Raw genomic sequence first — 128,523 nt, forward strand, 5'->3', positions numbered from 1 at the left:
TTTTTTTTTTCACAAAGTTGTCACTAAATGATATATTGCTCACGCATGCCATGGGCATATGTGAAATGACACCCCAAAATAAATTCTGCTGCTTCTCCTGAGTACGGGGATACCACATATGTGGGACTTTTTGGGAGCCTAGCCGCGTACGGGGCCCCGAAAACCAAGCACTGCCTTCAGGATTTCTAAGGGCGTTACAGTTTTGAAGGCCATAAAATGCCAAGATGGCACAAACCCCCCCCAAATGACCCCATTTTGGAAAGTAGACACCCCTAAATTTAGGGGTACACTAGTGAGACTAGGTAATAAATGGCGGGTGCCCTGAAACTATAAAAAAAATAACTAACCAACCAGCGTCACCTGTAACAGTTATATGGTGATCACTGGTGAAAGGGTTAACTAGGGGGCAATCAGGGGGCTTTATGCGGTAGTATATGGGGGTCCCTGGCGCTATAAAAAGCTGCGGCGAACCTAAATACCTACCTGCCTAACTAGCGTCACCTGTGACACTAATACAGCGATCAGAAAAACGATCGCTTATTAGGCTGGGTTCACACTGGAGCGATGTGGGAACGCCACGAATGCGCGGCGGGTTCCCGCATCACATGCCTCCCGGCGGCAGTTCACACTGCCCTATGCGAACTGCTGGGAGTGTCAGTGAAATGTTAATGACACCCCCAGATCAGTTCGCATATCGCAGTGCGATCTGCAAACTCGGATCGCATGGTGTGAATACCCATGCGATCCGATTCTGCTGCGGACCAAAAAAAGGGTCCCGTGCGAGTTTGCGGCGGGTGCGACGGGTGCGACACGAATTCAGCCATACTATCTGTATGGCTGAACTCGAATCGCACAGAGATCGGATGTGATTTGCACTGCAGTGCGGTGCGAATCACATCCGTTCTCATAAACCGCTGCAATGTGAACCCAGCCTTAGTGACACTGGCGACGGGGGGTGATCACGGGGTTAAACCTTTATTGGGGGGGTTAGGGGGGTACCTTAGAACTAAAGGGGGCTAACCCTAACTGCCCTAACAGTTATTACAATCACAAATGACACCCGCCGGGTGATCAGGGGGTTAAACCTTTATTAGGTAATAAATGGCGGGTGCCCTGAAACTATAAAAAAATAACTAACCAACCAGCGTCACCTGTAACAGTTATATGGTGATCACTGGTGAAAGGGTTAACTAGGGGGAAATCAGGGGGCTTTATGCGGTAGTATATGGGGGTCCCTGGCGCTATAAAAAGCTGCGGCGAACCTAAATACCTACCTGTCTAACTAGCGTCACCTGTGACACTAATACAGCGATCAGAAAAATGATCGCTTATTAGGCTGGGTTCACACTGGAGCGATGCGGGAACGCCACGAATCCGTGGCGGGTTCCCGCATCGCATGCCTCCCGGCGGCAGTTCACACTGCCCTATGCGAACTGCTGGGAGTGTCAGTGAAATGTTAATGACACCCCCAGATCAGTTCGCATATCGCAGTGCGATCTGCAAACTCGGATCGCATGGTGTGAACACCCATGCGATCCGATTCTGCTGCGGGCCAAAAAAAGGGTCCCGTGCGAATTTGCGGCGGGTGCGGCGGGTGCGACACGAATTCAGCCATACTATCTGTATGGCTGAACTCGAATCGCACAGAGATCGGATGTGATTTGCACTGCAGTGCGGTGCGAATCACATTCGTTCTCATAAACCGCTGCAATGTGAACCCAGCCTTAGTGACACTGGCGACGGGGGGTGATCACGGGGTTAAACCTTTATTGGGGGGGTTAGGGGGGCACATTAGAACTAAAGGGGGCTAACCCTAACTGCCCTAACAGTTATTACAGTCACAAATGACACCAATGCAAAAAAAAAAGCAATTGGTGTCACTGTGACTGGGGGGGCAGGGGTAATTGGGGGGTGATCGGGGGGTAAAGGGGGGGTGTGAGTGTGCCTGGCATGTTCTACTGTGTAGTGTAGTGCTTGTGCAACTCACCGATGCTCTCTCCTCGGTGCCGGAACGAAAAATACCGACACGGAGGAGAGAATACATCACTTCCTCTCCTGTGTTTACATTACAGGAGAGGAAGTGATGTCACCGGACATTTTCATTCGTCGGGAGCGATCGCGAGGGGGTGGCCATGAATGAATGGCCGTCCCCTCGTCCGGGATCGCTCCCGAACGAATACCGACTGCCGCAGGCACCGGGCGGGGGCCCGATCGGGCCCCCGACCCGCGGGCAGGCAAGGACGTACATGTAAGCCCTTATGCCTGCCCGTGCCATTCTGTCGACGTACATCGTCGTGCGGCGGTCGGCAAGTGGTTAAAGAAACTTTAAAAAACTTGTTTCCAGGGGTTAGGCAGCGCCATCTTAAGTATTGTTTTCTGAGTCCAGAGTGGAGTGTATTTCCGCCCTTACATTGAGCACTTCCTGTACTGTTAACCAAGCCTCCTTCTCAATCGAATGTTTCTATGGCAGCCCTGCTTCCCTGTTCATAGCTGACTTGTTTTATTTCATAGTATTTACTTGTGCCGATCGTCTAATGTTTGCCTTGTCAGTCTTATCAGCTTCAGCTGATAAGACTGCAGTACTGGCCAGGTTTACACTGCATGTGATGTCAGATGGTCACATGGTGTGTAGGAGGAAGCTCTGAATTCTGCAGCCTCCTGGGATATCAGTGGTGTGCCGTAGGAAGTCCTGATAACAGATAGACAAGCACATAGAGAGTGTGCCGTAAATCAAGGGAGATCTGGGCATGCTCAGTGATGTCATTCTAAAGAACAAAAAGGATTACAACAATACTAAACAAGTAAGGAGATATCTACAAGCAGTGTTCATTAGGTTTTTTTGGCTGATTTACATGGGACAAAGTTGTGGGGGAGAGTTTACAACCACTTTAAACTGTATGTACCCTTTACATATTTTTAGTTCTCTTTCTCTATTATTTGCTCTGGGAAGATTGCTGCTTTCATTAGTCTGGGAGCTACACTGGTGCTGTTGAATGGTAGTGCTGAATGTTTAATACGTTTTTTATGTTTGTAACTTTTATGTGAAACACTTCTAATAAAATGTTTTTTGCACTGGAGCCTCACCAGAGCCTTCTGACCCCAATCGGTCTAGAATAGTGATGGACGAACTTCCGACGGGACGTTTCGCAAACACGGACTGCGAACGCGGCCGATAGTTCGCGAACCGTAACGTTCACGGCGGGCCCCATTGACTTGATGGGAGGCGAACTTTGCAAACCTACAGGTCAAATTTGCAGCCACAAAATAATTACTAGCTGTGCAAACATAGTCCCACCACATGGCCAATGACATAACACATGTACGAGGTGAATCTGGGATCGACAACTACAAGCATTCTTTTTTTATATGTGAAATTGTTGTGACAATTCAGGACTGTGGAGCGCATGAAGGCAATGGAGGAGAGGGAAGGTCAGGGTAGGCAAAGAAGAGGGTGCAGGAGATGATCACCATCAGCGTGACATACAGCAATGACACCTGCACCGTGATAGAGTGATCTGACACCAGCACCGTGATAGAGAGCACTGACATCAGCAGCGTGACATAAAGCACTGACACCAGCACCGTGATATACAGCACTGACACCAGCACCGTGATAGAGAGCACTGACATCAGCAGCATGACATACAGCAATGACACCTGCACCGGATAGAGTGGTCTGATACCAGCACCGTCATAGAGAGCACTGACATCAGCAGCATGACATAAAGCACTGACACCAGCACCGTGATATACAGCACTGACACCAGCACCGTGATAGAGAGCACTGACATCAGCAGCGTGACATAAAGCACTCACACCAGCACCGTGATATACAGCACTGACACCAGCACCGTAAGCTGCCCCAGGATGAAGTCAGCATAGCACAGGGATGGTGGGAGCCCCTCATAATGAGCATAGCACAGGGATGGTGGGAGCCTCTCATAATATGCACAGCAGAGGTACAGCCCCAGGAGGAAGTCAGCACAGCACAGGGATGGTGGGAGCCCCTCATAATAAGCAGCCCCAGGAGGAAGTCAGCACAGCACAGGGATGGTGGGAGCCCCTCATAATAAGCAGCCCCAGGAGGAAGTCAGCACAGCACAGGGTTGGTGGGAGCCCCTCATAATGAGCATAGCACAGGGATGGTGGGAGCCCCTCATAATGAGCATAGCACAGGGATGGTGGGAGCCCCTCATACTGTGCACAGCAGAGGTACAACCCTAGGAGGAAGTCAGCACAGCACAGGGATGGTGGGAGCCCCTCATAATAAGCAGCCCCAGGAGGATGTCAGCATAGCACAGGGATGGTGGGAGCCCCTCATAAAAAGCAGCCCCAGGAGGAAGTCAGCATAGCACAGGGATGGTGGGAGCCCCTCATAATGAGCATAGCACAGGGATGGTGGGAGCCCCTCATAATATGCACAGCAGAGGTACAGCCCCAGGAGGAAGTCAGCACAGCACAGGGATGGTGGGAGCCCCTCATAATAAGCAACCCCAGGAGGGTGTCAGCATAGCACAGGGATGGTGGGAGCCCCTCACAATAAGCAGCCCCAGGAGGAAGTCAGCACAGCACAGGGATGGTGGGAGCCCCTCATAATGAGCATAGCGCAGGGATGGTGGGAGCCCCTCATAATATGCACAGCAGAGGTACAGCCCCAGGAGGAAGTCAGCACAGCACAGGGATGGTGGGAGCCCCTCATAATGAGCATAGCACAGGGATGGTGGGAGCCCCTCATAATATGCACAGCAGAGGTACAGCCCCAGGAGGAAGTCAGCACAGCACAGGGATGGTGGGATTCCCTCATAATAAGCAGCCCCAGTAGAAATATGACACCGCTCAACCTCTTCAAACAGGAGGGTACGGGCATATAGTATGGTGTGCTTTTTTTGGACAAGGAAGTGAGCCAAATGAAGAAAGAAGGTCTGTGTGCTCGATTAAAAAAATCGTTTATAGACATATACATGGTCTACTGGTCATATGTGTTGAATTCCTCCGAGATCCATGCCTCATTCATTTTTAGAAATGTGAGGTAGTTAACACTGTCGTGAGCTAGGCGAGTACGCTTATTGGTCACGATCCCCCCTGCTGCGCTGAACGTCCTTTCGGACAGGACACTGGACGAGAGGCAAGCCAACAGTTCGATTGCAAATTCGGCAAGCTCTGGCCAGAGGTCAAGCCTGCCTACCCAGTAGTCCAGGGGTTCATCACTCCTCAGAGCGTCCACATCGGCCGTTAACCCGATGTAGTCGGACACCTGACGGTCTAGGCGTTTCCTGATGCGGGATCCGGATGACACCTGTCGATGGGTCGGCTGAAAGAATGACCTCATATCCGAAGTCACCAACACATCTTCAAACCGGCCTCTTCTTGCAGGCGCTGTTGGATTGGTACCCGCAACTTCTCTGGGAGTGGGAATTGCTCCTCTGCCAGTGCACGCAAAAGCAGAATGCAGCATTTCTCGAAGCAAGGCCTGGAAGTGCTCCATTCTGACAGCCCTCTGTGACGGCGGTAACATTTCCACCATTTTGTGTTTGTACCGGGGGTCTAAGTACGTTGCCACCCAGTACTGGTCCTTGACCCTTATGCTTTTTATACGGGGGTCCCTATTAAAACACTGGAGCATGAAGGCCCCCATTTGCACTAAACTGGAAGCGGTGTGGTGGCCTGGCTCCTGCTCATCATCCAGGATAATGTCGTCCTCTTCATTCTTCTCTCCCCATCCACGCACAACAACAGGGATCCCAGAAAGGTTTAAAGCATGCTCTTCTTGTTCCTCCTGATCCGCCCCGGCACCATCCTCCTCTGACTCCTCTTTAGACTCCTGTTGTTCACTTGTCTCAGATAGAGTAGCCCCCCCCCCCCCGGGAATTCATCCAGCATTGCGACTTCCTCATCTTCCCGCTCCTGCTCCTCCACAGCTTGATCAATGACACGACGCAATGCACGCTCCATAAAGAAGGCATAAGTTACCATGTCACTGATGGCGCCATGGCTGCGACTGACCAGTTTGGTAATTTCCTCAAATGGCCACAGAAGTCTGCATGCATCGCGCATGAGCAGCCACTGGCGCGGTGAAAAAAAACCCAGCTCCCAGAACCTGTTCTGCCACAGAGTTCATACAGGTAGACGTTAACTGCACGTTTCTGCTGGAGCAGCCTATCAAGCATATAGAAGGTTGAGTTCCATCGCGTCGGGCAATTGCAAATAAGACGTCTGACCGGCAGATTGTGTCGCCGCTGAATGTCAGCAAGGCGAGCCATGGCCGTGTAAGATCTTCTGAAATGGGCCGAGATTTTCCTTGCCTGCCGCAAGATGTCCTGGACCCCAGGGTATTTGACAACAAATCGCTGCACGACCAAGTTTAAGACGTGTGCCATGCATGGCACGTGCGTAATTTTGCCCTGTTCCAATGCGCAAAGCAGATTGGCACCGTTGTCACACACCACTTTACCAACTGTCAAATTGAGCGGTGTTAGCCACTGATCTGCCTTTGAACGCAAAGCTGAAAGGAGTGCCAGGCCAGTGTGGCTCTTGGCTACCAGGCACAACAGACGCAGCACGGCATGGCAACATCTCACCTGGCATGTGGTATAGGTTCTGGGGAGCTTGGTGTGATGGAAGGTGGAGTGGAGGACAATTGTGAGGAGAGAGGAGAAGGAGAAGTAGAAGACGAGGCTGAACGGTGAGAGCCTGGAGTGTGGCTTTGTGTGTTCCGTTGCTCCCACTGGGCTTGGTGATGGCTGCTCATGTGCTTTCTTAAGGCGGTCGTCCCTAGGTGAGTGTTGGGCTTACCGCGACTAATGCGTTGACTGCAAAGATTGCAGATGGCAACGCTATTGTCAGCAGCGGACACGTTAAAAAAAGCCCACACTGCGGAGCCATGTGCCGGCGTCCTGGGAGCACCAGATGTGACTGTACATGGTCGATGATTCGCTCCTGATACATTAGCAGTCTGCTTTGTCCCTCCTGTACAATGTAAGTTATTCCTGCTTCTCCTCCCTATCTGCTGGTCCATATCTCCCTCTGAACTCCCCTCCTCTTCCTCTCTTGTGGGCACCCACGTGACATCACTAGACACGTCGTCATCGACGTCACCTTCCCCACCACTATAAGTAGAGATCTCGGAGTAGGCAGCAACACCGTGGACCAACCTCCTCCTTGGGCTGATCTGGGTACTGTCGTCAGACTGCTGAGTGGCGGTTGTTGCTACCTCCTCTTCCTGATCCAATGCCAAGAGTGGCTGCGCATCAGAAATGTCTTGATATGGATTGGAAAATAATTCCTGCGACTCAAGCGGAAGGTATGTGGTGGTGGTGGTGTTGTTGGTGGTAGTGTCTTTGGGGGTGCACATAGCAGAGAGTGAAGAAGAGGGTGCAGATCGAGAGGATGAGGAGGGTGCAGAAGAGTAAGGCTGAGTGAGCCACTCAACCAAGTCTGGTGCGTCCTTTAAAGTAATTCAACGCACCTTCTGCAACTTCCCACTTTGGCTCAAGCCTGTTGCTCCTGCCCTACCCCTACCACCCCTGCGGAAGGGCCTGCCTCTTCCTCTGCCTGTCATTTTTTAAATGACTCTGTGACAAAACTCTTAGTTCCTATACTGATAAAGGACTGCTGCAGTATAGGGCAGAAGTCAGCAGTAGTGCACCTCAACCCTATATATTGTGGACCTATACCAGTCCTTAAGGAATAGCAGACTGTACCTCACTCAACCCTAGTGGACCTAATAGCTAGCGATTTGGGTCACTGCAGTCTCTCCCTGCTCCACACAGCAACCTCTCCCTATTGTGACATACAAAAGAATGTAAAATGGCCGCCAGATCGGGTCTATTTATAAGTTAGGGGGAATGTCCAAGTGGCCATGTGCTGTAATGTCTCAATTGGCTGTCCTGTACCCCATGATTGATGTGTCATCATAGGTCAAAGTCCTTTTACACAGTAAACACGGATGTCCGCCGGGCGAACGGCGGCAATAGTCCGCCGATCGGGCGTACGGCGAACAGCCGAAATTCACCGCGAAACGACTGCCGGGCGAACCGTTCAGCCATCCCTAGTCTAGAATACACCCAATCTCCAGTCTCCTCTTCTCTGATACCTTCTCCAGTGTCACCAATCCACCTCATAAAAAAAGAGTTACCAATAGTGTACAATTTTAGATAAAAAATATTTATTTTCCTATATACCTACATATCCAAGGGAAAGATCACACATCCATGTATAGATGGTCACACCACAACTTCCTCTTCCTGTGGCGCACTTCTGGTTCCTATGATGACATTCTGGTTGGACATGTTGGTAGGTTAATTGACTTCTGTTCAAAATTGGTCCTAGTAATTGAATGGGGATCTTGGATTATGGGCTTCTTAGGGGTAGGGAGCAATGTGAGTGTGTGATCTATAGGCATAGGGACAATTGTAGACACTCACTCAGGTTGAACTGGATGGACTGGTGTCTTTATTCAACCTTACTAAATATGTAACTATGTAATTACTTCCTCAACATGTTTAACCCCACTGGACTTTATAAAGGTCTTGATAAAGTCCAATGGGACAAAACATGTAGGGGTAAGTAGTATTATCACAGGAACCGGAAATACGTCACAGGAAGAGGAAGTTGTGGTGCAACCATCTTTAAATTAATGCGTGATATTTCCCTTGAATATATAAGCATATTGGAAAATAAATATATGGTTTTCACTTAAAAATACTACAATGCTCTTTTTTATGAAGTGGATTAGTGACTCTGCGTAAGGTATCAGAGAAGAGGAGACTGAAGTTTGGGTGCATTCTAGACTGATTGTGGTCACATAGCTCTGGTGAGGCTCCACTGCATGAGGGGACACTTGGTGGTAGAAGATTGTCGGTGGTATAGTGTGAGATCACTATATGTTTATGTGAGCACAATAAATAAGTTGTGGGGAGCATGGTCTTGGTTTGATAGTATCATGCTTTGTCGGTTCTTGTTTTCATATGTCTATGAGGATCTATTGAACGTGTAGGCAGGTGCAGTCTCTCCACTGCAGGTGGCACTCACTCACAATGGCCTTGCAGCTGGAGAGGAAGTCAAGAAGAACATAGTTCCTCTATGGTTTCCTGGGTCACTGGGGAAGCTATCTGATTGGATGCTGCTGCCCCATGTGTCTCTGGCAGCCATCTGGTGTCAGGCAGAGCCTATCTAAGGCCCCGACACCCAGGTTTGGCGCTCTTTATGCAAGTAGGTAGCGTAAGGAAGAGTATCCTATCTGTTAGGGACAGTACTAGTGGCAGGAAAAGGTTTCTGATGAGGAGGGAAAGCAAAGAGTTGCAACTCTTTTGGACATCCTACCGTTTGGGCATAAGACAGCCAGGCTGAATTCTGCCATCTTAATAAAGCTGTCAGTTTGGCTGAAACCTGCTTTCTTCACATTGCAGGAAGCTGTCCCCACTGGGTTTGTTGTGAACTGTTGCTGCTTTACTGCAATACAAGTTTTCTTTGCGCCTGACTGTGTGAATCATTGCCGCCACACCATGCTGTGCCCCACCTACAGGCATGATACGCAGTGGAGGGAAGAGGAAAGAGTGACGCTGGATTGCACATGTGTGAGAATTGGTGATTAAGGAACTTTGCACATGAGGATTTTCTTGCACTGGAAATAGGTCTATCGGTGAAACTGGTTCTGCAGCTTCCAAAATGGAGTAACGTATCTCGTAAGCACAGTGGGATGGGGGCACTTTAAAAAAAAAAAATGGTATATTTTATTATTTATTTTATACAAAAAAAATGTTTTTACACTTTTTTTGGGGATTAACTTTATTGCTATCGCAAGGAATGAAAAACATCCCTTGTGACAGCAAGGTCATGACAGGTACTCTTCATGGAGATTTCTGGGGTCTATTAAACCCCAAATCTCTTCTCTAGCCTGCCATGCCGCCGATCAGACACTGATCGGTCGGATCAGCTGTTTTACTGGCCGCTGGTGGCCAGGTAAACAAAGAGACAGAACTGGAAGTGACAACATAATTGTGGGGTTTCAAGGGTTACAGAGAGAGGGGAACGACATTGGTTTCTCTCTTTCTTTTCAGGGCAGCCATCACAGCTGGCCACATAGTGATCATACGGTAGCGCCCGGGAGAAGCTGCAATGGGAGGGGGGTGGGACCTCCTTCCACCAAACCAAAGAAATTGAGTGGCTAATTAGCCACTGGGATCACTTCTACATGAAAGAGAATCGGCAGCTGAAAATATGCATACCAGAATGATGCCTGTAGGTGCAGGCATCATTCCAGTATAACCACTGAAACCATGGATGTCCTCCCAATGGGAAGTGGTTAAAGTATACGGTGCATAGACTGTACCACCTGGCACTTACAATTTTAATGCATTTCACTCCTACATGGAGCATTATTCGTAGTGCCTCTATGTAGAGCCTTATTTGTAGAGACTCCACCAATAAGCTCAATGTAGGAGTGAAACACATGAGAATTGTAAGGGCCAGGTGGTACAGTCTGTGAAATTAATACTTGATAAACGTGAGCACTGGCCTTTAATGGTGAGTGGCTATACCCTTTCTTCTGCCACAAGGAGTGGAATTCTCGCCTAGTTGCACCAGTTCCGATTGCAGTAGTAGAACATTTTCTTTTGTTTCAGCATAAAGAAGCACAGCCTGGGTTATCCAAGAGATGGGACTTGAGGCAGCAAATGTTCCATGCCAACAAGGTTCTTAGCTCTAAATATGGCTCTGAACAGGGGAGGTGCCCAAGGTGGCAAGCAGAGCAGAAGCATAGTGAGGAAGCTCCGATGTCTTGCCTGTCTGTAATCCTGTTTCCCTGCGGATCGTCACGTATTCTTACCCCCAGACATTAGCTGTTCTTCCTGAGCCTGAACTGCCTAAAGGGAAGCAGTCCTCTGTGCCTGAAAATGAGATCGTTAGCTTCCTTGTATAGTAGAGCCTTTCCCGTTGCAGCTTCCAATATGGCGACTCAGACATAGGATACACAGTCCCCGCCAACTTCATGTCTCATGCAAACCAATTCCACCTGTCGGACAATTCTGTAGAGTAAGATTGGCTGTCTGCAAACCAGCATTGGCCTCATACGTAAACATACTGCTCCTTCCACCCTCTACAAACTTCCACACTCTACAAACTGCCTCGGGCACCGTTTTCAGCCTTTTTCACAGTGGAGCATGTACATAGGATGCTGGCAACCCAGGGGCCTCCGGGTGACAGACCACACACCTTGACAATGTGACTGCTGAATTTTAAGGCCCAGGATCTCATTCTAGATGAAACGAGAAAGTTGGTGACCCTATGCTTTGTGGCAGCAAAGCTCCAGACTTTTCCTGATTTCTTTGTGGAGACACAAAAACTCAAATGCTCCTTTGATCATGTCAAGCTCAATCTCCGGAGTAGAAGAATCAAAACATATGCATCTGTATATAATGTGGCACTATTCATCTGCAAACTAATTACAGCCATGCATAAAAAAATCATTCATCCTCTTGAAATTACTTATTTACCATTAAAACTATTAAAACTATTCTAATTCATACACATTAATACACATTACACGTTTTATTTTTTTTATATATCCTAAATACTTTATTTTAAAACCTCTGAACCATGGCTTTGTCTATCCAATATCATTGCAGCAATTCAAAGCAAGGAGAGAAAGGAGGGGATGACAGGGAAGGGCGAGAGAAGACAAAGGAAAAACAGAGGGGGAAAGGGAAAGGAAAAATAGAGGGGAAAAGGGAAAGGAGGGGAGTGGGGGGGGGGGGGTGGAGGAGTATGGAGGAATAAAAAAAGGGGGGGAGGGGAAAACAAGATGGAAAGGGGGAAAAAGGAAGAAGAGGAGAAAAACCAGAGGGAAAAAAGCATATTGTTTAGTTATTAGGTATTTCATTAGGGGTGTACCACTGTTATTTAGAGAAAAGGGGCAAATGATTTCATCATTGAGCCCTGGTGGGCTTGTTGCCCAGAATCTGATTAATCTTTTTATCAAAGTCGCCCCTCTTGGAGAAGAGTGAACTCTTGCCAAGGCCTAAAATTGTAAAGAGTCTGTCTTATTAAGTTTTCCCACATAGTGGCTTCCACATCCACATGTGAGCAAATATACAGTATAATGTCAATGGTCTTACAGTTAACGAATTGTGTTGCCTCAAAATTTTCCCTGTTCGGGAGTACAAAGTATTTACCCTATCTTATGAACTGGCAATATCCTTTTTTTCTCCTCCTCCTCCCATTTGTCCCTCTCCCCCTCCATACTTTGGCCCTCCTCTGTCCTGTGGGTTTTTATGTGTGTTTCAAAGATTTTTTTTGTTTTTTTCTTATTTTTCTAACATTGGAATTTATTACACCATATTTGCCCACTCTTCTTTGCAGAATTGCTCAAGTTCAGTTGAATTTGATGGTGACAGCAAAAAGAAAAAAAAGGAATTGAAAGAAAACCTGTGGTCTGGCTTTAAAGGCACAACAAACACTGGGAGTACAAAAAATTATTAAAATTTTTTGAAAAGTACATGTAGTATAAAGACCAGAGACATGAAAGAAATAATAAAAATCACATATACAAATATAAATCGATACACGATGTGAGCCTTAATGCATAAAAGAATGATGGTGACTGCAGTACATTGTGGACTGCAGTCTTCATGTCATTCCACAGATATTCAATAGGGTTTAAGTCCGGGATCTGAGTAGGCCATGCAAGGACACTCACCTTTTTCTCCTTCAACCACTGTGTGGTCATTTTTTCTGTGTGCTTTGGGCCATTGTCATGTGTGCTTTGGGCCATTGTCATGTTAAAACCTTCTTCCCATTGACAACTTTCTGGCAGAGGACAGCAGATGTTCCTCAAGAATTTGGCGGTATTTTGCCCCATCCATTTTTCCTTCTATCCTGTGTTGAGGCCAAATAATTAAATTTTAGTCTCATCTGACTCTACAGCAGAATCCATCTTATTTCCTGTGTTAATGCGTATTGTAATCACTCCAGACGATCTCTATGAGGACGAAACACGTCGGGAGTACTCCACTGCCGCCATTTTTTATTAAAAGCGCTTGATAAACTACTTAAATGTGAGTTTGTTACCTTTTTTTAATAAATTTATTTTTAAACAGAATTACGTTATATGGCCTTATCTTTCCATCCTATATGTTCACCATTTGGAGTTGGGCCTTTTATGCGATTGGAGAGAACCTGTTTATATCCATTTGTGTTTGGAAGAAATTTCTCTGTTGATCTTGGTATTCCAGCACCTGCGAGTTTGATTTTCCTACAGTTACCATAAAAGTGTGTATGACCCTTGGAATATATATTCTTTTGGGTCAGAAATATCCAGTAAGTCTGCATCTGCTAAGGTGGTGGTATTGGCACACGGGTGTTCGCATGCCATACTTGTAGGATTGGATAGTTCATCTGATATTCAATTGTACACGTGGGACTTGAATTTCTCCTTTTAAAAAGGACTCTTTATTCACGATTTCCTATTTATGTTGATTATTTTCATTTATGTGTGTATTGGGACATATTATAAGTACACTTTTATATGGAAGTGGTATAACACTTTTTGTTGTCAATCAATGTAACATAAGTTATAGGAATCACGTGAGTCTACGTGGTTATATACGTGGATGTGATATAGTTTTCACAGATTTATGCACAATATTTTCTTTTTAGCGCTACACTTTTCGTAATTTGTACACTGTTTTGAACTAAAATGTCAATTTTAGTGTGTTAGCTGCTTCTTAATACCTTGATAGTGCAGTGTTTCTTTTTTATTTTAATTTTTCGTACCCTTTTCCATGTGGCCTCAGAATCAACATGCGTATTGACAAATCTCAGTCATGACTGCTTGTGGCCTTTCTTCAGGAGTGCCTTTTTTCTTGCAACCCTCCCATACAAGTCACATTTGTGGGGAATTTGTGACACTGTTGTCACATGCACACAATGACCACTCTTTATCATAAATTCCTGCAACTGCTTGAGAGTTGCTGTAGGCCTCTTGGTAGCCTCTGTGACCAGTGTCCTCCTGGCTCTTTCATCCAGTTTGGAGGAGCGACCTCCTGATCCAGGAAGGGTCTGTGTTGTACCAAATACCTTCCACTTCTTAATAATAGACTTCTCTGTGCTTGTAGGCATTGATAAAGCCTTTGAAATATTTTTGTATCCATCTCCATACTTATGTCGGTACACAACTTTATCCTGGTGATCTTTTGACAGTGCTTTGCCACCCATAGTTCATTGTTTGCTTCAGGTGCACTACCAAGGACTTAAATGCTCCTGGAAAGCTCTTTTTATGATGAGCTAATCAAAATAACCACAGCTGATAACAGTTGAAAGTCAAGTGGCTTTGTGTGCCATTGAGAAGGTGATCAACTTCACCTGATTGAGTTTACAAGTCATTTTTAGGAGGGGGTGTGATCCTTTTTCCAACTCAGTGATTCTGTTTTTGAACTTTTTTATTTTTTTCTGACATGATGGTGTTATATGTTTCACTTGGATGTTATAAGTTGTACTGAGTAAATACAGCTGGATAAAACAAAAATGGCCTTCATTTCAGGCTACAAAGCAACACAATGTGATTATTTTAAAGGGGGGGGGGGGGGAGTGATTTGTTTCTATATCAACTGTATACAAATCCTCTGTTGGATGAGGAGCAGTTTTGGGATTTGGTTTCTCCCCATGGGCCCTGCAGCCTTATACCTCCATTTTCCTCATGATTACAGCTAAAGGTGATAGAAAGATATATTTTTCAATGCTATGTATAGATGTAATAATTAAAGCGGTAGTAAACCACTGTGCGTTTTTTTTTTCTGGAACCTACAAGGTAAAGCCATAATGTGCTAGTATGCATCACATACTAGCACATAATGTGAAACTTACCTTAGAACTAAGCCCTTCCAGCAGCAAACTGTCACCACCGACAAGGCTTCCATCTTCACCCGTCTTCCAATTTAATTTATTTCATATTTCATCCTCTTCTATTTTCAGGGTGGATAGGGGATGCATATGAAATTTTTTATAATTGTTTGTTATGGAATATGTGATCTATGAAAACTCTCTTTGAGAAAAAATTGAATGACAATGTGTATTGTTACAGTATTCTTCTATTAAGATCCAAGATCCCGATAAAGGGACCTTTTCCCGCAATATCCATCAACCATTATGCCTAACGTGTTGTAGAGATTTGCAAGAAAATGTATCTTCTTTTCTTCCTATGTATCCTGTCTTTCTGTATGTTAAAAATTTAATAAAGACTATTTACAAAGAATGGATCTTAAGGCCATATGATTAAAGTCTTTAGATGACTAACTTATGTAGATGGTTTTAATAACTTTTTTAAGGTCTGTTATATACTAAAAGTGTTTGTTATGGCAAAAGTGTAAATCACTACCAGCTCCTCTATAATACTCAGGAATACCACACTGTGTAAGTCTTTTCTAAAAACAAGAGTAAATAATTTTTTAGGGTGATCTTCAGGCCAGTCATGTGACTCAGGGCCGCTGTATACCTTCGATACATGGCTTCGCCAGAAGGGACTGAGATCTCCCTCTGACATCAGTCGGGGAGGTCACGTGGCCACTCAGCCCCTCCCGCAGAAGCCCTGTCTTGGAGATGTACAGCTGCGTGTCACGTGACCGACCTGATGATAGCTCTAAAAATGTATTTACAATCCTCATTTTTAGAAAAAACATACACAGTGTGGTATGCCTGCCTTTAATAGAGGGACTGGCAGTGACCATTGTAAGTTTTTTATTTGTGCTAATAGTGGTGGGGATGGGGGCGGAGACAGAGACACAGACACAGAGCTGACAGCCAGGGAGGAGGGAGTGAGGGGGAGAGAGGAGATAAGTGAGGAAAGCTGAAGATGACGGAGGGACATACGCTGACCACAGTAGTCAGGGCTCAGCAGCCCTGATTATCATGCTCAGTGCAGAGAGGGGAATACAGGAAGTGGCAGGATCAGCCAGGTTTTTTTTTAATCTTTAGAGGAGGGCAGAATAAACAGCACAAGCATGGTGCTGTTTAATCTGCTTTAAGGAAACAGGATCTGATTTTTTTTTACAAACAATTTAATAAAGTGTTAAGAATTTAAATACCATTACATTGTCTGTCTATATCATGTCTAAGGTAGTACAGTGGTGTGAAAAAGTGTTTGCCCCCTTCCTCATTTCCTGTTCCTTTGCATGTTTGTCACTCTTAAGTGTTTCGGAACATCAAACCAATTTAAACAATAGTCAAGGACAACACAAGTAAACACAAAATGCAATTTGTAAATGAAGGTGTTTATTATTAAAGGTGAAAAAAATCCAAACCATCATGGCCCTGTGTGAAAAAGTGATTGCCCCCCTTGTTAAAACATACTATAACTGTGGTTGTCCACACCTGAGTTCAATTTCTCTAGCCACACCCAGGCCTGATTATTGCCACACCTGTTCACAATCAAGGCATCACTTAAATAGGAGCTGCTTGACACAGTAAGGTCCACCAGAAGATCCTTAATAGCTACACATCATGCCGAGACCCAAAGAAATTCAGGAACAATTGAGAAAGAAAGTAATTGAGATCTATCAGTCTGGAAAGGGTTATAAAGCCATTTCCAAAGCTTTGGGAATCCAGCGAACCACAGTGAGAACCATTATCCACAAATGGCGAAGACATGGAACAGTGGTGAACCTTCCCAGGAGTGGCCGGCCGCCCAAAATTACCCCAAGAGCGCAGCGACGACTCATCCAAGAGGTCACAAAAGACCCCACAACAACGTCCAAGGAACTGCAGGCCTCACTTGCCTCAGTTAAGGTCAGCGTTCATGCCTCCACCATCAGGAAAAGACTGGGCAAAAATGGCCTGCATGGCAGAGTTCCAAGGAGAAAACCACTGCTGAGCAAAAAGAACATCAAAGCTCGTCTCAATTTCTCCACAACACATCTTGATGATCCCCAAGACTTTTGGGACAACATTCTGTGGACCGATGAGACAAAAGTGGAACTCTTTGGAAGGTGTGTGTCCAAGTATATCTGGCGTAGAAGGAACACTGCATTTCATAAAAAGAACATTATACCAACAGTAAAATATGCTGGTGGTAGTGTGATGGTCTGGTGCTGTTTTGCTGCTTCAGGACCTGGAAGACTTGCCGTGATAAAAGGAACTATGAATTCTGCTGTCTACCAAGAGATCCTGAAGGAGAATGTCCGACCATCTGTTTGTGTACTCAAGCTGAAACGAACTTGGGTTCTGCAGCAGGACAATGATCCTAAACACACCAGCAAGTCCACCACCGAATGGCTGAAGAAAAACAAAATGAAGACTTTGGAGTGGCCTAGCCAAAGTCCTGACCTGAATCCTATTGAGATGTTGTGGTATGACCTTAAAAAGGCCGTTCATGCTCGAAAACCCTCTAATGTAACTGAATTAGGACAATTCTGCAAAGATGAGTGGGCCAAAATTCCTCCAGGACGCTGTAAAAGCCTCATTGCACGTTATCGCAAACGCTTGGTTGCAGTTGTTGCTGCTAAGGGTGGCCCAACCAGTTATTAGGTTTAGGGGGCAATCACTTTTTCACACAGGGCCATGATGGTTTGGATTTTTTTTCACCTTTAATAATAAACACCTTCATTTACAAATTGCATTTTGTGTTTACTTGTGTTGTCCTTGACTATTGTTTAAATTGGTTTGATGTTCCGAAACACTTAAGTGTGACAAACATGCAAAGGAACAGGAAATGAGGAAGGGGGCAAACACTTTTTCACACCACTGTATATGCAAAGTCCCATTCTCTTTGCAGTCTCAAAAGGGTTAAAGGGGTTGTATGTCTAAAGTTTTTTTTACCTTAATGCATTCTTTGCATTAAGGTAAAAAATGTTTAGGCATCAGCATCGCCCCCTCAGCCCCCATTACTTACCTGAGACCTAATTCTATCCAGCACCATGCACGTCTGCAGATCTTTTCTCCCCTGGCGTCCGGGTCTCGCTGGCTTTGCTGGGGCCATTGGTCAATCAAAGCCAGTGACGAGGAAGTGGGCACTGAGTCCCACTGTCTGTGTCAATGGAGTAGGTAAGTATAGACATGTTTGTTATTTATTTTTATTTTTTTCATGTTACCTTTACAACCCCTTTAACATTATTTTAAACACCCCGAACCCACACGCAATATATTTTATTCCTATATCCAGTACTACACACATTAGTACACAAATGGCAGATGGAAAATGGCCGGCCGGCGAATTTGTTTGTTTTACAAAGCAAAGTTTTTTCTACTTGATGTAAGTGCAATCTTTTTTATTACTGTATTTGCTGGCGTATAAGACTACCTTTTACACTTAAAAAAAATGCCCAAAAATCGGGGGTCGTCTTATACGCCGGGTATACAGGTATACAATGCTGCCCGATGGATGTCAGCCCCCAAATGTCTGCTAATACTGTATGTGGCTGCAGCTACAAACAGTATACGCCGTTGAGCCAATCCCAGCGAGCGATGTATTCTATTAAAGTGGTTGTAAACCCTTACAAACCCCTTTGACCTACAGGTAAGCCTAGATTAAAGCTTACCTGTAGGTCCAAGCAATATCTCCTAAACCTATATGGTTTAGGAGATATTTGCCCGAAAACGGGCACCGCTGTCTACGGCGCATGCGCCGTAGACAGCGGCGCGCAGGCGCACTGAATGCGGCAGTTCCAAAAATGGAGCTGCCGCATTTGTCGACTCCCGTGCGCATGCGCGGGAGTGACGTCATCGCGGCTTCGCCGAATGCGAGACGCCACCAGCAAGATGGATGCGGCGGACTACAGGGGACAACGCGACTTCGCTGGCTCCTGTGTCAGGTAAGTGACACATAATGGGCTACTATGCGATGCATAGTAGTCCATTATGCTTTGCCTTTGCAGGGAAAAAAAGAGGAAGTAAACTCATCAGGGTTTACTTCCTCTTTAAGAGAGAGAGAGAGAGAGAGACAAGGGCTGATGATGCTACAGCCTCTGCCAATCCAAGCAGGAGTTGTATTCATTAAAATAATACACCGCTCACCATACTTCGCTGGGTAAATCCATTCACTGATCTCCTACTACTATACATCCTGCTGTTTGCCTTTGAGGTCCCAGGCACCCAAGAGGGACAGGTAAATCTGGGACATATGACAGGGGGGTTATTAAATGCATTTTGGTGGACAATTCCCATAGAATGTAACCCAAAAGTGGTATAGGTTTGGTTAGTGAAAAATTCAACTTTCCAGTGTTGTGGCATTCAATAGATCTGTTTGTGTTATTATTGTTTGATTTACTTTATGACATAACACAGCATGGCGGATGAGTAGTTGGCATTCTTGCTTTGTATTTTTTAATCGTTCTAATGTTTTTTTAAAATGGTGTTGCCTCAGAAGGGGGGTAGTCTTATACCGCGAGTATTGCCCAAAACCTATGTTTTCACTTGAAAAATAGGGGGTCGTCTTATACGCCCAGTCGTCTTATACGCCGGCAAATACGGGTATATTAAATTTCGTGACTATATCACACTATGGCGATTCCTTTCGTTATTATATGTGCTGGGCAATGAGCGGTGTGGCCGTAGGATTTTTCTAACCATTGGAATAAGCGGTGTGGCCGTAGGATTCTTCTAACCACTTGAACCAAGCGCTTAAAGAGGATACACCCTCCATGCAGTCCTGACTCAGAAGAAGCGTTTTTGATTTGGCGATATCTGGTCTCTGAGATGGGATCAGTGTAGCTGGTAAGCGGCAGTAGTGTTGGTGGTGGAAGTCCTCTTTTTTCCTGCAAACTCTGATGACACTTTTCCTATATCGGTGTGGTGTGTTTAAACACGTTGGAGATTACAAGCAAAACATTTTTTGTTGATGGGATGATGGACTAAAGATGATGATTTGAACATTAGTATATGCATTTCCCTGTCTGCACTTTGTTAATATTTTTGATTTCATGCTTTATTTATTCACTTATTTGCTTCACATAGCATTTATCGGATCAGTATAGCGCAGCTTATTTGGGAATAAATTTAGGAGAAACCCTGCCTAAACTTCAGGGTGCTACATCAATAAATTTTGACTTGATATTCAAGTGATGTCTTGATATACAGGTAGCGTCATGTCACAACTGAATATAAAAGAGAAGAGAGGCGCCTCTAAGTGTAGCAGTATGTTTACATTTAATGAAGGTACAACATTTAGCAACATATTACTACACTATTGGCGCCTCTCTTCTCTTTTATACTCTGTCAGTGTTACACAACACTGTGTACACAGCGAATGCACAGCATTGCGCCTGCTGTTTACCAACTTGGAAGCCTATTAGAGCCCACGGCTCTAATCAGGAAGTCTATTAGTGCCGACAGCTCTAATCAGTAAAGTGCAATAAAGCGGATATCTGATGAAGTCCCGTTCAGGACGATACGCGTATGGGAGGACCCTGGAATGTCATTGCAACCACCTTATTGCACTTTACTTTACTTTATGGAATATTCTGTCCATGTGTACAAACCAGCACTACGCTTTAGTGCTCTGTATGTGAGTACCTGTTCATTTTAATAAATTTCGTGTTTTATCCATACGGTCTGCACTATATATATTTTTTCTGATTTTATGATACTGCACTTTGGAAATACGGGTTACCAAAGATGACACCACAACGTTAATCAGGAAGTCGAGTTTCATCTATCCGGGCCATTGGAATCTTGATGTGGGTCCACTGGAAGTGGAAAATGTTTGTTTGACCTATCTGTTAAATCAGGGGTCTATATTTTGAGGTGAGCGGTTGGGCTGTCTGGTGGTGGAATCACTGAGTCTGTTGACACTATAAAGATATCTACATGTGCCTTTATCAACACAGAGGAATTCATCACTGCTGACCATTGCTGTCCAAGTTCTCTTTCTATAAGACTTTTATTCTGTCTCTCATATGTTGAGGAATCTTATGATGATATTTTAGCGCTGCGCTATTTCTTTATTATGTGTATTTGAGGTTTTTGTTATATTTGCCTTCAGTGTTCAGCAGCTGTGTCATTTCGCTTTGAACATATATTATTTTGCGCTGACTGACTTCATTTTCTATTATTCTACACACAGATCATTCTTTGACCAATACAAATTCAAATCATTCTGAAAATTTTGAATTTATTAGAAAACAAAAAAAACTAAACAAATTTTAATGAAATTCATAACTATTTCATTTGGAGATTCAGATGCATCCGAATCTCCCAATAACCAAAAACTATTATATTCGGACTGAAACAAATTGCACGTGTCTATTTGTTTGCTTCGTAATTCTTATTTAGTTTTAAGGAAGGCTTAACTGTACATTTGGGACCAGCTGAGATAAGGTCCCACTGTCTAACTGCAGAGGGTCTTTCTTTAGTGAATACACAGAAAGCAGAAAAAGAGCCCACACAGTCTAGCACAGCAATATCAGAAGCAGATAAAGTTGTGGAAACACCAGGTCCCTATAGTATAGCACAGCTTAGCACACATAAAACTCCAATACATGAACTGCTTTCCAAACTATAGAAAGATTTGCTTCTAATGAATAAAACAAAACACATTAAGAGTAATTCAGCAGATTGCAATCCTTAGTTTCAGAAAAAGCGTGACTTCTAAGCAGATCCTATTGCAGCCATGTGCTCACTCAGAGCGCAGACAAGGATTGAGGGCTTTTTGAGGCAAAGGTAAAACTTTACAGAAGATAGAGCAAAGGTTTTAGAAAGCTTTAGAAATATTTGTATTGTTTTGTTTCAATTGCCAACATATGCAATGGCATACCTTCAGAGACCCAGTCTGTCCAGACAGCATTGCCATATGCTGACTTGACAGAAACTACAGACGGCTTAAAGTGGATGTAAACCGAAAATGTATTTATTTATTTTTTGATGTAATAATGTAGAGTATAAGATTTCCTATCATTTGAGCCCAGTCTTGTCTCAAAGAGTTAACCCAGCTCTTAGCAATCCTCTTTTATTGTTCAGTGAGATAAATCTTGACAAACAGAGAAAAACTTTGTCAAATCCTCCCCCTTGCTGTGAGTGACAGGTGATTTGCATATCTCGTGCACTAGCCTAAAAGACATGCATTATTTTTTAATTCCCTCCCAGTGCTTTTTTTCTGCTGCTCTGCCAGAATTGGATGTTCCACACCTCAGCATAATTTGGCAGGCATGCTGAAGTCATATGGGGACTTTCCTGTCTTTTCACTGGATGTTAGAGAACATAGCAGAAGTTCAGTGTAAGAAATACACAGGAGAAAATGCATATTGACAAGGGGAGTGTAGAGGTGGGCGGGGAGTCTACTGACATCACAACTCCACCCACCGAACTCCAGACAACAGACTCACCCACAGAATATGCAGTTTTTCGTGTCTCATAACAGACAGGGGGAAGACATTTGACATGTAAAGATACATGCAGGAGGCATGTATATCCTTATAGATAACCCCTATGGCAGTAATTTAGAAAGGATGACATTGGGTTTACATCCACTCTAACTCATTATTAAGGAATGGAAGTTGAATCCAACATATAATTTTACTTGAGGTATAAGAAGAAAATTACTTTCCTTAGCCCTGTCTTTGCAGTGATAACATTAAAAAAAATGTACAAAATGGGGGCAAGGTAATTTCTATGTAGGGACTGCACTAACTAGAAGAAAAACAGGAGGGTCGGGGGGCAGGGGAACATACCAAGCCATGGCAGCACAATTGTCACAGCAAGAGGTGAGTGAAAATCACGAAATAAGGATACCTGTTGCTGTGACAAAACAGCACAGAACTTTAGTTGTGAGGCTGGAGGAAGTATCAATAGACTACAAAAAGTGTCACTGCGCTTATGGTCTATTAGCAACTAGATATGTGCAGAGTGAAATATTTCGTTTCGGAATTTCGTTTTCGTCCGAAAAATAAATTTATTTAGTTACTCCCGAAATTCGTTTTTATTTATTTTGTTTTCGTTCAAAAATTGCATTCGTCCGAAAATCCACATGAATTACGGTCGAATCTGTCTTTGAAGGCTTATGGTGTCTGTTGAATGTATAAAGAAGAGTCGACGGAGCTGCTAAACTCTATATAGCCTATAGGCGGAGCATTTGACTCTGGAAATGTACGATTGCAGTGTCGTAAAGTTTCGATGCTCCGTCGAATATTATTATAAACGTGTGTGTTTTTCTTTGCTTTGTTGAATCTCCGTCGTTCATGTTAAATGAATGGTCTAAGTCTCACAGTGTCAAGTGTCATCTTTTCTCTTTGTCAAATCTTTTCTCGCTATGTCGAATATTTTCTCTCTATATCGAATCTTTTCTCTATATAATCTTGGACTAATAGAGGTAAGGTTAGGCTCATTCGACCACAGGTTCAATAGACACAGATTGTTATTGTCAGAGTCACGTCGAATCTCCTATTCTATATCAAACTGTTGTAACAACGAAAACGAAAATAAAGCATTTATTTATGTCGGATCTTTCATTTTTCGGAACTGCGCTTTCGTTATCGTTTGTCAAATACCTGAAATTCGGACGAAAATGCATTCAGACGAAAACGGATGCACATGTCTATTAGCAACTACGAGTCCCTCTGCCCCAATGGAGATTTTTTTTATTCACAGCTCCTCCACTCAGAGCCATGCTCAGCCATGGCAAATTTGAAAATACACCATGGGGCGAAGAATCTCTGGATTCAGTAAGGGAAGGGAAGGACAGTTTGGGAGTGAAGCGCTGCAGACTGTGACCATGTTTCATGTTATAATCTAAATATGGGCATAGCATGAAGCATGTTCAGAAAGGTGGACTTCACTTTTAAGCCACTGCCTTGCATTTAAAACTGTGTCTATACTATCTTTGCACTCTATATCTACATCATCATTCTTTGTATACACAGAGCTAAAGGAAATTTTTAATAGTTTCTTAGCTTTTTCAGTTACACAGGATTCTTAAAAGTGCTTTAAGATCTACTTAGAATTTTGCCATTTCGCCCACATCACTCCATTGACAATAAGCCTTGACGTATCCCTAACATTTCTTTTCACGCTCTGGCTTACAATTAAATTCCAAAGAATTACTTTTTACAATAAACTGGAAATGTGTAGGATTTGTCTTTAGATGTGCACACCAACTCGCATAATACTTATTACTCTGAGAAGGTAAAACTGAAAAAATACCAAAAGGGATTATATGGTTGTTTTTGTAAAACTCTATTATTGCATGATACTTATGCTGATGTGAGAACGCAGTATACACCTTTGTAGCAACAAACTGCATCTATGGAGGATGGTTGAAAACAAGCAATAGTGTGACCTGTAGTCCTTTATAAGTGCCAACGTCTGCTACATCTTCCTCCAGTCTTTACCTACTTATTTGGAAAAGTCAAAATGAGGGATAGACCAAAAGCAATTTGTATACAATGGGGGGAATTACTAAAACTGGAGCACTCAGAATTTGGTGCAGCTCTGCATAGTAGTCAATCAGCTTCTAACATCTTTTTCAATTAAGCTTTGGCAATAAAACCTGGAAGCTGATTGGTTTCTCTGCAGAATTTCACCCCATTTTGCACTCTCTAGCTTTAGTAAATAACATCCAGTATATGCACAAACAGAGAGACTAATCCTATCAAATTTACTCAGAAAAAACGAATCGAAAACATAAGTAGAATCTAAACTGCAGCTAAGGGGAAAATGCATTTCCACCTTTTAGACACCTAGATAAATGAGCTCCAGTGTATCACTAAAGACCGATAAGCAGGGGATAATAAGAAAATAAGAACATAAAGTCGTGGTGAAAGAAATGCAGTCTAAAAATAGAAGCATAATACACGTAAGAAGCTTTTTTTACTGATGGATAAAGAAAAGTGAGGTGAATTCTTTGAAAAATAGAAAATAATCATAACATTGCTTATGTATTAAAGCAGAAAAAAAAGCACTAAAGCCCATTACACTATCAGATTTTCTGCTGATTTTTGTCTTCAGATTTACCAAAACCATGTAGTGCAAGGGCCTGCCTGATTGCATAAAAATTAAAACTCCTAAGGTTTGACCTCATATTATATGGTTTTGGTAAATCCGAAGGTAAAAATCAGCAGAAAATCTGATAGTGTGTATGGGGCTTTAGTAGAACGTTTAGGTTTCATACTAGATTAACATAGCTTTGATATCATGGTATTTAGGTATGCCCATTTCACAAATTGTTGAAGATAATTAAAATATTCTGTTTGTTCTATAGACCGTGCCCTGCATTGCATAATACACTCAGAGTTCCTTTCTGTAATTACAGTGGATCTGAGCTCAAGGTGTGAAGATTTGCTATCTTATAGTGAACATATAGAGTTGTTAATTTCTAACTTGTATGTCTAAGCCGGTGATGGTGAACCTTGGCACCCCAGATGTTTTGGAACTACATTTCCCATGATGCTCATGCACTCTGCAGTGTAGTTGAGCATCATGGGAAATGTAGTTCCAAAACATCTGGGGTGCCAAGGTTCACCATCACTGGTCTAAGCAATACTCTGAAAGATGGACCTCTTCGAAAGAAGAATTCCTCCTGCAAACATCAGTGTCCTTTCTATGCCTAAGCACTCCTGTGCTTCTGCCATCCTCATAGCTGTATGTCTGCAGCGTAAGATCATCTAAGGCACTGCTGCCTCTGACTGTTATCCCCAAAAGAGTTAAAGTGGTATTGTCACCATAGGGTAGGGGAGGTGCCTGGTGTCAATCCCCAAATTGGCCATTAGATATCACCATAGCTAGAACTGATAATCTTGTAGTGTAGAGTAGGCTGTGTAAGCACCTAAGTAACCACTAAAGGTCCCCAGAGTAGTTGGTGGAGTGTACCATAGATAGTAAGGAAGGGCCAGCCCTGCCCCTGGCATTGCAGGGCATATTGGGTGTAATCTCTGTCTGGGATTGGTTGTTCATGGCAGCAAAGATGTAATCTTCGATTCTGGGAGCTTTCCCTTAAGCTTATCATGAATAATGCAATGTTCTTTCCTTTCAACATAGTCACTGTTGATGGGGGAATCCCACCCATGGAACTATTGCTTTCCCCCCGGGAGAGGGGGTCTGTTGTGCTGAGCCATCCTTGCAGAATGAACATGGTAATTATTGGTAGTGGCTTTAGCCGCTGGCAAGAATCAAATGTAAGATTCTGACATGCTGGTTGTGCCCAAGTCGATCGACTTGGGTACAATCAGCCTGCCCATAGACAAGTTACATTTTGGCTGGTCCCTGCTGAACTGGCTGAGATTCTAACCATCAATGGCTGGCTTTAGGGGGAAAGTAAGGAAGAGGAGGCTCAAGACTTAGGGAACTGCTCACATTCCTTGCATTAGGGATGTAGGACTCTGGCAATCCCCTTAAGTTATGGTTTGTTCATCATTACAGCTCTCATCTCTGCTTCTTGTTCTTTTTAAAACTGAAAGAATGTGCCATCACATTGGGATTCACTGAAAAAATTTACTTTATATCAACGGCGTTGCAGTAAAGTTAAAAGGTTCTCCTGGTGTGAACGCTTCTTCTTCCCTTTAAATTGGAAATGTCCATTAGGGGCGCATGGGCGCCGCCCCCCCACCCATACATCTGGCTCTCTGATCTATATGAAGGGCTTCAGAGGCATGGATTTTCCAATGGGGGGGTGTCTTTTCTTGAAGCATGTGATTAGAGCCAGAGGCTCTAATAGGCTTCAGAAAATGATGGGTTCGGGAAGCAGAGCACTGCGCTTCGATCCCACCCAGTTGTGTGACAATAGCAAATAAATATTTGCTATTGTAACACTGGATCTCCCAGACAATCAGGAAGCAGGTCATGAGACCTGTCATTCGATTGGCTGAAAGGAGATCCGATTAGATTGGTCCACAGGAGGAGGAGGAGGCGCACGGAGGAGATGAGGGAGAAGACGCAGGGGAACCAAGCCAACAAGCAGCTTGTGAGTTAGGGTAATTGCCTGGGCCTTGAATGACTGACCAGCGTGGGGGAGTGCCGCCCGTGACCTAACCAACTGGGGGGTGGCAGCGAATGGATTGTTTGCTGCCCCCCCAGAAAAAAAAACAGCTGCCACAGCTTCTGCAAATAAGCTTGTCCTGGGTGATGCTGCTATAGGTTTCCTACTTATGGTGCTGGCTACCACCACACCAGAGGTTTCCCATGGGTGGCCCTGGCCTGACCTAGTGAGTATCAACAGACTACTGTCGTTGCTGGCTAGACCAGTCCAGTATGCCTCTGTCATGGCACCCAGCAGGGGATCCCATGCCCATAGCACCTCAGTGTGTCTAGGAGACCATACTATGTCAGGCAGCAATGGGTTTAAGAGTACACATTTTAAACTAGGCGATGGTGGGGAGGGTCCAGAGCGCACAATTTTCGGTAAAAGTGACGCAATGCTGTATCGCAAAAAATGACCCTGTCAGGAAAGGGGCAAATCCTTCCAGGGCTGAAGTAGCTAAAGACGGTCCCAGTTAACCTGCATGCAGCATAGGTACGGTATAGTCTCAACAGAAGTGCAAGGTAGATATAGTTCAGATGTGGTAAAGGCTCAATATAATGCGAAATAGGGCTGATATAGGAAAAAGGTACGGTATAGAGTGTAGTATGGGTGCTGTATGGATTGGGTACACGTGGTGTCCTGCACTAGGTGGCTCAGTTCCTGCCAGCAGTATCAGCTATGCGAAAATAGTCATCTATCAAGTCCCCAGGATGCTGCGGTGACCTCTGGCTGTAGAAGGGGGGCCAGCTTAGTTTCTCCCCAAAAGCCTCCGGTGATCATCAACGGGAAGCAGAGGGTGAGTGGACAGCCCAGTCTCCCTACAGAAGTCTCAGGTTGGGAGCTCCACTGGTATGGTCTTCAGCTGGCAGGCAAATATTCAGACAGGGGTGCTCTCTCTCTAACTCCGTCGGTGCCAAGACGAAGAACTTTCCCGGGCAGTTAAAAATAAATCCTCTCTCTGCTCCTCCTACTGCACAGTGTATAGTGAGAAATGGAGTGTAAACATTAAAGTGTAGCCCTTATATGGCTGCCATCTCTAACTAAAACTCTCAGGATATTTAGCGCTCTGCATAGATGTCTATGGGCTTGCTTGGCTTTAGTTCTCCCCCTGCTTACCTAACGAGGATGGTGCAGCATAACATCAGTATCTCAGTAGAGGAAGAGACGAAAAAAAGGCCAATGTCTCCATTTCCATCTTGCTTATATGTTACTTTGGAGCAGCTATCCGCACTCCCCCTCAACCAGTGACACCCCGTGCAATTTTGGCGCAAGGGCGCCGCCCCCTATCCATGCCGCCACCTCCCTATCCATGCGCCCGGCCCCTTTCAGGACGCCGGACGCATAAACTCCAAGGGCGGGGGTGGGAGGGGGTGTTTTTTTTATTTTTTAAGCATCTGATTAGAGCCAGAGGCTCTAATAGGTTTCAAAATAGGGTGGGTTCGGGCACAGAGAGTGCGCCCTGATCCCACAAAATTTGTGTCGATAGCAAATAAATTTTCGCTATTTTCACACTATCATTCCTCCCTGCCAATCAGGAGGCAGGTCAGTGAGACCTGTTTCCTGATTGGCCAATAGGCTCACCTGGCACTTAGAAAGAGGAGGCACCAGCAGAGGAGACACACGCTGGACTCCAGGAAGGACACATCCACCGCTGCTGCTCTGGAGGAGATACAGTCAGGAGGCAGGAGCACTTGGAGAGGACACCACAGTCCAGTGGTAAGTGCTGCGAGGCCATGGTGGGTGCTGTCAGAGCTGCGAGCCCTGATGGATAGTGGGTGTTGTCAAAGACACGAGTCCCGTGGGGGTGGGTGAGACGGTGTGCTGTAAGAGCCGCGATTGGAGGGAGTACTGTCAGAGCTGGAGCCGCTGAGCTGTGTTCCATGACCTGTGAAGCTGTATACACTGACCTGTCATGCTGTATACACTGACCTGTCATGCTGTATACACTGACCTGTCATGCTGTATACACTGACCTGTCATGCTGTATACCCTGATCTGTGAGGCTGAGCTGTATACCCTGATCTGTGAGGCTGAGCTATATACTGACTGACATTGTACCTGCGATCCACTAATCCACTGATTGTGGTTGCAATGCTTTACAGGATGTACAGTAAAAAAAATAAGAAATGCAATTTTTTTTTACCTGGAAAATAACGTTTATTTATTTTAATTTTTTTTTATAAAAGGTGAATTTAGCCTTTAAATATACCGTTAAATATGTTTAGTTACATCTGTTCAATTTTTTTTACAAAAAAAGTACCTGTTGATGCTCATGGCAGGCATTCAGAGCTGTCCGTGTTTTGTATACACTTCCTTATCTAACAATTCACAACAATAGCGGATGGGTCTGGCTTTAGCAAAATAATATTGATTAGGGTTTATATCACTTAGTCCACAAACATCCTTTGTTTTGCCAGGAGGTGATTTCATTTCGGGCACATCAATGGGCATCGATAGGCAGGGTATTTAATCCCTTCAGTACTATACTGTATTCCTTCATTAACAGGCCATTTCTCCGATTTTAGTGCTGTGACAATTACTTGGTCGTGCAATACTGTACCTAAATTCATTTTCTAACATTGCTTTGGGGACGGCTTTCTTTTGGTTAATGATGCAAGGTTTGGACTGAATTTTGGCTATTTGGTGTCCGAAAGCCAGACTCTTTACTACCCACCATGTATAGTAGTGGTATTTCCAAAGCAGCTATACATGACAGCCCTCTGCTGTCAATTGTTGCAAAAGAAGTGGCCTACATCACCTTTCCCCATTCATCCAGGGCTCTATCAAATGAGTGGCAGTGTCTGCCAAACTCAGAAAAGTGATCTGCAGTGGATCATTTTTTGGAGGCCGGTAGAGAAGCAGCTGCCAGGCATTCAGGAGGCAATTATGCTACCTCCTGAATGTCTTCTTTTTTTTACTCCAAGGGAGATTTAGCATTAAGATACCACATCACAGATCACTGTTCAATAGAGAACTACATGTTCATCTGCATTGGTGAGACTTGTAGTTCGTTCATTCATAGATTGAGTTAGCCTTTAAACTCCGTTCCATTATAGCCTAACCTAAAATCAGCTCAAGGGACATAACTTACTATTAATCCGGTGTATCCCAATGCCTTGATATTCTCATCCTCCAACCCCCTCTACCCATGTCGACATAATGTTATGGTGCAGTGGGGATTAATAGATCAGTGGGAGCTATTACAGGCTCTCATGAAGAGTTCCTGACTACACCCACTCTTTCTACCCAGTTCTTCCTTTCATAGAAGTCACACTACAGCATCTATGAATGGAAGAGGCTAACCTTTCAATCATCCACCCTTCTCTGTTCATAGATCATCTTTTATTCATAGAAGCTGTAGTTACGGCTTCTATAAAAGGAAAAGCTGGGAGGAAAGGGCGGATGTACTGCCTGTCATAGCTCCCTCCATTCTATTAGCCCTGGCTGCACTAAATGATTACAGTTATGTATGGGGGAGGGGTTGGAAGATGAAGATTGCAAGATATCCAGAAGCTAATAGCACAAGAGACATATCCAATTAAGGGACATATCAGACGTCTCGTTTTTTTTTACCATCTATACCAGATCCTCATCTAGGATAAAGGTCTGGTATACATGAAGGAAATGCCCAGCTGCTTGTTTACAAATAGAAGTAAGCTACCAGGAATTATCAATTGCCATCAATCGTTGGCAATTTTCTTTGTAAATGTCACTTTTGCTGTAGTAGGTTGAATACATCATATAGATGCATCACTTGCATTTATAAGGTTGCCCTTAAAGTAGGGCTCAAAATTTCCTGAGCTACTAACCAAGTCTTAAGAGTTACTCATCACCAGTTTCTCCCCCCAACCCCTACCCTGGCCGACCCTAAATCCGCCCCTAAAAACACCCTTGTAAATTATCTCATGAAATTATACTGTTAAATGTTTTATGCAAAATTAAGTTACAAAAATAAATATTAACTAACTAAGGTTAGGGGTGTGCTACATACAGAGTGCAGGATTGAGGGAACATACAAATCTGTTTGTATGTGCAGAATAGCATTGTTATACTCACTGTGGAACTTAAGGGATTAATCCTCTGCGTTGTGTAAAAAGGCTCTTTAAAACTATATGGAGAGATCCTTCCCTCCTGCACTGTCTATCTTGGCAAGGACATATAATTCAGTGAGGGTAGCCATCTTGCACATGTTCAGTTAATCTCTATTGCTGGAGAGAACATTTCCTTGTTCTCAGAGCTAGCCAGGGCACATGATATTGACATCGCACATGTGGGCGTGTATACAGGCTATAGTGGAAATTTCCTCCTACCTGAAAACACAGCTCTGGACAAACTCTGCAGGTTCAGGGAGAGTTCCAGGCTTTTTTTAGTTTATTAAAAGTAAGCAGCTACAAAAAGTGTGGCTGCTGATTTTTAACCGCTTCAGCCCCGGAAGATTTTACCCCCTTCCTGACCAGAGCACTTTTTTCAATTCGGCACTGCATCGCTTTAACTGAAAATTGCTCGGCTGTGCAACGTTACACCAAAATAAAATTTACGTCCTTTTTCTCCCACAAATAGAGCTTTCTTTTGGTGGTATTTTATCACCTCTGTGGTTTTTATTTTTTGCGCTATAAACAAAAAAAGGCCGACAATTTTGAAAAAAAGCTATATTTTTTACTTTTTGCTATAATAAATATCCCCAAAAGATATATATAAAAAAAACAAAATTTTTCCTCCGTTTAGGGTGATATGTATTCTTCTACATATTTTTGGTAAAAAAAATAGCAATAAGCGTATATTGATTGGTTTGTGCAAAAGTTATAGCGTCTACAAAATAGGGGATAGTTTTATGGCATTTTTATTATAAATTATTTTTAATTAGTAAAGGCGGCGATCTGCACTTTTTATCATGACTGCGACATTATGGTGAACACATCTGACACCTCTGACACTATTTTGGGACCATTGTCATTTATTCAGCGATTAGTGCTATAAAAATGCACTGATTACTGTGTAAATGACACTGGCAGGGAAGGGGTTAAACACTAGGGGGCGAGCAAGGGGTTAAGTGTGTCCTAGGGAGTGATTCTAAGGCCCCTTTCACACTGGGGCAGGAGGTGCATCGTGGTAAAGCCCCTCTATTTTTAGCGGCGCTTTACCGTCGGATTTTCGGTGCTATTCGGCTGCTAGCAAGACGGTTTAACCCCCCGCTAGCGGCCGAGAAAGGATTGAAAACCACGCAAAGTGCCTCTGCAGAGGCACTTTGCCAGCGGTATAGCTGCGCTGCCCCATTGATTTCAGTATGTAGAAATAAAAAATAGTGTAGCGCTTCTAAGGTGAAAAATATGTTGAAAGAATGCTCCTATAGCAAAGAACATATAGATGTGTAAATTAACAAAATAAAGTCCAAAGGAATGGATGTAAGCTTCCGTGGAAGGACCGGCACAATGGTAGTCAGACCGTATCACAATACGAGGCAAATCTCATTAAACGGACATGTCCATGTACAACAGCTTGTCTAGAAACATTGGGAAAGAATAGATGGGTACTTCTTACCAGATCTGTTGGACTCACACAGTCATATGACGGTTGAGTCAATAAGGCTTGGGGTCACAATCTGGGACCGAGGAGTGGATCAAAGTGGGTTCATCAGCCTGGTGGAGAGACTTCAAAAGACCGTATATCCAAATGATGAATCTCACCGATGGAACTTCGGAATGGTTAAGAAATCCAACTCAGGTATAGCTCACTGCACTCCGATACTCCAAATACCCCAAATGGAGGGGAAGATATTTAAAGGGTTTAAACCAAAAAAGAAAAAAGAAAGAAAAAGCTCCACATGGTGCGGGTCAGGCGATAAAAAATGGTAATTTATTAAAAGTCAAAAGGGTAACAAATGACTTAGTGATCACATGACTTAGTGATCACAAAGCAATAAGGTGCCCCTGTCGAAGACATATGTGTCGAAACGCGTCGGGCTAGCTGTTGGCACCCCACATTGCTTTTACTTTAATTTTTACCTTATTGCTTTGTGATCACTAAGTCATTTGTTACCCTTTTGACTTTTAATAAATTACCATTATTTATCGCCTGACCCGCACCATGTGGAGCTTTTTCTTTCTTTTTTCTTTTTTGGTTTAAACCCTTTAAATATCTTCCCCTCCATTTGGGGTATTTGGAGTATCGGAGTGCAGTGAGCTATACCTGAGTTGGATTTCTTAACCATTCTGAAGTTCCATCGGTGAGATTCATCATTTGGATATACGGTCTTTTGAAGTCTCTCCACCATGCTGATGAACCCACTTTGATCCACTCCTCGGTCCCAGATTGTGACCCCAAGCCTTATTGACTCAACCGTCATATGACTGTGTGAGTCCAACAGATCTGGTAAGAAGTACCCATCTATTCTTTCCCAATGTTTCTAGACAAGCTGTTGTACATGGACATGTCCGTTTAATGAGATTTGCCTCGTATTGTGATACGGTCTGACTACCATTGTGCCGGTCCTTCCACGGAAGCTTACATCCATTCCTTTGGACTTTATTTTGTTAATTTACACATCTATATGTTCTTTGCTATAGGAGCATTCTTTCAACATATTTTTCACCTTAGAAGCGCTACACTATTTTTTATTTCTGTTTGTTGAACTTTGTTTGTTTGAGTGTTGGCTGCTGTACTTTTTTACGTATATTTGATCTTAGCGCAGTTGGCTGCTGTGCTTCTTTATGTATATTTGATTTTAGCGCAGTGTTTTCCCCTATCCCTACTTTTTTTTTGTGATTTCAGTATGTATACTGCTCCTTCACCGCTCCGCTCCACCGCAGGACTTTTTTGTACTGTCCTGCTAGCGCACCACTCCAGTGTGAAATCCCTCGGGGCTTTCACATTGGAGATGAAGTAACAGCTGTTTCAGGGAGCTTTGCATACAATATTTTTAGAGCTGTAGCACCTGCAAAGCGCCCCAGTGTGAAAGGGGTCTAACTGTGAGGGGGGTGGGCCTCCACTCACATGACAGCGATCACTGTTCCCGATAACAGGGAGCAGTGATCTCTGTCATGTCACTAGGCAGAACAGGGAAATGCCTTGTTTATCTCCCCATTCTGGGGCTCCATGACACGATCCTCGGGACACCAGCGGACATCGAGTCCGCGGGCATGGTCACACTGTACGCGGTGGGCGTACACGCGCCCGCTAGCCCGGCCAATTAAAAGGGACGTACAGGCTCGCCCATTTGCCTACCGCTGCCATTGTACCGACGTATATTGCCGTGCAGCAGTCAGCAAGTGGTTAAATGGCGTTTTAATAAACAGTAATCAATACACTGAACTTGCAAATGTCATCATCTACAAACATGAACATCTACATTAAAAATCATATAAAATAAAGCAATTTCATATACAAATAATAGGATATTTTTTCATTAGATTTCCCGAATTGCGTGTTTCTATTAAGTTTTCTCCTTACTCTCAGATATGACATCACTACTCTTTCTAAGCATAGTTTTTTCTAGCAATTGTCACAGCATGCATGTGATTAGTGTCTCCCCGTCATGTCCTCTACAGTCACACTGCTCCACCTCCTGGATTGCAGAGGGATGGTACAGTCCTGCAGACTACTGGATGATACTGGAATGTAAAGCATCATTGCTGCCTGTCCAGTGCTGAGCTTGTCTGCAGAGCTGAGAGCAACCACAGCGCACCATCACCAGCATGACCCAAGGAAAGGTAATCCTATTCAGCAATAGGCTATCTACAAGGAAAACACACACACATATATATATATATATATATATATATATATATATATATATATATATATATATATATTAAGCAGTCTTCATACTCACAGCTGTTCTATAATAATCAATGACCTAGAAACACATGTTATGTAAGTCTCTGTCTGCACTGTTATATATATTTCCTACATGCGATGTAACATGAAATTATTTAATGGCAGGATAGGTTGGAATAAAAACCATCTAATTGCAAAACATGATTTGTTCTATAAGGCAGCACCTTCCACTTACAGGTAACTTAAGAGGAGAGTGATGCCATGAATAATGTAACGTGTGTTCACTTTCAGGAGGGTGAAATCAGCTGGCATCAGAGCCTATCAATACTGCGTCACAGATACTACAATGCAGGCAATTAGGCAGAATGGAGCACAGGCTCGCTCTGCCAAGGCCCAATATAGTGCAGGATTTAACCCCTTTACTACTGCACCCAACACAGGCAGGCATAAGACGTCTTGAAGGGAGATTTGATGCCGGGAAGGAGAAAGACGTTTAGGACAGTCGGATAAAGATAAATACAGACAGACAGTAAAATATGTAAAAATAGAATCACTTTTATTTATTACAGCAATTTACAGCCTGCAGTTACACAGCACTTTACATACTGTACATTTACATCCATGTCTGCCCCCATAAGCTTACAATCTACACTGTGTGCCCAATTATTAGGCAAGTGAGTATTTTAACCAAATCATCATTTTTATGCATATTGTTTAACTCCAAGGTGTATAAACATGAATCTTTTTTGGATTTAAGCCTATCAGGTGATGTGTATTTGTGTAATGAGGGAGGGTGTGGCCTAAGGAGATCAACACCCTATATCAAGGTGTGCATAATTATTAGGCAGCTTCTTTTTCTCAGGCAAAATCGTCCACAAAAAAGAGATTTAACTGACCGTGAAAAGTCAAAAATTTCAAAAAGTATTGCTAAGAAATTGGGGCGTGATCACAGAACCATCAAACGTGTTGTTGGAAATAGTCAACAGGGTCACAAGAAATGTGTTTAGAAAAAAAAAGACACAAATTAACTGCCAAAGATTTGAGAAGAATCAAATGTGAAGCTACCAGGAACCCATTATCCTCCAGTGCTGTCATATTCCAGAACTGGAACCTACCTGGAGTGCCCAGAAGTACAGGGTGTTCAGTGCTCAGAGACATGGCCAAGATAAGGAGGGCTGAAACCCGACCACCACTGAACAAGACACATACTGTACGTTGAAACGTCAAGACTGGGCCAAGAAATATCTGAAGACAGGTTTTTCAAAGGTTTTATGGACTGATGAGAGGAGAGTGATTCTTGATGGACCAGATGGATGGGCCTCTGTGACTGGATCATTAACGGGGACACGGAGCTCCACTTTGACTCAGATGCCAGCAAGGTGGAGGTGCGGTGCTGGTATGGGCTATTATTATTAAAAATGAGCTAGTTGGACCTTTTCAGGTTGAAGATGGACTCAAAATCAACTCCCAAACCTATTGCCAGTTTTTAGAAGACAATTTCCTCAAGGAGTGGTACAGAAAAAAGTCAGCATTTTTCAAGAAAGTACTCCACTGCGAGACTTGCCAGTAAAGGTCCCCTTTCACACTGGAGCGGGGGAAGGGGCATTAGGGGTAGAGCGCTGCTAATTTTAGCGGCACTTTACCGCTGTAATAGCAGCGCTTTTCGCCCATTAGTGGGCCGCTTTTAATCCCCGCTAGCAGCCGAATAAAGGGTTAAAAACTCCCGCAAAGCGCCGCTGCCAAAGCACTTTTGGCAGCAGTGCCCATTGATTCCAATGGCAGGGGCAGTAGAGGAGCAGTGTATACACCGCTTCTCCGCTGCCCAAAAGATGCTGCATGCAGGACTTTTCCTAACGTTCTGCAAGTGCACCACCCCAATGTGAAAGCACTCGGGCTCTCACATTGGGGCTGCCAGTGTGGCGTTTTTCAGGCATTTAAATGCGCTCTTTTTAGCCCAAAAGCACCTGAAAAACGCCCCAGTGTGAAAGGGGTCTTAACCGTTTCAGACCCGGAGGATTTGGCTTGCCAAAGACCAGAGCACTTTTTGCAATTTGGCACTGCATCGCTTTAACTGCGTTGCACCCAAACAAAATTGACGTCCTTTTCTTCCCACAAATAGAGCTTTCCTCTGGTGGTATTTGATCACCTCTGAGTTTTTTATTTTTTGTGCTATAAACAAAAAAAGAGCGACAATTTTGAAAAAAGCTATATTTTTTACTATTTGCTATTATAAATATCCCCCAAAAATATATAAAAAACATATTTCTTTCTCAGTTTAGGCCGATATGTATTCTTCTACATATTTTGATTGGTTAGCGTAGATTTATGGCCTTTTTTATTATAAATGTTTTATTGGTAATGGCGGCGGTTTGCAATTTTTATCGTGACTGCGGCATGGCGGATGCATCGGACACTTTTGACAGCATTTTGGGACCATTGTCATTTATACAGCGATCAGTGCTATAAAAATGCACTGATTACTGTGAAAATGACACTGGCAGGAAAAGGGTTAAACACTAGGGGGCGATCAAGGAGTTAAGTGTGCCCTAGGGAGGTGTTCTAAATGTGGGGTAGGGGGGTGGGCTTCCACTGACATGACAGCGATCACTGCTCCTGATCACAGGGAGCAGTGGATCTCTGTCATGTCACAAGTCATCTCCCCATTCTTCTGCTCCGTGACACGATTGCGGGCCCCTGGTGGACATCGTCAGGAGCGCCCACAATGCACCGATTTAAAGGGGAAGTACCTGTACGCCCATTTGCCCAGCCGTGCCATTGTGCCGACGTACATTGTCGTGCGCTGGTCGGCTAGTGGTTAAACTGGAGATTTGTGGAGAAAGAAAACAGTTCACCTCTCTGAACAGTCTTTGGGAGGCTGTAGTTGCTGCTGCACAAAAAGTTGATCATCAACATATCAAGAAGCTGACAGACTCCATGAATGGAAGGCTTATGACTGTTTTTTTTTAATGTCAGAAATGTTTAAATGTTTATAAATTTTGAGTTGTTTGTTTTTATTATTCTCACTTTAACAGATAAAAATAAAAAAGTGAGATTTAAAAGTTTTATTTTTTCATTCAGTTGCATAATAACTGTGCACACTTATAGTTGCCCAATAATTGTGCACACATTAATATTCTCCAAAGAAAGCCAAAACCTCACTTTACCATTCTGAAAAATTCAGGTTTGAGGTTTTTTAACATTTTGGATTGACTGAGAGCACTGTCGTTGTTCAATAATGAAATTAAAGCGGGGCTCCACCCTAAAGTGGAACTTCCGCTGATCGGAACCCTCCCCCCCTCCGGTGTCACAATTGCCACCTTTCAGGGGGGAGGGGGTGCAGATACCTGTCAAAGACAGGTATTTACACCCACTTCCGGGCATAGACTCCCACGAGTCTATGCCTCTTCCTGTCCCTGCGCGCTGTCTGCTGGGACACACACGGACAATTCCTATTGCATTCCATTCACAAAGCGCTGCGCAACTCGCGCATGCGCAGTAGGGAACCGGGAAGTGAAGCCGCAGCGCTTCACTTCCTGATTCCCTCACCTAGAATGGTGGCGGCAGCCGAGAGCCGAGCGATCGATCGGCCTCGGCTGCCGGCATCGCTGGAACCCGGGACAGGTGAGTGTCCATTTATTAAAAGTCAGCAGCTGCAGTATTTGTAGCTGCTGGCTTTTAATATTTTTTTCCACAGTCAAATTCCGCTTAAATCCCTTAAAAATACAACTGGACTAATAATTGTGCACAGTGTAAAGTCCCTATCTCAGATGCATACATACACATCATAGGACCAATTTAGACAGGAGGCAATTAATCTAACAGCATGTCTTTGGAGTGTGGGAGGAAACCTATGCAAGCACAAGGAGAACATGCAAACTCCATGCAGGTAGTGTCCTGATCGTGATATGGACTGGCAACACCAGTGCTGCAAGGCTAACTGCTAAGTTCATAGCTTACATTTTCAAACTGTTATAGTTGCCCCAAATTAAACTAGAGCTGCACGATTACTCGATAAAAAATTGCAATCTCGATTCAACCCCCCTCGCAATCTTAATCCAGGATTTCCACGATTCTATGCAACAAGTGCAGAGCCGTTCTCTGCTCAGAGCTGTCAAAAAAAAAAGCTGGCAAATGTTTATCAATATTGCTCAGCACTGAGAGATAACTATAAACATTGTATCATCTGGTTCTTTAAGATCAAAGGGACGAGCTTCGGTCTGTAAATGAGGTCTGTTTAAAGAGGAGGGCCGTTTAAAAAAAAAAAAAAAAGTCAGCAGCTGCAAACACTGCAGCTGCTGACTTAATAAGCACACTTACCTGTCCAGGGCGCCCGCAATAACGGCCGCCCGAAGGCCGACCCGTCCCTCAGCTCTCGGGTCCCGGCGCCGCCATTCTTTCTAAGGGAAACAGGCAGTGGAGCCTTGCGGCTTCACTGCCCGTTTCCTACTGCGCATGTGCGAGTTGCGCAGCGCTTTGTGAAAGGGACGCGCTGTGTTCTGGGACACAGTTCCCAGAACACAGCACGACCCATTACCCAGAAGACAACGCGACGAGGAGAGAAGAAAGAAGATCTCCGCAGAGGAGGAAGAGGCAGATTAGGATTATGTGCCTAGCAACAGGCATTTCTGGTAAGTAAAAAAAAATATTTTTTCATTATTTTTTTAGATTTTTTTGTAATTTTTAATGTATTTTTTTTTTCAGGGTGGCCCTCCACTTTAACCACTTAAAGACTAAGCCTTTTTCTTTTCTGACACTTTATGGTTACAAGTTAAAATCAGTATTTTTTTCTTGAGAATTACTTGGAACCTTCAAACATTATATATATATATATATATACATATATATATATATATATATATATATATATATCATTTTTTTTTTTTTTTGCAGAGACCCTAGAGAATAAAATAGTGGTTGTTGCAATTTTTTATGTCACATTGTATTTGCTCAGTGGTCTTTCAAACGCAATTATTTGTGAAAAAATACACTTCAATGAATAAAAAAAAAAAAAAAAAACAATAAAGTTAGCCCAATTTTTTGGTATAAAGTGAAAGATGGTGTTACGCCGTGAGAATCGTGATCTTTATTCTAAGCAAAGAATCATGATTCTCATTTTAGCCAGAATCGTGGCAGCTCTAGTAGGAACAATAACCATTAGGCCGCGTACACACGAGAGGACTGTCCGTCCAACTTAGTCAGTCCGCTCGTGTGTGGGCTTCACCGGACTTTTTCAGCGGACAGTCTGGCGGACTAAGTCTTTCGGAATTTCCGTAATATTGTCCACTGAAACACGTTTCAGCGGACAGTCCGCTCGTGAGTAGGCTAGTTGGACGGACTAAGTATGGCGCATGCTCAGAAAGGATTTACACGGCGAAAGGTTGCATTGCAGTGTATTGGACGTCGTATTTCTAGTCCCGTCGTACGTGCTGTACACGTCATCGCGCAAGCTTTCGGCGGACTGTCTGTTCATCGTGTGTGGTCAAGTCCGTTCATTCGAAAGTAGGACGGACTGTCTGTCGGATTGTCTGACGGACTTAGTTGGACGGACAATCCTCTCGTGTGTACGCGGCCTTAGTGTTTTAGTGTTTGGGTAGGAGCAGTACCAAAAATGTCTATTGGATCTAGAAGAGTCAATCAGATAATTAAAGTAATTTTTATACTATTTCATTTAAAGATGAAAAAAAAAAAAGCACATCTGGGTTGAAATAAAAATAAAACAGTAGTGGGGCTAGTTCTAATGACTCACTTCATGACAAATGATTACTTAGTCTACCTATGTTGTATATTTTATGTTTACAGGTCACTGTTACTAACAAAAGTACGGAGAATGGAGGAGGGAATGGAAATAACACCGTAAATCCCTCCGAACCCCCTTCTTATGAGGAGGCCACGTCAGAAGAGGCAAAGAAGGCCAATTATCTTCAAACATCCCCATCCAATGTATACCCCGGCTGGACACAAGAGGATGCAGGTAGTTTTTATGATAGAAGGAAAAATGTCAAAATTTTTCACATTAGATATTTAAAAAGACTGTACCAAAATAATAAAACAAGATAGGTAATGAATATTAATTATATTATTTATTGTTAAATCGATAGTAAAGTCTCTATAAGAAAAACGAAAAAAAATGTGCCCCCCCCTGCAGGTTTAAGCCATGCACCCCATATTAGTGCATTATGATAGACTTATCTACAAATGGAGCCCTCTAGCGCTGGGCTGTAACAGCGCTTCTTGGTCCCCCCATCCTTTATCCGGGTTGCACATTTTTGGCCAGGATGCGGTGACATCAATCCCGTTCCATCACACAGAGTGCACCGTAAATGCTGTCTGAGCTGCGCATGCACAGCTCAGATCGCATTACCCTCTGACAGGCGGGGGGAGGGGCATTTATGAGAGAAGAGACCTCTAGTGTCTCTTTTGTTATAAAAACCCTACCTGTCAGCAGGTTTTTAAAAAAGGCGAGGAAGGCTTCGGCTGAAACGTGATAGCGTTTTATTGGATCCTGTTATCGCTGTTGTGCAAAAATAAAGTCCTTTGAATGAAGAAGCTATTGGGCTGCTGGCTTACATTTTCTATTACTACCACTTTAATGAATTTATTTATTGCAAAGTGCGTCCAGCCACGATCAGTGCAGGCAATCGCTGGCAATGCAAACCGCCACGAATAGCTGGGGCTGCTGACAGCCTGTCATTGCATTGTATGGGCTCAGCAGTTAAAATCATCTGTCAATTCCAGCCACCAGAATCTGCAGATTTCTGCCACTGGAAAGTGCAGCGTGTGTAATCACTCATGCGAATGGAGCCTCAGAATGCTCAAAGTAGTGTTTTATATGTATGATTTCAATGTTGCAATCGATGTGACCGGGGAGGGCTCATTCACACCATGTCAGTTCAGCTGTATTGATTTGCATAGATCAACACAGCTCCACGACAAGGCACATAGAAAATAATAGGTTCCTATGTGCCCTGTTCATACCAAACAGATGTGGTGTTGTGGGCTGTGTAATATTGCAGCATGTATGTATTTCTATGCATCTCAGCTCGATACACCGCACATCACTGTACTATAGCATGTTGCAATGCGCTATGCTTGGAGTTGAATGAAATGTCATTTGTCACATTTCAATAAAGCACTTACATTTGATATGCCCCTACACCACATACATGGTGTGAATGAGCCCTAACTGTCACTTGCTGGACAGCGTGATCTGGTGAAGGGAACTGAAAAATAACAGTAGCACTGGCAGGATCAACAGGTATGTGTATATGTATATGCAGTATTATAAAAAAAATGTCCTTCTATTGGTTGAACTAGATGGACTTGTGTCTTTTTTCAGCCAAATTATGTAACAGTTAATACGACTATGGTCCAGGGGGCAATCTACAGTTGTGCTCATAAGTTTACATACCCTGGCAGAATTTGTGATTTCTTGGCAATTTTTCAGAGAATATGAATAACGCAAAAACATTTCTTTCACTCATGGCTAGAGTTTGGTTGAAGCCATTTATTATCAATCAACTTTTGAATCATAATAAAAACAGAAACTACCCAAATTACCCTGATCAAAAGTTTACATACCCCAGTGCTTAATACCGTGTATTGCCCCCTTTAACATCAATGACAGTTTGAAGTCTTTTGTGGTATTTGTGGATGAGGCTCTTTATGTTCTCAGATGGTAAAGCTGCCCATTCCTCTTGGCAAAAAGCCTCCAGTTCCTTTAAACTCTTGGTCTGTCTTGCATGAACTGCACGTTTGAGATCTCTCCAGAGGGGCTCAATGATATTGAGGTAAGGAGACTGAGATTGCCACTCCAGAACCGTCACTTTATTCTGCTGTAGCCAATGACAGATCGACTTGGCCCTGTGTTTTGGATCATTGTCATGATGGAATGTCCAAGTAGGTCCCATGCGCAGCTTCCTGGCTGATGAAGGCAAATGTTCCTCCAGTATTTTTTTATAACATACTGCATTCATCTTTCCATCAATTTTGACCCATTTTTCTGTGCCTTTGTAGCTCACACATCCCCAAAACATCAGCGATCCACCTCCGTGCTTTACCGTAGGAATGGTGTACCTTTCATCATAGGCCTTGTTGACTCCTCTCCAAATGTAGCATTTCTGGTTGTGGCCAAAAAGCTCAACTTTGGTCTCATCCCTCCAAATTACTTTGTGCCAGAAGGTTTAAGGCTTGTCTCTGTGCTGTTTAGCTTATTGTAAGTGGGATACTTGCATAGTAATGGCTTTCTTCTGGCAACTCAACCATGCAGCCCATCTTTCTTCAAGTGCCTCCTTATTGTGAATCTTGAAACAGCCACACCACATGTTTTTAGAGAGTCTTGCATTTCACCTGAAGTTATTTGTGGGTTTTTCTTTGCATCTCAAACAATTTTCCTGGCAGTTGTGGCTGAAATTTTAGTTAGTCTACCTGACCATGATTTGATTTCAACAGAACCCCTCATTTGCCACTTCTTGATTAGAGTTTGTACACTGCTGATTGGCATTCTCAGTTTCTTGGATATCTTTTTATATCCGTTTCCTGCTTTATACAGTTCAACTACCTTTTCCCGCAGATCCTTTAACAATTGTTTTGCTTTCCCCATGACTCAGAATCCAGAAATGTCATTGTAGCACTGGATGAAAGATGCAAGGGTCTGTCAGGAGTCCAGAAACTCATTGACCATTTATACACACACACACACACAGTAATTACAAGAAAACAGATCACAGGTGAGGATGGTTACCTTTAATAACTATTCAAACCCCTTTGTGTCAACTTGTGTGCATGTTATCAGGCCAAAATCACCAGGGTATGTAAACTTTTGATCAGGGTCATTTGGGTAGTTTCTGTTCTCATTATGATTTAAAAAGAGTAAATGCAGTTGATTGATAATAAATGGCTTCAGCCAAACACTAACCTTGAGTGAAAGAAAACTTTTTGTGTTATCATTCATATTCTCTGAAAAATGGGCATGAAATCATAAATTCTGCCAGGGTATGTAAACTTATGAGCACAATGTATGTTAATGCTATTAGACTACATCATATATGTGATGATTTTACTTATAGCTCCACTTTAAACAGGTGGTCTCATTTCTATGGGGCAAGTTAGAAAACCTGCCCTAATCAATATTGTTCCCCCCGCTGATAAGAGGGTACGCTGACAGTTCGTGTAATTAGGCTCTCCTCCTCCTGACTGCTTTTTTCTGCTTTCATTAAAATAAATGGGGCTTGTTTAGGACTTAGGGCATGCCAGAATATTTTTATTTGAAAAAGCTATGGTAAGGTCAAGGTCAGGGCCCATTCCTCCCAGGCCACCCACTTTAATGCATTTAATGCATACTCATTATTGTATGTTGCATTAAAACAGAACTAAAGTCTTAATTTAAAGGATTAGTTCACCTTTACCAAAAACCTGCCTATGCAGGGCATCTGTAGATAAAAAACAAACTGTGCAGCTCTGACTGACGTTGAATAATGCCTTGCTATAGGTGTAGGCCGTTTACCTACCTCATGAAGCCTGACTAGAATACTCCCAGGACATTGCTAGGACATTGTTAAGTGAGACCTAGTCATTACTGCTCACCTCCACCACCACAGAAGTGAGCGCTCAAACGCTGAGCTCAGAGCTACTGCATGAGGGGAGAGAAAGAGCATGTGAAGGGGTTTGAATCAGAGATAAATGTCACTCCTGTGATGGTGGGGGTGAACAACAATGACTAGGCCTCACTTAGCAACATCCTAGCAATGCCCTGGGAGCATTCCAGTCAGGTTTCATAAGGTATGTACATAGGGTTGCCACTTTTTCTTCAAGTCAAACCCAAACATTTTAGTGCCGCACAGTAAACTTTTTTTGTTTTAGTATACACTATAGCAGTGGTCATCAACCCTGTGCTCAGGGCCCACTAACAGGCCAAGATTTCTGTATTACCTTGGGGAGATACAGACTAGAATACTGCAATCACTGAGCAGCAAATTATATCACCTGTGATGTATTTCAGTTATCTTGCAAACCTGGCCTGTTAGTGGGCCCTGAGGACAGAGTTGATAACCACTACACTATAGGATTGTAAAAGGCCTGGGACACCTTTGGGCACTCCAAAGAGAATAGTAATGCGGCGCACATAGTGCCCCCTCACCCTTCTGTCAAGCCCTGTTCTGAGCCACATTCCTTTCTGAATAATGTGTCCAGGTTTCAGGTGGAATGGAACCCGGACATATGATTCAAAATCATTACTGTCTGGGTGAATCCCGGACAGGTGATAACCCTATATGTACATGGCCTACACCTATAGCAAGGGCATTATTAAACTTTAGTCAGAGCTGCACAGTTTGTTTTATCTACAAACACCTCTTACCTGCATAGGCAGTTTTCTGTAAAGTGGAACTAACCCTTTAAAAGAAACTGGGAGCAGACAAGCTCTTTGTTGCAGAAAAGACAGGCAATGTCCTTTCTGGAATACAATAACCTTACCTGACTGTTCCCAGTCTTCTTTAGAATTTACATCTGGATATGCACCAGTTTAGATAGCGGAAGACCGTCACCCAAGTGAGGAGAAGATGCCAATGCTGGCAAGGGATCTTGGACTGCTAGCTAGCTCTAAATGCATAGTTCACCTTTATCAAAAAAACTGCCTGTGCAAGTAAGTTGGGCCTGTTGATAAAAAAAACAATCTGTGCAGCTTTGACCAAAGGTAAATACTGCCCTTGCTTTAGGTGTAGGCAATTTACATACCTCATGAAGCCTAAGCAAAAAACACCCAGAGATCATATCATCCCTTGTTGCCAGCCTTGTTGTTAGGGCTCTGAGCTCAAAGCTACTGCCTCAGGGGAGAGAAAACGCATGTGAGGAGGTTTGAGAAAGAGCTCACTCCTGTGATAGTGAACATGAACAGTAAGAGCTAGGCCCCTCTTAGCAATGTCCTAGCAACAAGGCAGGATGGGATCATGTGACGTCTGGGAGTTTTTCAGTCACGTTTCAGGAGGTACAGTACATAAATGGCCTACACCAGGGATATGCAATTAGCGGACCTCCAGCTGTTGCTAAACTACAAGTCCCATCATGCCTCTGGCTGTCATGCTTGTAGCTCTAAGAGTCTTGCTATGCCTCATGGGGATTGTAGTTCTGCAACAGCTGGAGGTCCGCTATTGCATATCCCTGGCCTACACCTATAGCAAAGGCATTATTCAACTTTGGTCAGCTGCACAGTTTTTGTTTATCTACAGACACCCCTTACCTGCCTTTGAGACTGCACATGTATTAAAATGGGCTGCCTAATACACCACAATGGGCCTAAATTCGCACTTGTACGTTTTTTGTTTTGTTTTTTACAAAAACTTTTATTTCTTTTTTTCAGTTTTCACTTAGGCTCGGTTCACACAGGGGGCGACACGACTTGCCGCGCCGGACCTGCCGCGACCTCAGCGGCGACTTGCAAATGACTTCTGTATAGAAGTCAATGCAAGTCGCCCGAGGTCGCCTAAAAGTAGTACAGGAACCTTTTTTCTAAGTCAGAGCGACTCGAGTCGCTCCTCTTAGAACGGTTCCGTAGTACAGAACGGGGGCGACTTGTCAGGTCGCGGCGCGGCAAGTCGTGCCGCGTCGTGCCGCCTCCTGTGTGAACCGAGCCTTATGGGCTCATTTACTACACAGAGTGGAATGTGCTGGGGGAAAAAGGAAGGCTTTTTGTTTGGCCCAGGAGGCTTTACATGCCTCTTCTGCCAAAACTTCCCACCTCCTAGCAAATGTTTCATTTTACAGTTTAACCACTACAGATCCGCGCTATTGCCAAATGACGGCATTAGCGCGGACCTACATTTCCGGGACTACGTCTATTGACGTGGTCCCGGTTACGAGCCGCCTGCGCGCCCCCTGAGGGGCGCGCGCGGCGCGCTCTGTGATCGTCGAGTCCGTGAGACTCGCCTGATCACCGATCCGTGTAAGGGGTCGATCCCGACCCCTTATCACGTGATCAGCTGTCAGCCAATGACAGCTGATCATGTGATAGAACGGAGCCGGTAATCGGCTATTATTCCTCCTCGCGCTGTCAGCGCGAGGAGAGAAAAAAAAAGCCGATCGCCGGCGGCCGTGATCGGGACATCAGTCCCGATCACGGCCATCAATACAAGGGACCACCTGCCACCTGCCTGTGCCCACCTGCCTCCCGCAGTGCCATCCTGAAATAAAATAAAAGCAAAAGTAAGTGCCCCCCGTCAGTGCCCATAGTGCCCACAGTGCCACCCACAGTGCCACCCACAGTGCCACCCACAGTGCCACCCACAGTGCCACCCCACAGTGCCACCCACAGTGCCACCCACAGTTCCACCCAATCTGCCTCAAAGGTGCTGCACCCCAGTGCCGCCCATCAGTGCCCAGCAGTGCCGCCCATCTGTGCCCAGCAGTGCCGCCCATCTGTGCCCAGCAGTGCCGCCCATCAGTGCCCAGCAGTGCCACCTATCAGTGCCACCTATCAGTGCCCATCAGTCCCATCTATCTGTGGTACCTATCAGTGCCCATCCGTGCCACCCATCCGTGCCACCCATCCGTGCCATCTTATCTGTGCCCATCTTTGCCCATCAGTGCCGCCTTATCTGTGCCCATCGGTGCCGCCTTATCTGTGCCTATTAGTGCCGCCTTAACTATGCCTATCAGTGCCCACCGGTGCAGCCTATCAGTGCCCACCAATGCAGCCCATCAGTGCCCACCAATGCAGCCCATCAGTGCCCACCAATGCAGCCTATCAGTGCCGCCTAATCAGCGCACTTCAATGAAGGAGAAAAATGACCCGTTTGCAAAATTTTATAACAAACTATTAAAACATGATTTTTTATTTTTTGCATCTTTTTTTGTTTGTTTAGCAAAAAATAAAACTCCCAGCTGTAACTAAATACCACCAAAAGAAAGCTCTATTTGTGGGAAAAAAATGATAAAAATTTCATTTGGGTACAGTGTTGTATGACCGCGTAATTGTCACTCAAAGTGCATCAGCGCTGAAAGCTGAAAATTGGTCTGGGACTGAGGGGGGTTTAAGTGCCCAGTAAGCAAGTGGTTAAATCCACTTAAGTCTATGACCAGTATTTTGCTTATCACTGTATAATTCTTATAATACAGGAATACCCCACTTTTAAGTACACAATGGGGTTTATTTACTAAAGCTGGCAAGTGCAAAATCAGGCTCACTTCTACATAGAAACCAATGAGCTTCTAACCCCAGCTTGTTCAATTAAGCTTTGGTTATAAAACCTGGAAGCTCATTGGTTTCTATGCAGAAGTGAGCCTGATTTTGCACTTTCCAGCTTTAGTAAATAAACCCCATTGTGTACTTAAAAGTGGGGTATGCCTGTAATGGTATTTTACGCCTGCTTAAATAGTAGTCGGGATACTGTGTAGTGCTTGTTCATTAATATTATGGTTTTACAGAATACAATTGTTAAAGCAGAACTAAACCCTCCTATCCTTAATAGAGCAAAGAAGCTGCCATATTGGCCTCTGTTTGATCTGCAATAGCCATAGTGCTACACATGTGACCAGTTATGACACTGACATATGATGACTTGACAGTTCAGCTGAGAACACAAGCAGTTGTGAGGGTTATCATTCACTGTTTTGGGAAAGGGGTTTAGTTCCACTTTAAGTCTCTCTGCATACCATCGGGTGACCATTCCTCTTTGTTGCAGGGCACAGCCCCGGCTACGGCAGTGGAGCGTATTCTGGAGACACTGAGATGCTGACATCACTGAGCTGGGAGGATGACCGAGTGCGCAGGTCATTCATCCGGAAGGTATGTGGGGGGTCAGTTCACTATAATGTAATGGAAATGTATTTGCCTATATACTGTAAATATATGGGATCAGTGAGAGCGAGTACCAAGAGCTGAGCTGTGGGAACAGAAAGACATTGTTCTCTCCGGAGAATGATATCACTGACAATATAAGGGACATTTCTCCTCTCCCCAATGCTCTTCATTTTCTTTTCTTTTCCAGGTCTATTCAATCCTTTCACTTCAGCTTTTAGTCACCGTCTCCATTGTGGCTCTCTTTACCTTCTGGTGAGTTATTTCTTAGTATAAAAACAACTGGATTTTGACACAAGATTTCATATTGTACATGAAAACATGGTTCACTGAGTACATATTCACTTATCTGAATAACCCCTATGGATGGAAAACAGGTTAAAAGTGTATGATGGTAATTCTCCTTATGAACTAGACCAGTGGTCTCCAAACTGTGGCCCTTTACTAGCCTTTAACCAGCCCTTGGGGCACTATTCCCCCTACTGATTCATAATTCCTGCCACTGACACCAACAATGGGGCACTAGTCTTCCATTTGACCAATGATGGGGCACTATTCCCCCCACTAATGCAAGGCAATATTACTCTCGCTGACACCAACAGGGGATTATAATTCCTGCTACTGACACCAACAATGGGGCACTATTCTTCCCATTGACCAATGATGGAGCACTATTCTTCCCACTGTTAACAATGAAGAGGAACTATTCCTCCTACTGACCAATGATGGAGCACTATTTCTCCCACTGACCAATGATGGGGCACTATTCTCACTTTTAACAATGATAGGGCGCTACTCCTCCTGCTGATACCAATGATGGGGCACTATTCCTCCCACTGATAACAATGATGGAGCACTATTCCTCCTACTGATACTAATGATGGGGCACTGTTCCTACCACTGATACCAATGATGGGGCACAATTCTTTCCACTGATACCAATGATGGGGCACTATTCCTCCCACTGATAACAATGATGGGACACTATTCATCCTACTGATACCAATGATGGCACTATTCCTCCCACTGATAACAATGATAGGGCACTATTCCTCCAGCTGATATCAATGATAGGGCACTATTCCTCCAACTGATAACAATGGTGGGGCACTATTCCTCCCACTGGCACCAACAATGGGGATCTATTCCTCCTCACTGTTACCAACAACGGGCCACTATTCTTCCCACTGACACCATTAATGGGGCTCTATTCCTCCTACTGACACAAATGATGGGGCACTATTCCTCCTCTGACCACAGGTGCTATATACATGTTTTCACTCCCACTGACCACGAACCTATCATTTGTCTTTCAGTGATCCAGTTAAAGAATATGTCCAGGCAAACCCAGGCTGGTATTGGGCATCCTAGTGAGTATTTTTTTTACTTTTGTTATTTTTACTATTTTAGCTACTTTACCATCTTCATTATGTTTCCAGCTATCAGGGCTTATTCACAGTTGTGTGTTTTAAAGGCAATGTATTTTCTTAAAATTATATGGCTCGGGCTAAAACAAAGAAAATATTTTTATTTTCTATAGTCAGGTAAATATAAAATATTGCATATATACCTGTATATTTTATAGATTTTTTTTATCCAGCAGATGGAGCTCTAGGCTCCTGATCACTTGTTTTTATCTATAACCCCTGTAAAGCCTTGTTAGAAAAAACCTATTTATATAGCCCAGTTCCTGCGCTCTGTAAATGGGCTGGCTGCAAGGAAAGAGAAGAGGGGCTGAACTTCCAGCTGAGTTCATGGTGGCAAACTTAGCCGGAAGTGGGAGCTGCTACCTGTCAAACCAGGTACACCCCCCACCTCCCAGAAGGTGCCAAATGGCAGTGGATGGGAAGGAGGAGGCAAACAGGTGGAGCTTCCCCTTTTCGTTTCATTTAACTTTGTGGCTGAGAGGGGTGGTAAAAATAGGTGATTGCACTGTGGTTTTTCTGCCCACCAACTGCCCACCTTGACCCAACGTGGCAGCTGGACAGAGTGGTATACAGTGATACTTTGTTTTGTGGGCTTGGCAAAAATGATATCCTATGATGGATTCGGTGGCCAGTACCACTTTGAGATGCGACCTATGCATGTGAATGGGACTGCACTGCAAACGCCCTGATCCGTGTGTACTGCACGCAGTTGCAGCATGGTGCTGCAGTCTTTCATGGGATAAAACAGGTGGCAAGTAGGCCACATTTCATCTCCTAGCCTTCTGGAAGAAAATCAACTGCAGATCATCGCTTTTCAGAGGGGCAGTGAATACCATGACAAGTGTAAATAAGCAATAATAGCAGGAAACCATCAGTATCAGGCGACAATCTGCAGGTTCAGAAATATTTGTCTTTTTGAAATTAAGAAGGAGAGAAACAAGAGTTTAGGGTATTCCCTTCAAAACAGGGCATGTTTGCACATCCATATGTATGTTATTGCACTATGCACACTTTTTACATGTCCACCATTAAAATAAAATACAGTAGAGCTCAAAAGCCTGAAGTCTCTGTGTACTTTAGGTACAGTTTGTCCATTCCTTTTACATGTATGCAAATGGCACACCAGTGTAAATAGGCCCTCGTATTTTTCATCTTTTTGGCAATTGTCTGCTACTTGCTGGACTCAATTGATGCTTTGATGTTGCTAGTCAGAAATGCCTAGCATTCCATGTGGAAGCGTGGGTTCATAGTTGCAAAGATTTATGAATTAGCCAACAATGGACAGTGTGAAGATCTACAGAACCATATGGCAACCAATCAATTTGTATTCATTTACAGTAGAAAGATGAAATTAATTGATGCTGTTATTTCATATTTCATCAACAATGACCGAATACTCAAAACTGTCAGTGCAAAAAAGACAATAAACTAAGGCTATTTGTTAGAGTGTAATGAGACCTATTGAGGCAGCTGCCTCAGGCAACCCAAGCCTGCGAGGCACTGAGGCCAAAGTGCTCATACTAGCAGTATAATACATAAATAATACTGCCCTTGTGTAAATAGTGCTCAAACATAAGCTAAAAGCAGCTGTAACATAAAACTGCGAAATAAAAACACAACAAAATAGTGAGAAAAGGACAAATATGTTGTGCTATTAAGAGCTAAAGAATAAACAAAAATCATCAAATATTATATAAAGTCTGTAAAGTCCAAAGACACAATGGCAAAGTAGCCAAGGTAAGTGAAACAGACGTAAACACATCACAAGAATGCGTAAATGATTCAGAAGAAAAAGTCATCCACCAAGTGACATGCCACAAAGGTTAAGATGTACTCTTACACAAGAGCATAGACCCTATAATTATGGAAGAGTCTTTGGGTATCCACCATTCCACCATTCCAGGTTAATCAGGGGAGGCAAGAGTCAGTAATATGCAGATCGCATACAGCTCCTAATGATTTGGTCTCTGATAATCTGGATATTCCAGCGGTATGTCAAATAAGAGGAAAGAAGCTCCAATAGTGTAAAACCTCTTTTAGAAGATTTATTGATCTAAAGTAATGTACTTACATGTTTTCGGAGAAAAACAGGCATATAGGTAAAGGCAGTATACAGTGATAAGTTTAAAAACACGATGACAGGTCTGTGTATCTCCGCCCGACTGGTTTCATCACAACTGTACTTCTTCCGGGACATGAGAAAACACTTCCTGTCATTGCTAACTATAGTTAAAATATCCCGCCTAGCCTCGCCTTCACTGATACACATCTGCGGTTTATGCAAGCCTCATTGAGAACATGACGCCAACCTCGCACTCTACTTACAATCACAAGACATGAGGTAAGGTGTGAGTATCGCCGTCCATGCCGGACATGACGTCCATAAACCCAGGTGTCCCCGTAAGCAAGAAACATTCGTTTTGGCAAAAAGAATAATAAATAGGTGGCACAGTGGTGTAGTGGTTAGCACTCTCACCTAACAGTAAGAAGGGTCGCTGGTTCAAATCCCAACCACGACACTACCTGCCTGGAGTTTGCATGTTCTCCCTGTGCCTGCGTGGGTTTCCTTCGGGTACTCCGGTTTCGTCCTACAATCCAAAGACATGCAGGTAGGTTAATTGGCCTCTGTCCAAAATTGGCCCTAGTATATGAATGGGGACCCTGGATTGTGGGCTCCTTGAGGGTAGGGACCGATGTGAGTGTGCAATGTACAGGGACAATTGTAGACACTCACTCAGGTTGAACTGGATGGACTGGTGTCTTTATTCAACCTTAGAAACTAAGAAACTATGAAATAAATGCATTAAAAACTGGACATGGCTGGAATAACAAAAAATTACTAAAGCAAAAACGAAATACTAACACTAGAACTGAGGAGTACAAGGAAACCAAGACAACATTCAGTATATATAAAACACAAGTATAAGGAATTATTAAATAAGAAATTAATATCCCAGTCTACATTTAATCCATATGGAATATAGCTTTTAAAGTTAAAAATCCACTGTATCTCCATTCTAGATAATTCCCTCACTTTAAGGCAGTGTTTCTCAATTCCAGTCCTCATGGCCCACTAACAGGTCATGTTTTCAGGCTTTCCATTATTTTGCACAGGTGATTTGATCAGTTTCACTGCCTTAGTAATTACCCTAGCTGTTTCATCTGAGGGAAATCCTGAAAACATGACCTGTTAGTGGGCCATGAGGACTGGAATTGAGAAACACTGCTTTAAGGCTACCCCTCCAGTGGGAGATAAAATGGTCTATACCTACAAACAGGGTCCCAGATGGATTTCAGTTATGAACAAGATCGAAATGTCGTGGAACACAGTGGTTTTATGTCATTTTCTGATATTAACAATATGCTCGTGGAGCCCAACATTAAGTGCCCGAGTAGTCCAGTCCACATATTGTAGCCCACATGGGCACTGAAGAAGGTATACCACATGAGTGGTACTACATGTAATAAATGATTTTATTACATACCTGGTGTGCAGCAGCTGAACAGGAGATTCTGCTCAGTTTTTGCACTTTTAAAAGGCTCAGGGGTTGATTTACTAAAAGCAAATAGGCTGTGCAATTTGCAAAGTGCAGTTGCTCCGGAGCTTTGTAAATGATGTAAAGCTTCACTTTGCAAATAATTAGTAATGCACTGAAATTTGGGCCACTATAAATTATCAGCCAAAAATAGGGTTTTCCAGTGTTGTCCCCAAAAAGCCAGCGATTTTGCCACAATTTTACCTTTCTTATGGTGTGTTTTTCATAGGTCATGTGTCTCAAAAATTTCAACATGGGTGCGGTTTTTTTATGCGTTCTTGCTGCGTTTTCAGTGTATTTCAATGGGGAGGTGCGATTTGCCAAATATGCACCAAAAATACAGCAAACACGATTTTTAACACTGCTTCAAAAGGTGTAGATTAATGGCCAACAATACATTCATATTCATTTAATTTCATTATGTTAATTAAAAAGTCAAATATAATACCATTATTTATAAAAATATATATATTTTTATAAACCGCCAATTTCGATTTTGAAGTGCATCCTGAATTTTTGGTTTTGGTTTCAGCACTGAAATTTTAATTTCAGTGCATCACTACAAAGTATAACCGATCATGTGCAAGGAAATAAAAAGAGAAAACAGCATTTTTGCTTGCACATGATTGGATGATGGATATCTGCAGACCTTCTGTTCATTTACTAAGCTCTGGAGCAGCTGATCTCGCAGAGTGCAACTGCACTTTGCAAAGTGCACAGTGCTTTTGCCTTTAGTAAATCAACCCCTCAGTGTCACTGATCTGACTGCTTGTGTGGCCATCTCAGGTGGTATCTTCCCACATTAAAGTCTCAAGTCTGTGTCCCATGTCTCTGATTAGGGAGATTCACTCCTCTGTTTATCTTGTGGTAACCATTGTCAATGGGACTGAAAGTGAGGGAAAATAAAAAAAAATAAGTTCTTACCAGAACAGGAATAAGGTGGAAAGTGGGGGATCATGGGGATTCTTGTAATGGTGACAAGTCAACTGTCAAACAAACATTTCCATTACTTTGGTGAGACTTCCTCTCACTCTCCATTGTGCCTACAAGTGAGGAAGCTAAGCTCCATATTCACGATCAGAATATTGTACAAAAAACACAGCATTTCAAAGCGATCATACGATAATTTGATCATTAGTACAGAGCTTTTGTCTGAAATTTTTCCAAGGGACAAACACAAAAACGTTTCTCATACGATACCAGTTCATACAATTTTTGTTTAATCAGTGCAGTTTTCATCTGTGAAAAATACAATACAAATACATTACATCACTTTCCAAATTTTTATTCTGTCATACAAGAATGTTCATAGTTTAGAAACCTATTCATTTTCCATATTGAGACTAGCATGCAAAAAAATGGACGATCATTTGTCTGATAATCTCATTGTGTGTACCAGGTTTAAAGGGAGATTATGCAAAGGACCACAACAAAAACAGAACAAAAAAAAGCTTTTTTAGTTTTAACCTTTTCCTACCCTACACAAAATGGAATAAAAAGATTTGGCTTGGTTATACTTTATTTAAATGGTAAGTCCACCTTTACACAAAAAATGAAAAGTGAACTAACTCCAAATATTCTGGCTACCCCTCCAGACCCTGCTGCACATAGCAGCCGTGATTCCCTGTGCTGCCTGGGGTAGCCACCATGCACCGCAATACACAGCGGGGTTGATTTACTAAATCTGGAGCGTGCAAGCTGTACACGGTAGCCAACCAGCTTTTAACTAATAAAGGGTCTGGAGGATATTAGTTATGAGGAAAGGTTACAAGCACTAAACTTATTCTCTCTGGAGAAGAGATGCTTGAGAGGGGATATGATTTCAATTTACAAATACCATGCTGGTGACCCCACAATAGGGATAAATCTTTTTTGTGGATGGGAGTTTAACAAGACTTGTGGCCACTCATTAAAATTAGAAGAAAAGAGGTTTAACCTTAAACTGCGTAGAGGGTTCTTTACTGTAAGAGCGACAAGGATGTGGAATTCCCTTCCACAGGCGGTGGTCCCAGCAGGGAGCATTGATAGTTTCAAGAAACTATTAGATAAGCACCTGAACGACCACAACATACAGGGATATACAATGTAACATATAATCACACAGATAGGTTGGACTTGATGGACTTGTGTCTTTTTTGGACCTCACCTACTATGTAACTATGTATGTAACTTCAGCTTGTTCAATTAAGCTTTGACAAAAAAAAAAAACTGGAAGCTGGTTTCTATGCAGAGCTGAACCAGCTTTCGCACTCTCCAGTTTTAGTAAATCAACCCTAATATGATGGCGATCCATCATAATGCTTGTAACGGCAAATTTTTAGTGTTCAGCACAGCAACGTGACTGTGCTGATCAATGATAAGCATATCTGAGGTTTCTTCTTCTTCCCGTGTGGTGTTACGAAAGAAAGAAGCACTTTTCATTGGCCAGCATGGTTCACGCTGACCAACGATTGCGTGCCAATACAAGAGTTATGATGGATATTCACTGCATGGCTGTTTATTGTGGTGTTTACATACCAATAAGCTAGCAGCACAAGGCATGCAGGTCCAGGGAGGTGACCAGGACACTTGGAGTTACATTGCCTTTTCGTTACCTTTCAAGTGTAAATAAATACACTCATTATGTCAGAATGAATAGTTTTCTTGGTCATAAATGTATGAAAAGGCATTCCTACAACTAACTTCCTGTTGGTTTTGCTTTGACAGCATTGTTTTCTTCACAACATACTTGGTTCTGGCCTGCTGCAGCGGACCAAGGTAAGAGCCGGCTCATGAAGTTAAAAAGGGAATATTTTGATTTTCACACAGTAGGAATGAATGTTCAGTGTGAGTGAAGTGAATGAGTGAATGAATGTTCAGTAGAGTGATGACGCATTGGGCACCAGGCAATTCATATAGTTGTTGAATAATGTATGCACACCTTACAAACAAAAGTGCAAATAAAGTGCACAAAGTGCAGATGAAGTATAAGGCCTCATTCACATGGACATAAGTATGTGCACACCCATAAGAAGGAATTTTTTTGCCCACACAGCATACACAGCCGTTCCATGCATCCGCATGCAGACAGTCTTATTTGTGTCTTTTGGGACACAGAATCTGGTCAACACAGCTATTGGTTCCAATTTGACAACCCGTGGAAGTGCATGTCTCTAAATGCTTTGTGTGAGGCCTTAAAGTGGTTCTAAAGTCTGAAGGTTTTTTACCCTAAGTTAAAAAACCTTCTGTGTTGCAGGATCACCTATCCTCCCTTATACTTATCTGAGCCCGATCATGATCCAGCATTGTGCATGAATGACTCCTGGCTCTCTCCTTTCTCACTGGGCAGATTGATAGCAGCGGAAGCAAATGGCTCCCGCTGCTGTCAATCAAATTTTGTGATAAGGTAGCGGGGCTTAACTGCCCTGTCTGTGTCTATAGATGCAAGGGATTGAGCCCCCAAACAAGTTCCTCATAGAGAGCAGCCTTCTACGGGGGCACTCGCATACCTCCCAACTTTTTGAGATGGGCATGAGGGACACCTATTAGCAAAAGTATCCAGGCATAGGATATATCCCTTGCCACGCCCCCTTAAAGTAGAATTGTACAAAAAACAAGATTGGTTAAACCCACAAGTGCTTTTTTTTATCACTACTATTCCTTTATACTGGTTTTGGAATTTCCAAATGCAGCAATTTAGAAATCAGATGAAAGGTTTAGTGCTGGAAAACACTTTTTGATAGATAAAAAGTGCATTTTATATACAACTATATAGATCAGACTAAAATGAGGGACAAATGAGGAGGAATGAGGGACAGAGGTACATTGCTCCAAATCAGGGACAGTCCCTCGAAATCAGGGACAGTTGGGAGCTATGCACTCGCTGAAGAGGAGGAGCCAGGAAGACGTGTATTGGGGCTGCCCTGTGCAATCCCAATACACAGCGCAGGTAAATATAATATGTTTTTTTATTTAGATTTTTTTTTTTAATGTAAGCTTTAATATCAATTTAAGTTTAGAAGTAACCCATCGAGACCAAACATTAGTTTACTGACATCTAATGGCTGAAGTCTGAGGTCTGATATTACAATGTCCAGTCCTGATACAGTGTTTGCTATAAAGTTGATCTCATTGTGCATTTTTTTTTCTGCAGGAGGTATTTCCCATGGAACCTCATCTTGCTGTGTATCTTTGTAAGTGCTGAGACTTTACAAGAGCAATCCCCCTAAGCAGAGTAGCAGTAAAACCAACTGACATACAGGATGCTGTGGGAGAGTTGAATATGCAAATACTGTATTTTATGCTGTAAATGAGATATCCAGCAATGCACGTGTAATTATTTACTGTTTGTATAGTGAAAGCTTTCAAAATTTTTGTAGATATTTCACACTCAACTGGACCTGTTTGGCGATATTGACATTGTTTCACCACTCATCTGGGAGGCTTCCTCAGTTCAAATGAATATGGCTATATACCCCAGCAGTAATGCTAATGAGGGTCACTATGGATCATGGTGACTCTAATCTGAACACTATGGTAATGTGAAGTGCGTCAAGACAGATGCTAATGGTCCCATGCATTACTAAAGGTGAAAAACTCTGAAAACAGTGTTAGGATTAACATAATTCAGTCCCCCTGATCCAGTATCCAAATAATGGACCACCCACCAAAGACCAAGCATGGCTTTGGGTGGGAGTGGTGTGTTGTCATTGCAATAAACCTTGGCTAGAGCTGAACGTCTTCGGTGTGGGGCCTGTTATTTGAATGGTGGACTACAGTGGACAAAGAGGGGACTCCAGGGCCTTGGCACCCAGCTGAATGCAGGGAATCGAGGAGGATTCAGGTTGTCCTGTGAGTGGTGAAAAGGGTTGGTTTATCTAACAGTCAGTCCCCTGAATGCTTGTCAGATTACTGGGGAAATAGCTCTTGCACGTGGTGGTGCAATACTGTGAGTTCAGATCAGTAATATATATGGATCTGAAGGCAGCAGTATTGTATTCTATGAGCCCATATGCGCAAGCACCAATATCTGGACCTGTGTAAAAAAAAAAAAAAAAAAAAAAAGAAAGAAAAGAAAATTTGCATCCACAGTTCTGCATATGGAACTTATTTTACATACAGTACGTACAGGCAAATATATTCTTATTAGAGCTTATTCTTCCTAGTAATGAAGAACACTAGGCAACAGGAGCTGCCTGCATCCTATCAACCAATAGGACCAATGGGGTGTACACTTTGCGCATGTAAATATTAGCACAAATGTGATTATCAGCCAGCATTGGGAACAAAAGGAAATGCTTGGTACTGCCAGGTATGGAGGAGCGTGTGATCCAATCCAAGTGACAACACTGAACAGCACTCAACCATCACAGTGTAAGCTAGGACTCTAGGGACTCATTGCTTACACTGGAATTTTCTTTCCCCCTTGCTGGCTGAACAGAGAGAAAAGGGCAGTGAAAGGAAGGTAAAGGTAAATTCAGATAGGAAGGTCTAACTCAAAGTGAACCTTTTTTTTAAAGAGAAGTAAGGCCAAAGCTATTTTGGCTATACCTTTACTGTGGGTCACAGGAGTGTCCGCTTAGTTCTGCACTACTGTGACCCATATTCAGCCAACAGCATGCTAAAGTCTGCTGTTGACTGACATCACAGAGCCAGTCCATGCCCTGCAAGGATCCTGACTGTGGGCCTGAGCTAGCCGCTCCTGCCCCTTCCACAGCCTGGTGATCCAGTGAGCACTGGAGGGGCAGAGCAGAAACAGGTGACTGTCAGTTACTGAAGCTGTCATGGATGCTGCATCCACCTAGGTGCATATGATTGTTTTTTCTTTTTTGAAAACCTGCACTTTCTCTTTAATATGCATGGACAAAGCACAGGCTTAGGGCTCATTCACACGAGCAAAGAGGCCTGAAGTGCATGGAAAGTCATTTGTTTATGCGTTCAGAGCAGTGTGGAGCCGCATGCAGGCAGCCTGTATTAATCAATGGAGACACAGTGGATATCCAGACTCAGTTGCACATTCAAGTTTGACAAACATGCAAGATCAGGTGCACAGCCCAGAATGCAGACAGTCTGAGGCCGTGCACCTTAAATCAAAGTATGTATAGCCAGCACATCACATTACAGTGGTATGGTGCGATGTTTCAAGCCACACAGGACCCCTTCATCAGACATGTCACATGCCTGATGAAGGGGTCCTGCGTGGCCCTGAAATGTTTTACCTTACCACTGTGATGTGGTCTTCTCAAATAAATGTTTGGATGGTCATTTTGACGATCCACAGTGTGCTGGTGCTAAAACACCCGCTTCCTCTATGGCCTATTCCAGGAACATGAGCAATGGGAATATTGCTTTTTGGGGCCATGCACCTGTCCCTGCACGCCTGTCAAACGTGGATGTGTGAGTTTGTCTCCATTGACTCCATTCCCTAATCCAGGCTTCCTGCATTCTCTGGATGCAAAATAAACAGCTTTGCACAGAGGACAGTCCTCTACACCTGTTTGAATAAGTCCTAAGATTGATCGTTTTTTATATTTAGAAATATAGATGGAACTGGCAGCACATGCAGCGTTTGTGATAAAAATATGCTTCCTTCTATCCAAGGCTTAATTTTATCAGGGTGGCATAACTAAATCAGCTGAGATTTGTCTATTGTTGCCATAGACAAAACCCATCACTTGGTCTTGAAAAATACAATATGCTCAAGTCAAAACTCTATTATGTCATCTTACATGGTAATTTTTTTTCTATTTCTCTAGACACTTTCCATGTCATATGTTACTGGAATGCTTTCCAGGTAAGGAGACCATCATCTAAACCTTATGTTGACCTCCCCAACATTGTGAAATAAGAAAAAAGGGACAGCTTTTAGCACAAACTATATAGACAAAGGACACGTCCCCTGCCACTTTACTAAAGGCAAATGGACTGTGCACCTTTCAAAGTGCACTTGCTCCAGAGCTTGGTAAATGAGGTAAAGTTTCACTTTGCAAAGAATACCCAATCACATGCAAGGAAGATAAAAAAAAAAATAGCATTTTTGCTTGCACGTGAGTGAATGATGAATGTCAGCAGAGCTTTGCTTTATTTACTAAGCTCTGGAGCATTAGCTCTTACAGCGTGCAACTGCACTTTGCAAAGTGCATAGTTCATATGCTTTTAGTAAATCAACCCCTTAGGCTGGGTTCACACTAAGGCCGCGTATACACGGGCGGACTGTTCGCCCAACTTTGTCCACTGAACAGTGTTTGGGCGGACAGTCCGCTCGTGTGTGGGCTTTCAGCGGACAGTTTCAGCGGACAGTTTGACGGACAAGGTTTTTCGGAATTTCCGAAAAACTGTCCGCTGAAACCTTGTTTCAGCGAACAGTCCGCTCGTGTGTAGGCTTGTTCGTCGAACAAAGTTGCGCGCATGCTCAGAAAGGATTTTCACGCCGAAAGTTATAATGCAGTGTATAGGACGTCGTATTTTTCGTCCCGTCGTACGTGCCGTTCACGTCATCGCGCACGGTTTCAGCAAACTGTTCGTCCGTCGTGTGTGGCCATGTCCGTCCATGCTAATTTTGAGCGAACTGTTTGCCGAAACTGTTTGACGGACAAAGTTGGGCGAACAGTCCCCGCGTGTGTACGCGGCCTAAGATTGCATGCAGGGGTCCAGTGTGTCCCTGTTCTCCATTTCAGAGATGATTCAGGCCTGAATTTTTGCCTGAATTCGGACCTGAACGGAGCCAATAAAGCACAGGACTCCTGTGCAATGTGCTCCACAGTTGTCATGGTGATGTGTGAACCGGCTCCATAGAGAGCCGGTCACAATCTTCTGTCATTAGAATTGAATGCGGAGAAATCCGCATCTAATTCGCAATAGTGTGAACCCAGTCTTAATCTTCCTTTCTTGCTTAAGTGGACAGCATCTGGACAGGGCTCTTCAGGACACTATCCAGGGGGTCCCCTTTAACAGACCCACAGCTGACTATACTAAGCACCAGAGGAGTAGCTAGAGCACAAGGTCCCCAAGGTCCAGCAATGTCTGTACTCACAAGGCCCAAGGACAGATGGATGCCTCCTTCCAATCTTCCAAGCGATGCCCTCCAGTGATACCAGACAGATCTGTGGTGGACAGCTCCCCTCAGTCAGCTTCCTCAAAGGCACCCAGGTCTCTGCATTCATCCCTTCAAGTTGTCCATGAAGGCCTCTTTCAGCAGCTTATGCCTGGGGAGAGTACTCCACTCTGGGACAATACCCAGAGCTCTGTGTGCCCCAAGAGTATATGCAGCCACTCGGCATGCCTTCAGAACCTGCCTCTCTGGGATGGGCTGCACCTGCATCCATATTCATGCTCCCACCTGCATAGCTTCTCACCTATTATCTAGAAACTTCTCCAGTCTCTAGGATACAGAGGAAGCGTATGCAGACTGGGAGCAGCAGAGCACACAGATCAGACCTAACTAGCAGATAGTGGGCTCACTGATTACAGTGAGCTCAAATATGCTTTTACCTAATAGAATTATCCATGATACCTACAGTGTGACAACTAAATTTACCTATCAGAACCAAATTAAAGCTAACCTATCTAAACCTAGCACCTACCTAGGAGGGTGCTACATAAAAACAAGACTTTTTAGGTACCAATATTTCTTTCAAAAATAAATTATTCATTTAAAATCAGCCATTTTATTTCACAGATTTAAAACCAACTAAGATAAAAGGATTGTGTACATTATAGTTTTTGAATAACCTCCTTGAACCCCAATAATCACATCCATTTCTCACATTTAAAATGTTTTCAATATACCGTACAGTATATATTGTTTCATATGATCAACTGAAATTACATGAGGGGATATCTAGACCTGCCTCAATGAGATTTACCTTCCATCACATAGTTGAGACTAGAATAACGTGCTTACAAATGACACCTTCCTCACTGTGTGTCCTTTGTCTTCTCAGCTATTATAATACCACATCTGTGATCCTGTGTCTCGGAATTACGGCACTTGTCTGCATTTCCGTCACTGTATTCAGCTTCCAAACCAAGGTAAGAGATCACGAAAATCAAATAAATATCAATAGAAAGGCTACTGGTGGAGCTGGGATGTGTAGACTGCCTAGTGTCAATTAAACCCCTCTCTGTGTCCCCAAATATTAGAGTGACTTGCAGGACTGGACGAGTGCACTACAATAATGCACATAATAGATGTGTATGGAGAAATCCCTAGCACTTGTACACATTTATGCCCCATACACATGGAAAATGGGCTCCATCTGACTTTTTCCGTCTGATTTTCCGACGCACAAAGTTTGAGAGCTGGATCTAAAATTTTCCAACAACAAAATCCGATTGCATAAATTCCGATCGTGTGTAGACAATTCCGACGGACAAAGTGCCACGCATGCTCAGAATAAACTAAGAGACAAAAGCTATTGGCAACTGGCCCGTTTATAGTCCCGACGTACGTGTTTGACGTCACCTCTTTCCGAACAATCGGATTTTCTGACAACTTTGTGCGACCGGGTGTATGCAACACAAGTTTTGGACAAAATCCGTCTGATAAAATCAGACGGATTTTGTGGTCGGAATATCTGACCGTGTGTACAAGGCATAAAACATACAGATTAGAAGATGGGTAACAAGTTGAATTTGCCCTAGTATATGTATGAATGTGAGTTAGGGACCTTAGATTGTAAGCTCCTTGAGGGTAGGGACTGATGTGAATGTACAATGTATATGTAAAGCTCTGCATAAATTGATGGGACTATATAAGTACCTGAAATAAATACAGTAAATAAAAAATAAAGCAGTGAATGCTACTTTCACCAAACTACTATTGTCAGTGAATCAATCACTGTCAGTTAATACACACGCACCAGCTACATTTGCCTGCAACAAATGTTTGGTTAATAACCCTGGAGACCTTTATGGAAGTTATTCTTCCATGTTTAATAAATATGCAGCATAATTATATACCAAGGCTTTGAGAATGTTACACCCCTTGTCCAATTCTTATTGCTTTCTTCATCTCTGTTTGGGGAATTACACCCTCTTTTTTTGTCCTGGTGTCCAGTGACACTGGGTCAAAAAGTGGTGGGAAATACATTTAAGAATTGTCACCAAAACAAAAATCAAATGGAATGGGGACACCTGTTTTGGTGACAATTTTGTGAGAGCGTATTTCTCCTAAATTTGGAAGCTTGCTTCCATTCCTGTTGCGTCTCCAATTCTAAAACCATTCCTTATGCTACAACAAAGTCAAAAAAATTACGGGTATAGATATACTTTAACCACTTCAGCTCCGGACCAATAAACACCTTAAGGACCAGAGGTCTTTTTGCAATTTCGCACTGCGCTGCTTTAACTGGTAATTGCGCGGTCATGCAATATTGCACCCAAACGAAATTTGCGTCCTTTTCTTCCCACAAATAGAGCTTTCTTTTGATGGTATTTGATTGCCTCTGCGATTTTTTTTTTGCGATATAAATGGAAAAAGAGCGAAAATTTCGAAAAAAAAAGATATTTTCTTCTTTTTGTTATAAGAAAAATCGAATAAACTAAATTTTAGTCATACATTGAGGGCAAAATTTATTCAGCCACATGTCTTTAGTAAAAAAAATGTCAATAAGCGTATATTTTTTGGTTTGCGCAAAAGTTATAGCGTCTACAAACTAGAGTACATTTTCTGGAATTTACACAGCTTTTAATTTATGACTGCCTATCTCATTTCTTGAGGTGCTAAAATGGCAGGGCAGTACAAATCCCCCCCCAAATGACCCCATTTTGGAAAGTAGACACCCCAAGGAAATTGCTGATGGGTATGTTGAGCCCATTGAATATTTATTTTTTTTGTCCTAAGGGATTGAATAATGACAAAAAAAAATAAAAAATTTACTGAGAGGCATGTTGAGTCCATGGAATATTTTATATTTTGCCAAAAGTTGCGGGAATATTACAAACTTTTTTTTTTTTTGCACAAAGTTGTCACTAAATGATATATTGCTCACACATGCTATGGGCAGAAGTCAAATTACACCCCAAAATAAATTCTGCTGCTTCTCCCGAGTACAGGGATACCACATGTGGGGGACTTTTTGGGAGCCTAGCCACGTACGGGACCCCGAAAACCAAGCACTGCCTTCCGGATTTGAATATAAAATGCTATAAAAAACAAACTAACCAGAGTCACCCGTAACACTTATACGGTGATCAGTGGTGAAAGGGTTAACTAGGGGCAATCAGGGGGTTCAAATTTTTATTAGGTAGTATATGGGGGTCCCTGGCGCTATATAAAAACCTGACGGGGAACCTAAATAACTAACTGGCTAACCAGCGTCACCAGTGACACTTATACTGTGATCGCTGGTGAAAGGGGGTGAAAGGGTTAACTAGCAGCAATCAGGGGGTTAAAACCATTATTGGGTAGTATATCGGGGTACCTAGCGCTATAAAAACCTGGCGGTGAACCTAAAAAAATAACTAGCTACCTAGCGACACTAGCGACACTGATGCAGCGTTCAGAAAAATTATCGCTTAGTGACACTGGCAAAAGGGGGTGAAAGGGTTAACTAGCGGAAATCAGGGGGGTAAAACCATTATTGGGTAGTATATCGGGGTACCTAGCGCTATAAAAACCTGGCGGTGAACCTAAAAAAATAACTAGCTACCTAGCGACTGTAGCGACACTAATGCAGCGATCAGAAAAACGATCGCTTAGTGACACTGGCAAAAGGGGGTGAAAGGGTTAACTAGCGGCAATCAGGGGGTTAAAACCATTATTGGGTAGTATATCGGGGTACCTAGCGATATAAAAACCTGGCGGTGAACCTAAAAAAATAACTAGCTACCTAGCGACACATGCAGCGATCAGAAAAATGATCGCTTAGTGACACTGGCAAAAGGGGGTGAAAGGGTTAACTAGCGGCAATCAGGGGGTTAAAACCATTATTGGGTAGTATATCGGGGTACCTAGCGCTATAAAAACCTGGCGGTGAACCTAAAAAAATAACTAGCTACCTAGCGACTGTAGCGACACTAATGCAGCGATCAGAAAAACGATCGCTTAGTGACACTGGCAAAAGGGGGTGAAAGGGTTAACTAGCGGCAATCTAGGGGTTAAAACCATTATTGGGTAGTATATCGGGGTACCTAGCGATATAAAAACCTGGCGGTGAACCTAAAAAAATAACTAGCTACCTAGCGACACATGCAGCGATCAGAAAAATGATCGCTTAGTGACACTGGCAAAAGGGGGTGAAAGGGTTAACTCTAGGGGCAATCAGGGGGTTAAATCTTTATTGGGGGGTGATAGGGGGCTACCCTGGACCTAACACTAACTGTCCTGACAGTTTTTACTGTCACAACTGACACTGAATGCATTGATCAGTAAAGAAATGATCAATGCAATCAGTGACACTGTGACTGGGGGGGGAGGGGGGGCGGGGGGGGATCGGGGGGCGATCGGGGGGGGGATCGGGGGGGGTTTGTGTGCCTGTGTGTACCTACATGTCAGTGTAGTGTTGGTGCACACTTACTTTTACTCTTCTCCTCGTAGTCCGGTCAAAAAGACCGCCCCGAGGAGAGTGACATCACTTCCTCCTTCCTGTGTAAACAATACACAGGGGAGGAAGCTTCTCATTGGCCAGGAGCGATCCAGAGGGGGTGGCCGAAAACCAACGGCCATCCCCTCATCACGGAGCGCTCCTGGACCGAATCGGTCCCCCGTAAACAGCGGACGGGGGTCCGATCGGACCCCCCACCCGCTGGAAGGCAATCACGTAGATGTACGTGATTGTGCCTGCCTGTGCCATTGTGCTGACGTACAATGGCAATACGGCGGTCCTTAAGTGGTTAAGTTAATTTTTCTATTGAGTTTTTGATATAGTAAAACAGTGGTCTCCAAAATGCGCCCCCTTTGCTGGCCTTTATACGGTCCTTAGGGCACTATTCCTCACACTGACACCAACAGTGGGGAATAATTTCTGCCACTGACACTGACGAAGAGTCATTATTTCTACCACTAGTACCAGTAATTGGGCACTATTCCTCCCACTGACACCAATGATGGAGCGCTATTACTCCCACTGACACCAATGGTGGGGCACTATTCCTCCCACTGACACCAATGATGGAGCGCTATTACTCCCACTGACACCAATAGTGGGGCACTATTACTCCCACTGACACCAATGATGGGGCACTATTCCTTTCACTGATACCAATGATGGGGCATGATTGCTTCCACTGACACCAGTGATGGGGCACTATTCCTCCGACTGACACCAATGATGGGGCACTACTTCTCCTCTTACTGACCTCCAACCTTGAGGCCATGTTTATTCTCACTGATGCTGGGCCTGGTACATTTTCTACCTCCGTTGACCACAGTCCAGCCCCCCTAAAGTCTGAAAGACAGTAAACTGGCCCTTTATTTGCAAGGTTTGGAGATCTCTGCAGTAGAAGAATCATGGAAAGTTGTAAGGCAGCAAAAATATCAATGAAGCCTTATTCCTGTAGTATAGAGAGGGGCCATCATGCTGGTCTCCTGATGACTTATTTTCTCCATAACCAAAGTTATTCAACTTTCACCTAAACAAATTTCTTTATCTACTAAAGACTGAGGCATAAGACATGGTTAGCTAGTAAGTCAGGTGAAAAGTCATATGGAAGTAGCTTCCTTTTTTTTACATCTTTCTACACTATCTATGACTAATAAATTACAGTGCATGATCAACCATAGAAAATCTTGAAAAGAGTCTCTATGTTCTGTCATCAATCCTGTTATAGAAAGAAAGGAAATGGAATTGATTTACTTTGCAAAAAGTACCCAATCACGTGCAAGGCAAATAAAAAAAAATGCATTTTTGCTTGCACATGATTGGATGATGGAAGTCAGCAGAGCTCGTCCTCATTTACTAAGCTCTGGAGCAACTGCACTTTGCAAAGAGCACAGTGTATTTGCCTTTAGTAAATCAGCTCTGCTGCTGTGTATGTGATGGGTAGTGGGCACAATTTGGAGTAAGTCAGTCATCCACCACCCAGTGCGACTGGAACACTGCCGCATGACACAACTAAAAAACACTCACTGCACTAACAGCCCTTTTTTAAACCCTCCAAATATGGTCTTTCTTAACCTTTTTTTACCTTAACCCCCCTGGCGGTATTCCCGAGTGTGGATCGGGGTGAGATTTCAGTACCATTAGCGGTAACCCCGAGCAACACACTCGGGATCGCATCGCTGGATCCTGGAAGAGGTTACTTACTTTGTCCCCAGGATCCCGCGATGTACTCCTGCTGTGTACGGCGGCCAGATTTCCGCATCACTGTGTGTGCCCTGGCTTCCGTTCCCTGCGAGCGCGGCAACGCAGGCAGGTGGAACCGGCAGCAAATTCAACCAGTATAAAACAAACACACCAATACATTGTAATCCTATTGGATTACATTACTAAATAAAATAAAATTGACCTTAGTTTGTCCCCAGTGCTTTATCCAGTGCCCTTTCCTGGAGTTTTACTGTACTTTCTGGAAGCTGCAGAGTGACCATGGCATCAAAAAAGCACGCCTCTACCTCAAAAACGCCATATGACCTGCTGGAAAACAGCGACAGAGATACAGAATCGCTTGCAGAATTGAGTGATAGCGATTCGTGGGGAAGTTCGTCATCAGGCACGGAAAGCAATTTCAGAGATGATCCTGTGACTGGTGCTCGATTGACTGCGGTACGGAGCACACAGCACCCCCAAGATTTCCATTTACTGGAGCACCTGGTATCAAAGTGGATGTGGAAGATGACAACCCATTGGCATACCTCCAACTCTTTTTGACCGATGAGGTTATAGAAAAAAACATTACGGAGACAAATCGGTACCAGGAACAACAAGCTGCTACGGATCAGAGGTTTGCAAGGAGCAGAAAGTGGGAACCAGTGACCAAAGAGGACTTCTGAAAGTTTCTGGGCCTCATAATTCTTAAGGGAGTGGTGGGGAAACTCCTGCAGAAGTGGTATTGGACAACCAACAAATTATTATCCACTCCTTTTTTTTGGCACCGTCATGTCAGAGTACACATTTTCTCTTATAATGAAATATTTGCACTTTCAAAATAATAAAGAATTTTGATGAGACCAGCACCAAAACTGAAAAAGATTTGGGAGGTATATCAAATTATTATAAAACATTTTTAGCAGATCTATGTACCAGATAGAGACATCAGTATCGACGAAAGTCTGATGGCCTACAAAGGAAGACTCAGCTGGATACAGTATATCACGTCTAAGCCCTTGTACACACGGTCGGACATTCTGACAACCAAATCCGTTGGATTTTGTCCGACGGATTTTGTTTGACGGATTTTGTCCGAAACTGTTGCATACACACGGTCAGACAAAGTTGTTGGAAAATCCGATCGTTCAGAACGTGATGACGTAATTTCGTTACGATAGGACTACGTTCAGGCTAGTAGCCAATAGCTTTGGTCTAGGAATTAGATCTGAGCATGCGTGGCACTTTGTCCGATCGGAATTCTCTACACACAATCGGACAAAGTCTGATCGGATCATGTTGTCGGAAAATTTTATAGCCCAGCTGGAAAACTTGGTCTGTCGGATACTCAGAGGGAAACAGTCCGATGGAGCCCACACACGGTCAGATTATCCGACAACAAGGTCCTATCGGACATTGTCCATCAGAATATCCGACCGTGTGTACAAGGGCTAAGAGAGCATGATTTGGCATGAAATCATTCATGCTCTGTGAATCCAGCACTGGTTACATATGGATTTTAATCCTTTACACCGGGAAAGAAACCAAATTCAACAAGAGATTCAGTAACTATGGAACAACAACCATTTCTGTTCTTACTTTCATTTAAGCCATTGCTGAATCAGGGCTACTGTGTAACCACAGATAATTTTTACACTTCTCCAGAACTCTGAGTTCCTTCTACAGCACAAGATGGATGCATATGGGGCCGTTAGCCCACGTACACACGGTCGGAGGTTTTGCCAACCAAATCCGTCGGATTTAGTCCGACGGATTGTGTCTGAAATTGTTGCATACACACGGTCGGGCCAAGTTGGTGAAAAATCCGATCTTTCAGAACGTGGTGACGTAATTTCGTTACGATGGGACTACATTCAGGCTAGTAGCCAATAGCTTTGATGTAGGAATTTGATCTGAGCATGCGTGGCACTTGGTCCGATGAAAATGCTCTACACATGATCGGATTAGGTCCGTCCGGCCCAGTTGGTCGGGAAATATTTCCAACATGTTGGAAAATTGGGTCGGACGGATGCATACCACACACAGTCGGATTATCTGACGACACGGTCCGATAAGACTCATTCCGACAGATTCTCCGACCGTGTGTACAAGGGCTTAGGCCGCGTACACACGCGCGGACTGTTCGCCCAACTTTGTCCGTCCAACAGTTTCAGCAAACAGTCCGCTCAAAATTAGCATGGACGGACATGCCCACACACGACGAACGAACAGTTTGCTGAAACCGTGCGCGATGACGTGAACAGCACGTACGACGGGACGAAAAATACGACGTCCTATACACTGCATTATAGCTTTCGGCGTGAAAATCCTTTCTGAGCATGCGCGCAACTTTGTTTGACGAACAAGCCTACACACGAGCGGGCTGTTCGCTGAAACAAGGTTTCAGCGGACAGTTTTTCGGAAATTCCGAAAAACCTTGTCCGTCCAACTGTCCGCTGAAACTGTCCGCTGAAAGCCCACACACGAGCGGACTGTCCGCCCAAACACTGTTCAGCGGACAAAGTTGGGCGAACAGTCCGCCCGTGTGTACGCGGCCTTAGAGCTAACTAGCGTGACATGCCACCAACCTTTGGCAATAAAAAGCTCAAGGCAGGAGAAATAGTTGCCTGGCAGAAAGGCAAAATGATGGCACTGAGATGGCGCGACAAAAAAAAGATGTGTGCCTAATGAGTACCATTCACAACACCTCTACTGTCATGGTACACACAAAAGGATCCAGCCATAAGAAAGCAACAAAAACAAAAATTACAAAAACATTTGCCGAACTTATATTTCTCAAGCACCAAACACCAACGCCTGTAAATAGATCTGGACGTCGTGCTGCTGGCGTTGTGTACCCAGAACGTCAGACTGGTTGTCACATTATGGACCACATTCCATCAACGGAAAAGAAGGCAGCACCCACAAGGGATGTGTGTGGTTTGCTGCTCTAAGCGTGACTACACTGGAAGGAAAATCAGAAAAGAAACCAGGTTGAGATGTCGGACTTTGTGCTGTGCTATGTTTTTCAATTTTCCATACCCGGGACGCTTACTGAAGCAATATGACTACTAATATTGCACCCTTGTTTAACCAAAAAAAGTCAGTGTTTTTGATTATATTATTTACTAAAATTTATTGAATAAAAAGTATTATTATTATTATTATTTGTTATTGTTTATAGTTTTTTATTATATTATAATTTATGATTTTGTGTTTCAATCTGTTTGGAAAGACTTAAGTGAGTTATTCCTAAGAATTACAGGCCTACAATATAAAACGCCAAATTTCCATGCAAAATACCGATTTCAGCATCTAAATGCCAGGTAGGTTAAGGAATCCCCCCGAAAAAAAATAATTATTCTCATGGAATTCCGGTTAAAAACAAATAAAACTACAACTCATGGTGTATTAGTGTGAGCAGAAAGTTGTAGGAAGTTTTTATATAAAAGCCTAAAAACTAAATGAATATAAATAACAGGAAACAAAAGGAAACAATACTCTAATATTAGTAGTCAGTGTAAAAGTGACCCCTTACATTGATGGTCAGTGGGAAAATGCCCCTTAGCATTGCTGGTCAGAGTAGGTGGGAAATCAATTTGCTGCTCAAGGAATCCCAGGCAACTTCTGGAGGACCCCTTAGGTACCATGGAACCCCGGTTAAGAAAGGCCGCCCTAAAAACATGAACAAGTACACTGCATGTAGGTTCAGCTAACATTTCCCTTTGCTCGGCACTCACATGCGCCTTCTCTACATTAGTCATCACAGTAAATAAAGTATGTGCCATGGACAGCACTCCGTGTCATTTAGTCAAAGTGCAGAGCTTTACTATATAGCTTTTCCCTAGGACCACTTGTCACCACACGGTAAGGGGTGGCCACAACTACCCCTTACATCTAAGGGGGTAGCTGTGGCCCAAAAGGGAAAGTTCCAATTGTTTGCATCCCCCCCCCCCCCCACTGCCACATTTGGCACATCTTGGAACGGTGCTCAGAGGTGGGTAGGGGGCAGAGACAAGGGGTGACTGTGAAGAGGGGAGTTCCTGCACCTATTTTCTGGCAAAAAAAGCCCTGGGATTTGGTTATGTGATTTGTAATGGCACAAGACCACACACAGGGGAAAGCATAGGGACACATAATTGTAGCCATGGGGCTCTCTGCAGTAACAATAAAACATTACAGAGTAGTAAAGGGATGGTGACCTGCCTAGGCTCTCCTGTAGCAGGGGCCCAATCCCAGTTGAAACTGCTTTAACCCCGACTCCTACACCAGAGGTTGTAGAATGAGGATTGATATATATTTCTTCTGCTTTTATAGGTGGATTTCACTTCCTGTCATGGTGTACTCTTTGTGCTCGTTATGGTTCTTTTCTTTAGCGGCCTCTTCCTTGTCATCCTAATCCCCTTTCAATATGTAAGTATTCATGTTAATTGACATTTTAGGACCATGCTGCCATATACTGTATAACACACTACAGACAGACCTGCTGTCAGCCAAGGTCCTGGCAGGGACTAGGGAAGATCTGCATTAACAGTGTTTGGAGAATGTGGGAGGCTTCCACAGGCCCTGCCAGGACCTCGGATAACGCCTGAGATCTAGGGAGGGGATCATGGGGAAACTCTGTAGCGTCAAAACACTTCGCTATATTTAACCTCTTGACCACTGGAAGATTTACCCCACTTTGTGACCAGGGCACTTTTTGCGATACGGCACTGCGCTACTTTAACTGACAATTGCAAGGTCATGCGACACTGTACCCAAATAAAATTTATATTTATTCCCACAAATAGAGATTTTTTTTGGTGGTATTTGATCACCATTGCGTTTTTTATTATTTTGCGCTATAAACAAAAAAAGATTGACACTCTAAAAAAAAAACTATATTTTTTACTTTCTGCTATTAAAAAATCCAACAGAAAAAATTGAAAAAAAACTAATTTCTTAATAAATTTAGGCCAATATGTATTCTGCTACATGTTTGATAAATAAAATCCCAATAAGCGTATATTGATTGGTTTACACGAACGTTATCGCGTCTACAAACTATGGGACATATTTATGGAATTTTTATTTATTTGATACTATTAATGGCAGCGATCAGCGACTTATAGCGGTACTGTGATATTGCGGTGGCCAATCAGGCACTAACTGACCCTTTTGACATTTTGTGGGAAGCAGTGACACTAATACAGTGATCAGTGCTAAAAATATGCACTGTCAAGTATGATTTTTGTGGGATACAGTTGGTGAACGTGGTATGTGATTTGGTATTGATTGGAGGGCTGCACAAGGGTCTGGGGGGACATATGTTCTATATTATATGTGTTGAAAAACTGTTAATAAATAAAAATTTACAAAAAAATATATATATATATATATATATATATATATATATATATATATGTATATGTGTATCACTGTATTAATGACATTGGCTGGGAAGAGGTTAAACATCTAGGGCGATCAAAGGTTTAATTGTGTGCCTGACCAGTGTTTTTGTGTGCTGCTTTCATTAAGGGAAGAGATTGATTCTACTCCCTGCTTTGCCGAGACACAGAATACTTCCCCCCTGTCAGAACTGAGATACCTTGTTTACATATCTGGGTTACGTTCTCTGGGGTTTATTTAGGAAAGGCAAATCCACTTTGCACTACAAGTGCACTTGGAAGTAGAGTCACTGTAGATCCGAGGGGGACATTCAAGGAAAATAAAAAAACATAATTTGTGCTTGTACATGATTGGATGATAAAATCAACAGAGCTCCCCTTCATTTCAGATCTTCCCCTCAGATCTACAGCGACTGCACTTGCAGTGCACTTGTAGTGCAGAGTGGATTTGCCTTTAGTAAATCAACCCCTCTGTGTTTTACTGACAATCGATGGGCGCCAGAGGACATCGAGTGCCCGGCACGCCCACAGATCTGCTTCTGCTGTGAACTATCACAGCAGAAGCGGTCTGCTGGCAGCACACATGCGCCCCCTGCAGGCGGAAGTGCAGGACCACATTCATTTATACATGATCCTGCACACAGCTGCCACCCTGTAGTAGAGCTGCACAATTAATCGTCAAGAATCGTTATCACGATCTTGACTAAAGTGTTTCACAATTCTTTCTATGCAAAGAATTCTCTCTGCTCTTCTGAAGCCACAGCCCTCAAAAGAAAGGAAGAGAAAAACTGGGCAGTCTGCCAAAAATCAAAACATTCTTTATCAGTTGAACTCAAAGAGGGATTCCACCAAAAAAAAAAATATTAAAAGCCAGCAGCTATAAATACTACAGCTGCTGACTTTTAATAAATGGACACTCACCTGTCCCGGGTTCCAGCGATGCCGGCAGCCGAGGCCGATCGATCGCTCGGCTCTCGGCTGCTGCAGTCACCATTCTAGTTGAGGGAATCAGGAAGTGAAGTGAATCGGCTTCACTTCCCGGTTCCCTACTGCGCATGCGCGAGCCGTGCCGCGCAATAGGAAATCTCCGCGCTGTCACTGGGACCCGTGTGTGTCCCAGCAGACAGCGCGGCAGGGCAGGAAATGGCGTAGACTCCCACGGGAGTCTATGCCTGGAAGTGGGTGAAAATACCTGTCTTTGACAGGTATCTCCACCCCCCTCCCCCCTGAAAGGTGTCAATTGTGACACCGGAGGGGGGGAGGGTTCCGATCAGCGGAAGTTCCACTTTAGGGTGGAATCCCGCTTTAAGTATAAACATTGTAACAAATTGTCAATGGAATAGACTATGTATGTAAGTGAAAAAAGTTTAACCACTTAAACACTAAGTGACGGTTCACACTAGTGCGATGCGAGAACCCTGCGAATCAACTGCAGGTTCCCGCATCGCACTTGACACGCACGGCAGTTCACACTGCCATATGCGATCTGATGGGGAGTGTCATTATATGTTAATGACACTCCCATTTCAGCTCACATATCGCACTGCGAACTGACAGTTCGGACATGAATCGGATCGCATATGTGTGAACACACATTCGATCCGATTCTGGTCCGAACAGAAAAAAGGGTCCTGTGCGTGTTTGGACCGAATGCGGTACGATATCAGCCATACTATCTGTATGGCTGACATCGCACCCGCACAGACATCGCATGTAATGTGAACAGCCGTGCGCTGCGGATTACATGCGATGTCTGGCATCGCGCTAGTGTGAACTGCCACTAAACCTTTTTCTGGCATCTGTTGGTTTCAAGTTAATATTTTTTTTTTTTTGCTCGAAAATTACTTAGAACCCCCAAACATTGTATATATTTTTTAGTAGACACCCTATAGAATAAAATGGTGGTTGTTGCAATATTTTATATCACACTATATTTGCGCAGCAGCCTTTCAAATGCAATTTTTTTTTTAAAAAAATGACTTTAATGAATTTAAAAAAAAAACGAACCAGTAAAGTTAACCCATTTTATTTGTATAATGTGAAATATTTTACGTCGTGAGAATCGTGATTTTTTTATTCTAAGCAAAAAATTTGTGATTCTCATTTGGGCCAGAATCGTGCAGTTCTACCCTGTAGCAGTAAAAGGGCCAGGTGGTCAGCAAGTGGGTAACAAACTAAAAAGGAACAAGTAAGAGAAGACATTGTTAGGGTATACATACACTTTAATCTTGCCACTCTAGGCCATGGACTAGTCTTTCCACAAATGCACCCTTAGTGTACTGTATCTGTAACCAAACAACCATAACCGACGATTAGCAGTAAAGAATAGATCATAACATTATATTTAAAAAAAACAATAACTGAGTGTTTTCTTGACTTTCCCCTCCAGGTGCCATGGCTTCATGCAGTCTATGCAGCACTGGGAGCCATTGTTTTTACTTTGGTAAGTGCAAGTGCTTTTTCTGTATTGTACACATGCAGACATTTCTTACATACAGGATGATAGGTGACTAAAAAATGAAAGGCTAAGTTCACCTTTAAGTACAAAATAATAAATGTACATATTTTTGCAAGTAAAAAAAGCCATCTGCAGTGGTGGTGGAAGGTAGTTTATGCATTCACGGAACATTGTGAATGAATGGCAGGGCTCTGTGGACAGAGCCCCACACAGGCACACTGATTTTAACTGTGACAGCAGCTGTGGAGGGAGGAACCCCCACCCACTGTCACCAATGGGGACCTCAGGGGGCGAGGGTGTTTGGTCCTTAAGGGGTTGAAATGGTTCACGTTTTTTCACCTGTGAAAAAACATCCGACAATACCGGCCCCCCAGCCCCCCGTCTTACTTACCTGAGCCCGTTCACCTGCTGCGCGCGCCCCCGATCTCCTCTTTGCCGCTCAGTCTGGCCATTGATTGGTTAGAGTGGATGGATTGAAAACAGCGGTCATTGGCTCGCGCTGCTGTCAATCACATCCAATGACACGGCGCGCCGGGGGGTGGGGCCGAGTGATACAGTGAGCGGCTATAGGCCGGGAGTGCGCCCGCAAGAACTAACCACCATGCGAAAGAGCTCGCATGAAGGTGCTTAGTTCTTGAGGGGAGGAGCCGAGACAGCCGCCGAGGGCACTTTACCGTCATTGTAGCAGTTCTATTCGGCTGCTAGTGGGGCGCATATAACCCAGCTAGCTGCCGAGGAAGAGGTTAAATGCGCCCGTGAAGCGCCGCTGCCAAATTGCATTGCATGCGCTTCGTCAGTGGTGCCAATTCATATCAATGGGCAAGAGTGGTGGAGAAGCAGTATACACCACTCCAAAGGTGCTGCTTGCAGGACATTTTTTTAACATCCTGCCAGCACATCGCCTCAGTGTGAAAGCACTCTGTCTTTTTCATAGACTGCAGGGGAGCCGTTTTGCAGGCACTTTACAGGCCCAAAAGCGCCTGAAAAAACGCCCAAGTGGGAAAGGTGTCTGTTAGATTTTATGAGATGAAAGGAAAAAAAAGGGAAAAAAAAAAATCGGCCTAACATATCGGCCCAAAAATATCAGCATCATATATCAGCCATCTGCCGCCGTGATTTCTAAATATCAGCATCGGCCAGAGAAAAACCCATATCGGTCGACCTCTAATCTTGGTGTCCCTTGTCAATTTTACATTGTATTTTTTAAAATGTAACTGCCTAATCCCAAACTGTCATTTTAAGTAAAACACATACCCAAGTATTATTCTCTACAATGTTTTTTATTGTGCATTAAAAAAAGAAAACATATAAAATTAGACATGCTATCTGCCAAAAGAACTTAACCGAAAAGTGCATTCTATGCCAGTGTTTCTCAACTCCAGTCCTCAAGGCGCCCCAACAGGTCATGTTTTCAGGCTTTCCATTATTTTGCACAGGTGATTTGATCAGGTTCACTGCCTTAGTAATTACCACAGCAATTTCATCTGAGGGAAATCCTGAAAACATGACCTGTTGGGGCGCCTTGAGGACTGGAGTTGAGAAACACTGATCTATGCATCCAAAAATATAGAAAATATACCAAATAAAATCATTGTTCAACCAAAAAATAATGTCAAAGCAATAACTCCAAGGCCAATAATAAATAACACGTTATCTCCTCTGATTCTGAAACTGTGTCTGGTTGACGAACTTCCGTTCGGAAATGAACCGAAAATCGCTAAATGAAAAGCACGAATCAACACTCACTAAACTTCTACTAACACAAAATTAGCAGAAGGAGACCAAAGGGTGGTGCTAAAGAGATGAAAAACAACGTAGTACGGCACTACATTTGTATTTGTTGGCCAACAATTGTGTGGCGTGTGTATGCAAGACAAGTTTGGGCCAACGCCCTTTGGACAATATTCCACGGTTTTGTTGGCCAACATGCGAGGCTTAGCATGCGATACCATCACATTGGCCCCAATCGTGTCCTCACACTAGGCACTGAGATGATATACAGTTTCTGGTTTGCTTATTATAATTTTTGTTTCCTTTCAACAGTTCTTGGCATTTGACACCCAGATATTGATGGGCAGCCGGCGGTTCACACTCAGCCCTGAGGAGTACATCTTTGGAGCCCTCAACATCTATCTGGATATCATATACATCTTCTCATTTTTTCTCCAGCTGTTTGGCACAACCCAAGACTGAAGATATTCATTAAATGATTGCACACATACAATACCTGTGTAACATCCCTGTAATCCAAGAACTCATTCATTCTGTCTTCCATATTTATTTATTACCAACTGGCATCTTTACAGATTCAGACACTAAATGCCACTTATGCCAGGGCATACACATTACTACCAACAGGCCATTTCCACTGAATATCCAAATAACATTATCATGGCTTAATGTGATCTGAACCTTAATCATACAAGGCTATAAAAATCAATTCACTGACACTTATTGCGTATAGTAGACACAATCAGGCAGATGTGTACTGCTAAATTATAAATGCACGTGGAAAATTCTAACAGCATTTTATTGAATTAATATGACTTGTAGCAGTGTGAAGCTGCTTAGTTTACATATATTGTACTGAATGTTGCTTTACAGCTGAAGTGTTGAATTATTTAGTTATATAGACATGTATTTTTACATCATCTTCATTAGAATTGATTATTCCACCAGCACGACAACACATCTGACATGAGATTCTGAGTGTTGTGCATGATGACTATTTTTGTAACTCATCTGAACCTAGTTAACATAAGATTAAAGCTGATATACGGATTGGTACAGTAAAGATTATTTTCTTCTGAGCTGGCATTATGTTCCTTTTGTCCGGTAGTTCTTCGGAATACATTACGGTATATGTGTAAGAAATCTCATTTATTCTAGCATGCAAATCTCATTTATTACTCTTCAAAAATTGCCTATCATACATCCCAATAACCAGTGTTGGGACAAGGTCATCCGGCGCCCAGGGCGAAGATGGCAAACTGCACCCCCCCCCCCCCCCACCACCAACTTCAAGGTGGAGGGGGCGAGGTTAATAGCAGAGCAAAGGGCTCCATTCACACCATTGTAGATGTGCTTATATGCGCTTATAGGATAGTCCATTCATTTCAATGGGGTGCCCTACGCATGAAGAATGCACAAAAGAACCTTTTTAAAAATCACACTGCAATAAAACGCATGGCAATTTCTTATCGTGTTTTGCCACAGACAAATGAGCACAAAAGCAAGGCATGTTATGTGCCATTAAGAATTAACGTCACTTTTATTTTTATTTTATTTTGCAGAAGAAAAAAAAAAAGAATGCACACCTGTGAAAGGGCTGTGTGTGTTTGTGTATGCATGCAATTTTGCACACATTCACACATTTTGCACACATTGTGGGATGTGCGCAATTTTGCACACATTCCTGCAATGCATCAATGTCTACCTAGGGAAGAGTTCCAAATCTTGCTCTAATAAAACATTAAAGTAGGCCAATCATGTGTACTTTTGATATGAGCATGCGTGGCACTTTGTCCGATCGGAATTCTCTACAATCGGATCATGTTGTCGGAAAATTTTATAGCCAAGCTGGAAAACTTGGTCCGTTGGATATTCCGACGGAAACAGTCCGATGGAGCCCACATACGGTCGGATTATCCAACAACATGGTCCGATCGGACATTTTCCATCGGAATGTCCGACCGTGTGTACAAGGGCTTAGAGTCCCCCTTTACATTAGGTGTCCCAATCAGAGTTCACTTTACATCAGTGTACCTGTCAGAGTCCCCCTTTAAAGCAGGTGTCCCAATCAAAGTTCTCCTTTACAGCAGGTGTCGCACTCAATGTTCCCCTTTACAGCAGGTGCCGCAATCAATGTTCCCCGTTACAGCAATTGTCCTCATCAGAGTCCCCCTTTACATCAGGTGTCCTCATCAGAGTCCCCCTTTACATCAGGTGTCCCCATCAGAGTCCCCCTTTACATCAGATGTCCCAGTCAGAGTCCCCCTTTATATCACGTGTCCCAATGAGAGTCCCCCTTTACATCAGTGTACCAATTAAAGTCCCTCTTTTAATAAGCGCCACATGATTTGGACACTCCTATTGCCAGCAATTGCCGCCGATTTGGCATGCAATTTGGCATGTCAAATCGCATCAATGTGAACCAGGGCTAAGTGACACTTTAACTTGTTTAGCCCAGCACTTTGAATATTTGTGTTTACTACCATGTTTAACAGTAAATAATTAGAGTAATGTAAAGACCCATACACACGATCTGACTTTTTGACAACAAACTTGCAAATTAGCTGTTTTGAGGCAACATCCGTCCGTGTGTACGCTCCGTCGGACACACTTTTTTCGGTTTTCATCAGACTTTTGTTGGCTGTGCGAACGGACAAAGTTTTTGACAACATAAGTCTGATGGAGCAAAGTCTGATAATGTGTACACAAAACCATCAGACTTTTGTACAAAGTACAAACACGCATGCTCAGAACCAATGCAAAAGATCAGACAGCAATACAGAAGTTGACCAAAGGCGGCGCTGGAGTAATTAAACGTCCTCTTTTGAAGCGTCCCCAGTACGTTGAAATGTCACTATGTTTGTGTTTGTTGCCTAAAAAGTCAGATCGTGTGTATGCAATACAAACTTACGGCCAACGCCCTTTGTACAAAAATCCAAGGGAAAGTTTGTACAAAGTCCGTTCGTGTGTATGGGGCCTTAGTGGGTGGACAACTGCAGAAACAATCCTCCATGAAGGGATAGACAATAGACATACCTACCACTTTTTGAGATAGGAACGAGGGACACCTATTAGCAAAAGTATGTAGTCATAGGACACACCCCCTGCCACGCGCCCTTAGGCTCCATGCACACTGAAGCTGATAAACTGCAGTTTATTGGAGTTTGGGCGTTTTTTGTAAAAGCCCATAAACTCCACTCTATGTTAGCCTATGTGTCCATGCACACATGTACGTTTTTCAGCTTTAATGAGCAGTGGAGTTTATGGGCTTTTTTCTGAACGCCAGAAATTCGCGTTCAAAGTGCCGTTTTTCAGCGGCAAAAAACGTCTAACGCTCATTAACGCTCATTAACGCTCGTTCATTCGTTTTCGGCATTCTATTTTTCAATGCATTGTGGGATTTTTGGAGTGTCCTCTGTGTATTTTTATAAAAAACGCCCATTAACGCTAACGCTGTAAAACGCTCATTAACGCTAGTATAAAACGCTGTTAAAAGCAGGTTTTTCAACCAGCGTTTTCTGCCAGCAATCTGGCGTCCAGAAATAGCTTTTTTGAGCTTCAGTGTGCATGGAGCCTTAATGAAGAATTATACAAAAACAATTATTAGTTAAACCCACAAGGGCTTTTTTTAACACTTCTTTTCCTTTATATTGGCTTTTGAGATGTACAAATGTAACAATGTACAAACTGGATGAACGTTTTAGCCCTAGGAAACACTTTTTGATAGATGAATAGTGCATTTTATTTACAGGTACTGTATATGCATCAGACCAAAATGAGGGACAAATGAGGAGGAATGAGGGACATTGTTCCAACTCAGGGACAGTTAGGAGCTGTTTCATCAGATTTGGCAACCCGTCAGGATGTGTAACGGAAGTAGCATTTCCTCGCCACCATCTTGCTACACCCTCCACAGTAACGATACACTGAGAAGAAGGCAAGCGGACATCTTCTTACACCCATCTGAGTTTTGCATTTTATGCTTATTTTTAACAGTAAAGTGAGTTTATATAGTGAAATACAGTACTAAGAACTCTGTCTGATTGGTTAGATGTTGAATTTTAAATGCAGCGGCAAGCCTGCTCACGTCACAGGTTTGTTAATCCAACAGAAGTTTGCTGCTTTTAAAATTCAACATCTAAACATTCATACGGAGTTCTTAGTACTGTATTTCACTATAGAAAGTCACTTTACTGTTAAAAATAAGTGTAAAATGCAAAACTCCGGTGGGTGTAAAAAGATGTCTGCTTTCCCCCTTCTCAGTGTATCCTTATTATGGAGGAGTGCGGGGTGTAGCAAAATGGCAGCGACAGAACGTCACTTGAATTATACATTTTGACAGGTCGCCTAATCTGATGAAACACTGGTGTTCCGTCAGAAATGGTGACCCGTCAGATTTTTTAGCAGAAGCTCCATCGCCGCCAACTTGCTACACCCCCACACTGCTCCACAGTAATGATACACCGAGAAGGGGACAAGCGGACATGTTGTTACATATATTGTAATTAAACATGTAAACAGTCTGATGGATTTAAAAATACTGTAAAAATAACTGAAATGCAAAACTCTGGTGGATGTAACAAGATGTCCGCTTGCCCCCTTCTCGGTGTATCGTTACTGTGGAGGAGTGCGGGGTGTAGTAAGATGGTGACAAGGAAACGTCACTTTCATTACCAATTCTGATGGGTTGCTGTTTCGACAGATTCGACCACCCGTCAGAATGTGTAACAAGTAAGGGGAAAGCATCTTACATCCTCCGGAGTTTTGAATTTTACACTTGTTTTTAAAAGTAAACTGAGTTTATATAGTGAAATACAGTAGTTAGAACCCCGTCTGACTGGTTAGATGTTGAATTTTAAAAGCAGCAGCAAGCCTGTTCACCTCACAGGTTTGCTTTTAAAATGAAACATCTAAACATTTAGCTGGAGTTCTGTAGTACTGCATTTCACTTTATATTTTCACTTTACTGTTAAAATTAAGTGTAAAATGCAAAACTCCGGTGGGTGTAACAAGATGTCACCTTCCCCCTTCTCAGTGAACCGTTACTGTGGAGGAGTGCGGGGTGTAGCAAGATGGCGACGGCGAAACGTCACTTCCGTTACACATTCTGACAGGTCGCCTAATCTGATGAACCATCGGCTAATCTGACAGAAGACCGCTGTAGTGTCACATTTTGCTGCCTATCACAGGATGCTGCGGAAGTGACGTTTCCGCCAGAAATTGCGTACTGCGCATGCGCGATGCGTTCCAAACACTCGCGCCGTGCGTTCCAACATAGTTTCGGCAATACAGTTCAGCAAAATCATCACATAATGTTACGGAAGTGATGTTACACACAACACAAACACTGGGCCGTTCGTTACAACACTAATACTTCCCTTGTTACCTAGTAGGTTTTGCATTGCTGGGACTTGTAGTGCCTATCCTGAGCTACATGCTTCAATGTTCAGTGTCCTCATCCCTATCCCCCTGCTTCAATGTTCAGTGTCCTCATTCCTATCCGCGAGCTTCAATGTTCAGTGTCCTCATCCTTATCCCCGAGCTTCAATGTTCAGTGTCCTCATCCCTATCCCCCTGCTTCAATGTTCTGTGTCCTCATCCTTATCCCCGAGCTTCAATGTTCAGTGTCCTCATCCTTATCCCCGAGCTTCAATGTTCAGTGTCCTCATCCCTATCCGCGAGCTTCAATGTTCAGTGTCCTCATCCCTATCCCCGAGCTTCAATGTTCAGTGTCCTCATCCCTATCCGCGAGCTTCAATGTTCAGTGTCCTCATCCTTATCCCCGTGCTTCAATGTTCAGTGTCCTCATCCTTATCCCTGTGCTTCAATGTTCAGTGTCCTCATCCCTATCCCCATGCTTCAATGTTCAGTGTCCTCATCCTTATCCCCGAGCTTCAATGTTCAGTGTCCTCATCCCTATCCGCGAGCTTCAATGTTCAGTGTCCTCATCCTTATCCCCGAGCTTCAATGTTCAGTGTCCTCATCCCTATCCCCGAGCTTCAATGTTCAGTGTCCTCATCCCTATCCCCCTGCTTCAATGTTCAGTGTCCTCATCCTTATCCCTGTGCTTCAATGTTCAGTGTCCTCATCCTTATCCCCGAGCTTCAATGTTCAGTGTCCTCATCCCTATCCCCATGCTTCAATGTTCAGTGTCCTCATCCTTATCCCCGAGCTTCAATGTTCAGTGTCCTCATCCCTATCCGCGAGCTTCAATGTTCAGTGTCCTCATCCTTATCCCCGAGCTTCAATGTTCAGTGTCCTCATCCCTATCCCCATGCTTCAATGTTCAGTGTCCTCATCCTTATCCCTGTGCTTCAATGTTCAGTGCCCTCATCCCTATCCCCCTGCTTCAATGTTCAGTGTCCTCATCCTTATCCCCGTGCTTCAATGTTCAGTGTCCTCATCCCTATCCCCATGCTTCAATGTTCAGTGTCCTCATCCTTGTCCCTGAGCTTCAATGTTCAGTGTCCTCATCCCTATCCGCAAGCTTCAATGTTCAGTGTCCTCATCCCTATCCCCCTGCTTCAATGTTCAGTGTCCTCATCCTTATCCCTGTGCTTCAATGTTCAGTGTCCTCATCCTTATCCCCGAGCTTCAATGTTCAGTGTCCTCATCCCTATCCCCCTGCTTCAATGTTCTGTGTCCTCATCCTTATCCCCGAGCTTCAATGTTCAGTGTCCTCATCCTTATCCCCGAGCTTCAATGTTCAGTGTCCTCATCCCTATCCGCGAGCTTCAATGTTCAGTGTCCTCATCCCTATCCCCAAGCTTCAATGTTCAGTGTCCTCATCCCTATCCCCCTGCTTCAATGTTCAGTGTCCTCATTCCTATCCGCGAGCTTCAATGTTCAGTGTCCTCATCCTTATCCCTGTGCTTCAATGTTCAGTGCCCTCATCCCTATCCCCCTGCTTCAATGTTCAGTGTCCTCATCCTTATCCCCGAGCTTCAATGTTCAGTGTCCTCATCCCTATCCCCATGCTTCAATGTTCAGTGTCCTCATCCTTGTCCCTGAGCTTCAATGTTCAGTGTCCTCATCCCTATCCGCAAGCTTCAATGTTCAGTGTCCTCATCCCTATCCCCCTGCTTCAATGTTCAGTGTCCTCATCCTTATCCCTGTGCTTCAATGTTCAGTGTCCTCATCCTTATCCCCGAGCTTCAATGTTCAGTGTCCTCATCCCTATCCCCCTGCTTCAATGTTCTGTGTCCTCATCCTTATCCCCGAGCTTCAATGTTCAGTGTCCTCATCCTTATCCCCGAGCTTCAATGTTCAGTGTCCTCATCCCTATCCGCGAGCTTCAATGTTCAGTGTCCTCATCCCTATCCCCAAGCTTCAATGTTCAGTGTCCTCATCCCTATCCCCCTGCTTCAATGTTCAGTGTCCTCATTCCTATCCGCGAGCTTCAATGTTCAGTGTCCTCATCCTTATCCCCGAGCTTCAATGTTCAGTGTCCTCATCCCTATCCCCCTGCTTCAATGTTCTGTGTCCTCATCCTTATCCCCGAGCTTCAATGTTCAGTGTCCTCATCCTTATCCCCGAGCTTCAATGTTCAGTGTCCTCATCCCTATCCGCGAGCTTCAATGTTCAGTGTCCTCATCCCTATCCCCGAGCTTCAATGTTCAGTGTCCTCATCCCTATCCCCCTGCTTCAATGTTCAGTGTCCTCATCCTTATCCCCATGCTTCAATGTTCAGTGTCCTCATCCTTATCCCTGTGCTTCAATGTTCAGTGTCCTCATCCCTATCCCCATGCTTCAATGTTCAGTGTCCTCATCCTTATCCCCGAGCTTCAATGTTCAGTGTCCTCATCCCTATCCGCGAGCTTCAATGTTCAGTGTCCTCATCCTTATCCCCGAGCTTCAATGTTCAGTGTCCTCATCCCTATCCCCGAGCTTCAATGTTCAGTGTCCTCATCCCTATCCCCCTGCTTCAATGTTCAGTGTCCTCATCCTTATCCCTGTGCTTCAATGTTCAGTGTCCTCATCCTTATCCCCGAGCTTCAATGTTCAGTGTCCTCATCCCTATCCCCATGCTTCAATGTTCAGTGTCCTCATCCTTATCCCCGAGCTTCAATGTTCAGTGTCCTCATCCCTATCCGCGAGCTTCAATGTTCAGTGTCCTCATCCTTATCCCCGAGCTTCAATGTTCAGTGTCCTCATCCCTATCCCCATGCTTCAATGTTCAGTGTCCTCATCCTTATCCCTGTGCTTCAATGTTCAGTGCCCTCATCCCTATCCCCCTGCTTCAATGTTCAGTGTCCTCATCCTTATCCCCGTGCTTCAATGTTCAGTGTCCTCATCCTTGTCCCTGAGCTTCAATGTTCAGTGTCCTCATCCCTATCCGCGAGCTTCAATGTTCAGTGTCCTCATCCCTATCCCCCTGCTTCAATGTTCAGTGTCCTCATCCTTATCCCTGTGCTTCAATGTTCAGTGTCCTCATCCTTATCCCCGTGCTTCAATGTTCAGTGTCCTCATCCCTATCCCCCTGCTTCAATGTTCAGTGTCCTCATCCTTATCCCCGAGCTTCAATGTTCAGTGTCCTCATCCTTATCCCTGTGCTTCAATGTTCAGTGCCCTCATCCCTATCCCCCTGCTTCAATGTTCAGTGTCCTCATCCTTATCCCCGTGCTTCAATGTTCAGTGTCCTCATCCTTGTCCCTGAGCTTCAATGTTCAGTGTCCTCATCCCTATCCGCGAGCTTCAATGTTCAGTGTCCTCATCCCTATCCCCCTGCTTCAATGTTCAGTGTCCTCATCCTTATCCCCATGCTTCAATGTTCAGTGTCCTCATCCTTATCCCTGAGCTTCAATGTTCAGTGTCCTCATCCCTATCCCCTGCTTCAATGTTCTGTGTCCTCATCCTTATCCCCGAGCTTCAATGTTCAGTGTCCTCATCCTTATCCCCGAGCTTCAATGTTCAGTGTCCTCATCCCTATCCGCGAGCTTCAATGTTCAGTGTCCTCATCCCTATCCCCAAGCTTCAATGTTCAGTGTCCTCATCCCTATCCCCATGCTTCAATGTTCAGTGTCCTCATCCTTATCCCCGAGCTTCAATGTTCAGTGTCCTCATCCCTATCCGCGAGCTTCAATGTTCAGTGTCCTCATCCTTATCCCCGAGCTTCAATGTTCAGTGTCCTCATCCCTATCCCCGAGCTTCAATGTTCAGTGTCCTCATCCCTATCCCCCTGCTTCAATGTTTAGTGTCCTCATCCTTATCCCTGTGCTTCAATGTTCAGTGTCCTCATCCTTATCCCCGAGCTTCAATGTTCAGTGTCCTCATCCCTATCCCCATGCTTCAATGTTCAGTGTCCTCATACTTATCCGCGAGCTTCAATGTTCAGTGTCCTCACCTTATCCCCGAGCTTCAATGTTCAGTGTCCTCATCCCTATCCCCATGCTTCAATGTTCAGTGTCCTCATCCTTATCCCTGTGCTTCAATGTTCAGTGCCCTCATCCCTATCCCCCTGCTTCAATGTTCAGTGTCCTCATCCTTATCCCCGTGCTTCAATGTTCAGTGTCCTCATCCTTGTCCCTGAGCTTCAATGTTCAGTGTCCTCATCCCTATCCGCGAGCTTCAATGTTCAGTGTCCTCATCCCTATCCCTGAGCTTCAATGTTCAGTGTCCTCATCCCTATCCCCCTGCTTCAATGTTCAGTGTCCTCATCCTTATCCCCATGCTTCAATGTTCAGTGTCCTCATCCTTATCCCTGTGCTTCAATGTTCAGTGTCCTCATCCCTATCCCCATGCTTCAATGTTCAGTGTCCTCATCCTTGTCCCGAGCTTCAATGTTCAGTGTCCTCATCCCTATCCCCATGCTTCAATGTTCAGTGTCCTCATCCTTATCCCCGAGCTTCAATGTTCAGTGTCCTCATCCCTATCCCCATGCTTCAATGTTCAGTGTCCTCATCCTTATCCCCGAGCTTCAATGTTCAGTGTCCTCATCCCTATCCCCGAGCTTCAATGTTCAGTGTCCTCATCCCTATCCCCGAGCTTCAATGTTCAGTGTCCTCATCCCTATCCCCGAGCTTCAATGTTCAGTGTCCTCATCCCTATCCCCGAGCTTCAATGTTCAGTGTCCTCATCCCTATCCCCCTGCTTCAATGTTCAGTGTCCTCATCCTGATCCCCATGCTTCAATGTTCAGTGTCCTCATCGAAGCAGGGGGATAAGGATGAGGACACTGAACATTGAAGCACAGAGATAACGATGAGGACACTGAACATTGAAGCTCGGGGATAAGGATGAGGACACTGAACATTGAAGCTCAGGGATAAGGATGAGGACACTGAACATTGAAGCTCGCGGATAGGGATGAGGACACTGAACATTGAAGCTCGGGGATGAGGATGAGGACACTGAACATTGAAGCTCGGGGATAAGGATGAGGACACTGAACATTGAAGCATGGGGATAGGGATGAGGACACTGAACATTGAAGCTCGGGGATAAGGATGAGGACACTGAACATTGAAGCACAGGGATAAGGATGAGGACACTGAACATTGAAGCAGGGGGATAGGGATGAGGACACTGAAAATTGAAGCTCGGGGATAGTCACTTCCGCAGCATCCTGTGATAGGCAGCAAAATGTGACACTACACCGCAAACTCATTGCTGTGCACCTTGGGTGTAAGAAGATGGCCCCTCGCTCTGCATTCAGTGCTCTGGGTGTAGAAAGATGGCTACAGCCGGAAGTTCGGCTCTCTGCACGCTGTCAGCAGCGGTGTTGTTATGGCAGATCTGGAGGATCCTGGAGCTGCTCCATACGGGAACTTCCCCAACTACTACACCTTCCATCCGCCGGAGAACCGACTCAGCCTCCTTCCCCCGGGACATCTGCTGGAGCTCCTGAACCGACATGAGAAAGGGGAAGGGCCTCTGCTGGCCCTGGACGTGGGATGTAACACCGGAGTGAGTGGGGGCATCATACGAGGCTGCTTTATGATCACACATGTAGGGAAATCTACCCCAGATATACAAGACAAGCGTTTCATATTGTATTCCAAATCCGATCATCAATAATCAATAGACCTCTTTATTACCAGCTTCCAGATTGGTCATTAGGCTGCATTCACACTGGGGCGGGAGCGGCGTCGGCGGTAAAGTGCCGCTATTTTTAGCGGCGCTTTACCGTCGTTTTAGCGGCGGTCTGCGGGCGCTAGCGGGGTGGTTTTAACCCCCGCTAGCGGCCGAAAAAGGGTTAAACCCGCCCGCAAGGCGCCGCTGCAGCGGCGCTTTGCCGGCGGTATTGCCGCGGTGTCCCATTGATTTCAATGGGTAGGAGCGGTGAATACACCGCTCCAAAGATGCGGCTAGCAGGACTTTTTTCACCGTCCTGCCAGCGCATCGCTCCAGTGTGAAAGCCCACCGGCTTTCACACTGGAGTGAAAGGGGCCGTTTTTTTTCAGGCGCTATTTTTAGCGCTGTAACGCCTGAATACCGCCCCAGTGTGAAAGCAGCCTAACAGTGGACGCCACCCAGAAATCACACTGTGTGCTATGATACATCCCCCACCTTTACACTTCTGTCGCCCTCTGAAGGGGTGGTTGGCAGTGAATTGCTTTTCAGAGGTCATTTGATAGGTGATTAGGAGGCATTATGTCACCTCCTCATCCCTTCTTTTTTTTAACCACTTCACATCCCGGCTATTGTCAAATGACATCCACAGGAGTGATTTCCCATCCTGGACGGGCGTCATATGACATCCTGGGCTTCCTCGCCATGTCACTTGGGAGCCGGTGCACGTGTCCGTTGACCACGATGTCCATCGGGCACCCGCAATTGCCGGTAACAGAGCCGGAACGTGGATCTGTGTGTGTAAACAAACAGATCCATGTTCTGTCAGGGGAGAGGAGCTCGATTGTGTGTTCCCAGTACAGTGGAACACCAATCGGTCTCCTTCCCTTGTGAGTCCCCTCCCCCTACAGTTAGAATCACTCCCTAGGATACACATTTAACTCCTTCCTACCCCCCTAGTGTTAACCCCTTCCCTGCCAGTGACATTTATACAGTGGCTCATACTGTGAAGGTGAATTACCTCTTTTTATACACCAGGCTTTAAAGTGGTTTTAAACCCTTACAGACCACTTTGACCTACAGGTAACCTAGATTAAGGCTTACCTGTAGGTCCAAGAAATATCTCCTAAACCTACACGGTTAAGGGGATATTTTACAAAATGGGCACCGCTGTCTACAGCGCAGACGCACCAGGTGCGCTACAAGTGAAGGCGAACGTGCCGTCACTGACAGCTCCCGCCAGAGCTGCGAGACCCGGAAGTCACTCTGGGATACATGGCAGCGGCGGAGATGAAGAACACGGACCGCTTCCGGGGCTTCGATCTCAGGTAAGTTATTCATAATGAGCTAGTATGCTATGCATACTAGCTCATTATGCCTTTGCCTTGCAGGGTTTATTTTTATGTATTTTTTATTCTTTTGTTGTTTTTTTTTTTTTCCTGGGTTAACTTCCTCTTTAAGGACGGTATATGCATGTTTCTGAGCCCAGTTTCAAAGCAATGCTATATACCAGTAATATATGTTTTGTCTTTTGGCACAGAAATGTTCCTTTGAATTGCAGATTTTGCACAGGATTGTGGATTTTACACAGGAAAAGTTGGCACATTTTTTATTTTTTGTTTTATTTTTGTTTGAATGCACATCATGCTTCTAACAGTATGCATTATAATAAATAAGCGATCAGGAAGTTTACACAGTAGAATATCCTTTTACATTTCTTATTTTCTGGAATTTTTTTTTTCACTTTTTGCATTATATGCACCCCTGGTATACACACCCCTCAAGTATCTAAAAGGTTGCAAATTAATAAGAGCAGCGCCATATCTATCCTTCCTTTTTTTTTTCACAGGTCCCAAAATAGTGTCTGAGGTGTCCGCCGCAATGTCAGAGTTACAATAAAAATCACAGATCACCACCCTTACTAGTAAAAAATAAATAAATCATAAAATGTCATAAATCTATTCCCTATTTTGTAGACGCTATAGCTTTTGCACAAACCAATCAATATACGCTTATTGCGATTTTATTTTATTTTTTTTCTATTTTTTTTTTTAACCACAAATGTATAGAAGAATACATATCGGCCTAAACTGAGCAATGCAATTGTTTTTTTTTTAAAAATTGGGATATTTTAGCAAAAAGTAAAAGATATTGTGTGTTTTTTTTTTTTTTTTTTTTTTTTTTTTTTTCAAACTTGTCACTCTTCTTTTGTTTAGACCGCAATAAATAAAAATCGCAGAGGTGATCAAATACCAACAAAAGAAAGCACTATTTGGGTAAAGGATTGCATGACTGCGTAATTGTCATTCAAAATACGACAGCACTGAAAATTGACCTTGGCAGGAAATATTGCAGTAGTTAATAGTGTAAAGCACGCACCATTATGCATGCAGTGCACTTGCATGTGTCGTATTTGGCAGCAGAACTGCCCACTGTGAGATAGGCCAATTTTAAGCTCTGTCACACTTTGACAATTGCGCGGTCATGCTACACTGTAACCCTATGACATTTTTATCATTTTTTCACACAAATAGAGCTGTGGTGGTATTTACTCACCACTGGGCTGTTTAATTTTTGCTAAACAAAGAAAAAGGAAAAAAACAATTTTAATAAAAAAAACAAGCCTTTTTCATAGTTTGATATACAATTTTGCAGACAGGTAATTTTTTGGGGGTACTGATGGGCACTGATGAGATGGTGTTGATGGGCACTGATAGGGGCCACTGATGAGACGGTACTGATGGGCACTGTTGAGAATGCACTGATGATCACTGCCGTTATTATCAGTGTAAATGTCCCTTTCACACAAGCCAGTTATCAGTTCTTCTCTTCTTCCCTCATGCTGTCAAAATGTTGATAACCGGCTTGTGTTTACATCGTGATCAGCAGTGATTGGACACAGCTGATCACGCGGTAAAGAGCTGCTGTGATTGGCTCTTTATCCCGTTCTGTGGGCACGTAGGAAGCACTATCAAGGTAGGACTTCATATGACGCCTTCCTGGCAATGTGCGACTGCACTGTAGCTGTCATTAAAGTGGTTGTAAACCCTTACAAATCACATTGACCTACAGGTAAGGCTTACCTGTAGGTCCAAGAAATATATCTCCTAAACCTATACGGTTTAGGAGATATTTGCCGAAAGACAGCGGCGTGCAGGCGCACTGAGCGCGCCGCAGTTAACGGCGATATGCCACGAGTGGCGGCTCCCGTGCGCATGCGCGGGAGTGACATCATCGCGGCTCCGACGAATGACAGCTCCGGAGCAGCGAGACCCACCAAGAAGATGGGGGCTCCGAACTACAGGGGACAGCGGTGACATCGCTGGCTCCTGTGTCAGGTAAGTGACACATTATGGGCTACTATGCGATGCATAGTAGTCCATTATGCTTTACCTTTGCATGGAATCAAAGAGGAAGTAAACCCATCAGGGTTTACGTCCTCTTTAAACTATAGCATAGTCAGGAAATGTTTAAAGTAGAACTATATATTTTTTATTTTGGATAGAATAAGGGAGGGTTATAACCCCTGTCAGTTTATTTTTTTGCCATCTGTGTCCCATTGGGGAGATTTTCTTCACATCCTGTCCCATAGCCAAAACAGAAAATCCCTCCAAAGTAAGATAATCCCTGACAAATAGAGAGGGTGAGTCTCCTTAATGGGGGGGGGGGGGGGGGGGGCGCACAGATGGCAATAAAAACCTGACAGGTGTTCTAATCCCTCCCCACTCTATCTGTAACGAAATACTTTAGTTATACTTGAACTATGAGTTGTGGTGCAGTTCATCAAAAAATAATGCAGAACCCTCATGTAAAAGGGACATGTACACTGATAATCCGGGCACTCTTTCCTGCAGACTTCTGGGCACCAGTTTCTCTCATCCTAATTCCCATTAGGTTATGTCCTCAGTTACATTATCCTGTTGGGTACCAAAGCCTCTGTTATTTTATAGCTTTATATGACTCTCGCACTGCCTCTACCCCTCCAAGGTCGGGACAGATTTGTTTTCCTGTTGACTAGGTGCTCTTGGTTATCATGCCTATTTTGTGTTCTATAAATGCTGTGCCTATCTTGGGTACACTCTCTGAAATATCAATTAATCTTGCATGTGCTTGTCTTGTATTACTGTGTGTGTGTGTGTGTGTGTGTGTGTGTGTGTGTGTGTGTGTTTTTTTTTTTTTTGTTTTGTTTTTTATCATTGAAAAAGGCATACGTTGCCCAACACAGTTTTCAAGCTTTAATTTTTTTAAGCCATTGTATCTTCCTATCATTTATTTTTACTATAAATTATAGTTTACGTTTATATTCTAGTTACACATGCTGTAGTCTTTGTACAGTTCTTTATATGTACATTGTTGACACTGAACCAGGTTGTAATATGAATTTTATGTTGTCTTTCCAGGAGCTCAGTATTGGTCTATATAACCATCTCTTACAACCAAAGGGGAGTTCGGAGGCCCTTCCAGATGTCCACTTCTTGTGCTGTGACATTGACCCTGATCTGATCACCAGAGCTAAGACTGGAAACCCCTTCCCCGATTCCATCACATTCTCTTCTCTGGATATCATGGACCCCTCATCACTGGACATCTTACAAAAATTCCTGGAAAAGTTTGGCCAAGCCAGGTTTGACGTTGGATTTTGTATGTCAATAACCATGTGGATCCATCTAAATCATGGTGACCACGGACTGGTAGACTTCCTTAAGAAGCTAACACCACTGTGTGACTATCTGCTAGTAGAGCCTCAGCCATGGAAGTGTTATAGGTCAGCGGCCCGGCGTCTCCGCAAACTAGGGAGACAAGACTTTGATCACTTCCACACACTGGCCATCCGTGGAGATATGACAGAAGAAATCGTTACCATCCTGACCAGACACTGCAATAGTCAGCTTGTTCATCGTTTTGGTAATACAAGTTGGGATCGAAGTCTTTTATTGTTTAAAAACAGATCAACAAAATTACCTAGCTAGGATTTTGCACATTTTTTGTTCTTGGTCTTTTTTTTTGTTTTTTTGATTTTTCAAAAATGTCATATATCAAAAAAATATAATTTTAACTAATATACAGTGTATTTCATGAACTGTAAATAAACTTCAGAACTGTATATGGTAAATGTCCCAATATTGAACAATTTATTAGCTTTGTAGCTGTGTTAAAAGAGAAGTATGGGCTTTGTTATTTTGAAGAATTATACTTGCCTAGCTGAATGCTGCATCGGTCCATCGTCGGCTCTAAGACTGAGATCCGAGCGATCAAACACTGCTAATCGCTTGGTTCTCAGAGCTCCCTAAGCAGAGAGTTGGTGACTGTGTTACTCCTCTCCCCTAGATCTTTTAACAAGCATATACATAAGCTTTTACATAAGCTTTTCCAGCAATGAATGGACAGGAAAGGTATGCACAGCTTGAGGAGGCTTTAGTGAACCCAAACAAGAAGTGGGCTAATCAACTGACTCAGTTAAGGGTAGCATAAATGTGGAACGGACCATGTCAGTAAGAGATTGCACCATCAATCTTTCAGATTGTGAAGCTGATCCTTCCACATTTGACCCCTCAGAAGAGGAGTCATCAGCCTCTTCATGGTCCCCTGAGAGAAAATAGTCTTCTCCTGACCCTAGTTCCTTAGTTTGAGGGTCCTGGGTAATGGATGGGGACCTGTCGCGTTTTGCCCCACACTTCGATGCGATTAAAGCCGCTAACCATTCTTCCAAAACCTATCATGGCTGAGGAAAAAACGTCTTCAGTAATATAGACAGGGGCTGCAGTGTTGGAAACAGTTGCAACATTTGCCAGCCCTGATGGCTCACTCTGACCAGCCACCTCAGATCTCTCAGGGGATGATGCCATCGTAGAGATGAGTTTAGGCTTTTTTAGAGCTTGAGGGAGTCCCGTTTGAGCCATTTTTGGGGTCATTCTACCTCCCCTTCTTCCCATAATCTCGGATTGCCTGGGGGCCCCATAATCTCCTATCGCCCAGGGGCCCCATGAGTTGTCAGTCCACCCCTGGTCTTAATACATCTACATTACACCATATTAAAATGAATGGGAGTTTAAAATAAGAGAAGGACCTGTCATGTGACCAGCTCTCCACCAATCAAAGCGTTCTCTTGCTGCGTTATTCAGAGGGAACTCAGTTGAATTTCACAGGCTATGTATTACAGCATACATTTTACATACCTCCCAACGTTCTGAGATGGGAATGAGGGACACCTATCAGCAAAAGTATGCAGGCGTAGGACACACCCATTGCCCGCCCCCTTAAAGGAGAATTGTACAATAAAAATAAGATTGGTTAAACCCACAAGTGTTTTTTTACCACTACTATTCCTTTATATTGGCTTTTGGAATTTACAAATGCAGCAATTTAGAAATCAAATGAAGGGTTCAGCACTGGGAAATAGTTTTTGATAGATCAAAAAGTTCATTTTATATACGTCTATATAGGTCAGACCAAAATGGGGAACAAATGAGTGACAGAAGGACATTGCTCCGAGTCCGGGACAGTTGATTTTATGAAGGGGCCATAACACAACCACAGTACTGAGTAAGACTGTAGAGTATCACCATATACTGTATATCGTTAAAGGGGCATTTTTTCCTCCCACAGATGAGAAATGTAAGGGGCATTATGTTGATCACTGCACTATATTGTGCATAGTTGCCAACATTGTAAAAAAAAAATTCCGGACACTTTTTTTGGCAGTAGGCGTAGTCATGGTATAATTAGGGGGCAGTGGCATACGAAAAGGTAAAAATGCGGCGCGCGCTGTGGCGAAATATGGGTGTGGCTTACATGGGGAGTGGCTCAAAGGGGTGTGGTTAGAGTCTGAGATGAATGCGGGATGGAGGGGGGGGGGAAGAGGGAAAGGAGGGACAGCAGCCCCCCAATCCTACACCACAATAGCAATATGTGTTTTCCAGAGTTTGACAATCAGCAGATAAAGATACTCCAGATACCTGGTGTTGGCGCTTCAATCATCCCGGCGCCATGATTGTTATGGTGTCAGGATGATTGAAGCGCATTATTTCTATTATTACATTGTAATATGAAATGAAATCATTCAACTCACCATTATGCAGAATCAGTGGTAGCCATGCGCGCGTCACTAGCCACGTTCCATGCCACCAGATGCCATCAGGTGTCCCAAGCGGAGTCTGTCCTTACATCAGGTGCCCCATCAGAGGTACCTTCCTCACATCTGTGTCCATCAGCGGAGCCCCTCCTTACATCTGGTGCCCCTCTGACATCCACAGACCGCCCCCTCCCACATCCACAGACCGCCCCCCCACATACTCCACAGACCTGCCCCCACATACTCCTCCACAGACTGGCCCCCGACATACCACTGGCCCCCCACATCCACAGACTGGCCCCGACATACCACTGGCCCCCCACATCCACAGACTGGCCCCCGACATCCACAGACTGGCCCCCGACATCCACAGACTGGCCCCCGACATCCACAGACTGGCCCCCGACATCCACAGACTGGCCCCCGACATACCACTGGCCCCCACATTTACAGCGTGGCCCCCGACATCCACAGCGTGGCCCCCGATATCCACAGACTGGCCTCTGACATCCAAAGACTGGCCCCGACATACCACTGGTCCCCCACATCCACAGACTGGTCCCCCACATCCACAGACTGGTCCCCGACATACCACTGGCCCCTGAAATACCACTGGCCCCCCACATTCACAGACTGGCCCCCCACATTCACAGACTGGCCCCCGACATACACAGACTGGCCCCCGACATACCACTGGCCCCCACATACATTCACAGACTGGCCCCCGACATACCACTGGCCCCCACATACATTCACAGACTGGCCCCTGACATCCACATACCATGACTGGCCCCCGACATCCGACTGGCCCCCGCCCCGACATCCACAGTGGCAGACTGGCCCTCGACATGCCGCCGTTGCCGAGCTGAGACATTTAAGTGTGGCGCCGCCCACTGCACTTTACACTGACACACACACACACACAGAGCAGGGGTGGGTGGTGCCACAGGTGTAGACCAACTTCTGGTCTTCTTAAAAATGGCGGCCGGCGGAGACATTGTCTCCACAGGCCGCCGACCCCGGCGGCAAAAAAACGGGAAATTAATTTTCCTGGGACAAAATTAATTCGGGACAAATGTCTTAATCCCGGGAATGTCCCGGGAAATTCGGGACAGTTGGCAACTATGTATTGTGCTGTACACAACATAGTCCTGACTAGGGCTGATCCTTGGGTTTGAGTCCAGCTTGAGCTAAACCTGAACACAACCTGTTCATAGATTGGCGTATTGATGAACAAAATTGCCGTATTTGGCCAGATAGCGTGAATTTATGGCTGCGTATTGTAGACAGTACAGCTGAGGATCTGCCATTTAGCAGCGATAGTACTACTGACATTAAATGACAGATCTCCAGCTGGCTCCTCTTTGTACTCAAACATATTTGGTCTATGACCTCGCCCAGGTTTGTCTGCAAGTAGTAGCTAGCCAGGAATCTGTTATTTTATGGCACCAGTGTGGCAAGATCTGAGTTTCACAAGCAACCCCATGCTTTTTTTTTGTTGTTCCCTGTTCCTTTCACGTGAACCCTCCCTTAAAAAAAAAAGGAATTAAGTTGGGTTCCCTCAAAAATTTAAACCAAACCATTCTGAAAGCAAGCAGCCTGAGTGGCCAGGAAGAAAGGGAGGACAGTGAGCATATGCCCACTCCCATCATGAACCATACCAGATCATATGCCCTTAACATTGGGTGGGTAACTTACAAGAGAGGGTGGCAACTCCATGTTGAGGGGACAAGGGCCTAATCTTACATCTAGTTTCAAGGGGGTGTCGTAATTTTCAGGGAGCCGTCCTTATAATATATAGGTACTAATACACCCTGTACTTATTTCCTTGTGGGGCAGGAAGATATCTGGGGCCCCCCTTATTATAAAGGGGCTACCAGATTCCGATAAGCCTCTGAGCAAACCCATACAATTCTTTTGGGGGACCAGATTTGAAGATGAGGCTCCTATCCAATCAATGCAGGGAGACAGAAGGTCTTGCGGCCTACTTTCTCGCATAGGAAAAAGCTGGTAGACATAAAGAATACCACCATATTATTCATGCCCCACAGACCATCAATGGGTTGGCTGCAAGAACCAGGAAGAGATGGTTAGTCCCCTGATAACATAAGGGAAGATGGCGGTGAAGGACTAAGCATCACTTCCTGATCTGAAGCCACAAAAGGAGGTGAAAGAAAATCTTTCAAAAGGAAAAAAAAAGAGATCCTTTCTTACTTATTGTCAAGAGAACAGGTGTGCCCACTAAATGATTAACCCTCAACTCCAGCTTCAGTAATAACCAGGGTTGTCATTAAAAAGCATGGGAGCCCTTGTAGCCTACTTGGCACGGCCTTTTCCTAGTCCCTTGATCACCCTGAGGTTCACCCTGGTCAGCACACTGTGGCAAATGGGTGGGTGTGGCATCAGTATGTAATGCAGAGTGCATAGGTATCAGTAGTATGTAACGCATGACTGTAGAGTCAGTAGTTAGTTATAGTATGCACAGGTCAGTAGTATGTAATGCAAAGTGCAGGGGTTTGTAGGATGTAACCAGTGACGTCCGGTCCATAAGGGGCGCAGGGGTGCCCCCCCAATTTCCATGCGAGGCACTGGACTTCTATGAGTTCTTTTTTTTTTTAGAAGCACATGATTAGAGCCTGAGGCTCTAAATGGCTTAAAAAGGTTGGGCTTGGGGTGCAGAGCACTGTGGCCCAAACCCACCCACTTGTGACATTAGGGGCTCAATATTCGCTATTGTCTTCCGGCTTCTCCTCCTGGCCAATCAGGACAGGAGGCAGATTTTAAAACTGCTTTAGCAGGGAGGAGAAGCCAGGGGAAGCCGCAACCATGGATGGGGTGAGTGCAAACCTGGTGGGGGATTTGTTTGCCCCCTGCCAGTAATTTTTATCAATTAACAAAATAGAAAGTAAATGAACAGAAGAGAAATCCAAATCAACTCAATATTTGGTGTGATCTCCCTTTGCCTTCAAAACAGCATCAATTCTTCTACATACACTTGCACACAGTTTGTGAAGGAACTCGGCAGGTAGGTTGTTCCAGCATCTTGGAGAACTAACCACAGATCTTCTGTGGATGTAGTCTGCCTCAAATCCTTTTGTCTGATGATGTGGAGATCAGGGCTCTGTGGGGGCCTGTACATGCACACTTAGGCATTTGCAGGTGTATTAGCAGAGGAATGTTTACAGGCTGAAAAGAAAACCCATCGCCAGCACACTCAGGAGAGGAGATTTTGAGCAAAAAAAGGAGCTTGATGCACCTAAACACACATAAACGCTAGATAAATCTAAGTAGGTTTGAGTGTAATGCATTCCAGTGGCCAAAATAAATTCCTATTGTGGCCAATTAAATCCATTAACACCCAAATGCTTGACGCACCTAAATGTGTGTACAATACGCAGCTTTAAGCCACATATACACAAACGGATTTTCCGACGGGCAGTGTGTGATGACAGGCTGTTGGCGGAAAATCTGACTGTTTGTACGCTTCATCGGACAATTGTCGGATTTTCCGTGGACAAATGTTGGATGGCAGGCTTTAAAATTTTCAGCAGACAAATGTCTGTTGTCCGATTTTTCGAGCATGTGTACACAAGTCCGTCGAACAAAAGTCCAAAGTGCAAACACGCATGCTCGGAGCAAGGACGAGCCGGAAGCAATCGGTCTTGTACACTAGCGTTCGTAATGGAGAATTAAAGCGGTTGTATAGTCCTTTTTGTAACTTTTACCTACAGGTAAGCCTAGAATAAGGCTTACCTGTAGGTAAAAAGAATATCTCTTAAACCTGTACGGTTTGGGAGATATTCCCCTCACAATGAGCCGCTGACTTTTCAGCGGCGCATGCGCACAGGGGATTCTCGGCTGAGAGTCCAGCGGACGCCAGACCCTGCCGCGGGAGTGATGGCATCACAGCTCCGGACACTCACAGCACCGGAGCCACGATACCCAGACGACACGCCGATGGAACATGTCAGCTCCCTCAGCGTGGACCGAGTGAGATGCCGGCGCCTCGTTCTAAGGTAAGTATTTCAAAATGAACATGTAACATGTTCCAGCAACTGCAGCCTCTCCCCCGGCCACATCCCTCCCTGTGACAGCGGGCGGGGGTTCTTTTCCCCACACACACTGTCACTATTTGAAAATAGTGCGGCCGCACAGGGCTTGGCCCACACGGCTCCGCCATTCATTCACGGTTTTCTGTGAATGAATGTCTACAAATACCATCAGCCATTGCTGCTGGCAGCTTCTATTTTTCAATGAGCTGGCCGGGGGCTGGTGAGCGTTCACAAAGTCCATTGATCTTACGGCTCTCGGGTTACTGCTTGCTGAATGAAGAGCAAGCAGACAGTGATCCTGAGAGTCTGCAGGCTCCTTAGAAAAAAATAAAAAAAAATAAATGCCCATTTTTACCTGAAATGTGCATTTATTATTTTTTGGTAAAGGTGAACATCTCCTTTAGGCCCCTTTCACACTGGGGCGCTTTGCAGACGCTACAGTGCTAAAAATAGTGCCTGCAAAGTGCCCTGAAAGAGCCACTGCTGTGTCTTCCCGAGGGCTTCCACACTGGAGCAGTGCACTGGCAGGAGCGCAAAAAAAAGGCCTGCTAGCAGCATCTTTGAAGCGGTAAAGGAGCTGTGTGTATACCGCTCCTCCACCGCTTCTGCTCATTGAAATCAATGGGCAGCGAGGCTATACTGCCCGCTTTGCGGGTGGTTTTAACACTTTCTCGGCCACTAGTGGTAAAAGCACCCCGCTAGCGGCCGAATAGCGCCGCAAAATTTATGGTAAAGCACTGCTAAAAAAACGCTTTACCGGCGACGCACCCACCACCCCAGAGTAAAAGGGGCTTTAAGGCTAAATTCACATCTGTGCGAATTGAGCTTAGTTAGAAGCAGGAAAAGCTGAAGAGAAGGGTTTTCAGGGATCGCCTAAAGATGGATAGGTTAGGGAACAGTTGGACAGATTGGGGTAGGGGGTTCCAAAGAATGGAAGAAGCTCTAGAGAAATCCTGGAGGCGAGCATGGGAGGAGGTGACAAGGGAGCTTGAGAGCAGGAGGTCTTGGGATGACCGAAGAGAGCAGCTTGGTTGGTATTTTGGGATTAGGTTAGTGCTGTAGCTGGGGGCACAGTTATGGATGGCTTTGTAAGTTATTGTTAGTATTTAAAATTTTATTTGTTGGGTGATTGGAAGCCAGTGGAGGGATTGGCAGTTTAGAACACTGAATGGTTGGTAAGGTGGATGAGTCTTGCAGCAGCATTCATTATAGACTGAAGGGGGGCCCGTGGCCTGGTTTTGAACGGCCCGCCTGGTTATCTAAACATATATATCTTTTGTGGCCCCCAGCGATCTCCCAGCACCGGGGCAACAAAAGATATATAGTCTGGCTGCCTCGGAGGGAGGAGGTGGGACGAGCGCCGTGCAAACAGGAGGAGTATTTCCTGTTTACACAGCAGCCTCTGTAAGCCCTTGTACACACGGTCGGACATTCTGACAACCAAATCCGTCGGATTTTGTCTGACGGATTTTGTCCGAAACTGTTGCGCACACACGGTCAGACAAAGTTGTCGGAAACAGAACGTGATGACGTTATTTCGTTACGATGGCACTACGTTCAGGCTAGTAGCCAATAGCTTTGGTGTAGGAATTTGATCTGAGCATGCGTGGCACTTTGTCCGATCGGAATTCTCTACACATGATCGGAGTATGTCCGATCGGAGCATTTTGTCGGAAAATTTTACCAATAATTCGGAAAACTTGGTCCGTCGAATACTCCAACGGAAACAGTGCGATGGAGACCACACACCAATCGGACACGTTCCATCGGAATCTCCGACCGTGTGTACAAGGGCTAAGAGGAAATCCCGTCTCTGGCGCTGCCATTGGACGACTGTTCTGTCCATCAAAGGAGGCAGGACTTTCACTTAAACAGGTGATTCTCCTGTAGGATATCTTTGGCCCCATCATGTCCCCTCCAAGGCTGCACTGATGGCTAATGGTGAGTGCATTCCTGGCTAATGGTGGGTCTGTATTTCTTGCAATGGTGGGGCCGCATTTCTTGCAATGGGGGGTGCATTTATTGCAATGGGGGCTGCATTTCTTGCAATGGTGAGTGCATTCCTGGCTAATGGTGGGGCTGCATTTCTTGCAATGATGAGTGCATCCATGGCAATGGTGGGGCTGCATTTCCTGCAATGGTGAGTGCATCCATGGCAATGGTGGGGCTGCATTTCTTGCAATGGTGAGTGCATTCCTAGCAATGGTTGGTGCTGCATTCCTGGCAATGGTGAGTGCATTCCTGGCAATGGTCGGTGCTGCATTCCTGGCAATGATGGGTGCTGCATTTCTGGCAATGGTGGGTGCTTTCCTGGCAATGGGGGGTTCTGCATTCCTGGTAATTGGTGGTCTGCAGATGGGCACTGACCTTTATTTTGCTTCACAGTTCTTTATTTAAAATGTTAAGGTTTTTTTCCTGAAACTTCCCTCTTAAAGTGAAGGTGCGTGTTATACGCCAATAAATATGGTATATCCAAATAATACAACTGAGCTCATCTCTTTACTTACACACAGCCCACAAAGGCAAGAGAATTCTTGCTGGGCAGTGTATTAGTGCTCGAACAAACACACTTAGGCCAAATTTTAATGGTTAAAAAAATGGTCGGCCCTCATGCATGTTCACTTCATCAAATCTGGCCCTCTTTTAAAAAAGTTTAGACACCCCTGATTTAAAGGTAATCCAATGAGGAGGGAGATGCAGTAATCAAGGCGAGAGAATAAAATAGAGAAGTGGCCCCATGGGATTGTCACCCCTAACATCCATTTGTTTTATAAATACATTTTACTCTTAAGACCCCTTTCACACTATCAGCTTTTTTCAGGCGATACAGCGCTAAAAATAACACCTGTATAGCGCCTGAAAAAAGCTGCTCCATGCACTCCAGTGTGAAAGCCCGAGGGCTTTTACACTGGAGCGGTGTGCTGGCAGGACGTCACAAAAAGTGCTGCCTGCAGCTTCTTTGGAGCGGTGAAGGAGTGGTTAACTCACCCCTGCTCCCCATTGAAATCAGCTTTAGCGCAGACCCCCCCCCCGCGGCTCGGTGTGAAAGGGCTCTAATAGAGGTCTATAGTGATTGTTATGTACATGACTCTCCATGGCTGCTTTGCTGGTTCTTTCTGTTTTGTGTTTCAGGTGACAATTTGCCTGCTGCTGCTAGGAAAATTTACCTCAGCTGCTGAGCACTGGATTGGTGACAAATCCTTTGGCGGGAAACACCTAGCCAATGGGTGTAAGCTTTTACTTCTATCCTCTCCTGGCACTGGGCGGAGTCAGCATTTACCTCAGGTCTGTCAGCTGGACTCTGGATTCTCCTCTGCCTTCCTTCTGGAACTTTTGACCTGATCTCAGTCCAGGTTGGATATTATACTCTTTAGCCACCCCCTTCCTGTTCACTCAACCAACGAGGGAGATCGGACTGGGCTGGGATCATTCCATCAAGGTGAGAACATCTGCCTGTCTACCACCTACTTTTGGATTGATCCCCAACCGGGTTCCAGTTTCATCCAGCCTCGTGCAACATTCGAGTCCCAGGCTTTGGCTAATACAAGCTCGATTAACCCACTGCCACTGGCATGTGGGTTCACTCCATCTGGTAAGAGTATACATCTATACTTTCTTGGTAGAAGATATACTATTTTTGGCATCTCAACGACCAGTCACACTCTATTTCACTATTCCTCATGTCATTATAAGAGCAGATCTCAATTCATCCACATTATAATTGTCCTTCATGTATAATTGTCAATCGTCCCAAAAATGTGTCAAAAGTGTCCGATGAGTCCGCCATAATCTTGCATTCATGATAAAAATCGCAGATCGCCACCATTACTAGTAAAGAAAATAATAATAATAATGCCATAAAACCATCCCCTATTTGTAGACGCTATAACTTTTGCGCAAACCAATCAATATATGCTTATTGTGATTTTTATTACCAAAAATATGTAGAACAATACATATCGGCCTAAACTGAGGAAAAAATTTGCTTAAAAAAATAAAATAAAAAATGGGGATATTTATTATACCAAAAAGTACAAAATATTGTTATTTTCTTTCAAAATTGATGCCTGTTTTTTGTTTATAGCGCAAAAAATAAAAACCGCAGAGATGATCAAATACCACCAAAAGAAAGCTCTATTTGTGGGAAAAAAAGGACGTCAATTTTGTCAGTTAAAACGATGCAGTGCCGAATTGCAAAAAATGGCCTGGTCATTGAGCAGCCAAATCTTCCGGGGCTGAATCGGTTAATACATACCTGAAGGTGATATGCATGTGACCATGCACAACAGGACGATCAGTGTATATAGGGCAATTGTCACTTCTAGGGCGATCAGTGTTTCTATGGCAATTGGTGTGTATAGAGGGCAATCAGAGAGTCTAGGGTGATCAGTGTATTTGGACAATTATTGTATATAGAGTGATCAGTGTATATAGCGTGAAAGGTATATATAGAGCAAGCTATGTATATAGGGAGATATGTGTATCTAGAGCAATCTATGTATATAGGGCAGTCTGTGTATATAGGGAGATAGGTGTATCTAGAGTGATCGGTGTATATAGGGTTGTCGGTGTATCTGGGGCAATCTGTGTATATAGGGTGATTGGTGTATATAGGGCTCAATTATACACGCTATACTCTAAAATCTCCCATTTCCCAGCTAACTTTACCGCAAAATATATGTGACCGTACATGATCAGTGCATCCGTGCAATGTGGTGCCGTTCCTAATGCCATCCTGACACAAAGGTCAAAGTCAAATTTATTCCTGAAGATCGGACAGATTTCACTAAACAGACACAGAATGAAAGCGGAAGTAAGCCCATTGATTTAAATGTTTAAAAAAAAAAAAAGGGTTACTTACATTTCTAGCATGTGTCAGGAAATATAACTGTCACATTGCTTGTGCTCTCAACCCAACTGTCAAACATCCAATGGCTGGTGTCATAACTGATCACATGTGCAGCCCCATGGCAGTTGAAGATTGAACAGAGGCCGCTTCTTTGGCTGAAAAGGATAAGAGGGCTTTTTTTCCACTTGCAGAATCGGTCTGGCTTTGTCTCAGTCTCTAAGAGCCCTTACACACTGCTGAGCCCATAGCGTTGGCGGTAAAACGCTGCTATTTTTATCGGCGTTTTACCGTCGGATTTGCAGCGCATTTCGGACGCCTTTACGCCCTGCTAGCGGTCGAGAAAGGGTTAAAACCGGCCACAATACGCCGCAATAGCGGCGTTTTGCCGGCAGTAATGCAGCGCTGCCCCATTGATTTCAATGGGGAGCATCGGTGGAGGAGCGGTAAACACACTGCTCCTTCACGGCTCCAAAGAAGCTGCTGGCAGGACTTTTCCTGACGTTCTGCCAGCGCACCGCTCCGGTGTGAAAGTCCTCGGGGCTTTCACACTGGAATGAATGGTGCAGCAGTTTGAGAGCGGATTGCAGGCGCTATTTCTAACGCTATAGCACCTGCAAAACACTCTCAGTGCGAAAGGGCTCTAAAAGAATTGAGATTAATTCACAAACCTTCAAAATCAAGCAGTCAGCTCCTTACTTCCTGTCATGTGACTGCCGTTAAAAAATAAAATAAAAATATAAGATAATTGATAGATGGATGATGGAGGGATACTTAGATTGATAGTATATACAATGAGGGGATTTACTAAGAATGGAGCAGTTGTTTACACCAACCAATCATTTTGTTTTTTCACAGTTTAGCCAAACAAGCTGAATGTAGATGTTGGTTGGCTAATCTGTAGCTCTGTTCCAGATTCTGTCTGCTCCAGTATAAGTGAATCCACCCCAATCAGTAGATGTGTTCAGTATAATGATACTCCCATTGATATTAGGTGTAGCTATTTTGTGTGATATATAAAGTGGTTGTAAAGCCTCTCATATCTCCAGTGAAATGACTGGACTCAGGTGATCCACAGAGAGGAAACACCTACATAAGTTGTATATGTTTATCTGTAGTGTTCTCTTCATCTGTTCAAAGTGCAGAATTTAGATAAAATCTGTCTAATGAAATAATAAAACTGTAAAATAATCATGTTTTTTCTTCTCTTTGCAGATTGTTGATTGTTTCTGAGATACTTTCAACGTTTTAGACTCCTGAAAACAAATTGGAAAAATGCTGTTACTTATTCTTTTAGTAAGAGAAGTGGTGGTACGTCTTTGGAATTACTATTTTCCAGTAAGTATCTATCTTCTATTTATTCTTGTAATATGTATAGTACTAAACCCGCAAGGGCCGGTGATTTTAACCGATTCTGGCACAATAAGTACAGAAGCTGCCCGTTCACACAAACAACACTCCATTCACACTGGCTCCAGTAAACAGTCTAGGGAATGTCTTTTTCAAGTGGTTAGAAGAGCAGGTAAGTATGACCTTTCCAGAGATTGGCTGGAACCCGATAAATATTCAGGTTGGTTTGAATTTCCCACACTAAACTCTGAAAGCTTCATTCAGAGGCAGGGGGAAAGAATTGAACTCCCAGCCTGTGAGACCCTGATCAGACCAAAACAATTACTGCTCCCTTGATTACGGAAAGAGCTGAAGCTAAATTTGTCTAGCAACCTATGATAAGAAGGTGCTATATATGTGACTACATACAATTGAATTTTTGATTTATTTAGTAAATAGCTATGTTCTAATTGGAGTTCCACTTTAAATTCTGCACATCCACTTACCTTCTTTTTTTTTTCTTTTTAGGATGAAATACTTGCTGACCAAGAGGATGAGGAGTTGATGAAGAGAGAGGTGGAGGAGAAAAGAATGGAGGAGGAGGAGAGCAAGAAGAGGGAGGAGGAGCAGATGACAGAGCTGGAGGAGTTGATAAAGAGAAAGGTGGAGGAAGAGGAGATGGCAGAGCTGGAGGAGTTGATAAAGAGAAAGGTGGAGGAAGAGGAGATGGCAGAGCTGGAGGAGTTGATAAAGGGAAAGGTGGAGGAAGAGGAGATGGCAGAGGTGGAGGAGTTGATAAAGGGAAAGGTGGAGGAAGAGGAGATGGCAGAGCTGGAGGAGTTGATAAAGGGAAAGGTGGAGGAAGAGGAGATGGCAGAGGTGGAGGAGTTGATAAAGAGAAAGGTGGAGGAAGAGGAGATGGCAGAGCTGGAGGAGTTGATAAAGGGAAAGGTGGAGGAAGAGGAGATGGCAGAGCTGGAGGAGTTGATAAAGAGAAAGGTGGAGGAAGAGGAGATGGCAGAGCTGGAGGAGTTGATAAAGGGAAAGGTGGAGGAAGAGGAGATGGCAGAGGTGGAGGAGTTGATAAAGAGAAAGGTGGAGGAAGAGGAGATGGCAGAGCTGGAGGAGTTGATAAAGGGAAAGGTGGAGGAAGAGGAGATGACAGAGCTGGAGGAGTTGATAAAGAGAGAGAGGGAGGAGGAGGAGGACAAAAAGATTATGGAGGAGGAGTCCAGAAAGAGGAAGGAGGAGGAGTGCAGAAAGGAGATGGAGGAGGAGGAAAGCAGGAAGTGGGAGGAGGAGAAGGACAGAAAGAAGAAGAGGGAACAGGACAGAAACAGTAGGCTGGATCAATGGTTGGAGCTGTGCAGTAAGAAGAGGGAGGAGGATGACATAAAGCTTCCAGGAGAGGAGAACAGAAATGAGAGACGGAAGCAATACAGAAAGATGAAGGAGGAGCAGCGCAGAAAGAAGTCAGAGGTTGATGACAGAAACAGGAGGGAGGAAAGCATTGAAAGGAGGGAGAAGTGGAGAAAGGATAGAGAGGAGTCCAGAAAGAGGAAGGAGGAGGAGCACAGAAAGGAGATGGAGGATTACACAAAGAGGTTGGAGAAGTACAAAAAGAACAGGGAGGAGGAGGAAAGCGTGAGGAGGGAGGCGGAGAAGAAGAGCAAAGAGAAGAAGAAGAGGGAAGAGGAGCAGCGCAGAAAGAAGTTAGAGGAGGAGGACAGAAAAAGGAGGGGGGAGAGAAATGAAAGGAGGGAGAAGTGGGGAAGGGAGAGAGAGGAGTCCAGAAAGAAGACAGAGAAGGAACATGGAAAGGCAATGGAGGAGTACACAAAGAGGAAGGAGGAGTGCAGGAAGAACAAGGAGGATGGAGGAGAAAAGCATGAAGAGAGAGAAGGACAAAAAGAAGAAGAGGAAAAGTCAGAGGAGGAGGACAGAAACAGGGGGGAGGAGAGCACTAAAAGGAGGGAGAAGTGAAGAAAGGAGAGAGAGGAGACCAGAAAGAGGAGAGAGGAGGAGTAAAAAAAAGAAGAGGGAAGGGGGCTTAAGCCCGGTACACACTGCAAGTTATTTATGTTTCAACCCAGGGGCTGGTGAAGAAACAGGCTGGGGCTTAGACTCCATTCCCTGGGGAACTTTACAAGGACTTTCACTGTTTTCCCCATTCCTTACCCTTATCAGATGCTTCTACCCCCCAATCCTTAGCTCCCTTGAAATAATTTTGTCTCTACCACCCACTCTAGCTAGGGTACGTTCTATATAGTTAGTCCTTCCCTTCTTCTTCTTTATGCTCAGTCTCCATTTTCATTCTCCACATGTACTGTATCCTGCTGGAGCTATACCGTGATTTTTTTGACCTATCTGTATGATCCTCACAAATTGCAATTGAAAACTTTCTATGGATGCTGCATTTCTTAAATGTATAAATAAAGAATTTTGGGGGAAAAAAAAGCTTTCTACAATCTGCTTGATGTCATATGAATGGAGTCCCTCTCTGCTAATTCTACCGGGGTGAGTAAGACATCTCATTCACTGAACTAGTTGGAGTAGTTAGAGATCCCACTTACAGTGCATAGATTAGAGAGGCAGAACAAGCAATACTACTCCCTGCTCATCACCCCTTATTGGGGGGTAAAGAGAGGCTGGTGCCCCCTTCTATACATAAGTAAAGCACAAGATCGGGTATTTCAAGTAATCTACTTTATATAACAAAGCTGCTGACAGTAAGGCCCTGTTTACACATACAGCAGTGACTTACGTAAATCACTCACCAAATGGCTGTGGCCGACCGGCAGCCCACAAGCAATAAATATTAATTCTTGTGTTTATGGTATCAGGTCTTCTTCAATACAAATCCCTCCAAGCTAGGTGGATGTCACTAGTAGTAAACTGTCATTCACTCATAAGGCTCGGTTCGGCTTTGTCCAGGCGACTTCGCCGCCTGACAAGTCGCGCTCCGTTCTGTACTACGGAACCGTTCTAATAGGAGCGACTCAAGTCGCTCCGACTTAGAAAAAAGGTTCCTGTACTACTTTTGCGGCGACTTCGGGTGACTTGCATTGACTTCTATACAGAAGTCGTTTTGCAAGTCGCCGCTGATCGTGTGCAGGCCGCGGCGCCGCAAGTCGTGCCGTCCGCTGTGTGACCCGAGCCTAAGAGTGGACAAGAATCCAGAAATAGATCATTGTGCAGTCCATTTTTATTGCCACTTACGGACCACCCGCCATCGTTATACGTCGGTATTTTGAAGAGGGATATTGTTGTTATAGCAGCAGATAGCTACCATAAACCCGGTATCCTCTTCTTCAGTGGGCGGTCCACTTTCAGATAAAAGTAGTCTCTGTCGTGGATTCACTGCAAGATCACTTTTATTGGTGGCAGAAGAGTGCCCCACCTCCCGCTGCGCTCCGGTGCCCCCTGCCACTTATCGGAGCTGCTGGCAACGGTGGAGGTGATCACGTCCTGTCTCCTGTTAGGTATGGAGCTGAGTGAGGGGAAGATGCCCCACACCCGTCTCCATACCATTGCAGGGCGGAAGCGATGTCAAAACATCACTTCTGCCCATAGCACTTAAAGAGATTTTTTTTTCTTTTTTCTTTTTTTTTTTTTCAAACGACTTTTTTTTTTATTGCCTTGTAGTGTAAATATGAGATCTGAGGTCTTTTTAACCCCAGATCTCATATTTAAGAGGTCATGTCATGCTTTTTTTTTCTATTAAAAGGGATGTTTACATTCCTTGTAATAGGAATAAAAGTGACACCATTATTTTTTTTAAAAAAACAGTGTAAAAATAAATAAGAAAACGTTTTCTTTTTTTTTTTAAAAAAAGCACTTGTCCCAATGAGCTTGCGTGTAGAAGCAAACTCATACGTGAGCAGCGCCCGCATATGAAAACTGTGTTTGATCTGTACAGTGGAGGGGAGAAATCGGATGGCAGCCACAGCCATCCGAGCAATACCCTGCCAATACTCTGCAATACTTACCCTGACAATACTCTGCAATACATACCCTTACAATACTCTGCAATACTTACCCTGACAATACTCTGCAATACTTATCCTGACAATACTCTGCAATACATACCCTTACAATACTCTACAATACTTACCCCGACAATACTCTGCAATACCCTGACAATATTCTGCAATACTTACCCTGACAATACTCTGCAATACTTACCCTGACAATACTCTGCAATACTTACCCTGACAATACTCTGCAATACATACCCTGCCAATACTCTGCAATACATACCCTGCCAATACTCTGCAATACGCTGCCAATACTCTGCAATACTTACCCTGACAATACTCTGCAATACTTACCCTGACAATACTCTGCAATACATACCCTGACAATACTCTGCAATACCCAGCAATGTCCTAGCAATAATCTGCAAGACCCATCAATACCCTGCCAATACTTATCCTGCCAATACTCTGCAATACCCTGCCAATACCCAGCCATGCTCAGCCAATATTACATTGGGGGAGATGACGTGGATATTACAGTGGGGGACTATATGGTGGTGGCATTTTCACAGGTTTTTGCAAATTCAATTATTATTTGCTGATCCGAGGAACGATCCAATCCGTGAATTTTTTGATCCGTTGCACCCCTAGTCTTTACGGTACCATGAAAGTCCAAAAGTTGCCTTGAATTTGCTGCCTCTTGTTTCTTGAATTTTCAGACAGGGTGTACTGATCATTATGCTGGCCATGCACCAGTCATCTTTTTTGTTTAACCAAAAAAAAAAAAAAATATATATACTTTTCGTCCACTTGAGGTGGATGGGGGAATCCCTCCTGCTGATCCTTTGTATTCTGGCAGTGTGGAGACTTCTCTTCCATCAGAATACACTCATCAGTGTCAACGGCACTGATCAACAGAATTTTTTTCCAGCAGGCTGGTTGTAAATAAGTTGATCGATAGATTGATTTGTGTAGAACCAGCCTGCCCATACATGGATGGAAATTCAGTCTGTGCCTGCTGAACCAGCCAAACTTCGATCCATGTGTGGCCAGCTTAAGGGGTGGCGGACAACATGTTGTGGGGCTTTGGTGGAGAACAGCAGGGTGAGATTGAGGGATGAGGATTGGGAGATGGCAGGGTGCGATAAGTGGAGTGAGAGGCATCCGATCAGGAGGTGAGCATTGGGTAATAGCAGCAGCTGATTTGGGGGAAGCACCTAATAGAGTTTTAGAGCAGGACGACAGCAGCATCTATTTGGGGAGAAAAGAAGGAATCGAGAAAAGAGAAACATCTGAAGAGGGGGTTAAGAATGGTGGCCAGCAGCGGATACGTTGTTATTGCTCCCCACCGCTCTTTATACTGCATCAGAAGTTCCCACCTAACTCCATACCTCCTGATGCTCCTTGGTGTGGCAGGGGGGAACAGCAGTGTCTAAAGCCCCGTACACACTATCAGATTGTCTGCTGAGTTTTTCCTTCAGATTTACCAAAACCATATAATATGAGGTCAAACCTTAGGAGTTTCAATGTGTATGCAATCAGGCAGGCCCTTCTACTACATGGTTTTGGTAAATTTGAAGGAAAAACTCAGCAGACAATCTGATAGTTGTGTACGGAGCTTTATAGACATGTGCGATTCGTTTCATACAAATCTCAAATTCGTACGAATTTCCCTAAATTTGTACGTTCGGGAGGATCCGAAATACGAATTGCCATGCGTCCGAATTTTGTACGAAATACGAACTTTTGTTTACAAATCCCCAGAAGGAAGTCAGCACAGCAAAGGGATGGTGGGAGCCCCTCATCTAACGAAAATTTGTATTTCGGATAGGAAATTCTTCAACGGAATTTCATATTTCGGATAAAAATCAAACTTCCATCAGCATCGACTGTCATATTGAGGTATATTTTTGCCTTTAAATTCATCGTAACGAACGTTCGTACAAGTTAACGAACCTAACGACAATCCGTATTTCGTACGAATTGAAATTGAATTTCGGATACGAAGTACGAATTCATTTTACTACAAACTGTAACGGAACAGAACGAAACTAATTTATTGACGGTGCCCATGTCTAGTGTCTTAGCACCATCTGACCCAAAGATGAGCAGTGGAGGGGGGAAACATTATCACTGCTCCCCACCACTCCTTGCCTTACATCAAATGCAACTACACACTGGTCCCTCCACATCTCCTGATCAGATGCCATTGCCTCTCTGCTCCTCACTCCCTCAACAGAGGCTACTGTTCCCCCTCACTCCTAACCCCCATCAAACACTGATGCTCCCCCACACCTGATGTCTGATGAGGAGGTGAAGAGCGAGGGGTAGTGTCCTCTGATTTGGAGGGAACTTAAACGCCTGGCATGGGGGGAACAGCCGTGTCTTACTGGTGGTAAGGAACAGGGGGGCAGCACCATCTGATCTAGAGATGAGAAGTGAAGGGAAAGGGGGAGGAGGCAGCAGCATCTGATGAGGGGGTTAGGAAACAGGGGGCAGCAGCATCTGATGAGGGGGTTAGGAAATGGGGGGCAGCAGAGAATATATTTTGATGCTTCCCCATTCCTTATGATGATTCCATCCCCGATAGAACACCTTTGGGATGATTTAGAGCGGAGACTGCGAGCTAGGCTCTCGTCCAACATCAGTGCCTGACCTCACAAACGGGCTTCTGGAAGAATGGTCAAACATTCCCATAGGCACACTCCTAAACCTTGTGGACAGCCTTCCCAGAAGAGCTGAAGCTGTCATAGCTGCAAAGGGTGGGCCAACTCAATATTGAACCCTACGGACTAAGACTGGGATGCAATTAAAGTTCATGAGTGTGTAAAGGCAGATGTCCCAGTACTTTTGACAATATAGCCTTTGTAGCAGAATACATATTGAAAATGTGGTGATAATACCGCGCCTATCCAAAAAGAGTCAGCAGCCAACACAAAAATCAGACTAATTGTGCAAGAAAGTATAACAAAAAGTGTGGCGCTGAAAATGTATATAATTCACAAAGGCAGATCAGAATGTGCGTCTGAATGCAAATTGTGCCTTAAATATTAATGTGACACTCTAAAATTCAGAGTGAAAAGAAGCAGTATATAAGTAAAAACCTATAACTGCTGAAAATAAAAAGTCTATATAAAACTCACATATATAAGTTGGAAACGTAAAATGTGCATATAATAAATATATGGGCAATAGTCAAAAAATATATTTGTGAAAACATACGACTGTCAGTCGCAAAGAAATTACATAGTGCACAAAAAGATCTCTAAGTGTTGTGAAAACAGAAAATTGTATACTCACCTTTCCGTAATTTTCCTTTCCTGACACATCCCATGGCAGCACACACACTGGGTTGTGACCCCGCCTCCACAACTTGATAGGACTGGTTAGCTATAAGATTCGAAGAGGAGTACACCGTTGCTTTCTCAGTAACTATCACCTTAGAGAGGTGGGACCTTGTGTGCTGCCATGGGATGCATCAGGAAAGGAAAATTACGGAAAGGTGAGTATACAACTGTAGCACTAACCCCCGAAGGAGTTGCTGGTTATTTTTGGGCTTACGTTACCTTCCGCTTCTTCTTGTTGCATGTCTAGGGGATGTCCCGTGGTAGATGACCCAGTAACTTGAGACTGACAATAGATCCACTTTAATGGATTTTATTTGCAAACTTCAACCATTGAACAGTCTTTTAACTTGGGATCAGAGGATTGGGAAGGAATTCAAGTACTCTCAATGTCAAAGTCTATAAACGTTAAGGAACTTGCTTACTTTCACTGCATCCAGAGAATAGCCATTCGTAGCTGGATGAACGCTCAGGTTGGACAGTCCCTCTCTCACAAGGCCTAGCAGCCAACAAGGTGCTTACTCAGGAACAAAGTCTTTGTCCCAGATGCTATTGCAGAACACGTAGGAAACTAAGCTGTAGAACACCACTATACAATTTTCCATTTTCCTGATGCATCATGGCAGCACACACATTGGGAAATAACTCGCTACATGGGTGGGTGCTTTTCAGAAGATTTATTTACTCAAGTACAAGGTATGGATGAATTTGTTTGGATGATTGATCTCCCGAACTCAGCTGTAGTTAATTGAGCCGGGTCTATTTTATAGTGTGCCATGAACGTGGTTTTTGAGATCCAAGTTGCTGCCTTGCAAATAGTCTCTGGGGACACTTTACAGTATGGTGCCCAGGAGGTCGCTACTGCCATTGTCGAGTGTGCTCTCAATCCCTCTGGTATCGGGAGAAGTTGAATTAAGTATGCTTTTCTTATGGTTCTAATCAGCCAAGATGCTATCATTCTTGAGGATGCTGCCTGGCCCTTCTTTGCGCCATGTGGTATGACTAGAAGGTGTTCTGTCTTTCTAAATACACGAGTAGCTTCTAGGTAGGTGGAGATGACTGATTTAACATCCAAAGGATGAGGGTTCCCCTCGCCATTGAGAAAGACTGGAAGATTGATTTCTGGGTTGAAGTGAAAGGTAGACACTACCTTGGATACAAACTGATCCGAGGGTCTGAGGACAGTTCTGTCTGGATAAAAAAAACAGATGTGGTTCTTTAATTAGTAGGGCCTGCAGTTCTGAAACCCTCTTGGCCGACATTATTGCTACCAAAAAAGATAACTTGAGTGTTAAGTCCCATAGGGAAACTGAATCTAGAGGAAAGAATGGTTCCTTCGATAGGGCTTCTAACACGATTGATAAGTCCCAGGTCGGGAAGATTGGTTTCTTGGGAGGCCTAATTTTCAGACATGCTCTCTGGAATTGGATGATGAGAGGATTCAAGGCCAATTTAACTCCTGACATTGCGGATAGAGCAGAGACTTGGACTTTTAAGGTGCTAGAGCTTAGCTCCTTCTCAAGGCCTAGCTGCAGGAACTCTAGAACCTGAGAAACTGACGGGTATAGCGGGTCCCAGGACTGCTGTTGAGCAAAAGTGGAGAATTTTTCCCAGATTTTATTATATATGTTGTTAGTTGATTTTTTCCTGGCTTGCTGTAGTGTAGATACTACTCTGAGCGAACACCCTTGGTCTAACAACCTCTCCCTTTCAATCTCCAAGCCGTTAGATGTAATATTTCTGGAGATGGATGTAGGAATTGTCCATGTGAGAGCAAGTCCAGGTACAGTAGAAGCTGGAGTGGTTCTTCCGTGTTTAGTTGTAGGATGGTCACAAACCATGGCCTCCTCGGCTAAAATGGCAATACTGTCACTACTGTGGATGTCGAGCTCCTCAATCTGGCTAGAAATCTGGCTATTAGGGGTACCGGAGGGAATATGTACCCTAGGTGGAATTCCCAAGGGTGGTGAAGACAGTTGATCCCTGCCGCTGTTGGATAGGTTGTTCTTGCTAGGAAGCGGGGACATTTGTTGTTTTCTGGCATTGCCGCTAAATCTATGTCTGGTGTTCCCCATCTGCGCGTGAGAAGGGCGAAGGCCTGGTGACTGAGGGACCATTCGTTGTTTGACACAAATACTCGGCTCAAGTCATCCGCAAGTTGGTTATGTGTCGCTGGGGCGTATACTGCCTTTAGGTCCGCCAGGTGGACCTGCGCCCATTTGAGCATGGGCCGAACCTCCTGCATAAGCCTGTTGCTTCGAGTACCCCCCTGCCTGTGAACGTAGTTTACTGCTACCGTATTGTCCATTCTCAGGACGCTTTTCCCTGTGAGGAGTGGGCCGAAGGTTAGGAGGGCTTGCCAGGCGGCCATGAGCTCTAGGACGTTTGAAACTATGCCCTGCAGTCGAAAGGCCCCCCTGGTGTTGATAATGTGCTCCCCAATCATGAAAACTGGCATCCATTGTTATTATTTCTGGTAGTGGGGGTACAATGGGACGACAGCATGTCAGGGTGCCGATTTGGGTCCACCGCCGTGCAGAATTCCTCACTAGGTTCCAATTCACCCGGTCTGATCGTTCCCTCTAGTGCCAAGGCTATGGCACTTTTAAAGTAAGAGGTCATTTGGCTATTTTTGTTCTTATGTTATTTTAAATAAAACTTTATTATGCCATGGTCCGGTTCTCTCTATATTTTTTCCTGAGCAAACGTGGATTGAAACAATATCACTGGTGCACCTAAGCAGAGTTTCTCCATCAAGGTTGGCAGTTGCCTAAACCTGCTAAAGCTTCACCTGACCTTACTTTTTAAATAAAGGGGTCAAGGCGAGTTTGTGAGTAGGCTACTTACCATAATTCACTGGGTGCTGTGTTTGTCCATTCTTCTGAAGCGGTGACGGGACACATGATTTATTCCTACTTCATTTTCACTATTTTCTATACATATGGACAATTTGTTTAATTTTTATATATGTTCACTTTTTTGAGTTGATTAATCTTATGTATTTAATGTATATTGAAGTATGTATTGAATAGTAAGATACCTGCTGTATTAAGCACTAGAGCACATTATTGTTATTATTTTATTTTAGCGCCCCCCTTTACCATTTCACAACCCAGAATTCCTCACTGCCTGAGTGATCAATATTCGATGATTCATAGAATATCCGTTCCATTGTTTTAGGAATGAGTTGTGGAAAGTTCTCAAATTCCACTGGGACCACTGGATCATTAGGAAGCTGGAGGACATTGAGCCTAGGATGCTTAGGCACGATCTTACGGATAGATGATCTACCGACAGAAGCCTTCTTACTTTGTGGATGTAGTTTCTCCTGGGGGAGACCAACTGTGTCGGCACTGGTATCTAGTTCGGCTCCCAGGAAAATCATCTTCTGTGTTGGTACCAGGCTGCTCTTTTTCCCATTTATTATCCACTCGAATTTCTGGAGTGTGGAAAGTAGCACTGTTCAATGTTGCAAGAGTGTTTCCTGACTGTCAGCTAGGAGGACAATATCGCCCTTTCTCCCTCAGGTGTGCTATAATGGGTAGTAAGACCTTTGTAAAGGTTCTAGGTGCCGTTGAAATCCCAAATGGGAGGCTTTGGAACTGAAAATGTCGTTGGCCAATGGTGAAGCGTAGGTACTTCTGGAAGGCTTGGTGCACGGGTATGTGGAAATAAGCATTGGACAAATCGACCGAGAGCATCCAGTCTTCCGCTCCTATTGCTAGAAATATGGATAGAAGACTCTCCGTCTTGAAGGATTCAACCAGAATCGTTCGGTTGAGATTCCTTAAATCTAGCACCGGCCTCAAGTCTCCTGTCTTCTTTGTGACTAGAAAAAGAGGGGAATAAAACCCTACACCTCTCTGTTCCCATGGGACTTCTATAATTGCTTGTTTCTGTAGTAGCTCCATGATATATTTGACTAGAAGTTTACGTTTTGGGCGTGAGGATGGTAGCCTGGTAAATCTGTAGTGATTCTTGGGAGGTCTGTGTTTGAACTTCATCTTTGGCCATCTTGAATGGTAGAAATCGTCCAGTGATCTTGTATATGGTCCGTCCATATATGAGCAAATAGCCTCAGCCTCGCACCTACTATTGCGGCTGGGCGAGCGTGGCATCAAAAAGACTTTGGTTGGTCTCCTGGGGTAATCCCCTTTGCCTTCTGCACCCTCACAAAAGATGGCTGTGTGTTTCGCCAATTCCGCTTGAATTCCTTCCCTGGTTTATAAGATCTTGCATCCCGATATCTTTCAGGCAGATGGCGTCTGAACGATGAGTTCTTTTGTTGTTTGGGCTTTCTAGCCAACGGGATGAGACCCGATTTACCTCCCGTGACCTTTAAAATTGCCGAATCTATGGATCTATGGATGCCATCGTATGGAATCATACACCAACTGGACTTAGAGGTCGTATCCGCGACCCAAGGTTTGAGCCACAGCGCTCTCCGGGAAGTCACAGAGGCCAACATTGCTCTTGCTGAGGATCTTATTATATCTACCGCAGCTTCCGCTACAAAGTCCCCCGCTAGGCTGAGTTCCTGCAGAGCAGATATTTTCTTGATCTGCTGCTTCCAGCAGTAACTTCTCCACATTGGAAGTCCAGCAGGTGATGGCTCTACCGACTGCTGCCAGAGCGACCGCTGGCCTGCAAGCCTAGCCCCCCCCCCCCCCCCCCCTGCTGAGTAGGCCTTTTTAAGGTCGAGATCTACTTTGCAGTCCATCACATCCCTAAAGGTCACGGGGTCTTCTATTGGCAGGGTTACATGGCGCGCCAGCCGCATTAGTGAGGAATCCACCACCGGAGCCAGAATAAGCGCTTGCTCAGCCTATTGTTCAGCCCTGATCTTTTGGCAGGTCTTTGCCACTCATCCTTTATCAGTTCTTCGAGTTCCTCAATAAAAGGAAATGTTTCAGGATGCTTCTTTAAGTTGGGGAAATATTTTCTTAGTTTAGGTGGAGACTCCTTCTCCTCCTCCCACCCGATCACCTCCTTCACTGATTTTGCAAAGGGTCTATTAGTGCAAAATCAAATGCAGCTGGTGGTAATACTTTGTCGTCTTCTGGAGAATCCTCTTGATCTTGATGAGTGTAGGAGGTAAATGCTGAATTAGCAGGTCCGATCAGTTTGTATGGCTGCTACCTGCATGATCGATTCTTTTATCGATTCTCTTGTTATATTAGATGCCTCCCTTGCGTTGGATTCTTTATCACGGGTCGCCTCTTCTAAGCAAATTTCGCACACTAGTTTACTTGGTAGGGCCTGTGCTCAACCAAACCCAACATGTATTAGGCTTAGGACGTGTATGTTCTCCATTGAAGTGTTGGTGAGAGGAAGATGAGCTCCTGCGGGGGCGGGAAGATCTTGAACGGCTTCTCTGGGATGGGAATGTCTTGAAGGGGAACTCTCTTTTCTTTTAGAATGCGATGACCCCGAAGACCTGCCAGAACTGCCAGGAAAATATGGCGTTAGTGGCAATGCTCTTTTCTCCTCTTCTTACTTGCCAATTTAGATGCCCCCTTACCTTGGGGTTCGCGGATGGTCTGCTGAAGCGGCGGCCTCCATAGGGGAAGCAAAGTGTACCTGTGAGGAAAGATTCTTATTAGAAGCAATAGCAGAGTATGAGCAGCAGGTGCTGGGATAATAAATGAATGGCAGATCGCTTACCAGAGATCAGAGCAGACAGGGCTCAGTAAGGCAGCAAAAGAAAAACCAGGACGGAGAGTGGTGTTTTTTGTAGTCTGCAGCCTGAAACAGGCACAGATCGATTTTTAAATATGCCGCCGTTGCGGTGGTGATGACGCCGTTGCCGCGCATGCGCCGTAGCGTTCCACAATGCTCGGCGCCATCTTGGAGCCTGGCAAAGGTAGGAATAGAGCTTGTGTCACTTCCTGGGTGCCTGGAGAGTCCTGATGCAGCTGCCATGATGGAGGAGGCATCCCGGCCGAGGGACTAGAGCCCAGCGTGGAAAGTAACAGAAGAGAGGTAAATAAACAGGCACAGAAGGGGAAAAAATTAAAAACAACTGTAAAAACTACCCAGAAGCAGTATGAGGATGAGAAAAAAAAAAAAAAAAAAGAGGAGAAAGAGGAATTAGGGGGAAATTACCACTGTATACCTTCTTAAACCTATTTAAGGTTTGTCAGGCATTTTGCAAATTTTAGCCCCTGAGGACCATCAGAGTGGGGCTTCCCTTCTTTTAGCTCATTTAGAGACTGTACAGACAGGGCTTCCGGTTAGGAGAGGCTGAACCTAGCTGGGGCAAAACAGTAAAGGGGATTCCATGTTCCTAACCGATCCTGACCAAACGATCTTCCACACAGGTTCGGAAAAAAGGAGAATGCAACGGTGGACTCCTCTTCGAATCTTATAGCTAACCAGTCCTATCAGGTTGTGGAGGCGGAGTCACAACCCAATGTGTGTGCTGCCATGATGCGTCAGGAAAACATGTGTAAAAAAAAAAATAAGGCCAAAATAAAAGGAAACAATCAGCTGCCTGTATGTTGGCTTTCTCAAACCAACAAAAATATTCACTAAATACTACATGAATGAAAGACCTAAATGGTAAAAATAAAAAAACTCCAAATCATCCAAGACAGCAATGATTTTTTTTAAAGAAATTTGATTGAGGTTTTATAGCAGAAATTTAAAAATATTGTTGTTTTTTTTTCCAAAATGGTCAGTCTTTTTTGTTTATAGTGCAAAAAATAAAAAACAAAGTGGTGATCAAATACCAGCAAAAGAAAGCTTGATTTGTGGGAAAAAAATATAACTTTTATTTGGGTGCAGTGTCGCATGACCGCACAATTGACAGTTAAAGTAACGCAGTGCCATAATGCAAAAATAAATGGGCTGATCATGAAAGGGGGCTAAATCTTCTGGTGGTCAAGTGGTTAATTAGAGGAAGGACATTCATTTAAAAATGGGCGTGGTGCTACATGAATTATATCATTAACATGAATTTATTTGTTGCAGGCATATATAAAAGCACCTACAATTTAAGCAGTGCTTTATATGCCCGTGTTTTTTTATTTTATTTTTTTATTTATTTTATAATTGCTAAATGGCAATTTTACAGTGGGGGAACACACTCAATGTGTGAGATTGACAGGTGGTGCCACCTGGAAAACTCTGCACCCCAAGTGAAAAATGCTGTGGCCTTGGCACACGTAGAACACTGTCCAGCTGTATTTTTACAATTCTTGTAGGGGGCCAGGGGTGGTAAAACTGGGGCTCAGCTGCCTGTTTTTGCCACCTATCTGAAAGACCCTAACATAGCTCCTGATGGTAATGAAAACGCCTTCAAAGTATCCTGGACCTGTTCTTATGCCAAATAAAATAGCCCTTCATTTTTCACATTTTACTTCAAACAAAGCAAAAGAAAGGCAGACTTTTTTTTCTATTTTTGTGCAATTTCCCAAAGCTACCTTAAATACGCCTACCCCATCCCCTCCTAACAAAAAAACAGCCTTTACAGGAACAAAGTTTTTTTAAATGGTTAGTTCACCTTTACAATACACTGCTCAGGTTTGAAAAAGCAGCTTTTTTTATTGACATACCTGAAGGCTCTTCAGCTTCTTGTAAGCCTGCCTGAAAAACTTCCAGCTAGGCGCCCCTCTTTTCTGCCTAGAAAGCCGTATGTTGAGTGCACACCCCCAACTTCACAGGAATGAACGATCAGTTTTTTTCAGAGCCTACACATGTGCAGTCCAGCATAGCAGTGGCTGAGTTCAGTGTTGTGTGGTGGAGGAAGTGACACCATACTGTGCACGTAACGAGCCAAAACATCACTCATTCTAATTTTACCAAATCAGATTTTTGAACAAAAGTTCCCCCTTTGTGAACTTTCACTGAAATCACTCTGTATTCCTAATTACGTACTACAGCAATATTTCATTATGGATTGTATCTGGTTAATGGATAGATACATAGAACGCCATCTATCTCACCCACCTAGTGGTCTCCATACTACAGTCCTTTGCTTGCTTGGGGCACAACTCTTTCTACTGACCAATAGTGGGGCACAATTCCTCCTACTGTAAGGTGACCACACGTCCACGGACTGAGGACACTGTCCCCCGGGCCAACATACCTCCCAACATTTTGAGATGGGAATGAGGGATACCTACTAGCAAATGTATGTAGGCATAGGGCACGCCCCCTGTCGCACCTCTTTAAAGGAGAATTAACCAAAAAAAAAAAGGTTAATTAAATCCACAAGGGCTTTTTTTCACCACTACTATTCCTTTATATTGGCTTTTGAAATGTAATAATGCAGCAATTTAGAAATTGATGTAAGGATGTATTTTATATATATATATATATTTATATATATATATATATATTTATATTATTATATATTGGATGTAACTGGGAAACACTTTTTGAAAGAAAAAAAAGTTAATTTTATATACAACTATATAGATCAGACCAAAATGAGGGGGGAAGGGGGACAGAGGGACATTGGTCCAAATTAGGAATAGTTGGGGGCTATGGGACCAAGACTGTCCCCAGATTGGATTTGAACAGGAGCCCGGGAGATTTCAAAGACAGTCAGTGCAGAAGTTAAAAAAAATAAAAAAATACACCCCCACTCTGCTGCTCCTACTAGCTTTTTTTTCCATTATCTGTGCCCCTTTCTGATGATCTGTGCTGGTCGGAGCAGAGGGACTATTTCTTCAGTTTCAGGCACATGCCCATTCCACTCCCACTCGCATGTTCTTCTGTCTTGGCTCAAAGCTCAGCCAGCCACTTGTCTATCTCCTTGCCTTCCCCGGCAGAGTGATCTTCCCCCGCTCCCCACCCAATAGTAGTTGGGACCTGGAGAGTGAGACTTGAGAGGCTGTAAGGTGGGCAGCCATGGCGACAGGCAGCTGAGCTCAGCTAACAGTGTCCAGCAGCAGGAATCGAGGGGAAGCAGATTTGATCATGGGGCTGCCAGTGCCTTCAAGGCTTTAGCACAGGTGTGCTTTGGGGGTGTCTGAATAGGCTGCATTGCACTGTGTCTGTGTCTCTCTGGCATAATGGATGTTATCATAACTAGGGATGGGCTTTATGTTCGAATTGAGCATGAGTTCAACTCGAACATTGGCCGTTCGCCAAACAGCGAACAATTTTGGGTGCTTGTGGCAAATTCAAAAGCCTTTAAAAGTCTATGAGAGAAATCAAAAGTACTAATTTTAAAGGCTTATATGCATGGTATTGTTATAAAAAGTGTTTGGGGACATGTGTCCTGCCCCAGGGGACATGTATCAATGCAAAAAAAAAGATTTAAAAACTGCAGTTTTTCCAGGAGCAGTGATTTTAATATGCTTAAAGTGAAACAATAAAAGTGTAATATTCCTTAAAATTTCGTACCTGGGGGGGGGGGGTGTCACTGTCTGTAGTATACCTGTAAAGGGGAGTATGTTTCCTGTTTTTAGAACAGTCTGACAGCAAAATGACATTTCTAAAGGAAACGAGAGGGTGCTTTGAGGTAGCGGCAACCCCCAAAGCACCTTATCCCCACAACCCTTGCCCGGTGGTTGTGGGGGGTCTGCGGGCAGGGGGCTTATCGGAATCTGGAAGCCCCCTTTAACAAGGGGACCCCCAGATCCCACCCCACCATTTCACAAAAAGAAAAAAAAGTGTCAAAGGGGTTAAAAATACAAGAGATGGTTTTTGACAAGTCCTTAATTTCTTCTTCTTTATGCTTCTTTCTTCTGGTCTTCCTTCGGTGTTCTTCTTCTACCTCCATCTTCTTCTTCCTCCGCTCTGCTCATCTCAAATCTTGCTCCGGCTTCTTCTCAACTCTGCCTGCACGATCCGCCTCAGTGGGAGTCTTCCTCCATGTGAAGCTTTGTTTCTTCTTATATAAATGGAGGGCGGGGGCACCTGGTGACCCCGACCCCCTCTGATGCACGGGGACTTCCCTATGGCTGTCCCTGTGTTGTCAGAGGGGGGCAGGGTCACCCGTTTGAGTAATTTTAAAATTTAGACACAAAACAAGGTGGGACATCTTATCTACACTGGTCAAGACTTATTACAGTGTTAGTTGTAATGTCAGTACCCACACCCTGGAACCTTCACATCCAGTATCCCAGGTGACAAAATGCTTTAGTTCTCTGAAGGATCTAGGAATTGGTTCCGAATTTAGTAATTTTCAAGCATATGACATGGGGAGCTGCATGGAGTAGTGCAAAAAATTTTTTTTTTAAATTCGGATGGGAGCAAAGATCAAGAATGCTTAAAGTGAAACATTAAAATGCCCAATTCATTTAACCCTTAAGCCCCCTACACACTATCAGATTTTCTGCTGATTTCTGTCTTCAAATTTACCAAAACCATATAATATGGAGGTCAAACCTTAGGAGTTTCAATTTGTATGCAATCAGGCAGGTCCTTGCACTACATGGTTTTGGCAAATCTGAAGACAAAAATCAACAGAAAATCTAATAGTTTGTATGGGGCTTTAGGTAAAAAATCTTTGCACCTGAACACAATTTCCTAACTTAGAACTTGTGTTCATATATCTGTACACATTACCACAACTACATCATATATCCAGGTGAATTATACCTTGTTTGCGCCCTCGCGCCAAAACAAATTAGGCTCTTTGGGTGGTAAATGGTAATGGATAATCTGATTTAATTATCATCATCTACTTTTTAAAAGGAAAAGCATTTTATTTATTTTTTTATTGAGCTGAATATTTATTTCTATAACTATAATGTATGACTAGAGAATAACCCAAAGTATAAAAAAAGGATCTTGCTCCTGACGATCACAGTGCTACCACATATGTATGCTAGTTTGTACCTGTAGTAGGGCCCAGAAGCAGTGGTGCGCATTCTGTTTTTTTCATTCTACCTAAAAAACACCAACACTAATACAGATTTAAAAATGCTTTTTAACCACTTCAGCCCTGAAAGGATTTACCCCCTTAATGAACAGGCCATTTTTTGCAATATAGCACTTAGTTACTTTAGTTAACAATTGAGGACGCGCGACAGCCCCTGTGATCAAGTTGGAAGTGACAAAACATGTTAGGGGCATGGCTACACGGCAACTGAATCTTGGACGCTGAGAGTTATCTGAGTGCGAGCAAGGAGGGGTTGGAGATGTAGCACGCATGCACCAGGCCTGTAACTTATACCAAAAGTGATTTGTTTTTGTGATGCAAGCACTTTTTCATTAAAATTGTTTGCCAATAGTGTAAAAACATCTTGGGGGCTTTGTGTTGATTATCTCTACATGTGGGGAGAGCTATCATCCATTTGAATAGGAGGAGATCAGAGTGGAGATTGGGTTGATCATCTGCACAAAGCTTAACCACTTCAGCCGCGGAAGGATTTACCCCCCTTCCTGACTACAGCACTTTTATTGCGAGCGTTCACTTTTCTAGTGTTCTTTTGGTGGTATTTGATCACCCATACGGTTTTTATTTTTTGCGCTATAAACAAAAAAAAAAAAAAAGCTTTTTTACTTTTTGCTATAATATATAAAAAAAAAATAAGCGTTTATTGGTTTGCGCAAGTTATAGCGTCTACAAAATAGGGGATAGTTTTATGGCATTTTTATTAATAATAATAATAGCTTCAGGTGATTGGTAGCTGTGGGTGATCCAAGACTGATTCATCTTGATGAAGGTCAGTCAATCAACTGATTCGGTGGACAGGCGCACCCTGTGATCGGTAACAAAGCCACCAGCAGCACTGAAGGTGCGTTCTGAAAGAACGCTGGATGCAGGACAGGCCAGTAGCTCAATTGCATACTGTGCAAGCTCTGGCCAGTGATCCATCCTCAAGACCCAGTAAGCCAGAGGATTTTCGGTGGGAAAGGTGTCCAAGTCTGACCTTGCCCCTAGGTATTCCTGCACCATGTAAATCAGACGCTGGCGATGGGTGCTGGAACCGATCCTACCTTGGGGCTGCGGACTAAAAAATTGTCTGAAAGCAGTCAGTCAGACGGCCACCTTCTCCACCGCTCCTTCTGACCGATGCCTCAGCAACACGTTGTCCAGGACCAGGAGTTTGTAACCTCCCAGTCTCTGGGAACGCGTTGCACAGACCTTTCTGCAAGGCCTCCCAGAGATGTCTCATCCTCTGCTCCCTCTGCGATGGCAAGATAAGGTCGGCAACCTTACCCTTTTACCGTGGATCAAGGAGAGTGGCCAGCCAGTAATGGTCCCTCTCCTTGATCCGAAGAATACGAGGATCCTTCCGCAGGCTTTGGATGATCAGGGAGGCCATGCAGCATAGGTTAGCTGAGGCATTCGGTTCGGAGTCCTCTGGGTCACTAAGGACAACATGATCCGCAGCTACCTCCTCCCAGCCACGTACAAGTCCACATGTTTCTTGGGACTGTAAATCATCCCTACAAGACTGCTGCTGCTGAGTGCCAGCCTCCACCTCCATGCTGACACAATCCTCCTCCTCCTCCTCCTCCTCAGCAGGAACACTGTCTGGATAAAGGGGGCCTTGAGAGGCAAGGAAGTCCTCCCCTTCCTGCCTCTGTTCTGCCTCAAGTGCCCTGTCCATTATTCCACGCAGCGTATGCTCCAACAGGTGGACAAGAGGTACAGTGTCACTGATGCATGCACTGTCACTGCTCACCATCCTTGTGGCCTCCTCAAACGGTGACAGGACAGTGCATGCATCCCTGATCATGCCCCACTGGCGTGGTGAGAAAAAAGCAAGCTCCCCTGACCCTGTCCTGGTGCCGTAGTCGCACAGGTACTCATTGATGGCCCTCTGCTGCGTGTGCAGCCGCTGCAGCATGGCCAATGTTGAGTTCCATCTGGTGGGCATGTCACATATAAGGCGGTTCTTAGGCAGGTTCAACTCCTTTTGGAGCTCAGCCAGCCGAGCACAGGCATTAAATGATCGGCGGAAATGCACACAGACTTTCCTGGCCTGCTTCAGGACATCCTGTAAGCCGGGGTACCTGCCCAGGTTAAGGACGTGAGCTACACAGGACACATGGGTCAGTTGTCCCTGTCGGAGGGCGGAGAGGAGGTTGGTGCCATTGTCACAAACCACCATTCCTGGCTTAAGCTTGCGTGGCGTCAACCACCTCTCGGCCTGCCCCTGCAGAGCTGACAAAACATCCGCCCCAGTGTGGCTCCTGTCCCCCAAACAAACCAGCGCAAGCATGGCATCGTTTTGCCTGCGTACTTGCGTAGCCCCTGGAACGCCTACGGAGCACCACTGGTTCTGAGGACAGAGCACTGGAAGAGGCCATGGAGGAAGAAGAAGAGGGGGTGGAGGAGAGAGGTGTGTCACAACCAATAGTAGCATTTTGGAGGCGTGGTGGCAGAACAACCTCCAACACTACTGCACCTTGTCCTGCATCCTTCCCAGCTGCCAGAAGAGTGACCCAATGGGCCGTGAAAGACAGGTAACATCCCTGCTGGACCATGAGTCAGCGGTAATATGCACCTTACCGCTGACCGCCCTGTCCAGCGAGGCAAGGACATTGCCTTCCACATGCCGGTAGAGAGCCGGAATCGCCTTCCTTGAGAAAAAGTGGCGTTTGGGGACCTGCCACTGAGGAACCGCACATTGTACAAACTCACAGAAGGGGGCCGAGTCCACCAACTGAAAAGGCAGCAGTTGAAGTGCTAGCAATTTAGCCAAGCTAGCATTCAACCGCTGGGCATGTGGATGGCCGGGAGTAAACTTCTTCCGCCGGTCCAGCAGCTGGGGCAGGAACATTTGCCTGCTATAATCGGACGTGGGTGTACCGCTAGCAGAGTTCCCAGAAGCACTTGGCTGTGACACACCTAATTCTACACCTTCATTCCTCTCAGAGAGGACTGAAGGTCTAGTGGGGTTGGAGCTGCATGGCAGGTCAACATATGTCTGGTCAAGCATGTGGTGCCCAAGCGGCTGATGTTTTGGCCACGTGAGCCTCCTCCTCCTCCATTGGGTAGTGTATATTGTGCTAGAGGCACAGAACACCCACTAAGTCCTGCAGATGCCTTTATTATAGAACACCAGAGATAAAGGGGTATATACAGATGTATATTGTGCTGGAGGCACACACAACTTCCAATAACTCCTGCAGATGGCAAGTGGGCTCAAATAGAGAACAGCTATGTAGGTGGATATAGCGGTATGTACTGGGTACAGAGCACGCACTATCTCCTAACACTACTGACTGCAAGCTCTATTATTAAAGATAGATCACTAGCTATAGGTGAGGTGAATATAGCGGTGTATACTGCGGTCAGGGCACGCAGACAATAACCACTACACAACAGCAAGATAGAAAAGCGGCCGAAAATGATCGGTGTGTACTGTGTTGAAGGTACACAGAACACCCACTGCTTCAGACGCCAACACACTACACGAGGCCGCCGCGATGGCGGCCTTATATAGTGTGGGGCGTGCACTACACAGCCTGAGCTATGATTGGCCACAGGCATCCTGCTTGTGGCCAATCATGGCTCTCCTCGCTGCTGGCGCTGCGATTGGCCAAGCATGCGGGGTCACAGTGCATGCTTGGCCAATCATGAGCCAGCAATGCACCGCCATCGCAGTGCATTGTGGGCCGTGAGCGCCACACGAATTTGACGGACGAACAGCCAATGTTCGAGTCGAACGTACGTTCGACTCGAACACGAAGCTCATCCCTACACAGGACCCCCGGGCACGGTCACGGAGCTCGCAGCAGGTGCACGGCCGGAATTTCTATGTAACGTACAGGTATGTTACTTTGCCCAGCTGTGCCATTCTGCCGACAGCTGTCGGCAAGTGGTTAAAGTGATTTAATAACACATGAGATTGACATCTACAATCTGTTGAGCATTATTCTACAGGGGTGGGGATTGGCATTTGTGCACTTTGTTGAAGGATCTACAGTTTTCAAAATATTTCACTTTATGAAGAGTTGCACTATTTTCACAATATTTTTTTTGATATATGAATTTGTAATGGATAGTTTTTGATTCTATTACAGACCCTTTTGTATAAGGTTTATCGTTTTGCGCTACTGCACTGATCACTGTATAAATCACACTGGCAGGGAAAGGGTTAAATGTTCCCTAGGGGAGGTGCTGTCAGTGGGATGGACTGACTGGGAGTAGAGTGTGATCACTGTTCCTGATCACTAGGAAAAGGTGATCGCTCTCCTTCCCTGTCAGAACAGTGATCCGCCTTGTTTACTCTGAGGAGCAATCTCGGGTGGCTAGCAGACAGAGGCAGCTGGGCACGTGGATCGGCTCCTGCGCCGAGCTCCCTGTATCTATTACACAAAACTACAAACAGGTACACCGTTTTGCACAGAGCTGGCCTGCCGCAGCATATGCGGTCTTTAAGTGCATAAAATAAAAAATCTAAATCCTGCCAAAAATATAGAGTCCCCATCCCAGGCACTGACCTCGATCAATTTTTTTCTTTAAATCTCATTAGATGTGGCATCCTGATGTTTAGGCAGGGTTGCTATCAAATTTAGTTGCCAGGCGATAGTTGCCCTGGATCAGTGGAATGTACCGGCCACCTTGGGCAAAAAAACCTTGATCTGTTCTCAAAACCACTAGATCCTCAAAAATTGAGAGGAAAGGCTCCCTTAGTGATGGGAGTTGCAAGTCACTTACCTCAGCTTATAGGGGTAATAGCTACAAGAAAAATGGTTTTAAATGTAATTTTACTGATATATCCTTAA

At 44.2% G+C, this 128,523-nt stretch overlaps 3 protein-coding genes across 5 annotated transcripts; all 3 read left to right on the top strand.

Annotated features, from left to right (window-relative positions):
• The first annotated feature begins 34,488 nt into the window (after window positions 1–34,488).
• LOC143984039 (protein lifeguard 2-like) lies at window positions 34,489–78,331 on the top strand. The gene is made up of 12 exons (XM_077484314.1): window positions 34,489–34,635; window positions 40,502–40,673; window positions 48,376–48,479; window positions 48,682–48,746; window positions 49,808–49,861; window positions 56,161–56,211; window positions 57,587–57,626; window positions 60,189–60,226; window positions 62,376–62,463; window positions 71,994–72,089; window positions 75,453–75,506; window positions 77,565–78,331. The coding sequence occupies exons 1-12, from the start codon at window positions 34,621–34,623 to the stop codon at window positions 77,712–77,714; spliced, it is 927 nt and encodes a 308-aa protein (XP_077340440.1). The 5' UTR covers window positions 34,489–34,620; the 3' UTR covers window positions 77,715–78,331.
• A 9,536-nt stretch (window positions 78,332–87,867) lies between these two features.
• BCDIN3D (BCDIN3 domain containing RNA methyltransferase) lies at window positions 87,868–94,564 on the top strand. 2 transcript variants are annotated; one of them, XM_077484318.1, is made up of 2 exons: window positions 87,868–88,198; window positions 92,662–94,564. In XM_077484318.1, the coding sequence occupies exons 1-2, from the start codon at window positions 87,977–87,979 to the stop codon at window positions 93,229–93,231; spliced, it is 792 nt and encodes a 263-aa protein (XP_077340444.1). In that variant the 5' UTR covers window positions 87,868–87,976; the 3' UTR covers window positions 93,232–94,564. The 2 variants fall into 2 exon arrangements, with proteins under 2 accessions (XP_077340444.1, XP_077340445.1); XM_077484319.1 differs by having other exon boundaries at window positions 87,873–88,156.
• A 3,363-nt stretch (window positions 94,565–97,927) lies between these two features.
• LOC143984040 (uncharacterized) lies at window positions 97,928–108,308 on the top strand. 2 transcript variants are annotated; one of them, XM_077484315.1, is made up of 3 exons: window positions 97,928–102,977; window positions 105,447–105,569; window positions 106,089–108,308. In XM_077484315.1, the coding sequence occupies exons 2-3, from the start codon at window positions 105,507–105,509 to the stop codon at window positions 107,541–107,543; spliced, it is 1,518 nt and encodes a 505-aa protein (XP_077340441.1). In that variant the 5' UTR covers window positions 97,928–102,977; window positions 105,447–105,506; the 3' UTR covers window positions 107,544–108,308. The 2 variants fall into 2 exon arrangements, with proteins under 2 accessions (XP_077340441.1, XP_077340443.1); XM_077484317.1 differs by having other exon boundaries at window positions 97,928–102,824; window positions 106,089–108,307.
• The last annotated feature ends 20,215 nt before the right edge of the window (window positions 108,309–128,523 follow it).

Source organism: Lithobates pipiens, unplaced genomic scaffold (genome assembly GCF_037356315.1).
Source record: "Lithobates pipiens isolate NorthernLeopardFrog02 unplaced genomic scaffold, aLitPip1_a1.2 Scaffold_16, whole genome shotgun sequence".
In the NCBI taxonomy this organism is placed as follows: domain Eukaryota; kingdom Metazoa; phylum Chordata; class Amphibia; order Anura; family Ranidae; genus Lithobates; species Lithobates pipiens.

Coding starts and splice junctions, on each gene's coding strand:
- LOC143984039 (XM_077484314.1), top strand. Junction 56,212..57,586: donor GCCTGCTGCAGCGGACCAAG/GTAAGAGCCGGC, acceptor TTTTTTCTGCAG/GAGGTATTTCCCATGGAACC. Junction 57,627..60,188: donor TCATCTTGCTGTGTATCTTT/GTAAGTGCTGAG, acceptor CTATTTCTCTAG/ACACTTTCCATGTCATATGT.
- BCDIN3D (XM_077484318.1), top strand. CDS start 87,977: ATGGCAGATCTGGAGGATCCTGGAGCTGCTCCATACGGGAACTTCCCC. Junction 88,199..92,661: donor GCTGCTTTATGATCACACAT/GTAGGGAAATCT, acceptor TTGTCTTTCCAG/GAGCTCAGTATTGGTCTATA.
- LOC143984040 (XM_077484315.1), top strand. CDS start 105,507: ATGCTGTTACTTATTCTTTTAGTAAGAGAAGTGGTGGTACGTCTTTGG. Junction 105,570..106,088: donor TTTGGAATTACTATTTTCCA/GTAAGTATCTAT, acceptor TTTTCTTTTTAG/GATGAAATACTTGCTGACCA.